A 144,179-nucleotide genomic window follows, 5' to 3' on the forward strand; every position below is an offset into this window, starting at 1 on the left:
TAAAAACTTTTTGGAATGCATTGACTTAGCTGACCACTAGTTACTGCCTACCCAAGAATCCTCAGATAGCATGCATCTGAGGGCTATCTTTCTCTCTTGGCTAGAAGTTGCTGCTTTGATATTTGTACAAATATATGTCAAAAGTGCCTTGATTTGTGATTTCCTTTGTTCTGTTACTGTAAAAACTTCCTGAAATGACTTCCATGTTGGAAAATGGAATTTGGAGTAACCTAAATCTATGTTCCCTTACTGTCTTAATTATTGTTCTGTTGCTGTGAAGAGACACCATGACCAAGGCAGATTATAAAAGGAAGAATTTAACTGGAGGCCTGATTACAGTTTCAAGGGTTAGTCCATGAATATCACGGTGGGGAGCATGGCAGCAGGTAAGCTGGCATGGTGCTTCAGGAGCAGCCAAGAATTTTTACCTGTTCCACGGGCAGCAGCAGAGAAGGAGACTGGGCCTGGCGTGGGCTTTGGAAACTTCAAAGCCCACCTCCAGTGACACACCTCCTCCAACAAGGCCACATCTCCTAATCCTTCTTAAATAGTTCCACAAACTGAAGACTAAACATTCAGCTTATCGCGGCTATTCTCATTCACACCACCACACGAGCGATGGTCTCTCATTTGGTTCTAGAGTAAACTATCTCTTATTCCTTTTGAGGTGAGATTTTTTTTTTTAATTTTTTTTAATGTTGACAAAGGAAATGAGCTATTTCTACAACCGAACAAGTTTAATCTGAGAGAACCTTTAGAAAGGAGGTCTTCAGTTCAGAAATCAGAGAGATGGCTGCCCGCTTACAGAGTAGAGATGGCTATAGGGGAAAGGATGAGGAACAGACAAACAAAAAAAACAAAAACAAACAAACAAAAAAAAACTGCCTCTTTTAGCCTGAGATACGCCCTTGCTAGGAATGAGCAGAGAGCGGTGAGTGGTGAGTAAATGAATGTCAGATGCATAGATATCTCTTGTGGTAGCCATTACTAAGGCCCTGAAGGGTGAGGAGTGGTAAAGTCCAGGAAAACAAGCTACTTTTGTTTGGCATGCTAAGTACTGTGGTTTCCAGGAACTGTTGCCAGTTAACCAAAATGGAGGAACTTAAAAAAAAATGGTGCTATTACTGCTAATCTTCCTTGTTGTGGATTGTTTGTTTACACTGTGTGGTGATGTGTCACTATGATTGGTTTAATATGGAGCTCAATGGCCAATAGTTAGGCAGGAGAGAATAGGCAGGACTTCCGGGAGAGTGAGGACTCTGGGAAGAAGAGAGGTGGAGATGCCAGTGAAACACTGAAGAAGTCGGACATACGGTACAGAGGAGAGGTAACCAAGCCACATGGCAGAACATAGATTAATAAAAACATGTTAAGTTATAAGAGCTGGTTGGGGAAAAGCCTAAGCTAAGGTCAAGCTTTCATAATTAATAATAAGTCTCCGTGTTGTCTGTGAGCTCGTGGCCCAAAGGAAAGTCCAACTACACTTTCTTTTCCTCAATAATATAGAAATGCACACCTCCCCGTACACATGCCCCAGAGAAATAAGGGCAAATAACATGAAAATGTATTCCACGGGGGAGAGAAATACAAGCATGAAAATAGGTCAGATCTTACTCATATAGAGATATAAGCAACTTAGAATTGCTACTTTCACTGCCCACATTAACAACCTTTATGTTTGACAATACCACCTGCTGGCAAAGCTCTGGAGATTTGTTCCTTTTCATTATAAACGTTAGAACTTCTGGAACTATTTGTCATTATCTCCCCAAGTTATAAATCCATTTATTCTCTGACCTGGAATTCCTGTTTGTGATGATACACACACACACACACACACACACACACACACACACACACACACACACACACACAAACCCTCACAGCTCTCACCTTAAAGGGAATAAGAGATAGTTTATTCTGGAGCCAAATTTGAGTGCTCATTATCTGGGAACGCAGATTTGGGTTACCCAAATTCCATGTTTCAATATGGGAGCAGTTTTATAGTTTTACAGAACTAAGAAAGGCATAAATCAAGGCAAGATTAAAGTGCTTTGGTGGGTACACAGGAGAGGAGGTCGCAGCAAGATGCAGGATGCTCACTCGGATGCTACTGATACTCTTAGCTCTTGGGTTGGTGGAAGCCGGTGCTCTGTTAAGTTCACAGACTCCAAGGGCTGGAGAAATGGCTTAGCAGTTAAGAGCACCGGCCTCTTTACAAGAGGACCCAGGTTCAATTCCCAGCACACACACACAGTGGCTCACAACCACCTGCAACTCCAGTTCCAGTGGATTCAGTGCCCTCCTACGGCCTCAGTGGGCACCAGGCATGCATGTGGTACACAGACATACATGTGGGCAAAATACCCATACACTTGGAAACAATTTTAAAATAGTTTCCAGAAGGTTTTTAACTGTTAGTCACAGATGTTAGCTCTAACACAGAGGTGAACAGAGGTTGGCTATTGAGGCGACTAAAGCTGGAGCTCTAGATAAGGTCCTTGGCCTCTGCAGCATCTCAGCCCTGTCGCATCACTGCAGTTTTAATAAGTCAGCCGGTCTTTGCAGACACAGCGGCTTACCGGGCGTTCTCGTTGACAGTAGACGGACTGGACATAAGTGCATTCCTTGTTTAGTGGGCTACAGCTTGGAGCTGTCTGGGAAGAGTCTTCAGGAATTATCAGGGTCAGGTTGGCCTGTGGTAATGGATACTAATTGAGGGGGGAGAACACATCCTGAGTGTGGAGGGCACAGTTCATAGGCGGGGCACTCAACTGTGCGAGCATACAGGAAGCGATCTGAAGCAAAAGCAGCCCACACAATGCATTCATTCGTTTCTCTCTGCTGCTGTCTGTGGATGTGGTATGACCAGCTGCCTCAAGCTACTGCCTCTATGACTTAACTTCCCTCCAAGGAAGGACTGTAACCTGGATGTGTTGAAAGACCCCCACTCCATTATGAGGACATGGGGCATTGGGCCAATGAAATGCCTCCCCCACCCCCGGTCCCAATAACTTAGCCTAAAAAACGCCATTCTAAAAGGCAAGAACCAGAAAAACAGGAGTTCACAGCTGTGGCCGGCCATCCGGCCTTGAGAGAGATAACTATGGCTGGCCACCCGGCCTTGAGAGAAAAACCATTGAGTCAAATCAGGATATTTATGGCTGGCCCCCCGACCTTAAGGAATAAGCAGCTGGGCTGGAAAAACGCCCACTGTACCCTAGGCAAGGCCAAGTCAGCCACACACATCAAATTTCCGAGAATTAAAAATACGTCCCCAAGTTCACCCTGGCCTTCTTTAAAACAACCAATAGGAACCCTGTAACTATACTTCTCGCTTCTGTAACCGCGCCTCTGCCCCTGGGATCCCATAAAAAGTCCCCCTTGCCCTAGGAAGGCGCGCAAGTCCTCCAAGAGACTTCACCCCAGGTACCTGTGTATCTGAATAAACCCTCTTGCTGTTTGCATCTGATCTGTGGTTTCGGTGTGTTCCTTGGGTTTGGGGTCTCTCCTGAAGGAAGATCTCCCCTGGGGGTCTTTCAGTGTGAGCTAAGGTAAACACTTCTCCTAAGTGGCTTTCAGTCAGGGTATTTGTTATAGCAACAGAAATGAACAAAAGCAGTATCCCACACCCCACAAACCCATCCCCCACACGCATATGCACACACACACACACACACACACACACACACACACACACATACACATACACACACACCACAACCCCATATACACAAAGGTGTGTACTCACACATACACATGAACACACACACACACAAACCTCCATATGCACACATGTTTACATTTACACATAAATATGAATACACATGCACACAGCCACATGTACACACACATGCATACGCATACTTCTACATGCACATACTTCCACATGCACACACAACACACACATGTGCAACCACACATATACACACATGCACATGCACAAACATGCACATGTGTGTGTAAAGCTGTAAAGTGAAGGATATACAAACATTTTTATATTAAAGAACACCGAAACAGCATGCAATAAACCAATAAGATGTGTGTTTGGTGATCAGGATGGTTGGTGTCATGAATGGAAACAGATTTTTCATGCATGTTTTGAACCATACAAATATAATATCTGTTATAATTCATGCATAGTACATCCATTTGGAAAATCAGAGCTTGCCTCTTGGAATAACACTCCATAAATAATCTCCCACCCACCACCTCTCTCTGTATCCTCCCTCCTTCTCTTCGTTTCTTCATTCCTTCCTGTAATGTTGGAGATGTTACAGACACCTGCTCTGCATTCTCTGGGTGCTTGCCTGCTTCTGAGTTCTGGATCATTTGTTCACAGTTGTTTTGGGGTCTCTTCTCAGTACCATTTGTGGAATTTCCATCACCCCTCTGTTCTCTGGAATCCATCACCCTCTGTTTACAGAAATAAGGAAAAGTTTCCATTTAACTTCAGGAGGACAAAAATGGGTGGCCGCTCTGTGGTGGTTTGAATGAGAATGGCCTCAATTGGCTCATATATTTGAATGTTTGGTTGCTGTTTGGAGAAGTGTCTAGGAAGGCTTAGGAGGTGTGGCCTTGTTGGAGGAAGTATGTCACTAGGCGTGGGCTTTGAGGTTTCAAAAGCCCATGCCAGGCCCAGTCTCTCTCTCTCTCTCTCTCTACCTTCATCTTGTGGATCAGATGTAAGTTCTCAGCTACTTCTCTAGTGCCATGCTGGCCAGCCTGCCTGTCACCCCGCTCCCCACTGTGGGAGCCCACAGTGACTCGAGCTTGTGGCTTGATTTTATCTTCACTTAAGGTCAGAGAGTTCAAGCTTATCTTTGCCCCTCAAGACTGAATAACAGGATGTTTGGCCAAAGGCCTGGTTACCAGATGCTTTGCTCCTCGTGGCTGAATAACAGGAGGTGTTTACACTGGTCTGTTCCTTGAACCATGGTAAGGAAGTCTTTTTGCCCCATTGCTTGGTGTATAAAAAGGCTTTGAGAAATAAATTCCGGGCCTCTGCAGTATTCACTGAGAGCCCTCCCGATTCTATCTTCTGTCTCTTGTCTTTTTCTTTATTAATCCTTACTCCCCTATTCAGGTACCTGTTAGACAGGTCAGCTGGTCCTGACACCCCACCATGATGATCATGGACTCACCTGAAACCGTAAGCAAGCTTTCTACAATGCTTTCTTTTATAAGTAGCCTTGGTAACGATGTCTCTTCATAGCAATAGAGCAGTAACTAACACCATCTTCTGCCCATCATAGAAGGGCACGGTCAATACCTCTGTAACAACAGACAGGTCAATAAGAGAAACATATCACAATTCACTAATGTACACACGTATACAGGACTCACACAAAACACGAGTACTTAGCTGGGCTTTCAAAAAATGAACAAACAAACAACAGCACCACAGTGTGAGAACTTGAAGACAGAGTCAGATGAACCCTAACTATCCTCTGCACAAGAGACAAGGAAAATGGACAGGGCTGTGGGGTTTTAGATGGATTATAAATGATAGCATGAACCCAGAGACTATTCAATGGCCCGGGTCAAAGCTCCTTTAGCAATAGGTGCGGCCTTTGGTCTTTTTCAGTGTCCTCCTCTTAGGTAAGGGCTCCATCTTTCCTTTCTTGATGAAGGTGATTTCAGACAGGAGATTTGAAGGCAGCTGTGTTCCTCTGTGGATCTAGGCTTCAGAAAAAAACAGAAAACTGTGCAGAAAGCCTTCCCTGCCCTCTGCAGAGAAAGAGGATGGGAGGCGGAGTGTGAGACAAACCTTGGTTTTGAGACTTTGTCTAGCTCGGCTGTCAAATTACCATGTTTTCTGAGCTTCAACAGTCTGGGAGGGGGTGGAGAGAGAGACAGAGACAGAGATGGGAGGGGTTCCTGTGCCCATGGAGGTGTGGTATCACCCAGGTTTCCGATGTTTATGCCTGTGCCCACATTCCTCTGCAGGGTTTTAGGCTCCTCTGAATCTGCAACACTCAAAGACACCGTTTCCTGGAACACCCTGGGCAGTACAGCGAGCCCACATTGAAGAAGCAAGGGCGCTGTAGAAATGTCACGATAGCAAGCCTGGTTCAGCTTCCTCTCCACAACCACTTCCTCCATTGTGTGCCGGTTTCCAGGGCACACAGCGGGGGTGTAGGATGTGGGGTGTGAGGTGTGGGGTGTGGGGTGTGTCCACTTTCAAGCCTGAGGTCTCTTTTCCTTAGATAGAAGAATTATTTTGTTCCTGTCAGCATCACGTCCTGTGCTGATCTTTGGATGTATGTATCTGTATTTGCTCTGTTTCCGCCTCTTCAGTCTTTTGTTCTGCCTCATGGGAGAATTCTTTGGTATTCTTTCAACTTTGCTATTAAAATATTTACTTCCACAATCATATTACTAGTTTTTAACAGCTGTCTAAAGGGCTCTCTGTATGCCATCTGGGAGAAAGGAGTTAGCCGCTGATCTCCAACTTCCTGAAATGGAAGAGACCAAAAATAAGAAAGACACAACCAATTCAATCCTTAAAATTTGTAGATACAAACAAGATTGTACCTCCAGGCAAGAACTGTCACATCTGTCATGCTCAAAGTGGGGTACACCTGGGCCGAAGGTTCGCAAGTCTGGAGTGTGAGCCTTTGTGGAAGTGTGACCTACTTGAAACATCAGTACCATCGATAACAATTGTCAGAGCATAAAAAGGGAAATTTTGTGTATGTGTGTGTGTGTGTGAATAGAATAATTTCTCTGTATAACTACTGCCTTTTCAATGAAACACAGAAGCATTAGAGTTTGTTTGCTTTTTTAATTTATTTGAGATAGAGTCTCATTATGTAGCCCTGGTTAGTCTGGAATGCCCTTTGTAGGCCAGGTTGGACTTGAACACAGAGATGTGCCTGCCTCTGCCTCCCCAGCGCTAGGATTAAAGATGTGCCCGCTACATCCTGTGTATGTGTTAAATCTGAAGGAAGTACGTCTTTTTTTTAAATGTGTGTAGGTGTTTTACCTGTGTATGTCTGTGTACCACGTGTGTACCTGGTGCCCACAGAGCCAGAAGAGAGCACCAGATACCCTGAAATTGGAGTTACAGATAGTTTTGAGCCACCATGTGAATGTTGGGAATTGAATGCAGGTCCTTAGGAACAGTAGCCAGTGTTCTTTATTGATGAGACATCTCTTCAGCCTCAGTAAAGGATGTTATAAAATGGCAAGAAAGAACCCATGATCCAAGGTATCTGTGTCAGACTACCCTGTTTCCATGTCAAGATCACCTAGATCTTTTAAGTGATTAATAAAATGAATAGATTTTAATAATAGTTAAGGTGTCTGAGTTTTATGTAAATTGACAATCTGACCCTACCTGTTAATTTAGTATCTCACTTTATAGATTCAATATTTTCCTTTATATCTTTGAAGCGTGCAAATATATTTTCAAAGGAATTCCCCTCTCCTATTTTTTTATTTCTCTCCAGGTTTGTTCTGTCTGTTGGGATCTCTTTCATATTCAAAGCATTTCCAAGTATCTATTAGCTATTCATTTGTATTGTATATTTAGGTACCCATGTGGGTGAATTTGGCTTTTGAAAGTGGGATTTCATTGTAAGATGAGCACACAGGTCCTTAAATATTTTTACAGGAGAGTCAATGTGGTGGTTTGAATGAAAATGGCTCCCATAGATTCATAGGGAATGAGGGAATGGCATTATTAGAGGTGTGGCCTTGTTGGAGTGGGTGTAGCCTTGTTGGAGGAAGTGTGTCCCGGGGGTGGGGGGAGGGTATTGGCTTTGAGGTTTCAGATGCTTGAGCCAGGCCTAGTCTCTCTCTCTTTTATAGATCCAGATGTACAACTCTAGCTCCTTCTCCAGCACCATGTCTATCTGCATGCCACCATGCTTCTTCCCACTATAATGATAATGGACTAAACCCCTGTATCGTAAGCCAGCCCCAAGTAAATGTCTCCCTTTATAAGACTGCCTTGGTCATGGTGTCTATTCACAGCAATAAAACCCTCACTAAGAAAGTCAGACTTTTAATTTCTGTATGTTTCTCTCCAGAATGGTCTGGGCTGACCAAGAAGAAGCCTACACTGTCAGGAAAGGGGGCTCTTGTCATTTAGTGTGGCTGCTATCAGAGGTGGCCATTCATATGTTGCTGGAATCTGTTATTTTTTTTCAGTCTCAGAAGTCATAGGTTAGACACAAGTGTGGACCACAGTGGTGTTACTGGGAGCGCAGTCCTCTCCAGAACTGAGGAGGATAATCTGCTTCTTGCCCTTCCCAGAGGCTCACTCCACATCTTAGCTGATCTTTTTATCATTAAAAATGAAAAAATAAAAGTGCCAAGATTTATGATGTCAGAGGGGTTGATTTGCAGTTGGCCTGATCCATTGTCTCTAGACTCCAGTGATACAGGACACCATGGCAACAGGAATATGTGACAGAAGAGGCCATTCACCTCATGGCAGTGTTAGAGCAGCAAAACAAAGCCTGTTAAGGGGAAACTCCTCCTGGTCAAAAGATGAGAAGCTCTGAACTGGGTGGAGACCTGACATTCCCCTTGGGCAGGTCAGTCACCTGGCCAAGGCACCACCCCCAGGAAGGTAGGCAGGCACACTGTAAGCCATGTTTAAGAGACAGGCAGAGTAATTGTTCTCTAATGAGATACTGTGCTTTTCTTTCTCAGACGTCTGACTTGGAGTGCAATCCCTACAAGCCACCTTTTTCTTTTTTCTGTCTTCTTTCGGATGCTGGCAAGAATCTAGATGTGATTTTCCAATACTTTGGGCTTCCTTGCTTGTTTTCTAAATCTTTCTTCCCCACCACAGGGCTTCCTGGTGCCGAGTTGAAGGCCCCATGCTGGTAACTCAAGCAGCCTGGCTTTCCCCTTCTCTGTTCCATTATCCTCCTCCGGGCCTCAGTTGTATTGATAGCTTGTCTGCCCTGGGATTTTTCTTTTAAACTCTGATTAAAGTTGTCCTCAAGCTTCCCTTTGATTCAACTTTAAATCATCTCATTAATGAGACTAAGAACCCCAGGAAGGGACCCAGATTTCCCTGGTATCATTTGGGGAAACTGAGGAAGATGTCTGCTTCAGAGGTGTCCCTCTGGTAAACTACCCCTTCTGTGCATGCTCCATCCCTTATTGCCACCCTACCCCAATGATACCACCAGATTAAAAATTCCGTTGGTTAGTCCATTGCCCTCAGGATGATTAGACCTACCATCTGGGAAATCAGGCATTCAACACTCGAGTCTTTGGGGGACACTTCTTATCCAAACCAAAATGCCCCAATTCCTTAGCTGTGACCCCCCTTCTGAAACGGCCAGTGGAGACTTTCTTCTGTCATCACTCAGATCCCAGCATTACTGTTCCAATATTACTTTGGACCTGTGTTATTACATTGAACTCACCCAGGCAATTCAGAGTTTATTTATAACCTTAATTTTCTCTTACCATGTCACATAACATATTCACAGGTTCTGTAGATCAAGATAGGAGCACCCTTTTGGCCATTCTTCTGCCTCTAGGACGCATTTCTTGGATACTATGGTTTTTTGTTAGGTAAGAGGGAGGGAGAAGGGAAGCAGTGCCCGTTGGATGGTATGTGGGATGTTACTTATTTCTCCTTTAGCAGACACTGCTGTCATCTCTGCCTGCTGTCCCTGAGTGCAAAGTTCAAAATAAGGTCTCTAAAGAGTCCTTTTCCATTCGTCCATCCAGGGCAGGGGAGATGTAGTGCCCAGCTTGGGGGATGGAGAAGTTATCTGGAGCCCCAAATGATTTTTTACTTTTGTTTGTTCCAAATGCTTGAACATTCCTCTAGCGATATCACCTTTGACCAACTTCCTACTCCGAACTACATTGTTTAGCACCAGAACACTATAAGATCTTTTTAGCTGTTTCCTGGTACTGGTGTAATCGAATGTGCCCCGCTGTTTTGAGTTTGTTGGAGCATGTTTTATAGCCTGGAAGTGGTCTGTACTTATAAATATTCTGTGTGAGCCTGAGAAAATGTGTGGTCTCGGATGAAGCGGTCTGTAAACGTCTATTAGATCCTGTTGGCTGAGGGGGTTCAGTTCTACCGTGTCCTTCCGGCTTTCAGTCGGCTGCATTTGTGTTACTGAACAGGCACGTCCAGTGTCCACTTACAGGGAGCTAAGCTACCTCTTCTGGCAGTTCTGTGTGTTTTGGAACTCAATGTTTAGATATACATCAAGGCATGTTAAATCTTGCAGAATTAACCTTTCATCATTAGGTAATATGCTTTTTTTGTGTGTTGGACAAATTTTCTTTCTTAAAATTTGGATATTTTTTCTTACCCTGAAGTATTCTTTACCTGGATTTTTTAAGTTTTACTTATTATTATTATTATTTTAGATTGGCTTTCTCTATGTACCCCTGGCTGTCCTGGAACTGGCTTTGTAGACCAGGTTGGCTTTGAACTCACAGAGATCTATCTACCTCTACCTCCTGATCGAGCACTGGGATTAAAGGCATGAGCCACTACCACCCACCACCTCTTTTTATTCTCATCCAAAGATACAGCAGTTTGTTTTTTTTTTTCTTTTAGCTTTCAACCAACCAAACACTCCTCTACCCACTTCTCAACAGACAGGCTTATTTGGGGCTTTGAAAAGAGATACAGACCATTGTGTGCCAAGAGAAAAACCTTGCCTTCTTTGGGCTTGCTGGTTCCACACCTCACCTACCAATGTGTCGGCCATTACTTCTAACTAGACCTGACCGGTGCACATAGTCACAGTAAACTTTGTTTACAAACTCCTTTAAAACACCAGCTTGTTTTAGTTCTGTGGACTAATCTGAATAACAGACATGTATTTTAACTTTGAAGGCAGGTAGTAAACTTGGCTAAAGGTCTTGTGAGCGTCCATGAGCAAACAGAACTTTTTTTATTTATTATGAGGCAATTCCATAAGCGATAAATACCTTGCCTTTATTTGTCTGGCAATGTCTTTATTTATTTATGTTTATTCTTGCAGGATAATTTCATTAGATACAGACATTTTGTTTTTTTAATAATTTGACAAATTATAGTTGCTTTAAACACTAAATATTCTACCACCCCACTCTCATGCTTACACGGCTCTATAGTATGTGTAGTTTTTTGTGTGTTCCTGCCCCTGCCCCTCACCCTCAACTCCTTTTAACATTGTTTTCTTTGCTTCTCATACAGTTTGAGAGCATGGTGTATGTTCCCCTTGGGTGACTTTTAAATTTCTTTTTGTCTGTATTGCTTGGTATTTTCTGAGCTTCCAGGACCTGTGGTTGCTGTCACTGTCTATCAATCATTTCAGAAGACTCTTCAGCCACGATGCCCAGGCTCCACATTTATATCTTTTGTGATTGTTCTTGGAGATTTTAAAGGATCATTCCGCATTTCAGTTTCTGAAGTTTTGTGTCAGTGTATCTTCAGGCTCAATGCTTCTTCCCCAACTGTGTCCACTCAGTGGTTAACCCATCAAAGACCATCTGGGCTTGGTTTGGTGCTGGAGAACTAACCCTAGGATTGTGCAGAGTAGGCAAACCACTTTACCACTGATATACACCCTAGCCACCAGCAAGATATTTTTCATGCCTATTACAATGTTTTAATCTTTTAATTATAAAATGACATTTATTATGTGTGCATGTGTGCATGCAGAGGTCAGAGGACAACTTGCAGGAGTCAGTTAGTTCTGTCCCTTCTACCCCAAGGGTCCCAGGTATTGAACCTGGGTCCTCCGGTTCAGCTGTAGGTTCCCTTACCTGCTGAACCATCTTGTCAACCCTCCTTTTGATACCTCCTTAGGGATTCCACCCACTTACACTGCCCAGATGTTCTTGCATGTTGCCTGTCTTTTCCATTAGAGCCCTTTAATGGGATTAGAGCACACTACTTTCAATCATGTAACATTTCTGCCTTGGCAACTCCAAAATCTCCATCATTCTGAGCCTGTAGCTCATGCTTGCTTTGCCTCTTCAGACTGTCATTTGCTTGTGTTTTAAAAGCCTGTCTTGTACATTTTTGCAGCCACTGAAAGCTGACCAGGACAAATGGAGTATAACGGACTAGATTAAGGGCCTTTGTCAGAGGCTTCCTATTGGTCCGGGAGGGTTTAGGTGTTGCTGCTGTTCTGGGTGTCAGTGTCCTCAATTCCCTCCCCGGTTCTTGCTGTCGTCCTTGTCACCTTTGTGTTTCCCTAATGATGCTTTCTTACAAGAACCTATCGTCCCAGCATCTCTCTACCATTGGCTTCTGTTGGTATGGAACTCAGTTCACGTACAGATAGGGTGCTGGGGAGGGGAGGGTTCTGCAGTCCCACACTTCTATTTCTGTTTTTTAAAGGAGTTGTGGGTCATCGTGTGGTGACTTTTCAAAAGCCTTTATTCTTTAAAAAAAAAATCATTACATTTGTTTTTCACGTGCTTGTATGAGTTTATGTGCATCACATACATCCAGGAGCCCATTGGGGCCATAAGAGTGCCTCAGTTTCTCTGAAACTGGAGTTACACATGGCTGTGAGCCATGTGGATGCTGGGACCCGAACTCTAGTCCTTTACGAGAACAGCAAGCTCACTTAACCATCTCTCCAGCCCCTGCTTTAGCTCCCCCGAATCTCCTTTCTCCTTTTCTAGGAGATAAGAAATTAAAGAATGCTGAATTGTCTGCCTGTCAGCTCTTCAAGGCCAGGAAAGGCTCTGCCAGAGCAGTTAATTCTTTATTTTTCGGTTGACCATATTTTTTGAGAATTTCGTACACGTGTACAATAAAATGTGATCCCCTCCACCGCACCCCACCCCCTCTAACAAGCCCCATCCCAACTTCATGTCTTCTTCCTCTCCTTGTAAATAATCCACTAAACCCAGTGACTGCTGCCCACTGGTGGGAGAAGCCTGCCTTTGTTATGAAGAGCTCCCCGGTTTGTCTCAAAATGACTTCACTCCCCTGCCCTAACCATGAGGGGGTTTCCCTGTGATCTTCAAGAGTAATGATGTGAGTTCAATCCCTAGAGAACCAACTCCTGCAAAGTGTCCTCGGATGCCCACACTCGGACTGCAATATGCATACCTAGACATATTACATGCACACACAAAATAAGTAAATAAAAATGCAACACAAAAAACCCCACACGGCTTCCTGTTGCTTTCATTTTGGGGCCATCCTCTCCAGGGGTCTAAGAGCAGCTCTCCGGTGACGTGCCATCTGCAGGTGGCTCAGAGTCAGAGTTCAGGACTCTTTCACCTTCCCTGTTCTCTACCAGGTAGCTCCGGGCCATGGCTGCTGGGGCCATGCTGGAATCTTGACTGCTTCAGCTCAGACTCTCCAGTTTCCCTTCCTTATAACAACTTCCATTTTTTTAGACCTACTAGCATCCCGCCTGTAACTTGTCCGAACCAAGCTGAGCTGAGCTGCAGTGTTGAGAATCAGGTTGTTCCAGCTCCTTCTGTCCTCTGCAGCAGAGAGACACACCACAGCAATGCTGCCAGCAACCTGAGGAGAGCCTTTCCCTCTTAGCGACCTCCGCTTAAGCAAAGTCAGATCCTTCACACCCGCAGAAAGGAATTTCAAGATGAGCCAGTGTGGTGGTTTGAAAGAAAATGACCCCCAAAGGGAGCAGCACTATTAGAAGGTGTGGCTTTGTTGGAGTGGGTGTGGTCTTGTTGGGGGAAGTGTGTCACTGTGAGGGCGGGCTTTGAGGGTTTGTATATGCCCATCGAGGCAGTCCACTTCTTGTTGCCTTCTGATCAAGTTGTAGCCAGCACCATGTCTGCCTGAACCTACTGCCATGTCTTATCATCATGATAATGGACTGAACCTCTGAACTGAAGTGATTGTCTGGTGTCTCTTCACAGAGATAGAAACCCTCACTAAGACTTATCACAGTTCAGGCAGACATGGTGCTGTAGCTGTAGCTGAGAGTCCTACATCTTGCAAGCAACAGGAAGTGGTCTAAGTGTCACACTGAGGGAAATATGAAAAAAAGAAGACCTCAAAGCCCATCCCCCACAGAGACACACTTCCTCCAACAAGGCCACACCTCTTAATAGTGCCACTTCCTTTGGGGGTCCTTTTCTTTCAAACCCCCACAGCATCTTTATAAACACCATTTATGTGGGCCTATAGTTTTCAAAGTAGTTTTCCTCAAAAGATAGAACTTACAGCAAGGTTTTAAAATTAAGCAAAGGGCCAGTGGGATGGCTCATTGGCTTGAAGTGATTGCCCTACAAGTCTCATGAACTGAGCTTGAGACAAGATCCTACAGTGGAAGAAGAGAATTAACTCCTGAGGACTGTGCTCTGACCTCCACACATGTCGTGGCATATGCATACTTGTATCCATGCATATACACCTCACACATCACACACATATGTGTGTGTAAATAAAAAAATAAAATAAAAATTTTAAAGATTAAGCAAAGCTAAAAATTTAACTGAAGTTTAAAAGTTAAAGTATAGGACTCACCTTTTCCTATCTTAAAGAATTTCTTATTACCGATGAAAAATACTAAAGATTATTTGTTTATATGTGTGTGTGTGTGTTTCTGTATGTGTATATGCCACAGTTGTGCAGGGCTGAGGAGGCCAGGAAAGGGCCTCAGATATCCTGTGTTAGGGTTACAAACAGTTATGAATTCTCTGGCATAGGTGCTAGGAAGCAGACTTGGGTCCTCTAGAAGAGCAGCAGGCCAGAAAATGGTGGCACACACACCTTTAATTCTATCACTTAGGAGGCAGAGATCCATCTGGATCTCTGTGAGTTCAAAGCCACACTGGAAACAGCCAGTCATGGTGACACACACCTTTAATCCCAGGAAGTGAAGGCAGAAAGCAGAAAGGTATTTAGGTGTGAGGACCAGGAACTAGGCTGGTTAAGCTTTTAGGCTTCTGAGCAACAGCTCAGCTGAGATTCATTCCAATGAGGACTCAGAGGCTTCCAGTCTAAGGAAACAGGATCAGCTGAGGAATTGGCGAGGTGAGGTGGCTGTGGCTTGTTCTGCTTCTCTGATCTTTCAGAATTCACCCCAATACCTGGCTCCTGGGTTTTTTTGTTTTTTGTTTTTTGTTTTTTAAATAAATAAGACCCTTAAAATTAAAGTTCACAAATATCGGGCTTTAAGTAAACATAGGTCATTTGTTGTTTTTAGCATTGTTGTTTGTTGTCTTTCAGGCAATAAGAACAGCCAACTAGATCCCAGGGTGAAAAGTCACTGTCCCTTCTCAGGTTCTCTCAATTTTCTCTATCTTTCTGTCTTGCCTCACTTCCATGCTTCCATAGTCTCTACTGGACTTCTTTTAAGCCTTTTAACTTCAGAACTGTGAAATGATGAACTAAAGCATATTTAAGTTTTGAAGAATCTATTAAAGCAAGATCCGATTCATTAATTGGATAGTGGATACTGAAGATGTGAACCAAAGGTTTCTGAAAGAGGCAGAGTGACATTTAAGAACCTGCAAGCTGACCTCGGCGAACTGGATCGTGACACTTTCAGAGCTATGGAATATTGAAAATCAAGAGCCAAAGTGATCTTGATCTGTTTTCCTACCCACCTCTGCAGCTGATTTAATATCCTCAGGACTGCTTGCCACCAACAACTACAGAGCTGAGAATGCAGTACTGGTAACACCCAGAGCTTCCAGAGCATGCTGCACCTTGCTGCAGTCCACCAACAACGTGAGTTTTGGAAACATACTGATTCATGTCTTTCTTTTCTGTGATGATAAAAGTTCATGGAACTTTGACACGATGGAACATGTCATTCAAAGTAACTTGACTCCCTGTTACCAGACATGACCTGTGACATTTGGCTCAGAGTAAACTACTTATTTCCTTAAAGCAGAGTTTTGTTTTACGTCAATATTAGGTAAACGTGGAACTGAGGCAAAGGAAATATTTGTTATAGTGGGGCAGTAACCTTGCCTGGATTATTCCAGTTGAAGGTCTCTAGTTAGAAGTTAGTTGGCAGCTTTTGACTGGCTAAGGTTAAGCTGTTTTTCATTGAGCTAATCATTTGCAAATAGAGAATTTGAGTTAGGTTTTGTCTTGCCTACACAGCGACCCAGGACATTAGAACCACTCCATCTAATGTTCTCATATTTAATTATCTTAACAATGTCCTCTGGTCTTGTGTGCCCATTACTAATCTTGTCTTCACTCTATCTCCTAAGTTTTGATTGATACCTTTCATTTTATATGTTTTATTCCTTTGACCTTTTGGATTTATGGTGGCTGAACTTCAAAAGTAATAGATTAAACAGTGTCACTTAGGCATGCTCAGTACTTGGAACTAAATGAAAATGGAAGTCCTCCCTCACCTGGCCTCTCTCTGACTTTAAGGGTTCTCTTTTCTCTTGCTAGGCAAGTTATGAAAATCAGAATTTTTCTTCTCTACAGCAGATCATAAAAACAAGACTTCCTCACACACCAAGCCATATAACCTGGAGATATTACTCTAACCTGGGCATTGTAACTCATGCCTGCAATCTTAGCAGTGGGGGGACTGAGGAGGGTCATTAATTGAAGTTTGAGGTACATAGAGAGACTATCTCAAAAACTTAAAAGTAAGGATGACTCTAATCCAGTAGTTCTCAACCTTCCTAATGCTGTGACCCTTTACTAGTTCCCCATGTTGTGGTGACCTCCAACTGTGCTGATACTTTGTGTATGCTCTAACAAAAGTCAGTCACTAGTTAGTCATAGAGACCAGGCAGTGGTGGCACACGGCATTCAGGAGGCAGAGGCAGACAGATTTCTGTGTGTTCATGGCCACCCTGGGCTACACAGGATTGATCCAGTCTAAAAGAGAAACAGAGCCAGGCAGCGATGGCACACCTTTAATCCAAGCCTAGGGAGATGGAGACAGGAAGTGATGTGGCTGGGCAGAGAAAGGAATATAAGGCAGGAAGAGACAGGAACTCAAGTGCCTTTTAGGCTGAGGATTTCCTAGAGGTAAGAACTGGTGGCTGGCTGCTCTCCTTCTCTGATCTTTCAGCTTTCACCCTGATATCTGACTCTGGGATTTTATTAATAAGGCCAGTTAGGATTTGTGTTACACCCGTCCATAAAGTTATTTCATTGGTACTTCATAGCTGTTATTTTGCTACTATCATGAATCATAATGTAAATATCTGACACACAGGATATTTAGTATGTGAGTCTGCCAGTGGAAAGCTGCTGTCTTGTTCGGATCTGCAGAATTCCTGCCGCCTTTAAGTGTGGAATTTAACGCTGTTCTCAAGGTTGCATGAGCACTGCTCTTTGCTCGCAGCCTCTTCCTCCACTCTAAAAGCGTCTCTCCTAGCCCAGGATGCACAAATCAGATATACACACATACACAGTAGTATAACTTTGATCTTGTTTCTGTTCCATTTGTTGTAATTTATGCCTACTTTGCTTTCATCTTTATTGTCTCTTTATTTTACCCATTTTAGTTCAATTGCCATGCATTTTGTTCTATTATTCCTCTTAGCAAAGTCTACTTTGGCTTAATAAAGGAGACTGAGAACAAATTACGAATGTATTTTGAGCATTCTTTGATTTATGAAGGAAATATGTTGATGGAGGAGGCTGTGAGGTTTTTGGTTTAGATTTATTGTTTTTAATTGTTTGTAATACTGGGTTAATTCTGCTTGCAATACTAGATTACACACACACACACACACACACACATACACAAGACTATAAGACTATCTGGAGTTCTTTTGTTTTCAAGATGAGAGGAATGGTAGTTTTAAAACTGGTGATGTGAAACCTGTGTGATCACAGAGAGAGCTTTTTAGAGACAGTATTGGGATGAACAGGGTCCTGAAAATTTTGCTTTTGTCTTACGCTCCCTTAGAGTAGATGAAGGGTGGTATTTACAAAGCTCCTTATGGTTTCTTCTGCAGAAGTGGCCACCATTCAGTATTTCCTAGTTCCCCTTATAGATGCAAATGACCCTTCAAATCATCTACACAAAGAGAAAAGGGCTCCCCAAATCTAATCCTTGAAGAAAATCTCCTTGAGAGTTAAGTCTGAGTTCCTCGAACAAAGAAAGAATAGGCCAGAGCTTATTTATCTTCTGCTTGGGGATTCCTAGGAGATCATACAGATGTGAAAGCGAGCTCAGGGCTAGACATTCTTTCCCCTGTTTCTGTTTCTTCTTCCTTTGTGAAGTGCAGTAGACAGACTTGCCCACAGGCAAGAGAGCTCAGCAGTTTCTAAACTTGGACTAGAGGGCAAAGCCTGGTAGTATTGGAAAGACCTTTGTTCTTGATTAGGATAAGAATAGAATCGAGAGGAAACTTTGTCAGAATGCTGAATGTAGGAAAATGAAGCGTGATTTTTCCTCATGGGAGGATTAAAAACACAATGAAGGCTTTCCTTTAGGAGATTATGATAAATCAAACTTGAGAAGCATTCTTTTCCAATAACCTCCCTCCTTTGAGAGGAGAGTGTTTTGTTTTTCATAATGCCTGAGTTAAACAAAGATAATTTTGGCTCCCCCAGTGGCCTCCCCTGACATTTGCTCTTGTGAGACCCCCACCCCAATCAAAGGTGGCTAGCCTGCTAAAGACCAGTGTTCCACAAATCTCTCTTACCTTGTAAAAATGTTCATGCAAAGGATTTCAAAAATCTTTATCTCCTCTACCTGGTAAAATTTTCGTTTATGCACAAGCCCTGCTGCATCACTGGAACTTGATGACCCCGAGCAGAGTAGTCCATCCCTTTCCTCCTTCCTTCACTTTCTTTATGCTGCTTTCCAAATTAGCTAATCAGAAGTAGACTGCAAGGTTGGCCCTCAACCAAAGAGGAATGGCCAGTTGTCCCCGGTAGGCAGAAGTTTCTATCCTGCCTGCCTGTCACAAATACCCAGCAGCTGCTTCTTATATAATTGACTCTGAGGCTTAATATTACTTAAAAATGACCAGCCAGTAGCTCAGGCTTATTACTAACTGGCTCTTACACTTAAATTAACTGATAATTCTTATCTATGTTTAGCTACATGGCTTGGTACCTTTTCTTGACACGACAGTCTCATCTTGCATCACACTGGTGACTTCCTGACTCTGCCCTCCTTCTTCCTAGCATTCTCAGTTTGGCTTTCCCACCTAACTTCATGCCCAGCTACTGACCAATCAGTATTTTATTAAACCAGTTGGAGTGACAAATCTTTACAGAGCACAAGAGGATTATTCCACTGCAGTCCCCATTCATTAGGGATGAAAGACAAGACAGAGGCCATTTGTGCTGCTTGTTAGCCCAGTTTGGGTTGTGGCACACTCTTTTTCCAAACAGAAATTTCCTTGCTGAGCTACTTCCTCATTGTTCATGTGTTTCTTTGTGCAACGCTGAGATTATCCTTTGCCAACACTCAGCCTTTCTTAAAGTCAGATGAGGAGCCTGCTACTCAGTGACCATGGAAACAGTGGTTTTCCACAAGTCAGAATGGAGAAATAGAAAACAATAACCCTGAGAAACTGCCACGAGCAAATGAAGGCATCTGTGTATTGGACTGTCTGTCTTTGCATTCAGACAAAATGCTTCGGTATAAGTAGTATTCTAATTCCTTTTATTCTTTTCTTAGGAAGAGTTAGTTGACATTTGAAGAACTATAATCAGGGACTTTTTAAAGCATACCATGTCAGAAACAGACAAACATGTTCATGTCTTTCCATGCTAGAATTTATTGAGTAATTAATAAATTCAAAGGTTCAATGACAGGAATTTGTGATATAATCCCACCTATGGATGACATTGTCAAGCTATACTGCCAGTTTGAGATGTAGTCTGACTCCCAGCTCCCTAAACTACAGCTGTGATGGAGTCTATATGATGACTCCAGAGAAAAATTTCTCATGGAGGAGCAGTGAACCCCTTTAATTTAGGCTTTCTTCGGTCAAATGAATTACAATTTTCACAAGATGGAGAATCCAGTGGGTAGGGTTCTTGCCTTTAAGACACTTTTTCTATTTTCTCATTGTAGTATAGGAGATTTTTATTTGATGGTATGGTCTCTTTAACAATTACGGCTGCTTTCTCAACACTAACCTGAATGCTCTTCTGTCTTTTTCTGCCCCTCCCCAACAAAAATTAGTCTATTAACTTTAAATTCAACTTCATTCAAGTTCTTCCCAGTACAGAGGCAAAATGAATCCAAATTCTCAACCAAAATATCACATGGATGGCCCCTATCCCAGTCCCTTATGGAGCCTTTGTTTGCCTCCGACACCTCATGAGCCAGGCCCCTCTACAGCCCACATTTCTCTCAGCATTCTTGTCTTCCAAGATCCCACCAGAAGAGCCTATCAGGCTCTGCTTACAGGGTTTGAGGGATTTTCCAGCCTGGAGTTCCAAACCCTTCCATATCCCTACCATGAACCAGCCCCAAGAGCTTAAGAACCACATGGTCAGGGTCATCACAACAACTGTCCTATTCTCCACCACCGACTTTCTGCCTTAGTTACTTTTACTGTTGTTATCATAAAATATTCTAACAAGGGCTAGAAAAAAATACTCAGTGTTTAAGAGCACCACAAGGGCTATAAAGAATACTCAGTATTGAGGAGCACTTGTGACTCTTGCAGAAGACCTAGGTTTGGTTCCCAGCACCACATGGTGGCTCACAACCATCTGTGACAACAGTTCCAGAGGGTAAATGCTCCCTTCTGGCTTCCAAGGGCAGTGCATATACATGATTCACATACAGACATGCAGGCAGAATGCCCATGTAAGTGAAATAAAAATTCATCTCTTAAAATACGATTACAAAGGCAACTTACAGGAGAAAGGGTTTGTTTTGCCTCACAGTTCAAGGTTAACCCCTACATGTGGGACACTGAGGCAGGAGGATTGCCACAAGCCCAGCTGGGGTTTCACTACATAACAAGAGTGAGATTCTATCTCAAAAGGGAAAAAAGTAAAATTATTCATCTTTTCTTTTCTTTTTTTTTTTTTTTTTTTTTTTTTTTTTTGGTTTTTCGAGATAGGGTTTCTCAAGCTGGCATCGAACTCACAGAGATCCACCTGGCTCTGCCTCCCAAGTGCTGGGATTAAAGGCGTGCACCACCACCGCCCAGCAGCTTATTCATCTTCTTAGGTCAGAGGAAAACCTTGTGGAATCAGTTCTCTCCATCTATCTTTAAGTGGGTTCTGGGTATCAAATTCAGATTACCATGTTTGTATGGCAAGCTCCTTTACCCATGGAACCATCTTGTTGCCCTAAAAATGTTAAAAGCAACCATTTGTCAGAAAATACTGGAAACAAATAAAAAAAATTGGAGAATATACTTGCCCTGTTTAAGAGACAGCAGAGGTTATGGTTACAAATCACTGGATGTATCTACCCATCATCTCACTCAGTATCATGACAGCTCACACATGGTTACACAATTTGAGCATGTTCTCATATTATTGATCATGCATCTTCTAGAATGCAACTGATAATAGCTCCTTGGAATGGCTTACACCTTGGTTCAGCCTTTCCAAATTCAATTTCTCCTTCTCTTCTTCTCCTTCTTCCTCTTCTTTTTAAGCAGAAAATGAAATAAAGGGTCTGGAGCTGGGGGCGGGGGGTGGGAATTATGTGGTGGAACAAAACTAGTGGCATGTGTGAAAATGCTTGATTAATTTTCTCAAATTAGAATCAGCTTTGTCAATGAGTATACAAACACATATATCACATATGTATGATGTTCCTCCTATTAATCGATTCTTTTGTGAGACAAAACACAGGAAGCTGAGTTTTATATCGTATTAAGTGCGACATCGCTCCCTTCCCACACTCTCACATAATGTTTGCATTCCTGAAGGGTCCCAGATAAAAACTATTTCAACAGCAGTCTCTTATTTACAGATTTTGAAAAAGCTTTTCTTTCTACTTTCTTTCTGCAAGCATTTGACAGTATAGTTAGCAATCAAAACGAATTAAAATAGTTCAGATCAGGAAGCTCATGACTTGAAACAAGATGCTCAAAGGCACTTGGAGAACAATGAAATCACCATCACAGAATTAAAACACATGCTACAGGATTTTCGTACTTCCGTGTTTCTGACAGTAATAAATTCTGACTAAAGTGGTATAAGCTCCAGAAAGCAGAAAGAAGAGAAATCCATTCATTTTCATACAACTGCTAACAGCATATTATTTCTTTTCAGGTGGTCTCCCTTCCCTCTTTATGATAATCATTATACAGCATATGCATGGTGAAGTCTTAACTTTTCAGGGGTCCCCAAACCATAGTTGTTAGGTTTTTTTTGATTTGTATTTTTCAATCCCTAAGCAGGTTCTTTCATCAAAGCAATGCTCACTTACAATATGGCCCAGCTAACAGACAGTGAGAAAAATACTGATTAAGGAGCCGAGTCTCAGCTCAAACCCAAAGCCTGTCTGGAATTTAAGGGAAAGTTTGGAGAATATTCATTTCCATTTTCTTCTCAATAGCAAAGAATGCTTTTGGCAGACAGGCTTGTGATATACTGCCAGTCACCATGGGCAATGCCTGGCAATAAACTTAAAAAAAAAATCTCAGAGCTTTTGACTAGCATAAAAGGAAAAGGCTAGTTTCTGATTTATAAATATTTGGTTTATTATTCACATGGCAGACACCAAAAAAAAAATGCTGCAAGAAAATGCTGCTTCTGTTAAATATTATTTATTTGGAAGACTGGTGTGAACAGCCATCTTTGGTCTAGAGATCCAGGACGTTTCCAACAGACTTCCCACAGGCAGTTTTCACTATCACTGAATCTCCAACCATCTCGAGCCCTGAACTAGGCATTCCCATTTTCATATTTGTTCTTAATTTTGGTGAAGAGAGGATTCACACATTCCACCATTTACTCCCTCCCCCACCCCAGAAAAGCTTCCCCCCCCCCCTAGAGAAAATCAGCAGTGGAAAAAAAAAAAAGCTATGGCCCTCTCAAGTATCAGTGTTCAGCGGGCTTTATGCAGACACTATGAATAATACACAAGGAATCAAGTTGATACAGCTGACCCAAGGTATTTATCTACCTCTGGCACCTGAATCTCCCTCGTAGAAGGAGGGATCCTGACAAGATGAAGGATGAGGAGCACACTGTACAGCCATTTCAAAGCAAACCCCCAGTGCGCACAAAGCACTGCTTTGGATAAAAGATGGCAGCTGCAGAGCTGGAACGGTAGCTGGTTGCCATAGTTACCAAAGCTCTGCTTCAGCCATCATCTGCCACCTGGTGTTCTCAGCCTGAAAACGCAGCTCTGGAGTGGCCTAGATCAGCCGGAAGACCATGGCCGTGGTTCTTCAGCAGGAGAACTGCTGGGCCTTGCAGCCATTTCTATTGTTAGACCTGTCACTAGAAAGCTGGGGGTCCTAGAGCATTGTGAATCACGTTCAGGGTGCAGCTGGAGGAAGAAATGACAGCTGTGTGCACTTGCTCTTTCCCTGTGTGTGTGTCTTCCCTCCCTCCCCCTTCCTCTTTTTCTCTCTTCTTTCCCCCCACCCCACCCCACCAGCCCTTTCCGATCTAATTAACTCATGGAAAATTACCATATGGATATTTACTTTCCAAGGTCAGCCTCGGTGATAGAGCCTGTTCCTGGTGTGTGGGAGGCTCTGAGTTCAATTAGCACTAAAAAATTATATATATACATAATTTTATAATATATAATTTTTATATATTATATGTTTATATATAATATATTATATATTTATTTATAATTATATATATATATATAAAATGAAAAAACAAGAAAAGCAAACCATCTTCTTTTCAGAATAAATTTGCTATTCCGAATCTTATAGCTCACAGGCAATAGCATCAGCAACAACTCAAGGTGCTGGTGACAATTATAGAGCGTAGATGTGTATCTGTTTGTAGCAATCCATAATTTTCACAACCTTCTCTTCTCTTCCTGTTTTCCATCCTCCCCATACTCCCTCCAGTGCAAGGCATGGAATCAAAGGCCCCTAACATGGTCCCATACATCCTACCATTGAACTACATCTCCAGTTTTTCTAACCTTCTGAAAATGCTATAAGGCAAGCAGCAACCACGTGACATTTTTTTAAACATAAGAAGACATTAAAATGTTTATTTTTTATTTTATGTGTATGAGTGTTTTGTCTGCATGCATGTCTATGTACCAGGTGCATGTCTGGTGCCTGTGGAGGCCAGAAGGTGGCATCAGATCCTTTAGAACTGGAATTACAGATGGTTATAAGCTGGAATGTGTGTGCTGGGAACTGAACTTTGGTCCTCTGAAAGCATAATAACTGCTCTTAAGCCTTGGGCCATCTCTCCAGCCCCAATATGACTATTTTAATGCTTGCATCTAACTTTTATTGATGTTCAGATAATATCTAGATTTATGGCTATCTTTAAATGTATATATGCAACTCTATCTGACACAATCTTTAAAATCATTGATCTATAACCTTTGAGCTGTAGCACAATGGAAGGCAGAAAACAGCCACTCATCTTGAGACTCCTTGGGAATTTTGCAGCCCTTGGTTGCCATTGCTTGGTGGTATCTACAGACGAAATGTGCTGGAGGGTAGCAACACTACAGTCTCAGTCCTGATGGTAAGTGTGGGACTTTGTGTTGATTTTGATGCTTATGGGAAGGATATCGGTGAGCATAAGAATTACTGGTGATTCAACACTGATATAAGGAGCTCTGAGTTGAAGAAGCAGAAAAAAGAGCTGTTACTCCCTGTAATTATTGCTGTTATTTCTTAATGTTCAACAACGTGCCAATAAAGAGTACAGAGTTGTCTTTGAGATAGTCGGAAGTCTGTCTCCTTTTCCTTTTCTCCTTCTAACTATCAGTATTACTTTATTTTATGTAGATGAGTGTTTCACCTGCATGGAAGTGCAACACATGCGTGCAGTGGCTGCAGAGGCCAGAAGAGGGCATCAGATGCCCAGAACTGGAGTTAATGTTAATGGGCCGCTATGTGGGAAACCAGACCTGGAGCTTTCACAAGGGCAGGAAGAGCTATTAACCACGGAGCTTTCTCTCCAGCCCCCTAGTTATTTATATTCTTAATTAATTAATGGTTAATTAATTAATTTGAGATGGGAGTCTTAGTATGTTGTTCGAGCTTGTCTCAAACTGTTGGGTCAAGTGATTCTCCTGCGTTAGCCTTGTGAGTAGGTGGTACATTGGACTTTACACTTTAAAAAATTTATTGTTTATCAAAACCACCCCATTGTTTCAAGTAATTGACTTGTAGTAAATACATGAATTTTGTTGTTGTTGTTGTTTTGTTTTGTTTTTCTAGACAGGGTTCCTCTGTGTAGCTTTGCGCCTTTCCTGGAACTCACTTGGTAGGTAGTCCAGGCTGGCCTCGAACTCACAGAGATCTGCCTGGCTCTGCCTCCCAAGTGCTGGGATTAAAGGCATGTGCCACCACCGCTCGGCAAACACATGAATTTTAATGTATATAATGCATGTTGTTAGATGAAGGGGAATTGTCATTAGGTAAAGGAAACAATGGAAAATAGCTCTTACTTTTCCTATATTTGAGATTTCAAATTTAATTTTTCCTTTTCAAAATTTAGCAATCTGTTGCTGAAAAGTCAAAATCAGTAGACTTGATAGTGTCAGAGCCCCAGCCAAATACAGACAGTCACCAGCTGATGATGACCCTTCTATGTGGGATTTCTCAGCCTCTGATGATATAAAAGCCACATGTATAGTCAAATTTCTAAATGGTCTTAATAAATAAAAGAACATGGAGCCAGATATAGGGGTGAAACCATGAGAGATCAGGGAAATAGGGAAAGCCACATCTAACCTCACCTCACCAACTCCGCAGCTTCCAAAGGCGAGCTACTTCCTGTCTACCCACACTGTTGCTGTTCTGTCATCTGATTTGCTCTCTCTGTCCAGCTACATCACTTCCTCTTCCTGCCCAATTCTGTCACTTCCTGTCTGTCTGTACAGACCTCCAGACCTCCATGGTTAACTAGTGTTGGAATTTAAGGCATGTGCCATCATGCTTGGTTCTGTTCCCAGTGTGGCCTTGAACTCACAGAGATTCAGACAGATCCCTGCCTCCCAAGTGACAGGATTAAAGGCATGTGCTACCATTGCCTGACTTCTATATAGGTGGCTGGCTTTTTCCTCTGATACTCAGGTAAATTTTATTGGGAGACACAGTATATTGGGGGACAAAATACATCACCACACACATGCACCCCGAGTCTCTCTAGTTTGCACCTGCCCCTTTCCCCTGGGTAATAGCCCCTTTCCTATTGCTGTGACCATCATGACCCAAATCTTGTGGAAGAAAGAGTTTATTTTGACTTACGATTCCAGAGGGCTAAGAATCCATCATGGCAGCGGTGACAGGCATGGTGATGGGAGCAGGAAGCTGAGAGCTCATAGCTCAGATACAATCACGAAGCAGACAAGTCAGTTCAGGGGACTTTAGGAAACTTGGCCTTCCTTATAGTCCATCTGGAAATACCGTTAGCACCAATATTGACTGGATCAGAGAAAAATGAATCACGTAGCTCACTGTTGCACATCTGATGAGCTTTGAAGCAAATGCAATCCAGGTCTGTCAAAAGACTTCAAGCGTGTCTTCATCGATCTCATGGTCACGGTGACCAAGTGCCTTAAAGCCTGAAAGACTCATGTCTGCTCACAGCTTTAGAAGCTCCAGTCTATTGTTGTATGGCTCTGTGTGCTTGCAGGAGATTGGGGTATGGACAGACATCCTGTCCTTATGTCATGGACAGGAAGGAGAGATAGAGTGGAGAGGGAGAGGAGAGATAGGGGGAGAGAAAAAGAGGAAGAGAGAGAGAGAAAGAGAGAGAGAGAGAGAGAGAGATTACTGGGGTCCAAGAATAACCTTCAAAGGCACACTTACAGTGACCCACAGCTAGGCTTCACCCTCTGAAGTTTCCACAGCTCACCTGATAGTGCCACCATCTAAGGACTAAGCATTCAACTAGTGAGCTTGTGAGGACATCTCATACTCAAACCATTGCAAATCTTTCTCTTTCTGTCTGCTGGACTTGGTCCAAACAGGGACCGTGTAAATTCTGGCATTCCTAATCCACTCGCTCTCTAAATTCGCCCAGTCTTGTTATAATAGACTATTTCTAGCCTGAAAATAAAAATGGACCCCAAGAGAAAATTTGCATTTGCATCTTTTAAACAGAATACCTCTGTCTCTGATGATTGCGTACATAAAATCATTAAAATTACACTTGCATGATTTCACAAAGGTTCAGTTCTTTCGATGGTTGCTCATGGGCCATGCTTGTATCTGCTAGTCCTCTTCTGACCGCAAAGCCATTGTCTCCATTACAGACCTTTTACCTACCGACATCCTTGTTTCCACCCCTACCAGGGCAGAACCAAGACAGAGTGATGGAAACTTTCAGTTCAGGGGATGGTGGCTGCCAGAGGCAGGAGCAGATGGGTGAGAGGGACGGGGGATGCTGGCCAAAGGGCCCACAGTTACAGCTGTATAGGGAGATCGAGTAAGAACTTAAGGTGATGGCTGTGTTAATTGATTTCATTCAATTATTCTGCACTGCATACATATTCATTTCACGGTGTACTCCCTAATTATGAATGATTATACTCTATCAAAAGAAAGACTTCCATTTAGAGCATGAGCGTTGGTAGCTAATTTCTTCCTCTTTTGTATCCTATTATTTTGAGCAAGGTGAAATGATGACCCTTCCTAGATTACTGGATTTTTTTGTTTTGTTTTGTTATTTTTCTTTCTTTGAATAGGCAATCAATGTCAAGGAGAATTCCAGTTTGTATAGCCTAGCTGCCAATGCCATGGCATCTAGGGATCTCATTTGGGAGGTGGGGAAGGGGAGGGAGTATCCATTACTTAGGAATTGCAGGCCGACAGTAGGGGATCAAAGATAATACTTACTAAATTTCATTTGAGGGAAACTTGAAATCTTTTGGTATACATTCAATTTGGCCCTCAGTTTTTGTTCTACTTAATACTATGTTACAAACGTGCCCCATGTTTTAATTTTTAAAGTTATGATTTATTCTCTAAGGTGGTTTCTGTATTGTTTTCAGATAGGGTCTCACTGTGCTGTTTAGGGTAACTTTGAACTCATTATGTAGTCCAGGCTGACCTTGAATTTGTAATCCTCCTGTCTCTGCCTCCTTCAGATAAAAATTTTAATGAAATGTTAATGACTATGTGTTTCACTGTGTTTTTTCATAGTTTACTTAATTTATTTTTCCTGAGCATTTAACAGCTTCCGAAGGTGCTGACACATACTTTCCCTTCCATAGACAGTCAAATTTTTTGATGTCTGCTTTATTAAGATATAGCTCATAGACCACACAAATAATAATACTTTAACAATGTGAAGTCCAATGGCTCTTAGCTATGAAGAGTTAAGCAACCATCCTCAAAATAGATTTTAGGACATTCTAACCATCCTCAAAAGATATCTCATCCTCACTGGCAGTCAAACCTTATTTCCCCAAGGCTCGCAGGTTTTGCCAGCCAGTAATCTGCTGTCTTTCTACCAATCAGCTTCTTCTAGACATTCATGTCAGTGGAATCATAAAGCACGAGGTCTTTGTGACTGGCTTCTTTGCTGAACATTGTCAAGGTTTGTCCATGTTGTGGTGTGCATGCCAGCGTCGTTCCTTTTTATGTTTGAATAACAGCCCACGTGTGACGGGGCCACATTTGTCTACTCATTTGTCACCCCTCAGTGGACCCTTGGGTTGTGTAACAGTTCCCTTGTTTGTGTTCTTCAATTACAAACAACATCGAAAAGCTCAACGGGGCTGCTTTCTCGTCCCCCAGTGGTAAACCCGCCCACACATCACAAGGAAGGACAACTGAGAATCAGCCAAGGAAACGAAGGCAGTGAGAGTACTTGAACGAACATTAGAATCAAACATCAGTGAAGTTATAGAAGAAAGTAGTGTTGGTGGGAATGACAACAAACTGCTGTTCAAGAGACATAGCCAGAGGCATCTGGGGACGGTGAACGGGTGGTTATCAATGAGGAAGGGTGCTTGTGAAGAAAAGAATGGCAATGTCTGGGGTGTGTGTGTGTGTGTGTGTGTGTGTGTGTGTGTGTGCACAGAGGCACGTGCAAGCAGAAAGCTTCCCATTAAAACACTTAGAGACCTTCCATCCTACCGCAGGCACAGAGGACAAAATGCCGCTGTCTGCTTCAGAGAGTGTGATATTTCTCAAGAATACGAGCTCTGAATTCTGAGTGACTTCACAATAGAAGCAAAACTGTTGACGCCACTCTTGATAACTTTTTAAAAATATATAAACAAAATCATTTCAATATTTCTAAAAATTTTAAGTATAGTGCACTAAGTAAATATTCATTGTGTTTGTGTTCTTTCTGTATGTATTTATAGTCAAAAGTAACATATTTTTCAGTGTTTTCACAAAATGTTAGCCTCACAGTTGCTGCGACTTTTTCTTGCTGTTACTATGGTTACTGTGCATGGCTTTAGCTGGCTTTTCCTTTTACGGTCCTGTCCTGTCATGTAAAGAGAGGAGTTCTTACAGTTGATGTGATGTTGATGATTGGTGTACTTTTATCTACATTCATCTTATTTAAACTACTTTGACTGTAGCTTAATTTGGTGGTACACATCTGTAATTCTAGCCGGTGGTGAGGCTGAGGCAGGAGGACAGCAAGTTCAAAGCCAGCTTAGTAAGAGCCCATCTTAAAATAACAGCCTAAAAGAAGGGCTTGGGCTGTGGGTGTGTGGTGGACAGCTTGCTTAGCACATGAGGCCTGGGTTCAATTCCTAGTACTGAAAATTTTAGCATTAATGATGCCTTTCAACATTAAAATTTAATGTCTTGTGTCTAGCCCACAGAACTATACAGAGAGATTATACATATATGTATGTATGAATGAATGAATATATATATACATATATATGTGTGTACACTTATATATACATGTGTACACATATATACATATGTGTATATACTTGTATATTATATATGAATTTTATCTAAGCATCTTATTTTGTTTGTTTATATTTACTCTAGGTCATACATTTATTTACACAACAGAAGTAAACTCTCAGTACTTTTTAAAACTCTTAAATCATTACAAGGGGCCCGGCGGTGGTGGCACACGCCTTTAATCCCAGCACTGGGGAGGCAGAGGTAATCAGATCTCTTTTGAGTTCGAGGCCAGCCTGGTCTACAGAGTGAGTTTCCCCAGAGAAACCCTATCTTGAAGAACAAAACAAAACAAAAAAATTGTTACGAAGATGGCGGTCGTGTGCACAGCTCCTGTGGTGGGCTAGAAGCAGAATCGGATCGTCTCTCTCCTGAACAGGGTAGATCCGAGTATCCCGCACCAGGCCACAGCTGACAGTCCACCTTGGCCATTCCAGCCATGCCGGGATTGGTGCCCGGATGAAAGCCGCTGCCACCTAGCCGGTGCCGCCTCCCAGAAGGAGGAGCCTCGGCTGCTGCCACCGCAGCTGAAACCCAAGCCAGACCCAGAGCGCTACCCTGCAGTAAGAAACTCAGAGGAGAGCATCAGGGAGAATCTGTATCTCTGGTAAATGTGCCCTGGCACATTTGTAATTTCCATTATCAGAACCTTTTAAAAATTATTTGAAGATGGATTCAAGATGGTGGCCGCCAGCACCAGAGAGACCATAAAGCAGCTCATTAGGGTGAGTCCTCGGTTCCCCGGGGTGCTTGGGCTAGTGGATCCAACCCACAGCATGGAGCTGCCATTGCTCAGCTGATGTTGCTCGCCCTGCTGGGAGAGGGGAGTGATGGCCCAGGCTCCGACAGTGGGCTGTAGGCAGAACTCACCGAGGGGCAGAGGGGGTATGCGGGAACCTGGAACTCTAGTGGATCCTGCTCCTGGATGGCCTGACCAGCCAAAAGATCGCTCTGGCTCTGGTCAACAACAGAACATCCAAGACAAGTCTCAAATAGTCCAGTATTTACGGTGCTTCAGAAACCAGAGACCCTGAACCAGATCAATGACTCATTGCAAAAAAGTGTTTGCTTGTAAAGCTATTCGGACAATATATATATATTGTGTGATGCACTGCTGTTTGTAATGCCGCTTCGATGAATAAAGAGTGTGATGGAGAGGAGGAAGGTGGCTGAATGGAGCAGCGTGTGGGGCGGAGAGAGGCAGAACTGGAGACAGGGCTGCTGCGAAAAGTGTAGGAGTGTAGCTGTGGTGGTCAGTGGAGTGTGTTGTTGCCAAGTAGGATGGGCAGGGTGGTGAGCGGTAGCCTGGAGCTCGCACGGGCGCATCTCACCCCTCAATTGCCCTGGCTCTGAGCAGCAGCAGGATGTCTGAGATGGAGAATCGTTCGTTTTGAGGTCCACTCAGCAAACCTGCATGGTCTGTGCTGCTGCCGGAAGCCGTGTGGCTGTACGTGGTTAGGGCCATGCTGGTGTCTGTGGTGTTTGCCGTTGCTGCAGGCTGTGTGGATGTCCAGGGTCCATGCTACCGCTGAGGGCCGTGTGGTTGTCTGGGTTCCTCGCTACCACCAGAGGCCATGTGGATGCCCGTGGTCTCTGCTGGCACCAAGGGCCATGTTAGTGTCTGTGGTCCTCGCTGCTGCAGAGGGCCATGTTAGATGTGGATGTCCATGACCTTGCTGCTGCCAGAGGCCATGTTGATGTCTGTGGTCCCTGATGCCACCAGAGATCATGTTGATGTTCCTGATCCACGCTGGGGCTGTGATGATGTCCATGGCCTATGCTGCTGTAGGAGGCTATATTGAGGACCATGGTCCATGCAGCCACTAGAAACCATGTGGAAGTCCATGATCCATGCTGTCGCTGGGTGGATATAGGCAAAGAAGCCTCTGTTGCAGTGGTATTGATTACTCTAGACTCATAATTAAGAATGAGAGACATTGAAAGTTTCTCCACCAACCTCCCTCCCAACTCCTGCCCCCAAGAAGTAGTCTAGACAGGAAGCCACTGAAGAGAGTCCTTAAAATTGTGATAAAGATGCACGAGGCCCAGCGGCGGACCACAGAGGTAGACAGGCCCGGCGGCGGCAGCCGGCAGAGACATACAGGCCCAGCGGTAGCCCACAGAGGTAGATAGGCCCGGCGGTGGAGACAAGCAGATGCAGGTAGGCCCGCAGAGGTAGACTGGCCCAGCGGCGGTGGCTGACAGGGACATTCAGGCCCAGCAGCGGCCGGCAGAGACATTCAGGCCCAGCAGCGGCCCACAGAGGTAGACAGGCCCGGTGGTGGCGGAGACAAGCAGATGCAGGTAGGCCTGTGGCAGCAGCCCGCGGAGGTAGACGGGCCCGGCGGCGGCGGCAGCGGTGGCGGCAGGCCGACAGGGACATACAGGCCCAGCAGCGGACCGCAGAGGTAGACAGGCCCAGGGATGGAGACAAGCAGATGCAGCTTGGAACAGGGACGCCTCTAATCCTAACACCTGGGGAAGAAGCTATCTCCATGGGACGGAACCAGAATGAAGCTGAACACTCCGTCTGAGGACAACCCAGGGCCCAGCTGCTGATCCTGTGAAACCCAACAACTTGGAGGTGTTGGTGAGACTACCCCGCTCAGCTGAAACCCATCTGGGAGAGGATTCAGATGCCTACAGTTTGAAGTCTGAATAAACAAGATCAGCTGAGGAGTTGACAAATGAACAAAACGTGACCTGGGAACACAGAAGAAGGCGCTACCCAGCCACCAAACCAGATCACCAGAATCATAAGTATATACTTCACCGACTGAAATCAGCTGCCCCTGAAGAAATAGCCCAATAGCACCAATTTAAACAAGAACCCCTACTAAACCAAGACTAAAAATTAGAACAAGAGAGGCACTCTCAGACACAGACACCACCTGCACCGCACAGAGGAAGAGATGAGTAGACGCCAGTGCAAAAATACAGGCAACAACATAAAGACCTATATGGCAACATCAGAACCTAGTGATTCTACACCTGCAAGACCTGAACATACCAAGACAGAAGAAACAGAAGAAATCAATCCTAAAAATGACTTTAAGAAGATGATAGAGGCCCTTAAAGAAGAAATAAAACATTCCCTCAAAGAGGAAATAAAAACTTCCCTTAAAGAGGAAATGAAAAACTCCATTAAAGAGGAAATAAAAAACTCCCTTAAAGAAATAGAAGAAAAAACGAATAAAAAATGGGAAGAAATCAAATCAAGCCAAGAAAAAGCAATTAAACAGATGAAAGAAACATTCCAAGATCTGAAAAATGAATTTGAGACAATAAAGAAAACATATGCTGAGGGAATGCTGGAAATAGAAATCCTGACTAAACGAACAGGAACTACAGAAACAAGCATAACCAACCGATTGCAAGAGATGGAACAGAGAATCTCTGACACTGAAGACACGATAGAGAAAATAGATTCTTAGATTCGTCAGTCAAAGAAAACACTAAAGACAAAAAAGTCGTAACACTAAACGTCCAGGAAATTTGGGACACCATGAAAAGACCAAACCTAAGAATAATAGGGATAGAAGAAGGAGAATACCAACTCAAAGGCACAGAAAATATATTCAACAAAATCATAGAAGAAAACTTTCCTAACCTAAAGAAAGAAATACCTATGAAGATACAAGAAGCTTACAGAACACCGAATAGGCTGGATCCAAAAAAAAAGTCCCCTCGCCACATAATAATCAAAACACTAAACACACAGAACAAAGAAAAAATATTAAGAGCCGCAAAGGAAAAAGACCAAGTAACATATAAAGGCAAACCCATCAGAATAACACCAGACTACTCAATAGAGACTATGAAAGCTAGAAGATCATGGACAAACCTCATGCAGACACTAAGAGACCACGGATGCCAACCCAGACTATTATACCCAGCAAAACTCTCAATCACCATAGGTGGAGTAAACAAAATATTCCAGGATAAAACCAGATTTAATCAATACCTGTCCACAAACCCAGCCCTACAGAAAGCACTAGAAGGGAAAATCCAACCCAAAGAAGCTAAACACATCCATGAAAAATCAAGCAATAGATAATCCTACACCAACATACACCACAGAAGGACAACACAACCACAAAAAATAACAGGAATTAACAATCACTGGTCATTAATATCCATCAATATCAATGGTCTCAACTCACCTATAAAAAGACACAGGCTAACAGAATGGATAAGAAAACAGGACCCATCCATCTGCTGCATACAAGAAACACACCTTAACTTCAAAGACAGACACTACCTCCGAGTAAAGGGCTGGGAAAAGACTTTCCAAGCAAATGGACCTAAGAAACAAGCTGGTGTAGCTATCCTAATATCTAATAAAATAGACTTCAAACTAAAATCAATCAAAAGAGATCAGGATGGACATTACATATTTATCACAGGAAAAATCCATCAAGATGAAGTCTCAATTCTAAACATTTATGCTCCAAATACAAAAGCACCCACATTCATAAAAGAAACACTACTAAAGTTTAAAATGCACATCAAACCCCACACATTAGTAGTGGGAGATTTTAACACACCACTCTCACCAAAAGATAGATCTACCAGACTGAAACTTAACAAAGAAATAAAGGACCTAACAGATGTTATGACTCAAATGGACCTAATAGATATCTACAGAATATTCCATCCTAACACAAAAGAATATACCTTCTTCTCAGCACCCCATGGAACCTTCTCAAAAATTGACCACATGCTTGAACACAAAACAAATCTCAACAGATAAAAAAAAAAATTGGAATAACCTCCTGTATCTTATCAGACCACCATGCCTTAAAGTTAGACCTCAACAACAACAAAAATTATAGAAAACCCACAAACTCATGGAAACTGAATAATGCCCACCTGAAACATCAATGGGTCAAGGAAGAAATAAAGAAAGAAATTAAAGATTTCCTAGAATTCAATGAAAATGAAAGTACAACATACCCAAACCTATGGGACACTATGAAAGCAGTGCTAAGAGGAAAATTCATAGCTCTAAATGCACACATAAAGAAGATGGAGCAATCCCATACCAATGAATTAACAGCACAACTAAAAGCTCTAGAACAAAAAGAAACAAACTCACCCAGGAGAAATAGACGCCAGGAAATAATCAAATTGAGGGCTGAAATCAACGAAATAGAAAACAAGAGAACAATACAAAAAAATCAATGAAACAAAGAGTTGGTTCTTCGAATAAATCAACAAGATAGACAAACCCCTAGCCAAATTAACCAAAAGGCAAAGAGAGCCAAATTAACCAAAAGGCAAAAAGAGAGCACCCAAATTCACAAAATCAGAAATGAAAAGGGAGACATAACAACAGACAACGAGGAAATCCAGAAAATCATCAGATCATACTTCAAAAACCTGTACTCCACAAAAATGGAAAACCAGGAAGAAATGGACAATTTTCTGGATAAATAACACATACCGAAATTAAATCAAGACCAGATAAATCATTTAAATAGACCAATAACCCCTAAAGAAATAGAAACAGTCATCAAAAGTCTCCCAACCAAAAAAAGCCCAGGACCAGATGGTTTCAGTGCAGAATTCTACCAGACTTTCAAAGAAGAACTAATACTAATACTCTTCAAAGTGTTCCACACAATAGAAACAGAAGGAACACTACCAAACTCTTTTTATGATGCTACAATTACCCTGATACCCAAACCACACAAAGATGCAACAAAGAAAGAGAACTACAGACCAATCTCCCTCATGAACATTGATGCAAAAATACTCAATAAAATATTGGCAAACCGAATCCAAGAATACATCAAAACAATCATCCATCACGACCAAGTAGGATTCATTCCAGGGATGCAAGGATGGTTCAACATACGAAAATCAGTCAATGTAATACACCATATAAACAAACTGAAAGAAAAAAACCACATGATCATCTCCTTAGATGCTGAAAAAGCCTTTGACAAAATCCAACAACCCTACATGATAAAGGTCTTAGAAAGATCAGGAATACAAGGAACATTTCTAAACATAATAAAAGCAATTTATAGCAAGCCAACAGCAAACATCAAATTAAATGGAGAGAAACTCAAAGCGATACCACTAAATTCAGGAACAAGACAAGGCTGTCCACTCTCCCCATATTTATTCAATATAGTACTTGAAGTTCTAGCTAGAGCAATAAGACAACAAAAGGAGATCAAAGGGATACAAATTGACAAGGAAGAAATCAAACTTTCACTATTTGCAGATGATATGACAGTATACATAAGTGACCCCAAAAACTCTACCAGGGAACTCCTACAGCTGATAAACTCCTTCAGTAAAGTGGCAGGATACAAGATCAACTCAAAAAAATCAGTAGCCCTCCTATACACAAATGATAAAAGGGCTGGGAAAGAAGTCAGAGAAACATCACCCTTTACAATAGCCACAAATAATATAAAATACCTTGGGATAACACTAACTAAACAAGTGAAGGACCTTTTGATAAGAACTTTAAATCTCTAAAGAAAGAAATTGAAGAAGATATCAGAAAATGGAAGGATCTCCCATGCTCATGGATAGGTAGGATTAACATAGTAAAAATGGCAATCTTACCAAAAGCAATCTACAGATTCAATGCAATCCCCATCAAAATCCCAACACAATTCTTCACAGACTTGGAAAGAAAAATACTCAACTTTATATGGAAAAACAAAAGACCCAGGATAGCTAAAGGAATCCTTTACGATAAAGCAACCCTTGGAGGCATCACCATCCCTGACCTCAAACTCTACGATAGAGCTATAGTAATAAAAACAGCTTGGTACTGGTATAAAAACCGACATACGGTGGACCAATGGAATCAAATTGAAGACCCTGACATTAATCCATGCTCATATGAACACCTGGTTTTTGACAAAGGAGCCAAAACTATACAATGGAAAAAAGAAAGTATCTTCAACAAATGGTGCTGGCATAACTGGATGTCAATATGTAAAAGATTACAAATAGATCCATATCTGTCACCATGCACAAAACTCAAGTCCAAGTGGATCAAAGACCTGAACATAAATCCAGTTACACTAAACTTAATAGAAAAGAAAATAGGAAGCACTCTTGAACGCATTGGCACCGGAGACCATTTCCTAAATAAAACACCAACAGCACAGACCCTGAGCACAACAATTAATAAATGGGACCTCTCGAAACTGAGAAACTTTTGCAGGGCAAAAGACACAGTCAATAAGACAAAAAGACAGCCAACAGAATGGGAAAAGATCTTCACCAACCCCACATCTGACAGAGGATTGATCTACACAATATATAAAGAACTCAAGAAACTAGACATCAAAGTACTGAACAGTCCAATTAAAAAATGGGCTAAAGAGCTAAACAGAGAATTCACAAAACAAGAACTACAAATGGCTGAAAGACATTTAAAGAAATGCTCAACATCCTTAATCATCAGAGAAATGCAAATCAAAACGACTCTGAGATACCACCTTACACCTGTTAGAATGGCTACGATCAAAAACACCAATGACAACCAATGTTGGAGAGGATGTGGAGCAAAGGGAACACTCCTCCACTGTAGGTGGGAATGTAAACTTGTACAACCACTGTGGAAATCAGTATGGCGGTTTCTCAGAAAATTAGGAATCGAACTACCTCAAGACCCAGCCATCCCACTCTTGGGCATATACCCAAGGAATGCTGATTCATACCATAAAGATACATGCTCAGCTATGTTCATAGCAGCACTATTTGTAATAGCCAGAACCTGGAAACAACCTAGATGCCCATCAACGGAAGAATGGATGAAAAAAATGTGGTACATTTACACAATGGAGTACTACTCAGCAGAGAAAAACAATGAAAGCATGAAATTTGCAGGCAAATGGATGGAACTAGAAAAAATCATCCTGAGTGAGGTAACCCAAACCCAGAAAGACAGTCATGGTTTGTACTCACTCATAGGTGGATTCTAGATATAAAATAAAGAACAATCAAACCACAACCCATAGAATCATAGAGGCTATATATATATAGCATGGATGTCCCTAGGACGACTGTGGCTTATAATAAATTTCAGTTTTACTCAATTATTGAAAAAAAAATAGCCAAATGAATGGAAACACATGAACTATGAACCAAAGGCTGAGGGGCTCCCAGCTGGATCAGGCCCTCTGAATAGGTGAGACAGTTGATTGGCTTGATCAATTTGGGAGGCAACTAGGCAGTGGGACCAAGTCCTATGCTCATTGCATGAGTTGGCTGTTTGAAACCTGGAGCTTATGCAGGGACACTCGGCTCAGGCTGGGAGGAAGGGACTGGACCTGCCTGGACTGAGTCTACCAGGTTGATCACAGTCCTCAGGGGAGGACTTGTCCTGGAGGGTGTGGGAATGGGGGGTAGAATAAGGGAACCCATGGCTGATATGTAGAACTGAATGGTATTGTAAAATTATATATTACAAAATATATAATTCAAATGTGAAGATGCGCTTCACAGTTGATGGCTTCCAGCAGAGGTGGAGTGGGGTGGGTTGTTTAAGGGGCTGTCCACTTGGAGTTTGACCATGCTCCAGTGAGTATATGGGCAACACAAATTGTATTTGGTATATTTAAAAAAAAGTTTTTTGGAGGGAGGGTACAAGGGTGGGAGGTGGACCTGGGAGGAAGGGGAATTGAGTATGATTAGGTACATTGTATGACATTCCCAAATAGTTTCACAAAGATAAGATAAATAATAGAATATTTTCTCTAATTTTGTCAAATATGAATGGACTGAGTAACTGTAACTCTTACATAATATCTGTTTTTGTTGTATATAATCTTACTATGTTAAAGTTAAAACCTTCCTTTTTAATTTGACAAAAGGGGAAAATGCTGTGGAATAATCCTTTTGTACACTGTGAAGATTTGTTGTTGTGATTAGTTTAATAAAGAAGCTGACTGGTCAGTAGCCAAACAGGATAAAGTTAGACAGGAAAGCCAAATTGAGAATGCTGGGAAGGAGAAGGGCAAAGTCAGGAGTTGCCAGCCAGACACAGAGGGGGCAGGAAATGAATGTGCCATGCTAATAAAGATACTGCTACGTAGCAGAGCATAAATAAGGAATATGGGTTAACATAAAATGTAAGAGCTAGTTAGTAATAAGCCTGAGCTATTGGATGAGCATTTGTAATTAATATTAAGCCTCTGAGTGATTATCTGAGCATGGCTGTGGGACAGGGAAGCTCCACCTACAGATCATATCTTGCAATGTTGCTTAGGCTGGCCTTACATTTCTGGATTCTAACAGATCTTCCTGATTCAGCCTTCCAAGCAGCTGGGACTGTAGGCACATGTCAAGCATCTGGATTTTTACTATATATATATTCCTTGGGATATGAAGCCTGGGTTAGTTCACCTTACCCCTCCCCCAACCATTTATTCTCATTTGTTTTGTTAATGACTGCCTTTGGGGAATGGGAGTAGGAAGGAATTTAAATGCACTTTAAATTTGCATTTCTTTGATTGCCAGTGGGGCTGAACATTTTTTCCAGTGTTTCTTGCTCATTTGTATTTTGTCTCTTGAGAACTGCCTGTTCATTTCATCAGCCCATTCACTGAGTTCTTTTTCTAGCTATTATTTTTGTCAGATGCATGGCTGACAAAGATTTTTCTACTGCTCTGTGGCTGTCTCTCCACTTGATTGATACCTGGCTCCGCTGCTGTGCTGAAGCTTTCTAATTTCATGAGGTCCCATCTGTCAATTGTTGATGCTATTTCCTGAGCCACTGGACCTTACTCCCAAAGCCTTCGCCAGGGTCTCTATCTTGAAGTGTTTTTCATTATTCCCCCTGGCAGTTTCAATGTCTCAGCTCAACATTAAGGTCTTTGATCCATCTTGAGTTGGTTTTTGTACAGAGGCAGAGAAAGAGATCTAGTTTCATTCTTGAACACGTGGATACTCAATTTTCCCAGCACCATTTGTTGAAAAGGCTGTCTTTTCTCTAATGTATACTTTTGACATCTTTGTGAAAAATCATTTGGCTCTAGTTCATATCTGAGTCCTCTGTTCTACTTGATTGATCTACGTATCTGCTTTTGTGTCAGTACATGCTGATTCATTACTATGGCTTTGTAGTATAATTTGAAGTCAGGTATGGTGGTACTTGCACCATATTCAGTGTGTGTGTGTGTGTGTGTGTGTGTGTGTGTGTGTGTGTGTGTGTGTGAGTACCTGCGCACATGGGCACACGTATGTGTTTGTATGTGTATGTAGGCCAGGCTTTGACATCAGGTATCTTCCTCAGTTGCTCTCTATTTTCTCAAAGTCTCTAAACATGGAGTTCAGAGGTCAAGTCAGCAGACTGGCCAGTGAGCTCCAGAGGTGTTGCTTCACAGCAATAGAAACCCTAACTAAGACAATGGGTTGCATAAATTAGTATTTGAGTTTAGAGCAGATGGACAAATGAATCCCAACAAAAACTAGTTAATACAAGAAGGAAAAAATTATAAAGTATTTCCTTAGTACATTAAGAGCAAATTATTCTGGTAAATAGCAGGTTGCTATCAAAAGATGGGGCGGGGGTGCAGAGAGAGTACATTAAGATAAAGATCTATTCCCCTCACCTCTGAATACGTATTTCTTGAAATAACTTTGCAAATTAAGGAGATCAAATCTATGTCGAATTTTTTAAAAAATTGCATTAGGAACCCAGGTCCTCAAGGACAAAAAGAAGGAATTGGATTGGCAAAGAAATTAAAGAAACACTGGAAGAATGTTCAGCCTCACTGGCAATCAAAGAAATGCAAATCCAAAGTGCATTTAAATTCCTTTCTATCACCATTCCCCATAGGCAGCCATTAACAAAACAAATGAGAATAAATGGGGGGGGGGCGGTATGTGAACTAGCTCAGACATTATGGAAATCAGCATGGACAGGCTTCATATCCCAGGGAATATATATAGTAAAAATCCAGGTGCTTGGCATGTGCCTGTAGTCCCAGCTACTTGGAAGGCTGAATCAGGGGGATCTTTTGTTTGAACCCACTATCAAAGTCAGTCAAGGGCTCATATTTCCCGAACTTCCTCTGTCTTCTATGCACTGATCAACCAGTCACCTCAGTGTGAAAAGTGAGCTCCCGTCAATGGGATGAGATGAAGTCACCACCTACATCAGGGATAAAAAAGGTCATTTAGGTGAGTGTGCTGCTCAATAACCAGGCTTAAGTTGTGGCACACCCTTTTTGCAAAAAGAAATTGTCTTGCTGAATTACTTCTACTTTGCATGTTCTTTTGTGTGACACTGATATTCTTTTCCAACAGATGGGCTGTTTACATTAAGCACTGTAGCAATGAGCCTCAGTGGACTGATTTTTCAGTTACATACAATTAGCAGAAATCACGGTATCGGAATGAGTACATTTTAACATCTATTAAGAGCTTGTGTTAGTAAAGTGTTGCAGCTTCCGCCTGAGTGGCATTTGGGGCTGGATAATTCCTGTTGTTAAGAATTGCCTGATAACTGGAAAAGTATTTAGCAATGCTTTTGCCTCTATCTCTTAGGTGCTTGGTCCATTTCTATGTCCCCCAAGTCCAGTTGTGATAAGCAGAGACACCTCACACGTTGCTAAATGTCTTCTGCAGGAGGATGGGACACAACTGCTCCTAGTTGAGAATAAGGGCAATAAAGGAATTAAATCACTCACTCAGTGTGGCTTCTCCAGTATCAGAGGTAAAAACTGATAACACATGATGATGTGTTCCTTATATCCAACTTAAGACTTTAGAACAAGCCAGGCGGTGGTGGCACATGCCTTTAATCCCAGCACTCGGGAGGCAGAGGCAGGCGGATCTCTGTGAGTTCGAGGCCAGCCTGGTCTCCAAAGTGAGTTCCAGGAAAGGCGCAAAGCTACACAGAGAAACCCTGTCTCGAAAAACCAAAAAAAAAAAAAAAAAAAAAAAAAGACTTTAGAACAAACTGCACATTGTCCCATCTCATGTTAAGAACTGCCTTGATCCATGATGTTATCTGAACTGAACATGATTAAAAGTAGACTATGAACTAAGGAAGATAAAGCTCCTGATAGAAAGATAAAGGTATTACAAATGAAAATAAAATGTTTTGCAAATAGCTACTAAATATTTACTCTTTTGTTTATTTTTATTATGTGTATGTGTGTGTCTATGTCTGTGTAAATTTCTGCCACATGTGTACATATGCCTGAGGAAGCCAGAAGAAGGCATTGGATCTACAGGAATGGAAATTACAGGTGGTTGTGACCTATCTGATGTGGGTGCTGGGAAATGAACTCAAGTCATCTGGAAGAGTAGTAAGTGCTCCTAGCCTCTGAGCTATTTCTCTAGTAATCTGTAAACATCTATTAGTCAAAGAATTAAACAAAATAGGAGTTTAGAAAATGTCTAGAAACAAAACTAAAATCATATTTGGAAAATCTTACTCATGACAGTACTTAGAAAAAATTCACTATGTTCATCATCTATATTACTAAAAGAAAAAGAGAAACAAACTAAAAACATTGGTCAAAAGGACATTTAACCTAGGAAGTGAGGATACTATTGATAAGCAAAAGAAAACAGAAGAAAGATACTACAATAAGAAAAATAAATATTAATGAATGCAAACACAGAACAAGTTATATTTTTTCTTTTCTTTTGCAAATTTATTCTAAGTGAAATCCAGAAAGAAAACAAAAGGGAGCAAGGAATTTGATTAACCACAAATTAATTGATAGCAAACAGTAAGAATAAGAATAAAAAGAAAACATGTCTGTTGTATAGGAAAATTGACAGTCATTAGAGAGTAAGAATGGAAGTGCTGAGAACCAGATTTTTGTTGTGTTCACTGAGGTAGCCCAAGGAGCTAGCCAAGCACACAAAATACATGTGTTGGATAAATGAGCAAATACACTTTTCCTATACCATATAACAATAGTATATTGTGAGAAAAATATGAATTTGCAAAATTGGTCTTTGATGGAAAAGAAAATATACAGATGTAGTGATAACGCCTGCGCTACCACCACCCGTTCACCATGTCCAAGCGAGGGGCTGTGGATTGAAAAACAGAGACAAAAGACAGCGGGTCATTCGCCTCAGCAGAATGCCGAATGCCGAATGCCATTTATTGAAAGAGGGAGGAAACCTTAAATATAGGCTTATAGCACAATGGGAGAACCCCAGAGGGCAGAAGTTTGCTATTGATGTTTACAATCTTGCATCTAAGCAATTAACGCTCAATATGCAGGATACACAAACAAGGAACTTCCCTTAAGCATTCAGAAGGGTGGATACCAGCAGAGAATTATCATAGGGAAGACATCTGGTCAAGGTCGGCAAGCAGGCAATGGCTTTACTCAATATGGAAGGAGACCAGAGCCCTATAGCTCCCCCCTTTTAACTAAAAAATGAGCTTCTGACTTAGGTTGCGTGGGACGTCAGCAGGTCACCTTACCCATCATGGAGACACCTGCCCAGGCCCACACAAGTGCTCTGTCTTAGGATGGTGAGTGCCCCCCAAGAATTACCCGTCTCTGAATACTCATTATCATACAGGCTCAACCATGTGAGCTGTAGAGTAAACTGTTGCCAAAGATCTCAGCCAGCATTGGAGACATATACGCCTTTAAGACCTGGAGGACTGTACTTACAGGCAGTGATGAGGCAGTCACATGTTTGGGTTTACAACCAATGAGAAGGCAGAACAGAAAAACTATCTAAAGACAAACACACAGGAAGTAGGTCTTTTTCGGAGAGGTAGGACCACTGCAGGAAGAGTAAGGTTTTAGCTCTGAGCTCTGACCTCTTGGCTTTCTCTTTTACATTGATTCTGTGTTTCTTATTTAATAAGACGGTTGGTTACATCTACAATCTCAAAGTGGCGCTGGGCTTGCAATCTGTGCGATACAGAAAAAACCAACAGAGGTCCTAACCCACCCATAGCCAGGAGGCTAAAGGCAATTGAGCCTTTCCCTTCCTTCAAACCTTATGCAAATTGGAGTCCTTGTAAGATGGTATCCCAAAAGCAAATGGAACTTGAGTTTTAAATTTTACAACTTACAAAGCCAATTCAAATATATATAACTGCTGAATTAAATTTATCATGCCCAATAGAATGGAAGATTAATTAACTGTGGTAGCTACTTTTGCTACCAGAGTCTCCATTGTGCTAGCTGTAAGAAATAGCAATCCCAGAAACAGTAGAAACAGTAGCAGCAGTGGCCACCACCGCTATAACAGCAACAACGGCAACAGTGATATCAGATTCTCTTCTGGAGCATGTGAGTATCATCTGTGTCTAACTGCCACAGTCCACTGGCATGGACACAGCTCCAGGAACACAAACCACCACGGCCCATTTTTCTTGATCCCTGCACAACTTAAGCTGGCAGCTCTGCGAAAGAAAAACTGAGAACCATAAAGAAAAACAACAAACAAGGAGCAGAACTAATGGTCTCATAATGGCTACATTCAGGCTCACAAATTTTAAGGTATCTTCAAAGGGGGCTAGATGAATTTCAGGAGGCCAATAAATGTTGCACAGAGCCATTCCTGAAAAGTAGGGTACTACACCAGCTTGAAGAGAGTTGCAAAATGGGAAAAGGCTTAGCTGGCATGCTACTGTTAATAAATGGAGGTCAGTGACCTTCACGGTTATTCTTAATCTCCAAGGTGTCTGGATGACACATTCTTAAACATACTTGAAAGAGCAGTTACCATACATTACCTTCTGGAGAATCTAACCGCATGGCTACAGTTCCTAGGCTTACGTTAATGTTTGCCAAGGCTAGCCATATTGAGCTCTCAATCCCCATTGGCATCAGAAGGGGAGAGTTCTTCATGAAGGCCCAATAGGTCTCTGCCATGTTGGGATTCAGCAGCAGCCACAGGGTGCATGCAGAGCTCAGGAACCCAAAGAGGAGCCTCATTGTCCTGCAGAAAGACACAGATCCCCGGGGCCCACACCAACACCGGATCAGGTCCCCTCCAAGTGCCAGTAGCAAGATCCTTCCATTGCACCAGAGGATGATTTGCAACAGGTGCCCTCCAATGCTTGTCTGCAGCAGATACTCCAGTAGAATTCACTGATAAAAAATTTAAAATATATGAAACAAGGGAAAGAATAGAATGTGGAGAGATGAGCCCCTAGTTCCCCCCTTTTTATTTTAGCAATATATGTTTTTAAGGTATGATGACAGTGTTCTACTATAGCCTGTCCTTGAGGATTATAGGGAATACCAGTCTTATTAACGATAGAAAAATCTTGGCAGAATTTTGAAAATCCTGTAGACGGGACCGTTATCAGCTTTTATGCATTTTGGCACTCCCATGTAAGCAAAAGCATGAAGACAATGATTCTTTACATCTTTTACCTTTTTCCCTGAATGGGCAGAAGCAAAAATTAGAGAGGAATATGTATCAATAGACACATGGACATATTGTAATTTTCCAAAGGAAGGCACATGTGTGACATCCATTTGCCATACATGATTAGGTAAAAGTCCTCAGGATTAACACCCAAATGAGGAACAGGTAAAAATTCAGCACAAATAGAACATGATTAACTATCTGGATGGCTTGTTCCTGGGTTATGCCCGTATGATGACAAAGAGATCCAGCATTAAGATGATAACGTTGATGCAACTGAGTAGCCTTTTCAAAGGCAGAACAAACTAATGTGACAGTCACATGGCATCAGCCCTCTGATTACCTTCGCTTAGAAGTCCAGACAATTGAGTATGAGCTCTAATATGGCCCACATAAAGGTTATGTGAGCCGGACCATATAAGTCCTTGTACTTGCAATAAATATTCATGAATGGAGAAATGGATGGGATGTAGGCTACTGTCTCCAAAGGCATAACTGCATGTGCCACATATTGGCTATCAGTATAAATGTTTAGAAGCTCATCAGAAAACATCTGTAAAGCAAGCAACAGTGCCTGTACCTCCGCCATCTGGGCAGAAGTGCCCTGGACTTTCTTCACTATGTTACCAGAAACTGCCACAGCAAAACCACATGAAGTGCCATCAGTAAATACCACATGGGCCTGAGGAATAAGAGTCATCTGTGCTATTTGGGGAAATATAACAGGATGCAGTTTTAAAAATTTACACACATCATTGGAGGGGTAATGAGTATCAAACTGACCCTGCATGGAGCATGTCAATATGGCCCAATCATTATCATTAGCTTGCAACCATGCTATTTGAGACTGGGTGTATAGGGTCACCACAATATCTGGCTCCTTACTAAAAGTTTGAACAATGATCTTGATTTCCTTAAACATAATCTGAACAACAGCCTGAGGATAAGGAGTAATGGTTTTCGCTGGAGAAGCTGGGGAACATACCCATAGTATAGGACCTGTTTGCCAAAATACTCCAGTAGGTGAATGGGAAAAACAAAATATCAAATACAATAAGGGAGAAGAAAGATCTATATATTGCACGTGAGCCTGCTCCAGGGCCTCTTGCACACATTGTAGGGCTGTACGCTCTTCAGCTGTTAATTCACAGGGAGATAAAGGGTCAGGGTCGCCCTTTAAGACATCATACAAAGGACAGATTTGACCTGTTAGAATCTTTAAAGTGGGCCAAAGCTATTGAATATCTCCCAGAAAGGTTTGAAAATCATTAAGTGTGCATAGCTGATCCATATGCAGAGTAATTTTTTGTGGACGTATGCCTGTGTGTAACAATTCATGACCTAAATAATGATAGGGAAAGGATACCTGTACCTTTTCTGGGGCTATTTGTAAATTAGCCAAGCTAAGAACCTCTTGTAATTTAGAAAAGGCATCAAAAACAAGGTTGTTTTTTTCTTTTTATCTTTAGCAGCCAATAATATATCATCCATATAAGTCAGTCACAATTAAATGCCAATATTTAGGAATTACCACAGGGGCAGGCAAACCAGGCTGTGTTGCTCCCATGAGAAGCATGGTTTTATTTACAGCTCTAAGATCCTGTAATAGCCTCCATATTCCTGACTTTTAGTAGACACCAGTTGGGAATCTCAGGATTCTTGTGAAATTATAGATATATCCAGCACCAGAATCCAATAATCTTTCAATCTCAATCCCATATAATTTTATTTTTAATTTAGGCTGTTTATCATTGATAACTGTTTGTCAAAACACCTTTTCTCCTGTACTTCCAAATCCTCCAGTTCTACATATAGGCGCCATTTTGCATTTAAAATATGAAAGCAATAATAATTGAGCAATTCTATCACCAGCTTCTATTTCCATGGTCCTTTTTACATATACCAATCATAAAATCATTAAATACAATCTCTATAGGATTTGAAGAGGTAACTTTTGCCAATACTCTGGAGTATTTTTATAAAATCTTCAAGTAACACATTAGCACAAATAGCCAATTATTAACAATGTGGACCAAACATTTACCTGTATTTTATTTACTGGAAAAATAATTTTGTAACCACTTTATCAGTAAGAGATTATTTTTTATGGGTTTATCTTAGCAACAACATTATTTAATAAACTAACAACCCAATGAATTTCAGGTGTTATATTTCTATAGAATTCTAGAAAGCAACTTAAAGTGCAGAGCCAAATTTTCAGTAATGATCAACAGACAAGAGCATATCTACTATATAGTTCAAAATTATGAATTCTGTTCCTTTAGTTTATCTACCATGAAAATCCAAATATTTATTAAGACAATCAAAAGAACAGAAAATCCTTTATACAATGAATGATTAATATACCTGGAAATTCAAACAGCATTGACTTAGCATTCCATGTCCTGACCGAAACCATTTTTCAGCAGAAATTGGGCCCATTTAAACTTTTAGCGCTAGTCCCTCTCCCGGCCTCTGCCTGCTTGGCCGCCCATGAGTCTGTTCCCCTCATCAGCCTCATGGCTATGCCTCCCGCCTGTGTGTATCTGCCCACCTGCTGCTCCGGGCTGTCTCACACACGCCTTCGCTATTGTGTGTGCCCCACACATGTGCACTCACGTTTCAACTTTCTCTTACTCCCATGAAGGGACTACCTAATAATGAGTTATTCCCACCATTAAGGGAAAAACAGAAAAACATTTCCCACGAAGACATCCTAAATATCGAATTATTCCCACTCTGAGGGAAAAATGAACATTTAAACCAAAATTAAGCAAACAGACAATGAAATTTTAAGCTCTGGGCTTGCTTGCTTGTTCATCCAGCAGCAATGGGGGCCACCTGTTGATTTTTTTGTAATTCAGATGCTGCCACTCTGTGCTGGCAGGCAGAAAGAGCTCAGAGTTTTAGCTTATCCTGAAAAATTCTATAATTGGAAAGAGACCTTTCTTCCTCCATTACCACTGGGAAGAGGCCTTTCTCTTTCCTTCATCCTTCCTCCACAGGGCCCCAATCTTTAGGCCTAGTTTCAAAATTTTTCCCCTTTTTACCAGGAAAATCCTTTTTTCTTGATTAAAATTTTCCTCCCTCTTCTAATGGGAAATTTCTGTTCCTTCCCTCTTTTCTATTGGGAAGATTTCCTTTTTTATTTAAAATCTTTAGCTGTCTTGCCCTATCTTGACTTCGGTGCTCTCATGCTTCAGCAGTCCAATTAATTGACTGTGAGCTAGCTGCACCTGTTTCAATTCACCCTTATCTTTTCTTTTTTCTTTAAATTGCTGGCCAGCCTTACCTTTCGGGTGTCCATCAGCTTGTCCCTTCTTTCTCAGATCTCGGTAGGACCTCCATTTGTTGCGGTAATGCCCGCATTACTGATACCCGTTCACCATGTCCGAGCTAGGGGCTGTGGATTGAAAAACAGAGACAAAAGACAGTGGGTCATTTGCCTCAGCAGAATGCCGAATGCCATTTATTGAAAGATGGAGGAAACCTTAAATACAGGCTTACAGCACAATGGGAGAACCCCAGAGGGCAGAAGTTCACTATTGATGTTTATAATCTTGCATCTAAGCAATTAATGCCCAATATGCAGGATACACAAACAAGGAACTTCCCTTAAGCATTCAGAAGGGTGGATACCAGCAGGGAATTATCATAGGGAGGACATCTGGTCAAGGTCGGCAAGCAGGCAATGGCTTTACTCAATATGGGAGGAGACCAGGGCCCTACATACAGACTCTTTACACACAGAGATAAAATTCTGAGGCAAACATACCTAACATGTTTTTACATTTATTATTATTTGTTTGTTTATTTATTTATTTATTTATTTTTTAATATGTGTGTTTGTATTTGCACATTTGTATCCATGTATGCGGGCATTGCAGAGGTCAGAGGTCATTGTCAATGCCATTCTTGTCCTCAATTCTCCACCTTATGTTTGAGGCAGGGTCTCTCGCTGAATCTGGAACTTGATAATTCAGCTAGACTAGTGGTTGGCCAGCAGCCCCCAGGATCCTCTTGGTTTTGCTTCCCCATCAGCAGGATTTGTACTGCAAGTTCATGGTGCTGTGGTAATGGAAACTGAATTCAAGTCCTCATGCTCATGTGGCAAGTGCTCTACTAAGTGAGCCATTTCCTCAGCCTTAGAAATGCTCATCTCTTGATCTGAGTGTCATGCGTGGTGTGATGTTTTGAAGGAAAATGGCCCCCAAAGGGAATGGCACTATAAGGAGGTATGGCCTTGTTAGAGCAGGTGTGGTCTTGTTAAGGATAAAAGGTCTTATAAGGATGGAAGAAAGGGGCCATGGAATTTGCCTCCTCAACTAACGAAAGCCACTCAGCCAGGCATGTGTCAGAGGTGTCCCTGAATGGAGGCCTAGAGAGGCCATTGCCCGAAGCTGTGAAGTTGAAGTCTGAATTGCCTTGGAGACCTCAAGATGTTGCAGATGCCTTAGCCGTGGGATACCTGCCAAGGAAAGCTGCTAACAGGAAGTGGAACCAGCTCAAGAGAAAGAAGTGTGTTGCAGTCAACAAAGCTGAAAGGAGTTGGAGATCTGAAGAGCGTTTTGGCATTAGACATGGAGATGCAGAGTTTGGAGTTTGCCCACCTGGTTTTCAGTCTTGTCTTGGTCCAGTATTTCCTCATTATTCTCCCTTCCTTATGTTTTGGAATGGTAATATATATCCTGTGCTGTGGTGATATATTGTGTACCTTAATAAAGCTTGCCTGAAGATCAGAGGACAGAGCCAGCCACTAGATTAGACATAGAGGCCAGACAATGGTGGCACACATCCTTAATCCTGTCATTCAGAAGGCAGAGATCTGTCTGGATCTCTGTGAGTTCAAGGCCACACTGGAAACAGAGCCAGGCAGTGGTGACACACACCTTTAATCTCAGTACTTGGAAGAACTCATGCCTTTAATCCCAGCAAGAGATGGCTAGGGGGAGAAAGGTATACAAGGTGTGAGGAGACAGGAACTAAGGTAGTTCAGCTGAGACCCTTCCAGGGTCTCAGAGGCTTTCAGTCTGAAGATTCATGGAAACAGGATTGGCTGAGGAGTTGGTGAGGTGAGGTTACCTGTGGCTTGCTCTGTTTCTCTGATCTTTCAGCTTTCACCTCAATAACTGGCTCTGGATTTGTTTTATTAAAAGACCATTTAAGATTCTAACAATGTCTGGTGTCCAACTTGTGGGGCATGAATTCATGAAAAAGCCACTTGCCTGTGGCCTTGCAGGCCCCCACTCCAGCCCATGAGCTGGAGTCCCTATGCCACTGGTTAAGTTTTTGTTGCAGTCTCTCTGCAGCAAACTCCCCAGGCTCAAGCTCCAAACACCCCAGAATTAGCTGCTTTCACACATTCCTGGATGCAGAACGCTGGCTTTGTGGCTTCTTTCCTCTCCTGGTGGGTTCTGACTTTCCTTGGGCCCCCTCCTCAGGCTGCTGCCACACCATCATCTGAATAGTCCTTGTCAGCAGATTTGGTGAGTCAATTAAGACTTCTTAAAGGGAGGAATTAGTTAAAAGAACGTTTTTCTCCACATTAAAAAATGGCAAATATTTTTACAATGGAGAGTGTTTGGTCTCTGTTTGATAATCTGATTGATGTTCTGAAAATGGAACAATTAAATGAGAGGATAATTAAGGTTGATGGGATAGGTGTAATGTCAATCATAAATATTGTTTGTTTGATCATTTCTGTTTTATCATTTAAATAGTTGGTTAATGTGAGTGCCAAGATAAAAGTTTTAGAAAAACTTGTTAAAACAGATCATAGAGAAATTCAGACCCAGAGAGAGAAATTTAAGGTGAACCTATCTTAGCATTGTATTATATGGTTATAGAGAAAAAGCCAACCTTAATCTATCCAGGAACCTTACAGGAACTGCCAAATGCTGAAGGCTGTGTAAGAGCTGACTGGACTCCTGTGCAAATGTTTGCAGAGAAGCTATAGTGTCATATGGTATGCATTCCCTCTTTAAGAAGCAGATGTTAAACTTGTAGTTAACTTCTAATAGAATTATCCTTCAAGACTGGAGAGATTTGGTTATAGTTGTCCTAGAAGCTAGTCCACAATTACAGTGGAGGACTGGTAGAAAGACGAGGCTAAGATCATTGAACACGAAGTAGGGCTAGAGGTATGGGAATTTCCCAACATCAACTTCTTGAAGAGGGAGATTATACTAATGTAGAAAGGCCATCTCTAATGATGAACACATCCTAGCTTTATTCCAAATGGCAGCCTTGAATGCTTGGGACAGAATTGAAGAAGTAGGAAAGAAAAGCAATTTTCAAAAGTTATACAAGGTCCAAATAAGCCTTCACTGATTTCTTACAAAGGCTGTCTTCAGCAGTAAGTAGAATGATACCAAATTCAGAAGCTAGACAGATAATAATTGAATCTCTGGCTTTTGAAAATGCTAATGCACAATGAAAAGGTATAATTAGGCCATTAAAGGCAAGATCAGCACCTTTGGAGGAATGAATCCGAGATACAATGAATATTGAGTCTCATGACCATGATGATACTTGTATAGGATAGGTGATTTCTAGAGGTTTCAAGAAAAACAGTAATGTCAGATGTTTCAAATGTGGTGAATAAGGTCACCTAAAAAGGGACCTTAAACAGGGTATTCCTAGAAACAATGTTTTTTTTTTTTTAAGATTTATCTATTTATTATGTATACAATGTTCTGCCTGCATATATGGCTGCAGGCAAGAAGGCACCAGATCTCATTACAAATGGTTGTGAGCCACCATGTGGTTGCTGGGAATTGAACTCAGGACCTTTGGAAGAGCAAGCAGTGCTTTTAACCTCTGAGCCATCTCTCCAGCCCGAAACAATGTTTTTTCAAGGATAATCCCAACAGAACCCCCCTCCCTTCTGGATTATGCACAAGGTGTCATAAAGGCAAACATTGGACTAATGAATGTAGATCAACAAGGGATAGACAAGGCAATCCTTTGCCTTTGCTGTGGGGAAACACCCTAAGGGACCTCTCTCAGGCCCCCATGTCAAATTCTGTTTAGTCATTTCCTGTCATTGTGGAAGAAACTCCTTTTTAGAGCAATTAAAGAACCTACTGCCTATTGTAAAAACAAACAAACAAACAAAAAACAACAACAACAACAAAAGAAAACCATACTGCTCTGGATGATAGAACAACTTTAGACAATAAAACAAAAATTTAAGTATAAACCGTAAATCAAAATTGATAAAGATTAGAAAAGGGAAACCTCCCCAAAGTTAGGGTTGGGGAATAGTTTTGTTTTTGTCTTTCAGGAAAATGAAGGCTAAGGAACCTGAAGAACACTGGACAAATGAAACATCTGAAGAAAAAGGACAAATCATCCAGAAAACTTGTCCCACAAAAAAGATTTTCTGCAGTGAATTATGACCATGCCTAATAGTGACTTTGAAGTCTCCAAAAAAATAATGGGGCCCCACAATGACAATTCCATCAGGATAATTCCACTAAGCTGACAAACATTACCCAAAGATTGGCTTTGGACTACAAACTGCTCAGAACAATTTTGAGGCTAACTGAGATGATCCAGCCTCACAGATTACTTGAGCAAGGACTTGAGACAAGTCTTGCACTTTCCCATTGTGCAGAAACTGGGCAAATGATACAGCTAACTTTCCCAGGACTTAACAATTAACCCCAAAATTTTCTTTTCAGGATTCCCTAAAGATGCTTTCACCCCCAGACATCAGGAAGAAAATTTAAGAACACAGCATCCACATTCCCAGAGGTGGGGTAGGTGGTTTTTGGTCATTCAATGTGTTATGGAAAATTGTCATTGTTTGGGATGGTTGGTTACAAGTTGTTATTGTTAATGGTCAGGAAAAAGGCTTAAAAAAGGAGATTAGATTTAGGGATCTTGTTTGAAAAAAAAGAAAAAGGAAAAAAAGAGAATATACATAAGATAAAAGGTAGATTATTGAATCCACTTTTAGAAAGCAACTACTTGTTTTAAATATTTTACATTGGATTGGATTTTTGTATATTGTATACAAATTTGAGATTATTTTTGTTAGAACATACTATGCATACATTTCTCATCTTGTTCAAGGTATTGTACCTATGCAACTCATTTAACAACATAATAAAATTTCTAGTCCTTGAAAGTTATTATGACAAATTAATTAGGAGATAAAGAAATGCAAGTTAGTAGTTGGTCATTATAATAAAACATATAGTCATATTAGGTATGTTTTCAAGGTCAAACAGAGATATAATTTGGATAGACAGGTCATTTTCAAACACTTCAGAGATCTACAGAATATGGCATTTAAGATATTTTAATAACATAGATTCTATTTTTTTTATTACAATGAGACATGTTTGCTCCTGGCAGCACCAATCTACTTCAGAGAAGATGAGGGGCATTGGAGAAACTCCATATGGAGTTTACTTTCATTGTGGCAAGTTAGCCACTGGGCAAGAAAATGCCCTTACCTCAACTGCTGACAGTATACTGTCCAAAATGGACAAGCAGGACACAAAAGAAAGGACTGTTGCACCTTGCCAAGACAAGATAGGAAAGCCCTTTAGGAAATCCTGCTTTACAGCTCCACAGATGAGTCTGTCAGATATGCTAGGCCTGTAGGCTGAAGATGGATACCTCAATGTTGCAGAGAGATTTTGGGTGACTGTCCAGGCAGCCAACTGTTTCTATCATTTCTCATGTTTTTTGGAAGTTGCTTGTTTGTACTTCCTGCTTAACTCAGTAATATTTCCTTCTTAAGTCTCTGAGGGAGTTGAAGATTAGATAGATTTAGTTATAGTTTTCCTTGTTAACAAATTCAGGATAGAAACTCACTAAAGAGGTGTAAAGTGTATAAGTTTGAAAGACATCAAAAGATAGTTTTCAGTCTAAAGCTCTCCCAACTGAGCTATTTCGGGAGTGGTGGCTCACGCCTTTAATCCCAGCACTCGGGAGGCAGAGCCAGGAAGATCTCTGTGAGTTTGAGGCCAGCCTGGTCTCCAAAGCAAGTTCCAGGAAAGGCACAAAGCTACACAGAGAAACCCTGTCTCGAAAAACCAAAAAAAAAAAAAAAAAAAAAAAAAAAAAAAAAAAAAAGAAAAGAAAAGAAAAGAAAAGAAAGGAAAAAAAGATAGTTTTCAGTTTTCGGTTGGTAATACAAGTTAGGATAGAAAGTGAATTAGGTACAACACTTTGGACTCACAAAGATAGGATAGATGATGGAGTATTTTCTCTGAATTTGTCAAACGTTTATGAACTGGATATTGTTAATGTAACTCTTGAATGTATATATTGTATATACTTATTGTATATTGTTTTTCTTATATTAGTTATAACCTTCTTTTATTATTTTAGACAAAAAAGGGTAAATGTGGTAATATATTGTATACCCTAATAAAGCTTGCCTGAGGATCAGAGGACTAAGCCAGCCACTAGTTTAGACATAGAGGCCAGACAGTGGTGGCACACACCCTTAATCCTGTCATTTAGAATGCACATCTGTCTGGATTTCTGTGAGTTCAAGGCCACACTGGAAACAGAGGCAGGCAGTGGTGGCACATACCTTTAATTCCACTACTGAGAAGTATGCATGCCTTTAATCCCAGCAAGTGATGGCAGGGCAGAGAAGGTATGAAAGGTGTGAGGAAACAGGAACTAATGCAGTTCAGCTGAGACCCTTTTGGGTAAGGACTCAGAGGCTTTCAGTCTGAGGAAACAGGTTTGACTGAGTTTATGAGGTGAGGTTGGCTGTGACTTGCTCTGCTTCTCTGATCTTTCAGCTTTCACTCTGATATCTGGTACCAGCTTTTTTATTAAAAGACCATCTAAGATTCAAGTAATATTGTGCCATTATATGTTGGAAGTATGTGATCTGCTTTTTGATTTTGATTTTACAGGGGATTACAGTTAAGAGATCACATGAATCTCAGAAGAGACTTTGAACTTTAGACTTTTAAGTAAGTTTGAGACTGTTATATGAGACTATGGGGATTTTTGAAGTTGGACTGAATGCATTTTTGCATTTTTAATCTGGCTACAAGTCTTTGGGAGCCAAGGAGTGGAATGTGGTGGTTTGAAAGAAAATGGCCCCCAAAGGAGTAGCACTATTAGAAGGTATGGCCTTGTTGGAGCAAGTGTAGTCTTGTTGGAGGAAGTGTGTCACTGTGCAGGTGGGCTTTGAGGTCTCATATATGCATGCTACTATGTCCCATTATAATGACATGAACTAAACCTTTGAATACGTAAGCCACCCAATTAAATGTTTTCCTTTATAAGAGTTCCATAAGTGTCTTTTCATAGCAGTAGAAACCCTAGCTAAGAGATGGGGTATGTAGAAATGTGAAAAATATGCCTGAGCTGCATGCTGCAAATTCATGGACTCTGTGTACTTTGCTCTGTGTGTGGATATATCCCAGTACACTGCACCCTAATGTGGAGAACTTGTATATGGTTTAACACAGAGGCAGAACTGTTGAGTGTTCTAGCATTACCCAGTTTTACTAAGTCCTTCTTTCCCATGAGTTTGTTTGATTGTTGCCTGTGAGGGTGTTTCATGCAGACTTCTAGACATTTTCAGGGCCTCTGCTTGTACAGCAGGTAAGTAACTAAGGTGCCCCTGAAAGTACTGCTATATCCCTGCCCCAGCTGAACAAGAGAACAAGAGGATGGCTTCACTTTGAGATGTTAAGAAAAGTCATCCAGTATTTGAAAAAGAGTGAAAGGAAAAAGTGAAAGGTGCTATGGGAGCAGCATGCAGCATGCAGCAGGCTTCCTCACAAGCTACCTGGTTCCCCAGGGAAACTCCTGTGTCTTTGTTAGCTATATGTGCATGTTCATGCATGCATTCGTGTGTGTGTGTGTGTGTGTGTGTGTGTGTGTGTGTGTGCAGTTTGTTTGACTCTATTTTTTTGAGGTGGAGTCTCATTTTGCAGCCAAAGCTAGCCTCAAACTCACTGCAATCCTTCTGCCTCAAGCTCCCAGATGCTGGGATTACAGGTCTGAGCAATCATATCTAGCTAATATGTTAACTACTTGTGGTAAGTGATCCCTGAGTCTACCCTCAGATTCCATGACTTATTACAGTAAGGCACAGAACTCAGGAAAATAGTCATACTCATGGCTACGGCTAATGACAATGCAAGGTTATAATTAGCCGAAGTACAAGAAACACCGGCCAGAGTCTGTGGAAAATCAGGCACCATTTTCTATTGTTTTCTTCCAGTAGAATTGCATATATATATAGTTTAATTGCCCCAAGCAATTATGTATGACAATTTTCTGCCGTACTGCCAACCAGGGAAATCCACCTGATCTTTGAGGTCCAGAGTTCTTGGTCTGATCAGCCACTTAGGCATCAAGACTTGGTATGGCTAAGCCTGATCAGTCTCCAGACTCTGTGGGACAAAGTAAGACCATGTAGTTGAAAGTTCCCACATTATCATTTACTACCATAAACCATCCAATGCCACCCATGGCTCAGATATAACAACATACTTCTCAAGAATGGTATTCCAGTATCCTCTTCCTTGAGTGGTTAAAGGACAGATTTGGGATGTGTGGACTGTGAACATCCCAGACCTCCAGAGTCCGTCACCCAAGAGAATGCTTTGCAGTTTCGTGAGGGCAGTGGCCTCTAGCTGAAGAGCTAGTGGTGATGAACATGACAGTCATTCAGCAACAGTGCTGAAGGATCTCCATGCAGGGGTAAATGATTACATACGGCAGGAAAAGTCAACTCGAGTTTCACAGTTTTATAGGCCTTGAGAACATGGACCTACCTCCGCCACTTCTCCTTTCTTCCCACTCCTTCCTTTTTCCCTTAAGCATTGAACCTAGGGTTTCTCACGTGCTAGTCAAGCACTCAGTGATATCCCAGACCTCCTTTTACTTTCAATTTTAAGACAAAAATCGCACTAAGTTGCAGGCTGGCTTTGAACTTGTGTTCCTCCTGCCTCGGGCTACCCAACAGCTGAGACTATATGCCTGTGTGTGCCATTAGGCCTGGCTTCATGGTAGTTCTCTCATCACCTTAACCGACTCTGTCACTGATGATCTATTGAAATCATTGATATGTTTTCACTTTGTATTCATATGAGAATGATACTTCTACATTTTTAAAAAGTTTGCTTTGATTGTTTGGCTGTATTGTTTGGTGTGGGGACTCTGACATGATGGAAGCAGTCTGACCCCATCTTAATTAATCATAGATATCATGACCATTTTCAAATAATATCATGTTCTGAGTCACTGGAGTTCGAGATTTCAACATTAACTTTGGGTGGGGCAGGAAGAGACATATTTTATACCATAATAGAAGTAGGAGAAGAATTGACATACAGAGGTTCATGTCAGGTGATTATTCTTTCCAGACTTCCCTATTTTCTATCTCCAACTCTTTTTCCTCCATCTTTTCTATAATTAAGACAGAAGTTACCCTCTTTTGATTCAGGAATAAGTTCCTTGACAAATGGTGAGGACTCCTTTTAAAGTATCTACCTCTTAGAAATGGTTTGACAGATGTTAAGTCTAGCCCTGCCCCCACATGACATGCCCCCATGAAGAAACCAAAAGGGCTCTGACAACAGGGATGGACTCAGATCTCTTATTCTGTACCCTTCTTCTCTTCTCAAAGCTAAAAGCACAGCAAGAACTCGACCTCAGGCCCTTTCAATTTACTTTGATGAAGATGCTTCTTCCAACGTTAGGAACAAAACAGAGATCATGTAGTAGAGCAAATCGTCATACTTTATTAATCTTGTAAATAAAATATTTTTCAGAGAACAGCATTGTTAACATTAATAATGGGAAAAATAATTCATGTAATCACATTTTAACTCATAATTTCTCAAAAATGTCTCTTTGGGCCATTCAATTTTATCTATCAATACTGGAAATATATGATTTTTGAAGAATTCTCTCACCCTTTGAAAGCGACCTAATACAAACAAATATACTTTATTTTTCTAGTTAAATTAAAACTAGATACAATTGTAATCATTTAATTTACTTCTTAAAAGTTTATATATAATAAAATTATCCATGTTCTTTTAGAACTTGTAACTTCATCAAAATATATTCTTAAGCCTTTCTAAAAGCAGTTTTTAAAGACCTTATCTTCTAGTATTTCTCAAATCCTCCTTTAAAAATTCATTCATTTAAAATCACCATCTTTAGACCATTTTGAGTTTAAAAAGCTTGCTTTGTATATGTTGGTTTTTCTAGCCACTTTACATGATAGTTTTCTTGATGAATGTGGGCAAGAATGATTATAACAGAGCACAAGTACTGCTTACCAATCATGTGGAAGCTCAGGCCCTTAAAAATGTAATAGAGATCATGGGTTCAGAATTCAAGTCTGGTATCAGATGCACAGCAAGTCTGTGGGCAGTCTGGATTACATGAAACCCAGTCTCAACTCCCCACCACCCTGAATAACAAAAATTTTAAGAAAGAATCAATACTTTTCATCTTTCAAGCACAGTAAAAGCCGAATGGGCACACTGGATGGAAACAAATAATAGAAGAATCATTATGGTTTTGCTAATTGGCCCAACCCCACCCTCACTGGGGTCTCCAGCATGCCAGGCAAGCACTCCAGCATGACCCTACAACCCTCGGACAACCTACTGTATATTTTTTCTTTAAGACTTTTCTAGACTTCTAGTTATCTCTGTACTCAAGGTGCGTTAATAATGGCATGTAAATTTCTGTCTTGGCTGTGTCTGTCTTGCAACCAATGGCCCAAACCTTTAGGAGGTCAAGGTCATGGTCAACATCTGGAAGCATGCCAGCTATAAACTTCTTTCCTGTCCTGCCAAAGGCTAAATAATGCAGACTTCCTATAATAGTTTCATATTCATGAGTTAGAATTTGCTTTTATATGCCACTTTTGAAGTAAAGTTTAATGTTTTCCATCAACAACCTATAAGACATCCATCTAAAAATACTAGCAAAGCACTTTCAAAGAACTTTTTAGATAGATTAAATCTTTTTTTTTTCTTCATCAGACCTAAGTTGAGTTCATACTATACAAAAATTAAGCATGGTGTGTTTTATTCAACTTCTTCTGAGGATAGTAAGATCTCATATACTTGGAGAGGATTACCCAGCTCAAGCTCCTGAATGAGAGGAAAAAAACTCTTTTGAAGAACTGTCGATGTTCAGTATTCATCATAAAATGGGTATTCAGGATGGTTACTCCACCTGCCAAGACAATCCCCCAAGAGGAAGACAGTTTGCTGTAATGGTGGCACAAATGTGTTAACCAACATCTTTTGATACGGTCATTCTCTTGCCCCTTTTGTTTCTACTCATTTACCCTTTGTTTCTCCTGTATTTCCTTCTCGTCTCCCCTTAAGTCAGCACCTTTCCATGATGTGAGCATGCACATAGTAGGCAAGGAAAGTTTGGCTGCAGCTACAACCAACTACAAATAACAAAGGTCAGAATGTCTATAATAGTCAGGAGTGCATGTATTTCTGTCATGGAACATAGCCAAGATTTAGCTCTCTGCAACTACCACAAAAATATAAAACAAACAGGGCTCTCCAATGTCAGAGGTCAACAAAAGAGCATTAGAGAAAAGTCATGGCCCAAGATCTCTCAAAGACACAGTTTTTTTTTTAAAAAAATTAATAATCTTTGTATCACTTTGTTGATTTTCTAATTGTTTTCTGTAAGAATAAATCATATTCCCCCTAGTATTGTTAAAACTTGTATTAAATATTTCAAATGTAAATCAAACAATGTTGTTAGTAAAAGAAAATCAATAGAATGGTAGATTCAGCCCATATTATTATTCCTTCTTAACTTAATGATATTTTTAAGTAGAAATAACATACCTCCAAAAGCTATTGATTAACTTAAAGCTTAGTTTCCAGTAAGTTGTTATGTGTATTTGTGTTTCTCATGTATTTTGAGGCTGTGTGGTATCTTTACATGCCAAGCAATTGTCTCCCTTGAAAATTCACATCAAGGAGCTGTTTTATTATAGTAATCCAGAAAATCAATACCAGTCTATCCAGAATGCTTTCTAACTCATGAAGAGTAGTGAGATCAATTGTGTTCCAGCTCTATGATGCATTATCTTAATGGGTGATGTCTAACTCCTTACTTAAAGAGAAGAGCAAATGAAGAAAGTGACTGCCAACATGGCTTGAGAAACCAGAAAGAATAATGGGAAATGATGAACAAAAAAATGTGTGCATACAAATACACATTGGACTATCTGTGTGTAAGCCACATCAGTTCTAGTTAAAAAGACCTGCAATGTTTAGGTAATAGAGGGCTACTTTGGTGTCTTGGCTGAGCTTGACAACATCTTTACATGGTGTGAAAAGGTCTTATAGAAAAGGTAGCTGATAGGCAGAGCTGAGATCTCTAAATCATTTTTAAAAGATTTTTTTTTATTACTTTTTTATGTGTATGGGTGTTTTGGCTTCATGTATGTAGATGCTGGGAATTGAACCCAGGTCTTTTGGAAGAGCAGCCAGTATTCTTTGCCACGGAGCCATCTCTCCAGTCCTATTTATTTATATGTTTATTTTTGAAGACAAGGTCTTCAGTATGTAGCCCTGGCTGGCCTGGAACTCACTGGGTAGACCTAGCTACAGAGATACCTTCTGAGGGCTGGGATTTAAGGTATGTACCACCACACCCAGTTTATTTATTTAGCTTTATTTATGTGTATGTGTGGGTGTTAATTTATGTGCACCATGTGCGTGTCGGTACATTTGCAGGCCGGAAGAGGGCTTTGGATCCCTTGGAACTGGAGTTATTGGTGATTGTGTGCGGCCTGATATGGGTACTGGGAACTGAACCCAGGTCCTCAAAAGAGCAGCAAGTGCTCGTAATTACTAAGTCATCTTTCCAACTCCAAAACCCTAAATCTTACAAGCAAGAAAGTATTTGACTAAAACTCTAGGTTTTGTTTCACAACCTGATATTCCTTCTGTACTATACAAGCAGGTCTCTCCCAGAATTTTTTTAAAAAATAAATCTGCTCCAATTTGGATATTGCTTTGATTTTTAGTTAGAAGTAAATAACGTTACTTCAGAATTTGTATTGTTGTAGCAGGTGAAGTGTGAAGGGTTAATTCTCCTTGTCTCCATGTCATGCCTTTACCTAGGTACATCTACTATTCAGAACACGCGGCTGATACCTCATTCTGGTGTTTCTATGGGCATAGGTGAGGTTGCACAGGAGCCTCATTGGTTAACATGGGACAAGCACTACTTGATTCGTGATCCTAGGACACTTACATGAGCAACTCCACAAAGCGGATATTTTTATTCAAGGCGGCAATGTCCTTCATTTCTTCTTCAGTGAGAGAAAAGTCAAAGATCTGAAATAATAGACACAGAAGGCAGGTCATTTGTGAAGGTGGGTCAAGCTTGGAACTAGGGAGTGGAGACATCAAGGGAGAACCTCAGGTTGGGCTTTCTGTAAGAGAGCCAGCATCTCCTCAAGTGTCTGGGAGAGCTGGGCTCCTGTATGTGTGCATTTGTGGTGCAGGAGAGAGGAGGTTGGGGGACAGGTTGACTTTCTGCTCTGACCTTTGTCTTGGAAGCCGTTCTACTTGGGGACCACTCAGACTTACTGTGCAGTATGCATTTAAAGCATCTAATATTCTACATGTGAAGAATTCTTATTCTTTTCACATAAAATATTGGATGTTTCTTATTCTAGACTATTGCCGTCTCACACACTGAAAAAAATTTTCCTAGTCTTTAAATTTGCATATTCTTCTAATACTATTTCTACTACTGCTCCTGCTCCTGCTCCTGCTCCTACTATGATGTTTTGAGACAGGGTCTTGTTTTGCAATTCAAGCTGGTCTGGGACTTGCTAGGTCTCTCGGGCCAGCCTCGACCTCAGGATCTTCTTGCTTCAGCCTCCTGGGTGTTGGGATCACAGGTGTGCTCCATTATTTCAGCTTCTTTCATCATCTTAAATATTTATTTTCAATTTTGTTACCATTTCTTTTCTGTTTCTCACATTTATTTATTCAGTCTGTGTATATATGTACGTCGGTACACATGTGTCATGGCTCACAAGTGAAGGTCAGAAGATAACTTGCAGGAACTGGTTCTCTCTTTCTATCATGTGGCCTCTGGGGATTGGACTTAGGTTGTCAGTTCTTATTTATTTATTTATATATTTATTTATTTATTGTTTGTTTGTTTGTTTGTTTGTTTGTTTGTTTAGATAGGGTTACTCCATGAAGCCCTGGCTGTCCTGGAACTTGCTTTGTAGAGCAGACTGGCCTTGAACTTAGAGATTCACTTGCCTTATTTTTTTTTTTTTCAGTTTTTTTACACAGGGTTTCTCTGTGTAACCACCCTGGCTATCCTGTAACTCACTCTGTAGACTAGGCTGGCCTCAAACTCAGAGATCTACCTGCCTCTGTCTCCAAGTGCTGAGATTAAAGATGTGCACCACTACTGCTTGGCATTTTTTTCTATGTTGTATACTTTGTTTATATTCTCATTTTATAATTATTCTGTATTAGCATTTAATATTTTATTTTCAGTTCCATTTTAATATTTAATCTGTTTATAATTTTTAATTTTTAATCATGTAAGTAGTATGTAAATCTATGCTCTTTGCATATGCATAGATACTATGGAATAATAGTCATGTATGGGATGAAAAGGAGAAGGTTCCTCTTCATTCACCATCCTACTTTATGTCTCTTTCCAGGTACTAAACATGTTAGAATAAAATGCAGCATATAAATGTAGCAAACTATCTTCCTTATATATTAGTGGTCCTTGTGATATGTTCTGTGAAAATATATAGGTAACCTTATTTTTATTCATTTACTTTTCCTACAATATATTAAATACACTTACTTAATTGCTCCTCCACAGATCATTTACAATTACTCTTTTCAGAGAATTCTTTTCTTTGGTTATTTATTACCCAGATATTGAAGTTCATAAAATAATAGAAGGAATTAAAAAATTGAGTTGCAGGGGGCTGGAGAGATGGTTCAGTGGTTTAGAGCACTTGTTGCTCTTGCAGAGGACCCAGGTTCTATTCCCAGTACCCACATGGTGGCTTACAACCATCTATACCTCCAATTCTAGGGGATATGACAGCCTCTTCTGGCCTCTGCAGGTGCCAGGCATGTACATAGTGCACATACATGTATACACACAGACAAAACACTGATACATATAAAGCAGAATAACAAAATCTAAAAAAAAAATTAAATTTTTTAAATTTAAACTATTAGTCCAAAAAGAGTCCTTCCACAGATTTACTCTTTGCTCACAGCAGGCCAGTCTGTACTCCGTGGCTTTACCGTGGTTCCTAGTGACAAAGTGAAGCAGGCTTTGTAAGGATACAGATTTCATGAAGTCAATAATGAGAGGAGGTTTGAAGATTTATTTTAATTATAGGCACAATATTTCCTAAATAAGCTCAAATTCTACAATGGCAGGTATATATATTGAAGAAAAGAACAGCCAAGATTAAAATTCCCCTCCAGATGAAAACTGTTCTCTTTAGGATCATTCTATAAAAGTGTATGAAATACAGAATTCTGTGTTGTATGTCACATAAATTTGTCAAATGTCTTTTAAAAAGCCAGCACTGGTTCTGTTTCTTCTAGGATTCAGTGCACTAGGCAACCAGAACCTACATTTTGCTGTGACTCAAATAAGTTCATGTATTTTTATAAATTCTGCTTTTTAACTTCAAGATAAACTTTCAAATTCTCCCTTTCTATGTTGTTTCTAATCATTTTCCTTGTTCAAAGTGGCCTTTTTTTTATTTCATGGCACAAATTATCTTATGTGAATGGAGATTTCATACTATGAAATTAAATCCTTAACTGCCAGGTAATCAATCATGTCTGTAATCTGAGGATTTCTAAGGTGGAGGTAGAGTTCAAAGGATCAAGAGTTCAAACCCATCCTCAGCTACACAGATGGTTTGAGGCCAGCATGGACTACATGTGACCCTATCACGAAACCCAAACCTACAAACCAAACTCTAGCTATTGTTCTCAAGACCTACATGTCATTGAGTTTCCCATCAGAATAAATGTTTCAAGAAAGAGAGAGTGTCAACTTTATGAAATGTGTTTGAAATCTTTGACCTCACAAGGACTGAGAATGAAGTACTGGAGTTACTCATGCAGAAGTCCTCGGTGAGGACATAGTCTGCCAGGGTGAAATCTCAGTTTTAATGGGTCTAAGAAAATAGGGGAAGTGAGCTGAGAGCCGATTTCCCTTTCAAGAGGTTAGCTGTAAACAGAAAGAGAGCAGTGGAAATGGCCAGAGAAACTGAGTCTACATTGGCTGTAAGTTTATAAGTTTGGAAGTCCATCTATTGTGGGAGTTACACAGACAGAGAAGTGTTTGATGCTCAGGACACAGAAGGGGAGTATGAGTAGAGACTGATGACATGGAAGAGCTACTGGATGTAGGTCATCACGCTTTCCAAGAACATTCTCTAGGAGCGACAGCAGACACCACCATCCTTCCACATTTCCAAAGGTAATTCTCTTACCTGAAAGTTTTCTTGGATCCTTTTGTGATTAAAGCTTTTAGGGATGACAACCATCCCTCGCTGGATGTTGAAACGCAGTGCAATTTGAGCTGCTGTCTTGTTATACTTCTTCCCCAATGAGATTAAAAGTTCATCCTTTAACAAGGATGGAGAAGACACATTCACCCTTGGAAAAAAAGAAAATATATGTCATCTTCAAATGAGAGGCTAGAGTTCATCAGTCACCCTACTATTGTCCCCATTCATTTGGTCCCTGCTGGGACATTCAAGTTACCTATAGTTAATTTCTCTGGTGTAAGGAATTATGGAATGAAGAGTTGCCTTTAGCATGAGAAGATCAAGAAAGGTAGGTGGGTGGGCTGATACAGAGGACAAATATATACACATATATAATACACACACACACACACACCAAGCTTGCTCTCTTTGTGTGTGTGAATGTGGGGTGAAGAATCTAACAGAGAGCTTTGTCTGAAGCAGACATATAGGGAAAGGCAAAAAGACTAAGTAGAAGAAAGTAGCTCAACTCTTGCTATCAGGGTAGACATTTTCCTAAAGCTCCTTGGAGTTCATCAAAGGTATTGCCACTGTGGACTGAACTGGACTGAATTCAACAACTCCAAAGCTTTCAGAACACAGTCACAGAAACCCTGTCTAACAATACTTCAACATTTACTGAGTTTCTTACATATCAGGTGGCAACAGGAAATGTCATACATTCAGTGAAATCACCAGGTAATGGCTCCGTGAGGAAGGTATGGTGAGCTTTCATCTGTTTCTGGAGATCTTGACTTGAAAAAGCCATTTCTAGAAGATCCCACAGCCAGAGTCCCTCTGTTTAGCCAATTCCCTCTTGTTTTGTGCCCTGTCCACATGGAAGGAGATACTTCTTGAAGAGAATACAGCATTGCTTACCAGCTTGGGTTCCGACAGGTCCCCAAAGGACTATATGCAACAATAACAATGTCGTGCTGCTGGCAAAACTTCCAGAGTTTCTCTTGGGTAAAATATGGGTGGCACTCCACCTGTGTTGTTCCATGGGAGAGCAGGGAACAAAATTAAGGCCCATAATCAAATGCAGTTCTACATAGCTTTTCAAAAATTATTTAGGGGCTGGTGACATGGCTCAGTGGGCAAAGGCCCTTGTCCCCAAGTCTTGTGACCTGAGTTCAGTCCCTTAGATCCACATGGTGGAAGGAGAGAACCAACTCCTGCACATTGTCCTCTGACCTCCACATACATTGTGTGGCACATATACACACACTAGTAAGAAATGCAATGGAAAAAACTTAAACCCACAAATAAGATTGCTATCCAGAAAGGCTGAACCAATGTGTACTTACTGATACTCTCTATCCCTTGCTTAGAGGAACATTATAAAAAATACATGAAACAAAATTTTGATAGTTTTTTTAAAAGATTTGTGTTAGTCCCGCCTATACTTCTTGTCTGGCTATTGGCCAATCAGTGTTTTATTTATATAGAGTGATATCCACAGCACTTCCCCTTTTCTTCTTTTTCAAAAAAGAAGGTTTTAACACAGTAAAATTACATATAACAAAACAATTGTCAAGCAAGAATTGCAGTTATTAAATATTAAAGAAGATACCCTATCTATCTTATACTTGTGAGTCTAAGGCTTTATAGCTAACCCATCTTTTATCATAACTGAGGAAATTATAACTATCTAGTCTTTAACCACATCAAAGACCTCAGAAGGATATAATACTACCTGAGAAATGGGAGAAGGATGTAAGCAACTTTCGAGAGTCTTGCAGGGTAGACAGAGACAGCTGTCAGCCTAGTTCAGTTGGTAGAGCATGAGACTCTTAATCTCAGGGTCATGGGTTCGTGCCCCACATTGGGCACCATTTGTAGCTGGAGAATTTCTCTCCAGCTCCTGCCAAGTCCCACCAGTCCCAGAGCCCACTTGTAAAATAAACACACAGACTATTACATTATTTAAACTGCTTGGCCATTAGCTCAGGCCTATCATTGTCTAGCTCTTACTCTTACATTTAGCCCATTTCTATTAATCTATACTTTGCCACGTGGCTCATGGCTTATTGGTACCTTACATCTTCCTTGTCCTGGCAGAGGCTCCAGCAGTCTCTCCCTTCCCTTCCTGTTTCCTCAATTCTCCTCTCTGTTAGTACCACCTATACTTCCTGTCTGGCTACTGGCCAATCAGTGTTTTATTTATATAGAGCGATGTCCACAGCAGATTTGTTTTATGTGTATGAGTATTTTGCCTGAATGTATGTGAGTACACCTCAGGTTTGCAGTACCCATAGAGGCCAGAAGACAGTGTTGGACTCTCTGGAATTGAATTTACAAATGGTTGTGAGCCACCATGTGGGTGCTGGGAACCAAACCTTGGTCCTCTGCAAGAGCAATAAGTACTCATAACCACTGAGTCATTACTCCAGTACCAAGTCTGACATACATGTGTTTACATGTAAGAGAGCATCACATTTAAATCAAGCTTTCTCTAACAGTGAGTTGAACATTTCCCCCATGTCTTGGGAATAGTTTTCTGTGAATTCCCATCTATTTATTTTGCTAATTTTCTGTAGAATCTTTGAACTTTTTCCCCCATCAAGTACTTTAGTTCATCTTTATTTGTCTTTTAATTCATAAACATATGGATTCTTTTATTTCACTTAAAATGCATCATTGTCTATTTCTGTTTGCATTTTGTTTCTAGCGGTTTTCCCCTTGGTTTTAGGGACTTTGCCCAGGGCCTTGTGCATGCTAGATGAACATGTTACCTCTCAGCTACACTGATCCAACTTTTCCTTATGATTTTTCATAGCTTCTTTTTCTATCCATTGTTCCAGAAAACTAAATTCTTCCATTGTCTTTACAAATGATTTCTGTCTTCTAACCTTGGAGCGTGCTGTGAGGCAAAGCCCACTTGTTTCTAGATAGCCAGCCATTTTTCTCCGACTATTGGAAGAGTCTTGCCTCTGCCATTAGCTTGTGCAGCTTAATTTTAGAGTAAGTTTTTTTTATTATATTATATATATATTATATTATATTATATTATATTATATTATATTATATTATATTATATTATATTATATTATATTATATTATATTATATTATATTATATTATATTATATTATATATTATTAGCCAGCCTCTAAGTATTTGTTTTCTTCTATTAGTTTGCGTCTTGGTTCACATGCCATCCTACCTATGTTACTTCGTTTTTGAGAGAGGGTATTGTTATTTGTTGGTCTCGAACTCCTGGCCTGAACAGATCTTCCTACCTCAGCTTCCCGAGCTGTGCATTATTTTAAATGTTCTATATTATGCCTTGATTTGGAAAATCTCATTTCCTTTCCATTACTTTTCTTCAAAAAACCTCTTTGTTTACATCTGCCTGGATTTGAGTTTTCAAAATGGCTTAAACTTTTTTTGTTTTGTTTCTTTGAGACAGGCTTTTGCTCTGTCGCCCAGGCTGGTCTCAAACTCCCCTACATCAACCTCCCCAGGTGTGCTCACCACGCCTGACTGGCTTTTTTTGAGACAAGGTCTTACTCTGTCACGTCAAGACTGGCCTTGAACCGCTGTGCAGCTTGGACTGGCGCCTAACCCGTTGCGTAACCCAGGCTGGCCTTATAGTCACGATCCTCCTGCCTTAGCCCCCAAATGTAGGGCCTTTTTCTCAAAAGATATCAATTGAAAGAAGTGAAATGATTGACCTAGAGTCTTAGACTGTGATTTCTGTGGAGCACCCGGAAGACTTCCTACTGCAAAGTCCAGGAACCTTGTTATCACTTAAAAATTTCCCTGGGCACCTCTCCTCACTCAGTGAAAGTCCCTCTGTTGTACCTGGTTGGTGACTGGCTTGTACTTGAGTCCTGGCTTGTTCAAGATGAGCTCCAGCTGCCTGCGGTTAAAATTGGATACCCCGAGGGATTTCGCCAAGCCAGCATCTTTGCAAGCTTCCAGTGCCTGCAGGGCAAGTGCCAACAGTCAACAAAGAGGCTCTCATGAAGCAAGGATGGATGTGTACAGTGCACACCTACCACCCCCAAAGAGACACGTGATATAAAAACCCAAACAAAAGAAAAATGCATTTTGACAAATTCTAATACATGCACATGCTAGCAAAATAATTCACCCTATGCATTTTTAAACACCTTCAGTAGAGGGCTGAAAAATGTCTAACATCCAGCTCTCCAGGACAGGGAAAACAACAGCAACCCAGTTTGTGGCATTTGTCAATTCCTATGGTGTCACTTCGTCACCAGGCTGTACTCAAGCTAGCTGAGTGACATTCCTGACCACAGGACTCGAAAGAGTCAGATTTTGCAAGCTGGCATGAGCTAGTTTGAGCACACCATTAAGAAGATCATCTCTCCCCCATCAACACGTCAGGCCCTCCTCCTGCAATCTTGACGTCATATTTTATGGATCAGCTTCAGCATTCCCTAATCTGGTCCACTGACAGGGGTGTTGTGTTAGAGCATCACCATACAATTTCTGTAACTACATAACAATTCTAAGTTTATTTTTTGATGGGGCTGGAGAGATGGCTCCTAGGAGACCCATAGTCATTGCCCAGCATCCATGTCACACAGATCACAGCTGCTTGTCACTCCAGCCCTCTTCTGGCTTCTGCAGGCATGGCATATACTCATGCAGGAACAAAGAAAAATCACTGAAAAAGTATTCTTTGAAAATAAATGTATATATCTTCCTCATCATATCTCCTCCTGTTCTTTTTTTCTAAGTTCTTTGAGGCATTACAGATATTTGTATTTTCATATAAATTTTAACAGTATACTTTTTTATTTCAGTGAGTGTTTTTTACTAGGATTGTATCGAATCTTTAGATGAGTTTGGGGAGAATTAACATCATAACATATTGAATATTAAGAGACGTGGTATATTTCTCCACTCATTTAGATCTTTGATTTCTTTTAGTTATACACTATAGTTTTTAATGTTGAAGGCTTATGCATGTTTTATCAAATTTCTATCTAAATATTTAATATTGCCTTTTCAAAGGTTCAATTTCTAATTGTGTGAGGCTAGCATATGGATTGCATATAGTTGGTTTTATTTCCTTTTTTGTCTTATGAATTATTTATATGTGTTTCTCTGTTCCTAAATATTTGATGTTTTCTCAGACATCTTTGTTCTTGCTTTCAGATTTCATTTCAGCTTAATAAGACCACACAGTTTGCACATTTAGAATACTTAAAAACACTGAACTGTTTTGCAGATGAGAAAACACCATTATGTCACAGTTTCCACCGGGACTAGAGAAGTAGTGTTCTGTTTTGTGGGGTTTTTATGTTTGTTTGCTTGCTTTTGTTGTTTGTTTTAAGAACTTATTTGTACCAGGCTTTTTTGGAAGGGGGCACTAGCAAGCTCCCAAATCATGACACAGAGACTACTTGTTAGCTATAAATGCTCGGCCTTGCTTAGGCTTGTTTCTGGTTAGCTCTTTTAACTTAAATTAACCTGATTCTCTTTATCTGCCCTTTGCTTCAGGGCATTTTACTTTTCTTTCTGTCTGTATACCATACTCTCACTGCTTCTTGTGTCTGCCAGCTGGAGGCTGCCTGGCTGGCCCCAGGTGCCTCCTTTGTTCTCTCCCCTCTTCTTCTTCTCTCATTCTTTTTTAGCCTAGATTTCTCCTCCTATTTATTCTCTCTCTCTCTGCCAGCCTGCCTATCCTTTTTCCTGCCTAGCTATTGGCCATTCAGCTTTTTATTAGACCAATCAGGTGCCTTAGGCAGGCAAGGTGAAACAAATACTATGCATCTTTTTATAATTAAACAAATGCAGCATAAACACATGTAACACATCTTTACACAGTAAAAGTAATAATTCTGAAGCATAAGCAATGTAACATATCTTTGCCGAGTTAAAATAATATTTCACATTACTTATTCATTTCTATTTACGAGTATCGGTGTTTTGCCTGCACACATGTCTGAGCATTGCATGTGTGCAGTGTCCACAGAGGCCAAAAGAATGCATCAGACCTTCTAGAACTGGAGTTATAGACAGTTGTGAGGTGCCATATGGGTGCTGTGAACCAAACCTGGGTCCTCAGCAAGAGGAACAAGTGCTCTCCATCACTGAGCCATTTCTCCAGGCCCTCTGCTGTATTTTGGTGTAGTGCTCTGTAGGTGCAAATTATGTCAAGAGGGTCACTGTGCATGAATCTCAGAAATCCTACAGATTTTATGTATGGTTATTATCTTAATCAGTAAGAGGCTTTGAAATCTTTAATCATAAACATGGACTGCTCACTTTCTCTTTTCTGTTGTTTTAGTGTAGGCTTCATACCTAAACTTATTTTTAGAAGTTGAAATAGCCACCCAAATTTCTTTAGATTAAAGCTGATTTCATACATTTTTTCCTATAGTTTTTTTTTTCTATTGACATGCTTTTTATTTAAAATTGTGTTACACACACACACACACACACACACACACACACACACACACACTTTGTAATGGGACTTGAATTTTTGCATTTTGGCAAACTCTACCTTTACAATGAAGTGCTTACACTACCCATATTCTATGATTATTGACATCCCTAAGATTTCCAGATGGGTATTCATTTTCTTTTTCATATGTTTATTTCCTTTCTTTTTTGTTTTTGTTTTTTGAGACAGGGTTTCTCTGTGTAGCTTTGCGCCTTTCCTGGATCTTGCTCTGTAGACCAGGCTGGCCTCAAACTCACAGAGATCCACCTGGCTCTGCCTTCCGAGTGCCAGGATTAAAGACATGCGCCACCACCGCCCAGCCTTATTTCCTTTCTTTTCCTGTATTCTTTTCAATTGATTACTTTTTATTATTCTAGTTTATTCCCTTTATTGATGTATTTACTATATTCTGGGAGATTTAATCTTTTTTTTTCCCACCAAAGTATTTCTTCTTGATATTCTGAAATCTCATTATAAACATTGTGGGAATGTGAAAGAAATGCATTGCATTTTCTATTCAATGGTTAAATAAGACAAAGGAAACACCATGTTTAAAGACAACTGTAAAAATACCATTTAGCAAAAAATCTCTTCCCAGGTCAGCATTTTCCTGAAATCAAAATATATGTTCAAGGTTACATTCTGTGTAAGGTTCCATTCTGCTTATCAATTGCTCACTAACTTTTAAGTCATCCAATTGCATAAAAATGTGAGGCTGGGCCGGGTGGTGGTGGTGCATGTCTTTAATCCCGGCGCTCAGGAGGCAGAGCCAGGTGGATCTCTGTGAGTTCGAGGCCAGCCTGGGCTACAGAGTGAGTTCCAGGAAAGAAGCAAAGCTACACAGAGAACCCTGTCTCAGGAAAAAAAATGTGAGGCTGGGTCTGACCTTGTCCATTGGAAGAGGTTCAGGACCCTTTGAGTTGAGGCTAAAGCTGGTATGATTGCTTACTTGGTTTAGCACCAACATACCCCTCTGCAGAAGGAACAATTTTTGCATTGCTGAAATATCTCAGATTATGTGGTCATTTTCTTGAGACCCCAGACCCATCCCCAGCACCATACCATGCAGGCATGGGCTTCCTTCTTCTTCTTTTGTACACTATGACCTGCTCAGTGTCTTTCTCTCTTCAAATATTGCCATTTTATCCACTTCCTCTTAGCTGGGAATTTTAACTTTAGTCTTTCTATTGCTTCACATTCCCTTTCATATTGAAGTGTTTGTTTGTTTGTTTGTTGTTGTTTTTCCCCCTCTTTTTTATACTAGGGGATTTCCTCATTCTGAGTCTTAAATTCTCTACTCTTTCTAACTTTTGGCTGTTTTTAATATGTATTCTCATGTATCTTATTGTGTTTTTAAATGTTTCCTTGTTAGTATTTTGGCTTGTTTGCTTAAGTGCTATGCATGTAGCTGATACTTCTTTTTAATGTCTCTTAATACAAAGCTTCTTAGTTCTCTGTTCTGTTTATGTTGGGATATATCACGGAGGTAAATTTTCTTCTAAAGCAAACATCTTACTACTTAGAGTCATGAACTCCTTTTCTTTTCTAGGCCACCCCCATAGAAGGGGTTGCCAGGCCCTCAGGCTCATCACAACAACAAAGCCAGGATGTGGGGTCCCACAGAGACTCCATAGTGTGGCCTTATTTAATCTTGACTCAAGGTCAGAGAGTCCAAGCTTGTTTTGCCACAAGGCTGCAAAATAGGATGTTTGGGCCAAATGTGTGGTTACCAGGTGCTTTATACCTCAAGGCCTAATTACAGGATGTTCTGCTGTAAGGCGGGCTACTAGATGTTTTGAGAATTAAGGAAGTGTTTACACTTGTCTGTACTTTGTACCTTGAACTGTGCTGTCCTTGAGAGGGGGAGGTTTTTTGCCTCTCCCCTTGCTGGTGTATAAAAAGCCCATGAGGAATAAACTCAGGTCAACTGTGGTATTGACCAAGAACCCTCCCCATGCTATTCTGTGTCTCTGTCTTTTTCTTTTCCATCTCTATTTTTCATACCTATTATTTCTTAATTCTTATTCCTCCCTTCCAGGACTGTGCAATAGTCAGGTGGGACCCAGCACCAGTATATGGCCTTTTGATACCTGGATAAGCTCCAGGTATCAAAAACCCTTCCTCTGGTGCATGAGCTGCCTTTTTGGAGCCTACTACCCATGGTGGGACACCTTGCACAGCCTTGAGGCAGGGGGAGGGGACCAGCCTCTACTGAATGAATCAGGCTCTGCTGACTCCCCATGGGAGGCCAAACCTTCTTGTAGGAAGAAATGGGGGATGGGTTGGGGGGGGGCGAGGCTGGAGGGACAAGAGGAAAGAAGAGGGAGATCTGTGACCGATATGTAAAATGAATTTTAAAAAATTTCTTAATTAAAAAAAAACAAAAAACCCTCCGGACAGCTACATGGTCCAGACCCTCAGCTGTTACCCCCAGGAGGAAACAGAGATCCTACTCATCCTCACTTTCTTGGCAGGTGGTGGGGGGTGGGGGTCAGATACTGGTGGAGGTAGGGGTGAGTTACAGTGGAGGCAGAGGTGAGGTATGGTACAGGTCAGGTGCCGTGCCGGTGGAGGTAGGACGGAGTGCTGATGGAGGTAAATTGTTCCTTCCTGGTAAGGATTCTGCACTAACCCACCCCCAGACCAGCACAGTGCATCCCTTCCCTGAATGCACTCACAATCATTTTCTTGTGTTCCTCTGCTTCCCGACTCCTGTACTCCAGGGAAAGAGCCAGTTTGGAACCGAAATATTTAGCTTTACATGAGCTATTTTGAGTTCATTTCTTCTAGATATCACACTAATTTTTAAAACTCAGTTTTAAACTAGTGAGTTATTCCATTTATGTTTTAAAGTGCTATTTTAGTTGAACACATTCTCTGTATTTCTCTTTCCATTTCTGGAAATTTTCTTATCTTCAATAAGAAAAATGAAGAATTTTTCTCCATCAAGGGTGGCTGACATCGCTCAGTGGATGAAGGCACCTACTGCCAAGATTGACCTGAGGACAATCTCCAGGACCCACATGGTCCCACAGGGTGTGCATTGAACTTCATGGCATATGTGTGCAAGCACACACACACACACACACACACACACACACACACACACACACTACATACACACCACACACACACACCATACACACATACATACATACACACCATACACCCCCCCACCATACACACACATGCACGCACATACACACAACACACACACACACACACCATACACACATACATACATACACACCATACACCCCCCCACCATACACACACATGCACGCACATACACACAACACACACATATATACTACATACACACCACAAACACACACCATACACACACACACACACACACACACACACACACACACACACACACACACACAGCAGCTACAGGTGGAAGTTTACATCTGTGTGTGTGGCTAGAAGTTCTGTTACTTACTATAGAGTGTACAAGCTATAGCTGTTAGGGCTTGTGCAGTAGTACTAGGAGTCATAAGTAAAAATGTAGGCCTTTTACAATAGCTACCCACCTTTGACAACAGATGCCTACATGAACTCACCTCCCAAGTGGCACACAGATCTGATTTGTGGTATAACCATTGGCCATTTTCATCCCGAGGATACATTCCCTTTCCAGGCTGTAAAATACAAAACATTTGTTTATCTCTAAGAATTAAAAATGGGTAATTTAAGAAGTTGTCAGCATACCAACATATCGTGGCCCTGCAAATAAAGCTTACCAATTTATATATTTTTCTAATAAATGTTATATTTATATATAATATTGTGATATATAAAATATACATATATTTTCATTAAATTATATACCATATTACACATTATGATATCTTGTTAATAATATATGATATGTAATCATACAATCACAGAAGATGATATTTTATAATTATAAAAATCCCTTTGAGTGTCACAGCAGGCAGGGAGATGATACAGGTGAGGTAAGAATGAAACTCGGTTCAGCCTGACTTTGTTAGCCAGGGCTAAGCCAAACTTCTTGGAGTCTGACACCAGCTGGTTTATTTTAGCTATATTTAATCACAGAACAATTTTTCAGTCCCAAGTTGTAATGAACTTAAGAAATGTTTACATTGAAACTCTTTACAAAGTACATCTGACTTCTCCCTTAAGATGGATTCTGTTGACTCAGTAGCAATGCTCAATATTTAGTGGGGAAGGATGTGGAGTAAACAAAATATGAATTCTGGGGATAGAGAGTGAAGGCCAGCTCTGTGGATAGCAAAGGATCACCAGGTTGTAAACTACATCCTTTTCCAGCATTCCAGTAGGAAGACAGGTAAACATCTCCTTCCCTTGAAGCGATGGATGAGTCTGCATGTTGAACTTCTCCTGGATTCTCCAATGCTTATCTGTGTGTGCAAGGACCTCTTGCCCTTTACACGTAATTGGTATGACATAGTTAATACTCTCTCTTTTATAGGTGACAGTCTCTCTTTTGCGGTATTCTCCAGGTAGTCTCGTCTGTCCAATGTGTCCACTTGGCACATTACTGCCCTTGTCTTACCTGACATTTGTTTTGAGATGGAAGAATTTCCCAGTCTTTGACAAGAGCCATGTGTGCTATTGAGGAGAGAATGGTGGCTGAGACTGGGGACTTTCAGTGTCACTGTCTATCCTATCTGAAGTTCAAGGCAACCAAGTTCTTACTCAGAAACCCAAATCATGATGTAAGATCATGATGTAAGAATGAGGAGAAATTCTTCAGCTCAGTAAAGTATATTTCTCTGTACAAGACCACACCATCAACACAACAGCATGGAAGGAGGAAGGCTTCATAAGGCCCTGCCAGCAGATGAAGAGCTACAGGCAGGCAGAGGCTGCTGAAAGAGGGAGATGTTTTTTGTTTGTTTGTTTGTTTGCTTGTTTAGTGATAAGATCCCAATCCTAAGTGGTCATCCCAAAACTCATGCAAATAAGGGCAGTAATAATTGGATTAAGTAGGTTTCACACACACACACACACACACACACACACACACACACACACACATGAATGTATGTAGATATGAATGAATATATATGTATATATATTGTCTGCACACACACACATATGAATGATGAGGTCACGGATTTGGGAACAGGTAGATTGGGGACATGGGAGGACTTAGGGGTTGAAATAATACAAATACAGTGTACTCATATAGGAAATCCTCTAAATAAAAAAATTTTAAAACACTAAAAAAGAAAGAAAAAAGGAAAAGCTGGCTAGGACAGCTATTAGGTCCTAGGCACAGCATGAGACTCCAGTCCCTACCAGTCCGCCAGTGGCTCTGTTCTTTTTTTTAATCTTATGACCTTTTGTTGCTGTTGTTTTGAGACAGGGTTTCTCTATGTAGTCCTGGCTGTCCTGGAACTCCCTCTGTAGATCAGGCTGGCCTTGAACTCAAAGATCTGCCTGTCTCTGCCTCCTGAGTGCTGGAATTAAAGGTGTGCACCACCACTGCCTGGCTTAATTAAATTTTTTTTTTTTTTTTTTTTTTGGTTTTTCGAGACAGGGTTTCTCTGTGTGCCTTTCCTGGAACTCGCTTTGGAGACCAGGCTGGCCTCGAACTCACAGAGATCCGCCTGCCTCTGCCTCCCGAGTGCTGGGATTAAAGGTGTGCGCCACCACCGCCCGGCTTAATTACATTTTAATCAAAAATTTTGTGTGGGTATGTGTGTACCTATGCCATCGCATTTCTGTGAAGGTCAGAGGACAATGTGGGAATTGACTCTGCCCTTCTACCATGTGAGGCTAAGGCATCAAACTTGGGTCAGCAGGCCCGGATGCAGGGGCATGCACTTTCTCACCTTAGACTTCTCAGCCTCCATTACCCTGAGGCAGCAAACTTTTGTTCACCTTTAACCACTCAATCTCAGATATTGTCATAACCACACAAAACATTTGGGGAAGGGGATGAAGCAACTGTGATATACCATTTTATTATTCAGTTTATTCCTAAATGCTCCCTTCTAGCATGTCGCCTTTATGAGGCGTCCTTTGGTAAAAGCACCTTCCCCATGATTGTGCCTGGAGACTCGGGAGAATTACCAGACAACAGTGGCTTTGTCGGCCATTTTAACAACCTTCTGTGGAGTCCTCTAAGAAAGACAAATGTATTCATTTGCTGTTAGGCTTTCAAGATGGCAAACCAAAACAAAGTTTTGCTAAAGCTGAATCCATCTGCTTTTGGATACAATGCAAGATGGCAGAAAGTCATAGCCGAGCCTTGTAGTGTTAGCGAAGTCGGCACCACCCAAGGCAGGAAGGTTAAGAAACAGAAACAGTGGGAAGTTAAATTGGTTCAGGATGTCACTAAATGGCAGTGGCTGACTCAGTTCTTCCCCCCTCTCCATTAGGAGTTCTCAGAAATAACTGCAGAATGTAGAGAGGCTGCAACAGCCTGAGATCAGGAGGAACATTCTCGAATAGCCTGGACCCTGATCCTGTGTAGTCCTTCTTAAAACAGGGCGTCCTACAAGGTTTTAGCTCAGCTTGCCATCTTGTCCCGGAGAATAAAAATCTGTTTTGAAGTTTCCCAGCTCCAGCTGTGCCTAGAACAGGCATATGCAAATCAGCCTACCATGAATGCTAGGCTGCTGCTGCCCCCTAAGGCCTATCTGTGAGCAATGAAATTGCTTCATTTAGTAAGAATGTCCTTTCCCTCCAGACGTGCACAAGTCACAGAAACTGTCGCTCACGGCACACTGGGTGTCTGTCACAGTACTGTGCCAGGCCAGTGTCTGGTGGGTCTTGAACTTGCTTTGCAGTTGGGTTGAGGAATATGATAGTTCTCTGAACGTAAGAACTTTGGCCACAATTACCCTGCTCAGCAATGGCGTACCAGGGAGCACATTATCCATCCTGCCTCCCCTTTTATGTTATTTTGAGCCAGAGGCCAAGATGGAGGCCACTTAGCTGAGGGATGAACTGATGGGAAGAACAAGGAGGTTGCTGCACTCCATCGTAGAAACACACGTGCAGGACTAGATACAGGAACACTGGCCCGGTGAGGTTTCTAGTTTTCATTGCTTGTGGAGCTGACCAAACGTGAATTTACTGAGAGCCTATTGAACTTAAGCTACGTTGTCTTGTCAAATCCTCATCTGACTAAAAGCCTATGATTACCACTGCTGCTGCAAGGTCACCAAGCCCATACCTCCATTCAGAAGGGAAACTTTCTCAAAGTCCCTCTCTGGCCTTGGCCTCAGAGGAGGGTCTTGGGGAAGCAGAACCCGGGCAGAGTGGTTGATTGTTTAAACGACTCCAGCCACTGTGATGCAATGTTTGTTCTTTGGGGCTGTGCCATGTGATTTCCTCAGTGGACAACTAACCGGTTCTGCTTCTTTGTTTTGAAAAGATTTCTTTTTGCTGGACATAGTGGCACACACCTTTTAATCCCAACACTTGGGGTGGATGGCAAGGCAGAGGCGGGCAGATCTCTGAATTCAAGGCCAGCCTGGTCTACAGAGCAGAGTTCCAGGACAGCCAGGGTTACACAGAGAAAGCTTCTCAAAAAGACAAAAAATTAAAAAAGAAGAAGAAAAGGGTTATTTTCTTTTTATTTGTGTGTATACATGCACTCATGAGTGGATGTGCCTGAGAAAGCCAGAAGAGGGTGCCAGGTGCCAGGTGCCAGGTGCCCTGCAGATGGAGTCACAGGCGGTTGTAAGCCACTGGACATAGGTGCTAGGAACCAAACTCAGGTCATGTACAAGAACAACAATCACTCTGAATCACTGACCTATAGCTCTAACTCCCAGTTCTGTTTCTTAATCTATTTCACAAGTAGAATTTAAATCATTTGCTGCTCTGCAACGGTGTATATCATGTGAGAACCAAAGTTACATTTTAAATTTTAATTACGATGCCTAAGAGATCCATGAAACAAAATGTCTCTGATCTGCAGCCCCTTGCCCAAGGACAGATAGTTCCTGAAATGCTGGAGGCTGTTGTTTATGGGAGATAACAAGCCACATGTTTTCACTCCCCTGAACAAGTTTGTTTGACCCAATTGCACTGGATGTGCTTGATCACATTGTGTGTGTGTGTGTGGGGGGGGGGGCAGGGGGAGATTCACAGGCTGCAGGTACGTCAGGGTGTATGTTTGCTCCTGATTGAGTTCTGGGTTTTCCTTCTTAAGCTGCTGCAAACTGTGGTTCTGAGCCATTTCCCAGGAACCTGTGTATGGATCTGGCCAGAGCCCATCCACCTGGCCAGTATTTTATTAAAGCTTGCCTCAAATTTGGCTTTAAACTGTGGTAGGGGTCTTATTCTCAATTGGTAGGATTAACAATCTGGGTGTTAAACAGTGTGTTTATACATGGAGAAAGTTCCAGAAAGGGCTATACTTGAACTAGAAGAATAAATGACATCTTAATACTCTGCCTTGTTTTGGGCTTCACAAATCTGACCCCTCTTTTGTTTGTCTCCTGTTGGAGGGGCTGGGAGGTTGTAAGACGAATCTTAAAAGGTGTTATTAATTAAAAACAAAAAACAAAAAACCTGGAGCCAGATGTTGGGGTGGAAACTGAGAGATCAGAGAAGCAGAAAGAAGCAAGCCACATTCTTACCGCTAGGAAATCCTCAGCCCAAGAGAGAGACCTACTTCCTGTCTACTCACACCTATATCCTTTCTGTGCCCTGCCATCCCACTTCCTCTCTCCGCTCAGCTACATCACTTCCTCTTTCTGCCCAGTTCTATCACTTCCTGTCTTTCTGTACAGACCTCCAGACCTCTATGGTTAACTAGTGCTGGAAATTAAAGGCGTGTGCTACCATGCCTGGCTCTGTTCCCAGTGTGGCCTTGAGCTCATAGAGATCCAGATGAATCTTTGCCTTCTGAATGCTAGGATTAAAGGCGTGTGCTACCACTGCCTGACCTCTATGTTTAATATAGTGCCTGACTTTTTCCTCTGATCTACAGGTAAGCTTTATTGGGATGCACAAATAAAATATCACCACAGGGAGACAAGAATTTTTTTTGTTGTTGTATATAATATTTTGCTCTGTGGAAGCTATTTTTATGGCCATGGGTTTATACGATGGATATGTCTAGATACTGGTTAAGTAAAATGTGGATCACAATGTTAGTTTGATGGAAAACTACTACAGTTGTTAAAACATGTATAATAGAAGCTTCACTTAGTTAAGTGGTATGGACCGCATGGTAACCATTGCTGCTTGAGAAAGTTCCAGCATTTCCACATTGCAGACCACAATTCTTCAGCACCTTACTACTTTAATTTTAATGATTCTCACTATGTGTTATGGGAGTTCTCTTATGCCTTTTCCTTTGGGAGATTTTGTGTGGGCTTTGAAGGATGAAAATGTATAAAACGGCAGCCTCTTTAAACAAAATAGGAACCATATAGCATGATGTCTTGGCACACAGGAGTCCCCATTGTGCCCTCCTGATTACACCAAGAACAAGAAAGTTACAGATTTACAAAGGACACACCTTGCCCCCAAGGATGAAATGCCCATAATCCAGATCCAGGGCCTGAGGCCATGGAGGACAAGAGTTCAGTTAATAAGTATAGAGAAATCAGAATGGTACAGGATAATGGGAAAAGAGTAAGACATCAGGACCTTCCCTTTTGGGAGCATGTGAGGGGAACAGGCCCAGGTAGTAAAACTAAGACACAAAGGGACACAATTAGGGAACAGCTCAGTGCAAATGCTGCATCGTGCCCCTTGAGGAATGAAAATTGCTCTTAAATTGTAGTGGAGTGTCTGGTCCCCAGAAGAAGTCCTTTTCCAAGGTCAGACATTTGGATAAGGGGCTCCTTTCCCTCGGGGGACTGGAGGAAAGTTCTTGCTTGCTAAAGGGAGTCCTCCTTATCTCTGACAGGAGGAACTTCCGGCCCTTTCTTTGCTCTAAGAGGGTGCCTGGTGGAGTTACTGAACCTTTGAGAACAATAGACATTTACATACTTGCTCACTTTTGTCTCAGCAAAAAAATACTGTAATGAAGTTAATGGCCACTTTGTCTCTGAGTCTGCTTTCAATCTTACCTGTGGCTAAACTATTGAGTATAAAAGGTAGAGCCTTTTTTCAATAAACGCAGCCATTCCATTCACCCCCAGATAGTGTCAGTCATGTGACATCTCCCCTAACTGCCCCCCCCTCACCGTGTGTCCCCCCACTCCCCCTGGCTGACTCCATACCTCCCTTTTAGGACCTGAACCCAGCTGGAGCGGATCTCTGGCAGCTAAGAAACTTGGGCCCGAACCTGTTAGCATTGTTTGTTGGGGTTTTGTCAGCAAGACCAGTATCTATGGTAGCGAAGATTCTGTAGTATTGTGTGCTACTAAAGAATGAGCAATAAGGAATAGAGCTCTAACTCTAGGTACCCGAGCTTACCTTAAAGGCCATGGGTATTTCAATGATGAAAAGGTCCACATAATCCAGCTGGAGGCCCTTTAGCGTCCTTTCCAGGGCTGGGCGGACCAACTCTGGGATGTGATCTGTAGCCCACAGCTGGAAAGAAAACCAAGGAGGCTAGTGAAATAGTATCTACTTCCTTCCACATTCTCACAGTAGATCCCTCACACACATGCCATCTGCTCCTTTCCTGTCACAGAAGCATGCTTATGCCTGAGCACAGGAAGAGTTGGGACAACACTAGGACGGTCCTCTTCATCAGTCTCACTGGGTGTCACACCCCAGGGCAATCCTGCCAATTCTTGCTAAGGCTTTACTCCAAGTCCAAAGTGTCAGATGGTGGATGGGGTAAGGCCAGGTTATCATGCCAATGCAGAAAACACAGAGAGGTAATCAGATAAATTAGTACATCTTCTGGTGGCATAAATCATGCTCCAAGGCTTTTTGGTGGGAGAGTGGGGGAGAAGATTGACTTTTTAAACCCTGTTTGTCCCCCAAGGAAATAAACTTGGAAAGTTAGAGTCCCCAGTTTTATTCTTGTCTTGAAAGCACAGAAAAACAAACAAAAAAACAAAAAAACAAAAAACAAGACATAATGGCGCACACCTGTAATATTAGCTATTTGGTAGGCTGTGGCAAAAGGGAGTGCTGTGGGATGTTCTGTATGGCAAATGTGTTGCTCTGACTGGTTAGTAAATAAAACACTGATTGGCCCGTGGCTAGGCAGGAAGTATAGGCGGGACTAACAGAGAGGAGAAAAGAAAGAACAGGAAGGCAGAAGGAGACACTGCCAGCCACTGCCAGGACAAGCAGCATGTAAAGATGCTGGTAAGCCACGAGCCACGTGGCAAGGTATAGATTTATGGAAATGGATTAATTTAAGATATAAGAACAGTTAGCAAGAAGCCTGCCATGGCCATACAGTTTGTAAGCAATATAAGTCTCTGTGTTTACTTGGTTGGGTCTGAGTGGCTGTGGGACTGGCAGGTGACAAAGATTTGTCCTGACTGTGGGCAAGGCAGGAAAACTCTAGCTACAAATGGCGCTCAATGAGTTGGCAAGAGTTTCCACCTAAAACCTGAGAAAAGATTCTAAAACAGAGCTACAAATGGTGCCCAACAAGTTGGCAAGAGTTTCCACTTAAAACCTGAGAAAAGAGTTTAAAATGGAGCTAAAAACAGCTTCCTAATTGTCTCTCTCAAATGAGCAGCGGCCTGCCGGTTTGAGCTACTGGCTGGTTCCTAGCCTGCATACTCGATCTTCAGTATGGTGGGAATGAGGCCTCTGCAAGTGGCACATTAAGTTGCTTGGTGGATTTAGCCTTTGCTAGTCAAAACAAAAAAAAAAAAAAAAAAAAAGAGGTTTCTGGGCTACACACTGCTTGGATAAAAGCATAGACCCACGATAGCTCCCAGAGCTATAAGTAAACGTACCACCGCCATGTTGGGAAGCTGAGGTGGGCAGAGCCAGCAGCTATAGCTGCAGTTTAAAGCAATAGATTCACAATAAGACAGATTCAGATGTAATAGTTTACAATGTGTGTAAAATATATGTAGGCTTGAAAGAGACAAAAAAGGTGATATATACAGTTATATAAACAAATATATAGTTTTAAAAAATAAAGTCTTTAAAGAGACAATAAAATTAATATAAAAAATAAGCCATGTAAAGATGAATATTACACAGAGAATCTGGATTGTGTTGTCTTTGGGATTTTTAACTGCAGAAAAACATTTGATCATAAAAGATGTTGAGTTAAACCAATATGCATATATTAAAGATACCTTGACTTCAAAATTTGGATGTAAGGATGTGTTGCTTTGGAAAGGAGACTCTGCTTTTGTTCCCACAGAAAGCCAGAGGCTATGGATTTTTTCCAGATTAAGATACATCAGGTTTGACCAGCCAAGACCCCCTGAAAGGTCTCTGATGACACCATGGCCCAGATGATCCAACATCCAGAATGGTTTGAAGGCAACTGGCTCAGACAATACAGCCTCATGGACTATTCCATATTCCTAAAATTTTCTTTGTGTCCCCATAAGATACAGTGCCCCCCTCCTGCAGGAAGTAGTAAGAGAAGCTATGCCCAAATTCCCAAATTATATGTAATTTTACTTTGTTAAGGTTAAAACCATCCCTTAAAAAAAAAAAAGAAAGGAAGGAAGAAAGGAAGGAAGAAAAAAAGAAAGAAAAGGGGAAGTGTTGTGGATTGTTCTGTATGGCAAATGTGTTGCTCTGATTGGTTAGTAAATAAAACATTGATTAGCCTGTGGTTAGGCAGGAAGTATAGGTGGGACTAACAGAGAGGAGAAAAGAAAGAACAGGAAGGCAGAAGGAAACACTGCCAGCCACTGCCAGGACAAGCAGCATGTAAAGATGCCGGTAAGCCACGAGCCACGTGGCAAGGTATAGATTTATGGAAATGGATTAATTTAAGCTATAAGAACAGTTAGCAAGAAGCCTGCCATGGCCATACAGTTTGTAAACAATATAAGTCTCTGTGTTTACTTGGTTGGGTCTGAGTGGCTGTGGGACTGGCGGGTGACAAAGATTTGTCCTGACTGTGGGCCAGGCAGGAAAACTCTAGCTACAAGGGTGCAGAGTGAGTTCTAGGTCAGATTAGGCAACTTGTCAAGACTGTCTCAAACTAAAGCTTAAAGAAGGGTTGGTTGATAGGGGTGATGTCAGGGGACGGGGCTGGTGAGATAGTTGTGTCAGCATAGGGCTGGGCATAGAAGTATGAGGACCCGAGCTCAATTCCCTGGCCCCATTTGAAAAAACCAGTCTTGGTAGTGTTAATTCTGGTCCTGCCCCTTGGCACCACCCTATGCCCTGACATAGAAGTCTATTCTTAAGGGAAAACTCCACCCCTTCCCCTCTCTCTTCCACTTCCTACCATGAGGTGTGCACTTTCAAACCCCTGCCCCCCCTTTTCTGTCTTTCTGCCGTTTCATCTTTCTATTATAATAAACCATTTCCACATGGATGCAGTGTCTGGGTGGTGTATCTCCACCCGCTGCCATGCCCACATGGACTGGGCTGTCGGCCAGCCCACCACTGCATCTGGGGGTCCTGCTACATACAATTCCTGACAGGTAGCACATGCACAAATGCCCTGCACAATCACAGGGCTGGAGAGGCAGAGATAAGTAGATCCTTGTGGCTTGCTGGCAGCCAGACCGACCTAATCAGTGGTCCCCAGGTCTTAGTAAGACAAAAAAACAAGATGGGTGGCTGCTGACGCATGACAGCTGAAGTTGGCTTCTGGCCTACATACACACACACATACCACATACACACATACACATGTACACGTACTATTTAAAAAGTTGGGAATGTAGCTTAGTGAGTCAATGCCTGCCTTACCTACACAAGGTCCTGGGTTCAAATCCTAGTGATGGTGGGAGGGAGCATGGAATAGAAAAAATGTAAAGGAGAGAGAGAATAGTAGAAAAATGCTCCTGTTATCACTATGGGCTCCACTGGCATTATCAATGCCATTCCATCCAAGTGAAAATTCTGCTTTCCATTTTAATTCACTTTTTCTTTTTTGTCTTTGATGTTAAGGATTGAACCCAGGGCCTTGTGCCTGCTAGGTAAACACTGTACCACTGAGCTACAGCATAATTCCTTTTTAACTTTGAAGATGAAGGCTTGTTAAGTTATTTAGGCTGTCTTTGAACTCTATCTGTAGCCCAGGCAGGCATCTTCCTGCCTCAGCCTCCTGAGTAGCTGGAATTACAGACCCTGTTTAATGTTCTTTTGTTCAACAAAGACATAAAATATTAGTTTCATATTAGGTAGTTGAAGTGCTTTGTAAATGTTAATTCATAAGTTTATGAAATGCTTGGCTTTATTATTCCCATCTTAAAGAGGGGAACCAAGGTTTGTAAATGCTAAATACCTCACTGCTGGAATGTGGTGGTATTGTGTTCCCCAAAATATTGTGCACCCTAATAAACTTGTCTGGGGTCAGAGACAGAACAGCCACAATATTAAACATGGAGGATAGGCAGTGATAGCACACACCTTTAATCCTAGCATTCCAGAGGCAGAAATCCATCTGTTCAAGGATATAGCCAAGCATGGTGACTCATGCCTTTAATCCCAGGGAGTGATGGCAGAAGGCAGAAAGATACATAAGGTGTGAAGACCAGAAACTAGAAGCATTTGGCTGGTTAAGCTTTCAGGCTTTCGAGAGCAGCAGTTCAACTGAGATTCATTCTGGATGAGAACCCAGAGGCATCCAGTCTGAAGAAACAGGATCACTTGAGGAATTGGTGAGATGAGGAAGCTGTGGCCTGTTCTGTCTCTCTGATCTCCCCAATTCACCAAAATACCTGGCTCCAGGCAGTTACACATGGCCTTTCGGTTTACTTGTGATCATATTTCACTATGTGTGAGCCACATTATGTTAAATTGATGTGCATGCATACACAGGCATTTTTTTTCCAGCAAATTAAAGGGTTTCAAAGGATAACTTGACCACTTCCTCCTCCTTTTCCTCCTCTTCTTCTTTCTTTTATTGTGCTCCAATGTTTGAGATCACATCTAGGTCCTTGTGCACACGAGGCAGGCTGTCCTACTGAGCTGTACCCCACCCTATACCATGCTGACTGTATCTACATAGTCAGAGATGACTCACCTTTCCGCAGTAGAAAATCTCCTCCCTCTTCACCTTCCCTTCTGCTATCTTTTCTCTGATGGCCTCGCCGACTTCATGTTCATTTTTGTAGAGGTAGGCCCCATCAAAGTGCCGGTACCCCTCGTCAATGGCCATTTTCACCGCCAGATAGGTCTCTCTAGGGACCTTATGTGACAATGAGGATAAATGTGGGGAGAAGAGAAATGGGTTTTAAGTTCATGGTAAAAAGGACATCCCAAAATACATTGTTTTGTAGCCCACACAACAGTTCTCAGTTCCCTGCTGTCATGATTGGAAGACCATGGAGACAGAAGAAACCATAGAGGGCTGCCTCCTTCAGCACTCCACCCACCCACCCCAGATTGCCCTCGGCACTGGAGCTTCAGAAAGTTGATGTGATCTCAGTATTACCAAAGCAGTGTGCAGAGTCTGAATGTCTGCACAGACGAGGACATAGGTTCACATCTCAGCTCTGGGACTCGACAGCCTAATCTGGGGCAATGTGTTCCATCTCCCTATGATGTTTCCCTATTGGTCTGAGGGCTTAACTGGCATTGGTTTTGTAATGTAAGGATTACATTAGAAAATGCATGTAGTACAAAACATGTTCAGAGTTCCTGGCACATAGTTAAATGTTTGGAATACTTTTAGCTGTTGCTTTTTAAACTTTATTTATATCTCTATACCCTCTGATGTGCACATCCCTCTCTCAAACTTTTCCATTAGATGAACGAGTACTGTTTGAACCTGCATCATATACTAGACATTATCATGAGTCTCTAGAGTTGAAGAAGCAATAGTCTTTTCTAATGGACATCTCAGGCCAGTGGGAAAGACTGCAGGGTGTTAGTAGTTACGATTCGGATAAGTGCTACAGAGTCAACAACAAGGGGCTGTGTGTGAACACGTGTAAATTGGGGTGTCCTGAGAGGGAGGAGGTACTGATTGATCTCCTTTGATTTGAGCCTTAAACGTTTTGTAGAGGGGGCTGGGAAATGGCTCACTGATAAACAGCATGCCAAGCTAGTAAGAGGGCCTGAGACTGGATACCCAGCACCCACATAAAAGCCGAGCGTGATGGGGTGCATCTGTATCTCCAGTGCTGGTTGAGGGGTAGAGACAGGCATGTGTATCCTTGGAGCTCACTGGTCTGCCAGTGTAGAAGCTGGTGAGCTCTAGGTTCAGTGGGAGACTCTGTCTCAAAAAATAAGGTGGAGAGCAGCTGAAAAGACACCCAGTGCCAACCTTTGGCCTCACACACAGTTATACACACATGCACATCCCTCACACATGTACATACAAACCAAGTTCAGCAGCAGACAAATGAGCAAGTCCAAAGACAGGGTGATGCAGGTAGAGAAAGAGAGGACAGTATGTTCAAAGTTGTTGAGATGGGAGAGTTACTATGAAACTCAGATCATATTCCTTTTTTTGGGTCTGTCTGTGTGCAAATGTGACATATATGTGTGTGTATGAATATGTGTGTGTGTGTGTGTGTGTGTGTGTGTGTGAGTAAACTCACCTGTGGATGTGTGTGTGAAGGGTGAAGGCCAGGGACCAATTTCAAGTATACTCTATGGTGCAATTGTGGAAGACAGAGGACAACCTGTGGGAGTCAGGCCTCTCCTTCCACCAGGTTGGTCCCAGGGTTTGAACTCACATTATCAGAGCAAGTCCCTTTACCCACTGAGCCAAATACTCTTCTGTTTCTATTCGTTTATTTTGCTTTGTTTGGAGACAAGGCCTCTCAGTGAATCTGGAGTTCTAGCCAATGAGGCACTGGGAATCTGCCTGTTACGCCCCAACAGCACTAGGGTTAGGGGCACATGCCACCGTGCCTGGTTTTTTTGTTTGGGTGCCAGGGGTCTGAAATCAGGTCCTCATGTTTGTGAAGCAGGTACTTTACCCTCTTGGCCATCTCCTTAGCCCTAGTCTGTGAGTTGCATGTAGGGAGAGTGATAATGGCTGGGTGGCTGGACTGACAAGTCAGCTAACCTGTAAAGGCTTGGAGTGCAGGGTAAGGAACGTGAAACTTGTAATTGATAGGGAATGGAAGTGTGACATGACCACACGTGGGCTTCAGAAAGCCCCCAATGCTGCTTCTCTGACACCATCACTTTGTGTCTGCTTCCCAGTCACCATGAAGTGACCAGTTTGGCTCCATCATGCTCTCCACCTCCTGAGTCTACATTATGAGGAGATCAAAGCAACCCAGGTAAACAATGATGGCCCCAAACCTCCACGAGGGAAGGATTCTTCTGTGCAGACCCTTTTCTGCAGATTTGGATTCTTCTCCTTTCTGTGTTTTCAGATATCGGGCACAGTTAGAGGACCAGACTCGGCCTTCATTGCTTCTACAGTTGTTAAGGAGCCTATGTTTTCTCTTAGAGTTTAAAGGCCCACATAGCAAGACAATTCTCTTCATACTGGAAGCCTCTATAGACTCATGCTTATAGGTGAGCCTAGCCTGCAGCCTGCAGGCCACATCTGGATATGAGTGGCTATGAATGCATCTCTATGCAAACTCACAAACTTACTTAAAATGTTTTGACTTTATTTTCGATCTTTTATAGCATGAACTCTGCAGATGATGGCACTGTGTCGCAATTCAAAAAGCTTGGATATGACTGCTTGGCAGGTATCCATTAAATGTTTGTTAGATTGAACTAAAAATTCTTGGACAAAAATGAAAAGCAATTTATAAATCATAAATTCACAAGTCCCGTGTCCCTCACTTTACTCTCATTGTTGGCCTTTAGGATAAAGAAAAATTGATTTCTGCAATTGGAAAACATTAATTCATGAACTGATAGAGTTTAACCTTTGATTTAAAATCCATTCAGGTAAACAGTAGTCATTGATAGTAGTCATTAGATCTTGCTTTTATTATTTTGCACACACACACACACCAACACACACGTACGTACCGGTGCAGGATCTGAGTAGGTACCAAGCCCAATGATAGGAATGCTGTTCCCATCACTTAGAGGTATTCGATGGTTTGTAGCACTGTGGTTCATTGTGGAGAAGGGAGCTGGAGCTTCAAGTTTCTAGTAGTGATTCTGAATAGGACAGAGACACGCTATTTGAAAGTATATCCTAGGACCTATTGCAAAAAGAGCTGAGCACTAGGAGGAGGAGCTTGACAGGGAAAGAAGATCAGCAAATAGATTTCTCAATATCCCCACTCCTCCCACAAGGTTCCTCTGGAGAGTTGTAGCAGTGTTGTTTCTTTGAACTTCATCAGAGGCTTGACAATAGTCAACCTGTTAATGGGTTATGCTTAGTGTTCTGAAAAGAAAATGTATCTGTCTGGCTTCTGTCAGGAGGATTCGCTGGCAAATAACAGCTCTATCTTCAACTTGCTTAAACTATAAAGAAACTAGCTAATATTGGGTGTGAGGTGGCAAGGCCAATTTTCTAGTCTCTAGTGGTAAGGGTACTACGGAGTCCCATTGTGAAATTGCAACCATTGTGCCTTTATTGAACCTAATTACCTCCCCAAACACCTTCTCCACATATAGTAGTTGGTTTATCTGAGAGATATGCTTCCAAGGTGTACAATAAATGCCTGAAACTGCACATAGTAAGTACTGTTTCCTATACACACATATGTCACACTTTTGTCTTTTCACTTAAAGGAATCATTTTATAGTTTCTCTTTGGCATTTGAGTAACCAGAATCACTGATCTTATAATTTGGAGTCATGATAAATTAAGATTTACTTGAACTTAAGAATTTCAATATTACAACAGTCATTCAGATGCCTGAAGTGGCTACTAAGTAACAAATGGATCTGTGTAAATGGCCTTTCCCTTTCTATGACAAAATATCCAAGATAAATCAACTACTAAGGAAGAAAGGTTTATTTGGTTCATGGGTTTAGAAGTCTTGATCCCAGGTCACAGACTCGTTACTTTGCACTTGTGGCAGTGCAGTGTATGAGGGTGGGAGCATGTAGCAGACTCGCCAAGGTGGACAAAACAGCAAAGAGAGAGACCAAACTTCACATCTGAAAAGTTTCAAGATGGAGTCAATACTCCCTTCCTGTCTTAGTTAGGGTTTCTATTGTTGTGAAGAGATACCATGACATGGCAACTCTTATAAAGGAAAACATTTAATTGGGGTGGCTTGCTTACAGATCAGAGGTTCAGTACATTATCATCATGATGGGACATGGCAGCATGCAGGCAGACATGGTGCTGGAGAGGTAGCTGCTACATGTTGATATGCATGCAACAGGAAATAAACTGAGTATCACACTGAGCAAAGCTTGAACATATATGAGACCTCAGCCACCTCCACAATGACACACTCCCTCCAAGAAGGTCATACCTACTCCAATAAGGCCACACCTCCTAATAGTGCCATTCCCTTTGGGGGCCATTTTCTTTCAAACCACCATATTACATACCCTGGTGCCCAAAGACTTATAGCCATATCATAATGCAAAAATGCATTTAGTCCAACTTCAAAAGTCCCCATAGTCTATCACAGTCTCAAACTTTTAAAGTCCAAAGTCCAAAGTATCTTTTTAGATTTATGCAGTCTCTTAACTATAATCACCTGTAAAATCAAAATAAAAAAGCAGATCACATACTTCCAAAATATAATGGTACAGGATATACCAAAACATAGGTATGGGAGCACAGTGAGGGAATACTGGACCAAAGCAAGACCAAAAACCAGCTTGGCAAACTCCAAACTTTGTATCTCCATGCCTGATGCCAAAAAGCTCTTCAGATCTCCAAACTCCTTTCTGCTTTGTTGACTGCAACACACTTCTTTCTCTTGAGCCGGTTCCACTCTGAGTTAGCAGCTGTCCTTGACAAATATCCCATAGCTCTGGCATCTGTAACATCTTGGGCTCTCCAAAGCAATCCAGGCTTCAACTTCACAGCTTCAGGCAATGGCCTCTCTAGGCCTCCATGCAGGGACACCCCTGATACATGCCTGGCCTCAGCAGCTTTCCTTAGGTGTGGAGACAAATCCATAATCCATTTCTTTTTTTCCCTGACTCTAAAACCAGAACTACATGGTTGAAGCTGCCAAGTTCTGGTCTTGCTGGGGCTAGAACATGGTTTAATTACATATTGTTTAATTACATATTCATCAGCTTTTGGTTTTCCATAGTTTTCTTCCATGCCTAATCTTGACTGTTCTGGAACTTGCTCTATAGACCAAGCTGGCCTCAAACTGAGAGATCTGCCAGTGCTGGGATTAAAGGCATGTACCACCACACCTGGCTCTAAGCTTTTGCTTGATTCTTTTTCACAAGTTGGAAATTTAGCCAGGTGGACATTGCCCTGAGGTCACCACTCCCTTTATTCCGTTTCTTAATCTGTTTATCTCCTTGAACACAGGATTTAGCTCTATTCTCTTCCACTTTCTGGTGCCCCTTTTCTCAACCTGTATGTTTTGTATTTTTATTTACTTAGTTTGCTCCTTTTCATTATAAATCTTCATCAGAGTTAACACTAATAACCACATGACAGAGTCTATATTAGGCTGTTTTGGGATTTCCTCTGCCAAAGAAGTTAATCTGGAACTCTTCACTTTAGCCTCAGGCAGACTTTTCAGACAAGAGCAAAAAGCAGCCACATTTTCCACCAAAATATCACAAGGTATTTTGTGGTAGGTCACATATCAATTTTCTTCTCCTCTGAAACCTCTTGAGCTAGCCCCCCACAGTTCAAATCACATTCAGTACCACTGTCTTCCATGCTCCCAAAATATGGCCCATTAAGCAGTGCTTAAAGCATTCTACTGCTTTCTTAACCCAAAGTACCAAAGTCCAAATTCCTCCAAACAAAAACATGGTCAGGCCTAGCACAACAATTACTAGTCCCTGGGTACCAACTTCCGTTTCTATTGCTGTGAAGAGACACCATGACTATAGCAACTTTTATAAAGAAAACAATTCACTTGGGTGGCTCTTTTATAGTTCAGAGGTTCAATCCTATCATCACGGAAGGACATGGCAGCATGCAGGCAGACATGGTGCTGGAGAGGTAGCTGCTACATGTTGATATGCATGCAACAGGAAATAAACTGAGTATCACACTGAGCAACGCTTGAGCGTGACCTCAAAGCCTACCTCCGCAATGACGGACTTCCTCCAAGAAGGCCACACCTACTCAAATAAAGCCACACCTCCCAACAGTGCGCTCCCTTTCTGAGCCATTTTCTTTCAAACCACCACACATATCCCCAAGAGAGAAATAGGCCAATCATAAAGAGGCCAAAGCAGCTCTCATACACAGCAAGGCACAAACTTAGTCTTGTAGCTCTGTGTCTGTCAATTGGTGTGATACCAAGAGATCAGACAACTGCACCTCTATGGCCTTGCTGGTTCCAGACCACACAGCAACTCTCTCAAGCTGGCTGGTTACAGCTTTCCTTGACAGACTACTACCACATCAGATACACGTTCTTACTTGGGCTCTCCCCCATTGCGTGTTCATGGGTGAGTAGCCACACATACACTTAATGAGAGTGCTTCTCCAGCATAGCACAGGGAAACCTATTAGTTGGCAGTTAGCTTTTAGCCCTACCTACGTGGAAGAATCACTTGGTGTACTTAAAAAACATATTCTGATGTTCAGGCATCATTCACTGATTTAATTACCTAAAATAAGCACTACTTACATTCGACAGGACAATTGCTTATGAATCATACTTTCTCAGCAGCTCCAAGTTCACAACAAATAATTACAACAAAAAGGTTTATTTTTCAGTTTGCTTATGTATCTTACATGTCCTCTCTAATTTAATTTTCACAGCAATTTCATATGGTGGAATGTACTGGGTTATTGGCATCTACTCCAAACTATGGAACATGACCTCTTTGCAAACAAAGTCTTCGAATACACAATTAGCTAATCAGTTCATACTGGGTTAGGGTGGGCTTTAATCCAATGACTGGTGTCCTTAGAACATGAGAAAACAGAGCCTGAGGGAGGAATATCACATGCCAGGCACTGGAGTAGAGCTTCATTATAACATTAACTATTCATCTGCAGTATCTGACAAGGTTTGACCGATCAACACTCAAGACAAGTTGTGCTTTTTTCTTTCTTGCAGAAGACAAACTCCCCAGGTTTCAGGGAGTGGAAAGGCTGCCTCGGTGGCTGCTTTGGAAGACCTACTTGTGCCTGTTTGATGACCTGGTTGACAGTCCTTTGTCTTCAGCACTTGTTGCCTGGTAGAGTCTGGGGTTCGAATGGGAGGGTCTGTTTGTGGCGGGGCACGTTGTTACAGAGAGGAGAATTGGAGGGAGGGGGCTGTATCGCAAAGGGTAATGGATACCTCACTTAGACCCAGGATCTGGGGTTTCTAGAGTCTCTGAAACTCAGAATTTCCAGAATTCCCTCATTATTGTGTCTTTTCTCCCCTGAGGATTGAAGAAGAGTAATGAAGTTTCCGGCACAAAAACCTTTGGAGTTCTTTGATAGCAGCCTCACAAGAAAAAGTCTGGATCCATCCTGGAAATGAAGAGGACTGAAAAACAAACTTACTAGAAGATATTGATTATACCTACAGTTTCTTTGTTTGTGTCGTGGGCCTGGCAAGTACAGCTGGGGACGTCTGTCTTCAGAAGTCACTTGACGTGTGCCACGAGTCAGTGTGGCACAATGTATCCCAGCTTCCTGGCTTCAGAGTGGGGTGAAGTATCCAGTTATCGATTGTTTTAAGAATTTGGTTAGTAAAAGGATTTGCGGGACCCAGTTTGAACTCATGGGACCATACTATTACAGGTAATGAATAAAGTAGCAACGGGAGGTGGCAAAGCACTGGTCGGCTCTAGCGATCTCAAGGGCAGGCTCTTTCATGATGTGATGGATTCACTTTTCCTTCAGGCTGTTAAACCCACCACAAGCTGGCCTGTCTAAATGTCTTGGTGCCAGGAAGCCCAAAGCTTGCACCAGGTAGGTGACATGGGCTTATTTTATTATGTGACCTGCCTCGGTTCCTCCAAGTTCCACTCAAAGTCTGGGCAAATTATAAATATAGTTACTACTCTTAAATAGTCCTGACAGATTAATTAGTTTCTACCATGTGCTACCATGAAACAACTCACAGACCAATGTTAACATAACATTGTTTACCTTTAGTTAGTAGAAGATCAATGCCACAGTCCAGGCCATTCCAGAGATTAAACATTAGGTCAACTCAGCCCCATGCTGTAAATAGAGACTAGTCAAAAGTACATACAGGTTACAGGTCATTTCTTAACACAGGTAAATAATCAAGAGGCCTTTTGTCCACAGCTTTAAGGTGTGATGAACAGTGATATGGAAAGCAGAAATAATCAATGTATCCAGGCTCTTCTTTTTGCTTCATAAAGTATATTATAATTTCCCTCTGATTGAAACGCGTATTTAAATCTGAAGTTCTTGGGAGTTGAATGGGAATCCTTTTATTTAAACATGGGAATCCTTGCATTTGGGAGGCTAAGGTTAGAAGGCTTGCCACAAGTTCATGGTCAGCTTGGGTGAATTCTAAAGTATGGAGCCAGGCAGGGTTACACAGCAAAGACTTGTCTTAAAAAACAAAGCAAAGTAAACAAACCCTGCAGCCAATGAGCAATCAAATAAACAGGGGGAGAGCTGAATTTTTCTTTTAAATGGAAAAGCACACGATTCTTGATATGTATTTATATTAATAGGCTTTATTCACACATAATCGATGAGAGAAGGTTAACTTGAATTTTGATTTGTGAAGCTCCCCTCTGTCTCTCCCTTTTTTTCTAGGTTGGCAAAGTTTTCTAGGTTAGGCAAAACATTTGCATAACAGTTACCAATTAATGAAAACTCAAAGACTGTCAGAGTCCTGATTTTTTGTTTTGTTTTAGTTTTTTTTTTAAATAGATCTTTGTGGGGGCCAATGAGCTCTGTCAAAAATTCAATGCAAGTTTAGACACAAAAAGAGTACTAACTTGAGATGCTTCCCCAGGTTGAGTCATTGGAAAGTACTTAGCAGACTCAGAGAATATGGTCACTTACACAGCTAGTGTCACATGGACCAGTGTTACTGTCAAAGACGGGACACTCAAGCTTCCTGGTACCTGTTTTCTCATACAGCATCCCACATCTCTGCATCACACAAGATCCGTGCCAGGAATTGCAGAGGATTCCAGAAATGGAAACTAAGCCCCCAGTAGAAGTTTTTATACTTCTACATCCTGATTAAGTCCTTCCTGCCTCTACATCTTAAGCTCTGGGGTTACAGGCATGTGCCACCCTATGCAGCTTGGATAGCTTCGTTTTCTACTGGCCAAGATACGAGAACCTGTCTAAACTGCTCAGTAAAAGATGGGGCTCGCCAGTAATCCCCAGATGCTCTGTGTCATGCATCCTCTGAGAAACAGAGGCAGGAGGATTACCTCAAGTTCAAGGCTAACCTGGGCTACATAGAGAGTTTTAGGCCTGCCTCAAAAGTTCCCTGTGTTTTGTTCTGCCAGACAAAACACAGGGCACATCATAAAGGTCCTTGCACCCACACACACATCCAAGGAAACCAGGAATATTGATCTCCTAAGGACCCCCTTAATCTAAAAAGAAGATACAGTAATAAAGAGAGGGCAAGGAAACTAAGCTGAAGGAGTGCACTGTCTTTTTTCCAGTTTTGTCTCTTTTCTATTTCTGTATCGCAACTATCATGTCCCATCCGTTCTAACTTTCTCTTTACTAAAATTCCATCCTCGAGGACCTCACTCCAAATTTTCCAACTTCTGCTATACCCTTTTTATGCTCGCAGTCCTTCTGCAACATTCCTGTTCTCTTAAGTTAGGCCGGTGTTTATTCTCAGTGCATCTCTGTTCTTCAAGCGCTGATTTGTATATGAGGTCAGTTAGTGTTGGGCCTTACTCTTCCTTCAGGATACCCACTTCGGGTGAGGATGTGCATCAAGACTGGAAAGGCTCTGATTCTTCCTGAGTCCATCTGATAAACTGTCATCTGAATTTAAATAAACAGTGGAGTCTTGTGGGCGCCATGGGCCTTGGCCCCCGACTGGGAGTGGCTGCGGCCTTGCTTGCTGACCTTGCTCAGATGTCCTCCCTATTCAGATTCCCTGCCGGTATCCACCCTTCTGAATGCTTAAGGGAAGTTCCTTGTTGTGTATCCTGCATTTTGGGCGTTAACTACTTAGATGCAAGAATATACAACATTGGGTCTGGAATGTAGACCATTGACAGCGAACTTCTGCCCTCCGGGGGTTCCTCCATTTGTGCTGTAAGCCTGTACGTATTTAAGGTTTCTTCCCTCTTTCAATAAACGGCATTCGACATACAATCATATGAATGACCTGCTGTCTCTTGTCTCTATTTTTTAATCCGCAGCCCTTCGCTCGGACATGGTGAACGGATATTGGTAATGCGGGCATTACCGCTACAAATGGAGGTCCCACCGAGATCCGAGAAAGAAGGACCAGCTGACGGACACTCTTGGAAGGCCGGCCGGCATTTTACAGGTGAGAGTGGATTGAAATGGGTGCAATTAGCTCACAGTCAGTTAATTGGACTGTTGAAGAAGGAAGGCACCAAAGTTAAGTAAGGGCAAGACAGCTAAAGATTTTAAATGAAAAAGGAAATCTTCTTGTAGTGGGTAGCCATTCCAGCTTGGATCTGGAAGCTCCAACCCCCATTGAGACTCTGGCAACTGTCACGCCTACGAGGCGGGGCGAGGGGAGGTGCTGGAAACCTGAGAGCTGGATGGGCAAGCGCTCGCTCTGGGCATGCTCTCTGCGCCTGGACCCTGGATGGTGGAGATTGATTGTGCAGAGCTCCAGAGAACACCGCTGGATTGCTATACGCCTTCCCCAGACCCCCGCGACCTATCCATTCCTTCATTTGTAAGTCATCCACTAAATAAACCTTCCTTTTAACTACGTGGAGTGGCCTTTATAATTTTCCCCAATATCTTCCCAATAGAGAAGAGGGAAGGAAATGAAATTTCCCATTAGAAAAGGGGGAAAAATTTTAATCAAGAAAAAAGGATTTTCCCGGTAAAAAGGGGAAAAATTTTTGAAGCTAGGCCTAAAGATTGGGGCCCTGCAGAGAAAGGATGAAGGAAAGAGAGAAGCCTCTTCCCAGTGGTAATGGAGAATGTAAAGATTTTTTCCAACTGTAGAGTTTTCAGGATAGCTGAAACTCTGAGCTCTTTCTTCCTGCCAGTGCAGAGCGACAGCATCTGAATTACAAAGAATCGACAGGTAGGCCTCATTGCTGCTGGCTAAACAGCAAGCGAGCCCAGGGGTTAGAAGTTTTGCTGTCTGTTTGCTTAATTTTGGTTCAAATGTTTTTTATTTTTCCCTCAGAGTGAAAATAATTCAATATTTAGGATCCCTTCGTGGGAAATGTTTTTCTGTTTTTCCCTTATGGTGGAAATAACTCGTTATTAGGTAGTCCCTTCATGGGAGTAGAAAGTTTAAACATAAATTTATGTGTGCGGGGTGCACCCAACGACTGTGACAGACAAAGGCGTGCACGAGATAGCCCGAAGCAGCGGGCGGACAGGTACACGCCGGTGGGAGGCAGAGCCGTGATGGAGTGCGGCCTAGACAGGCGCTGGCAATAGAGCCTGAACACTAGACAGAGCCAGCGAGCTGAGGCCGGGAAGGGACAGGTGCTAAAAGTTTAAACGGGGCCTAACTTCTGGTGAAAAATGGTTTCGGTCAGGACATTGAATGCTAAATCAATGCTGTTTGAATAAAGGATGTTCTGTTCTTTTGATTGTCTTGATAAATGTTTGGATGAATATTGGATCCTCTTGGTAGATAAACTAAAGGAACAAAATTCATAATTTTAAACTATATATTAGGTATGGTCTTGTCTGCTGATCATTACTAAAAATTTGGCTCTACAATTTAAGTTGCTTTCTAGAAATTCTTGGTTTAATTCTATAAAAATATAACACCTGAAATGGATTGGGTTGTTAGCTTATTAAATAATGTTGCTAAGATAAACCCATAAATGATAATCTCTTCCTGATAAAGAGGTTACAAAATTATTTTTCCAGTAAATAAAATACAGGTAAATTGTTTGGTCCACATTGTTAATAATTGGTTATTTACATTAATGTGTTACTTAAAATCTATAAAAAAAAATCTTCTTTTTAAGGTTTTATAAAAATACTAAAGAGTATTACCTAAAGTTTTACCTTTTCAAATCCTATAGAGATTGTATTTAATGCTTTTATAATTGACATATGTAATAAGGACCATGAAAACAAAAGCTGGTGATAGAATTGCTCAATTATTATTGCTTTCATATTTTAAATTCAAAATGGTGCCGATATATAGAACTAGAGGCTTTAGAAGTACATGGAAAAAGGTGTTTTGACAAACAGTTATCAATGATAAACAGCCTAAATTAAAAATAAAATTATATGGGATTAAGTTAAAAAGATTATTGGATTCTGGTGCTGGATATATCTATAATTTCACAAGAATCCTGAGATCCCAATTGGCCCCTTAAAAATTCTACCTCTCACCTACAAGGTATCGGCACAGCTCAGACGCCATTACAGAGCAGGCTACTTTTAAATTGGAAGGACAAAGAAGGTCATGCAGGAACTTTTCAACCATTTGTGCTACCTGACATTCCAGTAAACTTGTGGGGACGGGATGTGTTAAATGGTATGAAAACAGTGCTTACTACACAACATGTACAACAGATGCTAAAGAGTCAGGGCTACTGCCCAGACAAAGGCTTAGGAAAAATGTTGCAAGGAGGCCCACAACCTGTGACAAACAAAAACTGTGTCACTAGAGGTCCTGGGGATACTAAAAGATTAGGGTCTTTTCGATAGAGGTCACTGCACAGCAGCCTTCAATAATACAACCGATAAAAATCACTTGGAAGAGTGATGACCCTGTATGGGTAAAACAGTGGCCCCTTACTAAAAAAAAAATTGGAAGCTGCATATGCGTTGGTTAAGGAGCAGTTAGATGCTGGACATATCATTCCTTCCACTTCACCTTGGAACTCACCTATATTTGTTATTAAAAAAAAATCAAAAAAAAAAATGGAGGCTGTTACAGGATCTTAGAGCTGTAAATAAAACCATGCTTCTCATGGGAACAACACAGCCTGGCTTGCCTGCCCCTGTGGCAATTCCTAAACATTGGCATTTAATTGTGGTTGACTTGAGGGATTGTTTCTTCACCATTCCTTTACATCCCGAGGACAGTCCTCGCTTTGCTTTCAGTGTTCCTTCAGAAAATCTTAAGGAACCTTATCAGAGATATCAATGGGTGGTATTGCCTCACGGTATGGCTAATAGCCCTACTATATGTCAAATTTATGTGTCTTTGGCCCTAGCTCCAGTTCGAAAAGCTTTTCCAGGTGTTTATATAATTCACTATATGGATGATATATTAATGGCTGCTAAAGATAAAAAACTTGTTTTTGATGCTTTTTCTAATTTACAAGAGGTTCTTAGCCTGGCTAATTTACAGATAGCCCCAGAAAAGGTACAGGTATCTTTTCCCTATCATTATTTAGGTCATGAATTGTTACGAACGGGCATATGCCCACAAAAGATTACTCTGCGTACGGATCAGCTGTGCACACTTAATGATTTCCAAACTTTTCTGGGAGATATTCAATGGCTTCGGCCCACTTTAAAAATTCCAACAGGTCAGCTTCGCCCCTTGTATGATGTCTTAAAGGGCGACCCTGACCCTTCATCTCCCCGTAAATTAACAGCTGAAGGACATGTAGCCCTACAATGTGTACAAGAGACCCTGAAACAGGCTCACGTACAGTATATAGATCTTAATTCTCCCTTATTGTATTTGTGTAAAGAATCATTGTCTTCATGCTTTTGCTTACATGGGAGTGCCAAAATGCATAAAGACTGATAATGGTCCCGCCTACAGTAGTACGGGATTTTCAAAATTCTGCCAAGATTTTTCTATTGTTAATAAGACTGGTATTCCTTATAATCCTCAAGGGCAGGCTATAGTAAAACGCTGCCATCGTACCTTAAAAACTTACATTGCTAAGTAAAAAGGGGGGAGCTAGGGGCTCATCTTTCCTCTCCACATTCTATTCTTTCCCTTGTTTTATATATTTTAAATTTTTTATCGGTGGATTCTGCTGGAGTATCTGCTGCAGATAAGCACTGTAGGGCTCCTGTTACAAATCATCCTCTGGTGCGATGGAAAGATCTTTCTACTGGCACTTGGAGGGGACCCGATCTGGTGTTGGTGTGGGCCCGGGGATCTGTTTGTGTCTTTCCACAGGACAATGAAGTTCCTCTCTGGGTTCCTGAACGCTGTGTGCGCCCTGTGGCTGCTGCCGAATCCCAGCATGGCAGAGACCTACTGGGCCTTCGTAAAAAACTCTCCCCTTCTGATGCCGATGGGGATTGAGAGCCCAATACGGCCAGCCTTGGCAAACATTATTCTAAGCCTAGGAACTGTAGCCATGTGGTTGGATTCCTCAGAAGGTAATGTATGGTAACTTTTTTCAAAAAACATTGAGAATGTACCACACCTTGGAGATTAAGGATAACTCTAAAGGTCAATGAACTTCAGTTGTAAACAGTAGCATACCAGCTAAGCCTTTTTCGCATTTTGCAACCCCCCTCAAGCTGGTGCAGTACCTACTTTTCAGGAATGGCTCTGTGCAACATTTATTTGCCTCCTGAAATTCATCTAGCCTTTTTTGAAGATACCTCAAAATTTGTGAGCCTGAATGTGGCCATTATTGAGGCCATTAGTTCTACTCCTTGTTTGCTGTTTTTGTTTTCTGTTTTCTTTGTTTCTCAGTTGTTCTCTTGCAGACCTGCCAGCCTAAGTAGTGCTGGGATCAAGAAAAATGGGCCTTGGTGGTTCGTGTTCCTGGAGCCGTGTCCATGCCAGTGGACCGTGGCAGCTAGACACAGATGATGCTCACACGCTCCAGAAGAGACTCTGACATCGCTGTTGCCGTTGTTGCTGTTATAGCAGTGGTGGTCACTGCTGCTATTGTTTCTGGGATTGCTATTTCATAATTGGTTACTACAGCTAGCACAATGGAGACCCTGGCAGCAAAAGTAGCTACCACAGTTAGTTAATCTTTCTTCTTATTGGGCATGATAAATTTAATTCCACTTTTATACATTATAATTGGCTTTGTAAGTTGTAAAAAATTATTAAAACTCAAGTTCCATTTGCTTATGGGATACCACCTTACAAGGACTCCTATTTACAGTAAGGCTCGTTTAAGAAGGGAATGGTTCAATTGCCTTTAGCCTCCTGGCTATGGGTGGATTCGGACTTCTGTTGGTCTTTTCTGTGTCATACAGATTGCAAGCCCAGTGCCACTTTGAGATCTTTGGCAGCAGTCACTCTACAGTTCACATGGTTGAGTCTATATGATGAGTATTCAGAGACGGGTAATGCTTGGGCGGCTGCCATCAACCTAAGACAGAGCACTTGTGTGGCCTGGGCAAGTGTCTCTATGACGGGTAAGGTGGTCTGCTGGTCCCACACAACCTAAGTCAGAAGCTCATTTAATAAAAAGGGGGGACCTGTGGGCACCATGGGCCCTGGCCCCCGACTGGGAGTGGCTGCGGCCTTGCTTGCTTGACCTTGATCAGATGTCCTCCCTATTCAGATTCCCTGCTTGTATCCACCCTTCTGAATGCTTAAGGGAAGTTCCTTGTTGTGTATCCTGCATTTTGGGCGTTAACTACTTAGATGCAAGAATGTAGAACATTGAGTCTGGAATGTAGACCATTGACAGCGAACTTCTGCCCTCCGGGGGTTCCTCCATTTGTGCTGTAAGCCTGTACGTATTTAAGGTTTCTTCCCTCATTCAATAAACGGCATTCGACATCCAATCGTACGAATGACCCGCTGTCTCTTGTCTCTATTTTTTAATCCGCAGCCCTTCGCTCGGACATGGTGAACGGATATTGGTAATGCAGGCATTACCGCTACAAGCTGCCAAGCTAGCTCACAGTAGAGCCCTGTCATTTCTTAGAACTCAGGTGTTGCCACTTTGCCCTGTCCCTGGGCTGAAAGGACTGACAGAATGAGGAAGAGAAAGAGGAGGAGGAGGAAGAGTCCTTACTGATTATATTAGTTAGGGTTTTAATGCTATGTAGAGACACCATGACCATGGCAACTCTTATAAAGGAGAACTTTTCATTGGGGCTGGCTTAACAGATGCAGAGGTTCAGTCCATTATCATCATGGTGGGAAGCATGGCAGCATGCAGGCAGACATGGTGCTGGAGAAGGAGCTGAGAGTTCCACATCTGGATTAGCAGGCAGAGAACTGGCTTGAACTTCTGAAACTCCAAAGCCCACCCCCTAGGGACCCACTTCCTCCAACCAAGCCACACCTACTCCAACAAGACCACCTCCTAATTATTAGGCAATCTCTTAACAGTGCCACACCCCATGGACCAAGTTTTCAAATGCATGAGTGTATGGGGGCCATTCCTATTCTAACCACCACACTGATTATTGTCTGTTGAAAGGGATCCTGAAGGTGTCCAGGTAGGGAAGCAGACCACTAAGAGGTGAGAATGAAAACTCAGTTCAGATTGACTTTGTCAACCTTTAACAGACTTAGGAAGTCTGAGGGCAGGCAGTTTATTCCCAACAAGTTTAAACACAGTATAATTTAGAAAAAGTTTCCTAGTGTAATACAATCCCCAGTGCACAAGAAAGTGTAATTACATCAAGACATTACTCAGGGTACATGTCATTTCTTCCAAGAAGATTGTTCTAAGATAGGCTACCTGTACTCACTTAGGGGCCTAGAGAACGCTGTAGCTTAGTCTCCAATATATAGATAGTGCAGAGACCATTTGGGCTATTAGCTAAAGGGGAATATCAGGATCCAGCCCTTTGATAGCCCTATCCTAGGGTCTGTGGAAGAAATCTACAACCAGCTGATAATCTAATCTTCGATGACATTAAATGAGTCTGCATACACAATACTCTTTAGTCCATGCACTTTATTCTTCTGAGTCAGTTCTCTCTCTACACAGCTTCTTTTCTGCTATCATAAATTGCTCCTTTCATGATTCTCTCTACATCTTTTTGCTGTTCCCTCTAAGTGCTACCTTAATTCCTTCATCTTAATTCTGCCCCATCTTGTTCTTTCTCATCTCATTCTTACTCCCCTAGTTCTTCCCTATCTAGCTTTTCCTCATCTTCCATCTTGTCCTTCTAGTTCTAGTCCTCCAATCTAGTCCTCCTCCAATCTAGTTCTCACTTTATTCCTCTGAGATTAAATTCTATCTACACAGATTCAATTCTGTTCTCATGCTTTAGCTCCTCTCTGTCCTTCACCTCCTGTCCTTCCATAGTCCTAGTTCTAACTAAGTCCTTTCCATCTTGACCTCATCTTCGTCTCCATCCAATCCATTCCTCCAGCCATCTTCATTCCCTTCCACCTCTGGAGAACTGGCTTGTATCCTAACAGCAGTAACTCTTACCATACTAAAGCCAGACCTTCAAGTCCCCACCAGAGCCATGATAGCCAGCTTCATTTGCAACCCATAAGGAAAGTGAATAAAGGAGGTGGGATCAGATACAGACTGGAATAAATCAGAAAGGGATTTTATGTGCTCAAAATATATTCTTATAAATGGTTAGGTGAAATGTTACAAGTCTATCATAAATGTGCTCAAACTACAATCTTACAGGTGGTTAGGTAAGAGTCTATCAGTCACTAAAATGTAACTGCATCTCTATTTCTATGTCTCCATATACTGACAAGGCAGGGTAACTCTGCTCTGAGCTAGGAAACCTGCCTCAGTGCTACACTGCAGCTGGTATGCAAAAAGCCCTTTTGTTCTGAGTCAATTGCTCTGGAATGCCATTTGGGCTTTGAAAGAAAGGAGGGTCTGAGCTTCATTTGCACAAGAAACAAAGCTGTGCACCTAATTTCTGCCTGTCTCATAGGCCTAAGAGACAGGCAGTGTCTCCATAAGGGTATTTACCTTAATTCAGATCAGTGGTTGATCTGAAAAGCTTATTCTGTCTGCCATTTTGGCCTAGGATGCTTAAGACATATTTCAGAAAAATGCATTGTTAGTATAAGAGCACATATGAAATTCATAGCAGGAAACAGCTGATATATTAAATGCCAAATAATACCAAATACCCCTTGAGATTTGGGTTCCTCTAGAAGAATTCCTTGATTCTTCTAGATATAGTTTTATCATATACAGCTGAATTTCTACTTCATATTCTGTGTCTCATAGCAATTAGCTCCTTCTGTGGTCCTGGTTGTGGGAGCTTGGGGGAGCCTCTCGCTGTAAAAGGTCATTTAGATTGCTAGTCACTTCTGATTCTGGTTGTAGGACCAGAGGCAACAACATGTCTCTGAGATGTTTTGGATTAGGATGGATTTTAATATGATAATAAATTCCTAAGGTTATAAAAACATATGCAGGCTAACAAAAACTGACTTAGAGATACATGTCTAACCACTTATGTCTTTGCTAACTGTGTTCAAGACCAGGCTTCTAGAAAATTTTAAACAAGATACAACATATATTTAATAAATAAGGTATATTTTATGAATAAGTTCTATAAATTCCTAAGGTCTATTCAGGCTAGTAAAAACTTACTTGAAGATATATGTGTCTTTGTCTTTGTGACTATATTTATAGTTTAAAGTTTTATTTTGATGCTAAGAGATCTTCAATTCAAAGTTTTAAGGCTCAAACTTAACAGGAATCAAACTGTGAAATCCAAATCTTATAAAAGCTACTAACTTGTAAAGTATTAACAATAAGACATGCAAATTCAGTCACCTTACAAATGATCAAATTCTTTAATGTGCTCAGAACCAAATTAGTAGTTATGTAAGTGAAAATCTAATTATTTACAAAGACAAGTTTTGCCCTTCTATAAATACTGTCAAAGTTAAGCCAAAAAGCAAGTCACTATAAACAAAATTGGTTTAAAAATCAGGTGTACTTAATAGATTGTTCTCAAACTCCTCAGAGATTTGCTAAATAAGCCATTTAAAATGTTTACTAAAAAAGCTTCCCCTGCCATTTGGATTATACTTCCTATTCTAATTTAACTGTGACTTTATCAGTTCAACAGCAGCATTAGCAAAACAGGAAATCTTACCTTGTCTTTTACTACTGGAACTTCATTTTTTGAATTTGTATTTTATACAACACAACATAAGTCTTAAAGATAACAATGTAGACAGGTTTGAGGTTGGTTAAAAAGGAATATAGGAGTAAATTAAAATCAAAAAAGCTTTAAAAACTATTTCTTCTGGAAATATGGTGGTGCCAACTGCTGTGAGCCACAGAAATGTGAAATAGGAATTCAGCTGATTAGGGCACAGCTAATATATTCAAAAGCCAATATCACCAAGACTCCTTGAGCCTTGGCTTTATCATTTGGAAGGGCCCTGCCCTTCCAGGCATTAGCTTTGTCAAAGTCAACTGAATTCCTATTTCACATTTCTGTGGCTCTCAGCAGCCGATAACTGCAAACATAATTGCACGTTCCTTAAATCTCTGGAGGCCCAAAAGAATTAAACCAAAAACACAATCAGTTAAAACCAGATCATTTGGAAGTTTTCACCTAAAATTATTTTTGGTACAGCTTGAAAGCTGTTACATCAAACCGTCTGCAGAATGTAGTAAAAACTAAAGCCTAACAAGTTCTTCCTCCATGAACTATTATGGTTTGATACTCACAATTTTGTTTCATGTGCAGTATTGGCTGAATAGGTACTTTCATGCTTGCATGGGAAAATCCAATTGTTTTCTCCTTCAGGATTTTCTGTGATTATTTCTCAGGTACTTCTTAATATCCTGTTACTTAGTAAGAAAATCTTTTAAAACTCAAAATTGTCCTAAATTTTAACAATAACAAATCTTAAGTTAAAAGCCTTAAATTAAAAATTTTAAAGGTTAATACTACTATTAATTTAATAGATTTGGGGGTTTTGTTTATTTTATGCTTTCCCCTGGTCTGACTTAAAAAAAAAAAAAGTCAGGCTCTGGCAAGGGAGAGAGTTAGAAGAGGCTTGTGAGAACCTATCCTCTATTGAAGACATTATTTTACAGCATTCTAAGCTTCTAGCACATAATTAGAACCAAATGGACATGAACTTGACATATGAAGGTGCTGCTGCCTGTGTCTGGGCCTTCTCAGCTGTCAGGTATGTAGAGATCTGTGCTCAGAGTGTACTACAAGCTTACATCATGCTTCTCCCTAACCAATCAGCTGCAGAGCACAGCCCCAGATTTAGAATGGGGCCCTGGAAACTTCAGAGAAATTCCATTGCATCATATCTGAAATTTCACTTTGTCAAATAGCTTTTTACACATTTCCTTTAAAATTGTATTAACAATACTGCTTATGTTAGCAAATGATTTGAGAAATTTTTGTTTGTTTTTACATCCCAACCAAAGTTTCCCTTCCTTCCTCTTCTCACAGTTCCTCCTCCCAACTTCCCCCCATCCCCTCCCCCTCCTCTGTGTCTCTTCAGACATGGGAGGGCCTCACATGGATATCAGCCATCTGTGGAATATCAAGTTGCAGTGAGACTAGGCACCTTTTCCTGTATTAAGGTTGGATGAGGGAATCTGGTAGAAGGAATAGGTCCCAAAAGCAGGCCACAGAGTCAGAGATAGCCCCTGCTCTCACTGTATTTGAGAAATTTTAATATTAACCATGCTACTAAAATCCCATATTATTGACAGGGTCAAGCTATTGTGGAATGACACCATCAAATACTCAATTAACAAAGTAAAAATTAAAATAAATAAAAAAGGTATTTACATCCATCTAAATTCTCACATACTATTTAGCTATACTAACTTTAAACTTAAAAAAATAAAATAAAATATAAGTTTTTTTGCTAGGCAGTGGTGTCACACACCTTTAATCCTGGCACTCAGGAGGCAGAAACAGGGGGATCTCTGTGAGTCTGAGGCCAGCCCTGTCTACAAAGCAAATTCCAGGACAGCCAGGGCTACATGGAAAAACCCTGCCTTGAAAAACAAAACAAACCAACAAATAAAAATTCACTTTAAAGATAGTGCTTTTTCTGCTGTCCCAAAGCATTTTTCCCTAAAGGAGACACAACCTAAAGAATATGTTAAATTAAACAATCTAGAAACTAATCAAGGAAAAAGACCCAATATTAACACTGGGGTAAGGTTATGCTTCTGTCTTTCCAGAAAATGAACCAAGTCCCAGATGGCTTTCGATCTGATGCTTCTGAGACAGACATCCAGAGACCACTGGACAAATAAAACATCTACAATATCCAACTAGGACACCTAGAGACCACCAGAAAAATGAAACATTTGAAGGTAGATGATGAATCTATTAAGGGGAGGTGTCCTAAGAGGGGGAGTAAGCTGATAACTTAGGGAGACATCAGAATTTTAACTCATCAAGCACAATGTTTTCACCACTGGTCTGTTTCCTCCTTATCAGAGAGTTGGGAGGAAGGTCACTCTACCCCCAGACAAGGGGCCTTGGAGGATACTTACTACAAACACGCTTGGGTCTAAAATGGTGTGAGTGGAACCCTGCTTTTAGAGACAGCTTCTCAGTGAGCGCAAACAACATATGACAATTTACAATACAATTGACATTACAGTGGAGTGATCTTTTATATTAATGACAAATTAAGGGAATTGCAACAAAGATTTTCACCAGTTGTTGTGAGGTTAATTTTATGTCATTCACTTAAGGACCATACAAGGAGGAAATACTTAAACCTTTTCTTTCTTTTTGTTTTTGTTTTTTTCCAGACAGGGTTTCTCTGTGTAGCTTTGGAGCCTGTCCAAGAACTCGCTCTGTAGACCAGGCTGGCCTTGAACTCACAGAGATCTACCTGCCTCTGCCTCCTGAGTGCTGGGATTAAAGGCATGCAACACCGCTGCCCAGCCACCCTTTCTTTTTAATTAACATATTGAGTGTACAAAATCATGGGTTTCATTATGACATTGAATATACATGTATAATGTCTTTTGATTATATATATATCCCTCCTATTACATTCTTGTCTCCCCTCTCTCCTTCCACTGGTTCCTTCCTCTTCCCAAATTTTCATCCCTCCTTTTACTATTATGTCTATTTATTATTATTAAAGGGATATTTTAGGGTAGTGATCAGAGTAAGTTACTTATAAAAAACTTATACTGAAATGACTAAAGTAATACCATCCTGTTGTGACTCTGTTTTGTGTTTCCTTAGATAGTTCTTAGCCTTCTGCTCCCCAAACCCCAATGGTTACATTTGCCTTGACAACACATTTCAGATTTCCATGGCCTTGACCATGGATCAGATGTACTAACCAAAGTAATTGGCAGGTTATATATAAAAGAATTACTATGTTCTACCAGGAATTTCAAGGTTACTCTGGCACTCATCTAACTTTGATTTATCATTGTGGATTTTGGCATTAAAAATTTGGGCAACAAGAGACTTTTCAGAGGCACAAGCTGCTCTTGATCTTACCATCAATCAGGAGGACTTAGAACTTTTAATGGGCTTTATCAGAATGGTTGCCAATAACTATTCTTTTGTGGATCATTGTAATACTAGTTTGGGAGGTTGTTCAAGACAACCCTGGCTGTCTTGCAGCTTGCTCTGTAGACTAGGTTGGCCTCGAACTCAGAGATCCACCCGCTTCTGTTTTCCAAGTGCTGGGATTAAAGTTGTGCGCTGTTATGTGTGGTTGCAATACAAATTTTTAAAAGCAGAGCATTGAACATTGAACAATTTGGATTATTTTTCTTCCCTTTACTTCTAAGGAATATCTCAAATGAACAATCTTATTTGCATAAAAATAGTTCTAAGAATGGCCCTTCAGTTATGGAAGACCACCCAGGAAAACATGAGAAAATTTTAAAAGACTAGGTGTCATTTTTATCAACAAGCAATAAAAATACAAGCAGATAACAAGCAAAAACAATGACCGATGTCACAGAAAAACATGATTGGAGCCATCTTACATACGAACAACAGGTGAAGGGACTTACACCAAAGAGTCTCACCAGATGTCTACAGTGAGCTTGCATTCATGTCACGGTCTTTAAATCTTCTAATGAGAGGTGTGTATATTATGATTTATTATTAAAAATCCAAACAAAATCCAGCACCAACTTCAACCAAATAACTAAAGGCTCCAAAAGAAAATAATAACTCTAAAGTTTCTAAAAGAAATTTTAGCTCAAAATCTGCAGTGCTATGTTAGGCAGAATGGCACTTAGCAGATTTTCTACAAAAGATCATGGACATCTACTTTTTTTTTTTTTTTTGCAGATTGATGATCTCCATTTCTGACAATGAGTCTTGACTGTAGTTGTGTAAAATATCTACATTTGTCAATAGTTATGTCATTGACTGTCATCACGCACGTACTAAACAAGACCTGCCTGCATATTCCTGTAATCCCTTCTACTTGGGTGGTTGAGACAGGGGGACTGAAAGTTCAAAGCTAGCCTGAGTTATAAGTTTAGTTCAAGGACAGCCTTGTCTCAGAATTAAAAAGTGAAGGAAAAAAGAAAAGCCTGGGAATATTGCTTAGTAAGAGTACTTGCCTAACATGAACAAGGCCTTGGGTTCAATTCTGATCCTAAAAATAAAAAGATAAAACACTAGACCCTGCAAATTTGTGGTTATGAAGCTAGAAGCAGCAAGGAGAACCACACAGCCTGAGAAACTCACAAGTGTCTGAGTGGGTGGAGCAGGCAGTCTGATGGAAGAATGTTGGCTTATGTGAGGAGAGTTCCAAAGTTGACACTTTACTTGAGACTGAACCCTGTCCAAATATGAGTGTAATTCAGGGACTTAGTGTCAAAATTTTATATATAAATCAAGAAGAATGTAGATGGGTGTAGATGTAACCAACTGTCTTATTAAATAAGAAACATAGAACCAATGTAAAAGAGAAAGCCTAGAGGTCAGAGCTCAGAGCTAAAATCTTACCTTTCCTCCTGCAGTGCTCCTACCTCTCCGAAAGAGAGCTACTTACTGTGTGTTTGTCTTTAAATAGTCTTTCTGTTCTGCCTTCTATTGGTTGTAAACCCAAACATGTGACTGCCTTGTCACTGCCTGTAAGTACAGCCCTCCAGGTCTTAAAGGCGTATGTCTCCAATGCTCTGAACACACAAGAGACTTACCTAGCTCTGCCTACCAAGTGCTGGGATTAAAGGCGTGGCCACCACCGCCACACTCTTGCTATGGCTCTAATAGCTCTGACCCCCGAGCAACTTTATTTATTAACATACAATTAAAATCACATTTCAGTACAAATAAAATACCACCATAGATGGGCTTAGATTATTATTGGAAAAGAAATAGCTACTAGTGAACACCTGGTAGAAGGCATGGTGTGTGTGTGTGTGTGTGTGTGTGTGTGTGTGTGTGTGTGTGTAAGAGAGAGAGAGAGAGAGAGAGAGAGAGAGAGAGAGAGAGAGAGAGAGAGAATGTGCATTTGTGTGCACAGTGTCTTAGTTTTTATTTCTGTTCAAGCATTGTTACCAGAAAATTTAGGAGCCCCACCTGGAATACCCCATATGACCTGGAAAATCAGTGTCCCTTTTTAGGTTCTTAGTCTCTTTAGTAAAAAATATTAAGAATGGACTCAGAAGAAATCTTGAAGACAATTTTGCTAAAGTTTAAAAACAAAACAAACAATAACAACAACAAAACCACAAGGCAGGTAAGCTGTAAACCTTGGCAGCTGCCAAGAGGAGGAAAATGGAAAGAAAGAGGAGAGAAACCATGCCTCTTGACTTAGTCATGAAGCCAGTATCTGAGAGAGGCAGAAAAGAAAACAAAGAACAGTTATGCCTTTCCGAAAGCTGGCCAGAGCCTTTGGTGGCTCTGTAGCAACTGCACTGAAGGATGGGAATTCTGGGAAGGAGAAGCACGTTAGTTCATGTGTTAGCTACTCTTAGTTGCCAACTTGACACATCTGGGAAGAGAGATCCTCAGTTGAAGAATTGCCTCCATCTGATTGGCTGTGGGCATGTCTGTGGGACATTGTCTTGACTGACGGTTGATGTAGGAGGACCCAGCCCATTGTGGGCAATGCCACCCCTGGGCAGGTAGCCATGGGTTGTCTAAGAAGCCAGACTGAGCACAAGCAGAGGATCTGAGCCAGAAAACAGTACTCCTTCATGGCTTCTTCAGTCCCTTGATGATACATTGTAAGCCTGTAAGCCAAGTAACCCCTTTCTTCCTCAAGTTGCCTTTGGTCATGGTGTTTATCACAGAAGCAGATGCCAAACAAGACCCTCTCATTAAAAAGTTAAGTGTTCCTCCCATAGTTTTGGCCTGGCTTAGGTGAATCAATCTCTTCGAGGGGGGTAGTCCCTTGAGCAGGTGATTGACTTGCCTTATGGGATTAGCTCTTAAGGAGACCACAGCATGTCTCCACCTAGAGGTAGACTCCAAATTTTCAGCTGGGAGGTGTAAGCTTTCTTAAATGAGACTCTAAAGCTACTGAAATAGCATGGGAGAGAAGCTATGTTTTTCTCTTGTTCTTTCAGAGTCATGGAGAGATTTCATCTGATGTTGACAGTTTGTGCTCAGCTAAAGAACACTGTGGTGTGAGAGCGCAGCTAGTCGGCACCTCTTCTTTGCTATTCCTATGCTCCATGGAGTAGTACAGGGCTAGGAGACAGACGGTCAGCTTTATTTACTTAGCTGACCCGTAGAAGAGGCTCATGAGCTCAGAGACGCTGAGATGGGGTTGTGCCTTTCTCTAAGTCACTCTACATTGTGTAAAACTGGATGTTTCAGGCCATGCCTTCCCTGGAGAGACTCCATCTTCAAAGCAGCTTTTGACTCCATTTCAAGGCAAAAACTGAGGCAGAATAATTCTGCACCTTGCTGGGCTTGTAAACATCACCTGTCCAGTGCTAATCACAAGGCCCAGGGTGATAAGTAACTTGTTCTTTAAAGCTAGAAGGGTGCCACCCCATAAACTTATCAACGAGAATTGGGACTCTATGAGCACATGGGCCTATTAAAATCAGATCAGTAAAACCAAAACCAGATGAGGAAAAGTACAATAGCCTGACCTGGACCCTACACAGAGAAGGACACCTAATGTGGTGATGGCAACTGTTCCCACCAAGCTGCCATCTAACCACCTGGTATGGGTAACAAGGTCACAGGCAACAGGCAGAGAACCCCCGACTGTCCTAGGGCTGTGAGTTTATCACAGTCACTACTGATGACATGACCTACTCAAACTGCTACCTGTCTGTCTATCTAGACATTCATCTAGCCCCAGTTTAGCCTGTTGTTGCCTCTATGGCCTTCATAGTCCCGCACTTCACCTGGGTCTCTCAATCTGACCTTTTGGCTTGACTCTGTGGAGGTGATTCCAATAGGGTTAATTGCTTAACTGCTGAAAAGATTTTCTCTTTTCCTTATCAGCTTTCTGACTCTGCCTACAGTAAGACCTCTAGAGCTCTCTGCTGCATCAACCTCTTTAACCCTTCGAAGGCCATTCTGTACTCCACGTATATACATATATAACAGGAATCTTAAAAGGTCTTATAATTAAAAAAAAAAAAAAAAAAACAGAGCCAGATACTGGGGTGAAAGCTTAAAAGATAAAAGAAACAGAACAGCCAGCCACTAGTTCTTACCTCTACAAAATCCTCAGTCTAAGGAGAGCAAGTTCCTGTTTCCTCACGCCTTATATTCCTTTCTCTGTCCTGCCATATTACTTCCTGGGATTAAAGGTGTGTGTCACCACTGCCTGGTTTTGTTTCTCTCATGTAGCCCAGTGTGGTCTTAAACTCACAGAGATCCAGACAGATCTCTGCCTTCTTTTTTTTTTTTTTTTTTTTTTTTTTTTTGAGAGCTGAGGATCGAACCCAGGGCCTTGAGCTTGCTAGGCAAGCGCTATACCACTGAGCTAAATCCCCAACCCCAGATCTCTGCCTTCTGAGTGATAGAGTTAAAGGTGTGTGCCACCACTGCCTGACCTCTATGTCTAAGTTAGTGGCTGGCTCTGTCCTCTGATCCCCAGGTAAGCTTTATTGGGGTACACAATATATCACCACGTACATGTATAGTTATATTTCCTGTGTGAGGCATAATGTGTGATCTCAATTTAAAGAAATTCAAAGCAATAGGTATCATTGTTGTTATGAAGGATTAGCTAATAGATATATAGGAAGCATTAAGTAACACAAAGTAGAATTCAGCTAAGGGAGCACTACTTCCAAAATACCCCAAAGATAAATAGTGTATTAACCAGGCTTGTTAAATATATTAGTGTATTAGTATAAGTATATTGGTATATATTAATCAGATAAGCAAAATTTCTCTATCAACACATTGATTTGAAGGAAAAAGAAAGTATAATAATTGCTGCAAGTTGTTTTGGGGCCCCAAAATAGCCTGACCACTCAGCGGCCATGACAGGCTTAGGGGCCTAGACACAGTTTCTGAGACAGGCTGGCAGGCAACACCCAGATCCAGGAAAAGCCTTAAGCTGATACCACCCAGGGATCCACCCAGGGGTGAGGAAGTACCTGACATCCCAAACATTCCAACCATTAGATAAGGTGGCCTATTTTTTGTTTTATAGATACCCCTAGACAATTGTCAGCCAATCAAGGTCCTGGACCCTGGAAATCCCCTTACCCCAACCTCTGCTATAATAAAAACTCTGCCCCACCTGAGCTCAGGGCTCTCTGCTCTCACTGCTGTGCCAGACAGAGGGACCAAGCTCGGAGCTTGAAATAAAGGCTCTTTGCTTTTACATGCGGGATTCGGTCTCCGTGGTGGTCTTTTGGGGGTCCCAGTGATCTGGACATAACACAAGCCATAGTAAAATGTAATGGAATTCAGCTACTATCACAAAAGCTACTACTTGGAAACCTCAAGGACTTTTCCAAAGGTCAAACCATGGCTTAAGAAGTCTTGGTGAGCCAGGCAGCAGTGGTACATGCCTTTAACCAAGCACTTGGAAGGCAGAGCCAGGCGGATCTCTGTGAGTTCAAGGCCAGCCTGGTCTAAAGAGTGAGATCCAGGACAGGCACCAAAACTACACAGAAAAACTCTGTCTCAAAAAATTTTTTAAAAAAGAGAGAGAAGTCTTGGTGACATTTTAGCTTTTGTTTATATATTAGCCAATTCATGCAATGATTTCCTTGTATGCTATGTGTCATTCCAAGAACTCCTAACAGTGTACTTTATCTGAAATACCTATCAAGCATCCAAGGCCAAATGATCTCCTGAATTAAGGTATTTTAGCTCAGACCTTCCTTTCTTATACAGTCTTAGTGGTATTTATACTAACGCTAAAGACTCCTAACACTTACCTAACCACCTCTAGGAATGTAGTTTGAGCACATAAATTCCCTTTTTCTAATATATTAACTGATTTAGCTCTTAGTTGACCTCCTCCTTTACCACTCCCTTTTTGGGTTGTAAAAGAAAGCCTGATGGTCACTGCCTGAGGAAAACTCTTGTCTGCCTTTATGACCCTGTAAGAATTCAAGCCTGATGACCTGGCTTTAGCTAGAGCACTGCTATTGCATGGTGTATAACTGTAAACCTCAGAGAATGAGGAGGATTTTGACTGGAGAACTAGAAGAATGAGATGGGAGATGAAGAAGAGCCAGACAGGGAAGACGAGATGAGAAAGACCAAGATGGGGCAGAACTAAGATGAGAGAACTAAGATAGAACTTAGAGGGGACAGCAGATAAATATAGAGAGAAATCAGGCAAGGAAGGAGCTAGGCATGAGAGCAGAACTGAAGCTGTGTAGACAGGATTTTATCCCAGAGAAGTAAAGTAGATGGACTAAAGAGCTCTGTGTACTTAGATTCTTTTCCCGAAAATAATTTGTGCCATTTGTAGCTTTTCTTTTGGGCCCCTGGGAAGAAGATTATTAAGGCGAGACCATAATAATTTTTGAGACCTGGCATCCACCAGGGGGCCTGAACCCAACAACCCTGTGATTAAGAAACAATTGTCCCTCCTTATCACCTGAAAGGGTAGTTATAAACACAAAAAGGGAGGCAGGCTCACATAGCACAGCTTTGTTGAGGTTCATTAAAGAAATGCTATTTCCTCTTGGTAAAGCCTGGTTCTTTTTATGCATTTATTTATTTTCATTTTTTTCTTTCTTTAATCCTTTTGCAGTCAATATTCTTACATAATTTGTGGCCAAAAGATTGAAATTTAGTTGGGGAGGGGGGAGGGGGATCTGTGGTTGGTATATAAAATGAATAAAAAAATTCTTAATAAAAAAAATTACTAAGAGAAAAAAAAGATTGAAATCTGAATTGTTTCTCTGACCCTGGGTGAAAACATGACTTTTTGAACAGCCTGAAGATTTTAAGATTGCTGTTTGGTAGGAGGCTTTCTGATAAGAAATAAAGATTAACCCCAGTGGACCAGCCAATCATCTGGGCATAAAATTGCCTCCCTGCAAAGGTACCTGTCTCAGAGATTTTGAAAAACATTATTAAGCCTGGCTCAACATAGAGGTCATGACAACAGTCCTTTTGACTGTGTCCTTCCTCACCCATGAGTGTTTTCCTTCCCAGTCATCTCGCCGGTCACTGTCCACTCCTACCTTGTGTGTTATCTCCACAGTGGCTACCCTGTGTGTTATCTCCACAGTGGCTACCCTGTGTGTTTATCTCCACAGTGGCCCCTTTAGCCATTTCCTACTCTCATCCTTTCGGGTACCTCATTTTATTCTGTAATATCTCGGTCTGTTTTTTCCCCCTAGTTCTGTGTCTCATTTGAGTTCATTACTCAAATGGAAATATGCACATACCGTCTTTTTGGAGTACTTTAAAAAATATGATTAACCTTAATAATCAAGTTGATTATTGAGATTTTGGTTTCCTATTAAATGTAGTTATGACATTTTAATCCAAAAGCTATTAAGATTAATTGGATTTCTAATTTTTTTAGAAAATTTCCTTAAATATCAAGTTAGATGAAAGTACCATTGGAAGTACCATGGTTGCTTGGTGTCTCAGGGTTTCTATTGCTGTGAAGAGACACCATGACCAGGGCAACTCTTATAAAGAAAATATTTTAATTGGGGTGGCTGGCTTACAGTTTCAGAGGTTCAGTCTGTTGTGATCATGAAGGGGAGCATGGCAGTGTGATGCTGGAGCTGAGAGTGCTATGTCTTGCAGGCAACAGGAAGTCAACTGACTGTCACACTGAGGGAAGCTTGAGAAAAAGAGACCTCAAAGCCCGCCCCTACAGTGACACACTTCCTCCAACAAGGGCACACCTCCTAATAGTGCCACTCCCTTTGGGGGGTATTTTCTTTCAAACCAGCACACTTAGGTATTATTGTCATATATTTAAAAGAGAATATTAAGATTAATACTAAGTTTCACCAAATGTTTTAACTGAATTTTGGAAATCACACTTATGCTACATATATTGTTTTGCCATGGCTGAGTGACAAATACTGGCAAATTAGTGTTGAAGCCGATGACTGGCCACACCCTGCTGATTCTAGGAGGTGGGTGACTTACTTGCTTCTGCTGCTGTATGAAGGTGGAATGATGTTCAGAGACCTCCTGGCACAGAGGATTAGAGATTTCTTTCTTTCTTTAATTCTTTTTAGTCTACTATGTTGTATGATTTGTGGTTAAAAGATTGAGATATGATATTGTATCTCTGGTGTTGGGTAGAGGCATGACTTTCTGAACTCCCAGGAAGATAAACCCCAGTGGACCAGTCAATCATCTGGGCATAAAATACTTGTCAATCAACCTGGGAGAAAAAAAAAATAGCCTCAGGAAAGAGGTATGTCCTGAGACTTTGGAAAATAGCCTGACACCTGCCTAAGCATGCAGATCAGCGCAACGGTCCCTTTGGCTGTGCCCACTCTCACCTCATGACTGATTTCTACTCCCGTGAACCCTCAATTACTTGTCTGACTCCACGCAGTCCTCCACAATAGCCTCTTTGGTCATTGTCCACTCACACCTTTGCCTCATTTTGTTTTGCTAGCCTTCTTCACCACACAGTCTGAATTCCTTCAGTGTCTGAATTCAATCCATGGAGAATACAGGTCTTGGCGACCAGAGTGAGGCCAGGGCCAGAGCTTATCTACATGCGCAAGAAGACTAAACTCTCAACCTTACCGGAGTTGGAGAGATGGCTCAGCTGGTCAAGTAGTCGCCCTACAAGCATGAGGACTCGGGTTTGTACCCCAGAACCCATGTAAGAAAAATCAGGCACCCGGTGGTAATGCCAGCTTTGAGGAGGCAGAGACAGGAGAATCCCTGCAGCTCATTGGCCAGCAGGGAGCGCGAGAACCAAGGAGATCCTATCCTCAGGCAAGGTGGAGAGTGATTGAGGAAGTCTATCAACCTCTGGCAAACACATGTGTGCACCTGTGCAAACGCAAACACACACACACACTCGAAAAAAATACTTCTTTTAATAATATTCCTGGTGTTCTTTATATCAGTAGCTCTGTCAAAAGATTGGAGATGGAAAATCTCCAGATTAAAACAAACTAAACCCCAATCATCTAAGGGCTAGTTTGGGGGCTGGTGAGATGGCTTAGCAGGTAAAGGCATGTGCTGTCAAGCCTGAAGACCTAAGTTTGATCCTCAGGGCCCACAGAGTGAAAAAGAAAACTGACTTCCACCTGTCAGCCTCTAACGTCCACATGTATGATGTGGTATGTACACATGTGAATACACACACAAGAACACACACACACACACACACACACACACACACACACACCAAAAATATAACTAAAAATAAACTTATAAAAACTAGTTTTGTTAGCTTTTAAAGTCTGCATAAAAATAAAAACCAAAACAAATAAACGAACAAAAACAGAATTACTGCACAATCTGGGCGTTTTGAAAAAATTGTCACAGTCAGTAGGAGCCAATGTGGCTTCATTAAATATAAACCGTGCTCTCTGGAACACAAGCAAGTTGTTACATATTAGCACAGACAGAATGAGTGACTGTGTTTCACTGCAGAGAAGAATTTTAATTTTGGGGAGAAAAGTAAAACATTTATTTTCCTGAAAAACATAACATACACAATTTTTTAAAGCTCTTTTTGCATTCAGGCTTACCATATCATCTTCTTTCTGCTGACTGATTATTATTTGGGTGGATATTTTTCACTATGAACAATTGTGCCCTATCACTTATGAGCATCTTCTACTACTACTACTACTACTACTACTACTATTATTATTATTATTATTTTGAGATAAGGCCTCTAGTCCAGTTAGCTGGCTTCAAGCTCCCTGTATAGCTAAGGATGACCTTGAACTTCTGACCATCCTGACTCTACCTACAGAGTGCTGGGATGACAGGTGTGCCCACCACACCCATCACCTGAGTGCCAGGGATGCCCAGTGTATGCAGACCCAGGACTTTGCATATACCAGGCAAGGTATGCTTTTATGAACTGAGCTACCTTCTCAACCCTAAGTCTTCTCCTCTAGTGGTGCCTTAGGCGCAGATCTATGCCTCTCTGAAGACAAATCCTAGTAGTCATGAGATGCTCAAAAATATGCTCTCAATATGCCACATCAGGCCACGAGTTTACCATGATGTAGTGAGAGAAACCATGCCTCGAGGTGAGAATACTTAGGTAAGTCCCCAGACTCCCTGACACTGCTTATTTGTCTGCTGGTCCTTCTGTTGCACACTGAACCTCTTTTCTATAAGCAATGACTCTACACCAAACCCTAAGAAGCAATAGTAAAAAATTGTTTGTAATGTTATAGTGACTTATCACGTTATGTTCTATAATAGAATTTATTATCTTATTTCACTTGCTTGGGACTCCTGCTGTTTTCTGGAGGGAATTGTTGCGTTCTCTTTAGAAAATTTCTCTTGCACTTATTCTATTCATGTGGTCATTATAGAGGCTGCTAATCATATTATCTCCCCCACTTCTCACAGTGTCAGTTGATCCAGAGGATAGGCATGTTATGTAGGATGTCGGAGTCTTCCTGAAAATTTAAAAAAAAAAAAAAACCTCAAGCTGATTTGTACATAAGGACCCAAATATTGCTGTCTACAGTGGCTCTTGCCAAAAATAAAATGATGATCTGACAGAGTGTTAATGAAAATCAGAGATTGAGAATACCCTAGCTGTGGCTGACACATTTCAAGGTGCTACCCTCCCCACCATTATAGAAACTGCATGGTTATTTTTTTAAGAGGATGTAGGAGAAAAGGGATGCAAAATACAGAAATGTTGCCAGGGATGCTTTGTCTCAAAGCAAACAGGATGTGCATACTCTCACGACTCCCTTTTAATATAGTACTAGAAGCCCTCACTAGAGCTAAAATTAGATGAGAAAAATAAACATTAAAGCTCTGAATTAGAAAGGAGAAGTGAAATTGTCCCTTTGTAGACAAAGTGATCTTGTGAAAGACTCTAAAGACTACAGAGAACTAATAATGCTGGGTACAAAGTAACATGCAGATAGTAGTTGTGTTTTCTGTATACTAACAAAAAACATTTCTCAATTAAGAAAATAATTGGTTATAATGGAAAATATTAAAATAAATTAAACCAAGAAGGTACACCGAAACTTATGAAACATATACTGGAGAAGAAGGGGATGCTGAGATGAAGCCATATATACACAGCCAAGAAGAATGAACAGCTGAATTAAAAAACTGTTAACAATTTCCAGAATTTAAAATCCTGAATCATGACAGGACACTAGTGGAATTCAGGTGTTTCTGGTACATGGACTGCTCTCACCCAATGTGAGGTTGAACTGTTGACCTTGTGTACATCCTACATCACAAATGAGTCTGTCAGATACACTAAGCCTATAGGCTGAAGATGATGCCCCAACACTGCGGAGAAACCTCAGGTGACTGCCCAGGCAGCTGGTTGTTTCTGTCAACTCACAAATTTTTTGGAAGTTGCTTGCATGCACTTCCTGTTTTTATTTTTGTTAGCTAATATTATTCCCTTCTTGGGTCTCTGAGGGAGTTGAAGATTAGTTAGTTATGGTTGAAGATTAGTTAGTTATAGTTGAAAATTAATTAGGATAGAAAGTACATTAGATACATCTTGGATTTACCAAAATAGGATAGATGATGGAATTATTTTCTCTGATTTGTCAAATACCTGTTTAGGTATTTATTATTTGTATATATTGTATATAGTTATTGTACTTTTGTATATAGTTTTTCTTTTGTTAGTTATAACCTTTTGCTTTCTTTTTCTTTTTATTAAAATAGAAAAGGGGAAATGTGGTGGTATTCTAATTGTACTGAAATGTGATTTTGATTGTATGTTAATAAATAAAGTTGCCCGGGGGTCAGAGCTATTAGAGCCATAGACAGAGTGTGGCGGTGGTGGCACACGCCTTTAATCCCATAGATCTCTGTGTGTTCAGGGATACAGCCAGCATTGGAGACATATGCCTTTAAGACCTAGGGGGCTGTACATTCAGACAGTGACGAGGCAGTCACGTGTTTGGGTTTACAACCAATGAGAAGGCAGAACAATAATACTATAAAAAAGACATACAGACAGGAAGTAGCTCTCTTTCGGGAAGCTGGGACACCGCAGGCAGAAGGGTGAGATTTTAGCTCTGAGCTCTGACCTCTCGGCTTTCTCTTTTACATTGTTTCTGTGTTTCTTATTTAATAAGACGGTTGGTTACATCAACAATATACGAAAATAATTGTAAAAAGCACAGAAAATGGAAACATATTTTGCATTCATGTATTTGGAGAATTGCTATTATTCAAAGCCCTATTATCCACAGTGATGCATAGATTTAGTGCAAAGATTATCAAAACTAAAACAGCTCTTTTTATAGAAATAGGAAAAAGAAATCCTTAAAGTTAAATGGAATCTCAAAAGACCCCAAAGAGCTGAAGAAGTCTTGAGCAACAAACACAAAGATAGAGGAATCATGTTACCTGATTTCAAAACAGACCACAAAGCCATAGGGACAAATCAGCACGGTGCTGACATAAGAACAGACATATAAACCAATGAAGCAGAAGATTACGACCAGAAAGAAAAGATTTGTGCATTTACCACTGACTGACTGACCTTCTAGTGCCAAGACTATCCAGTGGAGAGAGTATGGTCTCTTCAAGACATGATACTGGGAAAACTGGATGTTGGCAGGTAAGAGAATGAAATTCAACCATTATACAACATACAAATATCAATTCAAAAAGGAATAAGGGCAGACATAAGACTTGAAGTTGTTAAACCACTACAAATATATAGGGGGAATTTTCTTGATATTGGTCTGGGCAATGATTTAAAATATTTTCTCCAAAACAAGCAACAACAACAATCATAGACACATGAGATTGCATTAGGTTATAAAACTTTCCTACCACAGGGAAATAAGCAACAGCATGAACAGATAACTCATAACAAGAGTGATGATGCATGTAAACAATATACCCTATAAGAGGTTAATATTAAATATGGAGAAGACCCATATCACAACAATAAGAAAATACATAATCAAATTTATGTTTATATGTGTGGATTAGTGGTACTGTCATCCTTGGCCAGAGAAGCTTCTCTCTCCAGTGATCAGCAGTTAATGTGGAGATTCATAATTAATCAAAGTGCTGAGAATAAGTGAGCACTGAGTGCTTAGCCTCAATGGGATATCTAGAGCAACTGCTGTCCATGAAAACTCAGGGAACAGAGCTGGAGGATAGGGAGGATTGATGTGAAATGCAGTCTTTGGAACATGACACGTCTTTGCACCCATGAAATGATTGCATCTATGGTTAGCTGCACAAGATCAACCACATTTCAACAGGCAACAGTAATCAGACTCAGTGGGTTTCAACAACAGGAGAAGACATGAAGAGGGGTAGGGGAACATGTTGAGGGTGCCTACTGGGAGTGAGAGGAAAGGAGCTGGGGGTGTATATGATGAAGACACATTTTTCACATGTATGAAACCGTCAGAATCAATAAAAGACACTCTATTTTTAAAAATAAGAAATAAAAAAATGGGCAATGGGCCAGGCATGATGCTGCACACCTTCAATCCCAGCACCATGGAGGCAAAGGCATGCAGATCTTTGTGAGCTGGACACCAGCCTGGTCTACACAGTGAGTTCCAGGACAGCCAGGGATATTACACAGAGAACCCTGCCTTGAACCACCCCACCAAAGGCACTCACAATGCCTGACATCATTAATCATCAAGGAGATGGAAATCTAGACCCAAATTAGATATCAACTCGGACCAATTAGAATGACTATCAGACCAAAGATGAGTGTTTCGTTCAGTGTTAAAATATTTGCCTAGAAAGATGGAGGTTCTCAAGCCCAGCACTTGGGAGACAGAGCCAGGAAGATCTCTGTGAGTTCGAGACCAGCCTGGTCTACAGAGCGAGATCCAGGACAGGCACCAAAACAACATGGAGAAACCCTGTCTCGAAAAACCAAAAAAAAAGGAAAGGAAAAAAAAAAAAAGAAATCTGAAAAAAGAATGAGGTCCTCATATTGATCCTGGCATTACAAAAACCAACATACATGCAAACAACAAAAGACAACATGTGCTGGAGATGGTGTAAGTGTCTTTGTACTTTGTTGCTGGGAAGGAAAGTTAATACAGCAGTTGTGGAAAATCTAGGAACATTGCTAAAAATAAGGAAACTTCTCTTTGCAACAGACTGAAACCGTTATAAAAACCACAACCAATCACAATGCAGAGTTGTGGAGCCTGGTCCTCATGACACATCTACCAAACCACTCCCACATCTAAGGCTCAGAAAGCATTGTGGAAGAGAGAGTAGAAAGACTGCAAAAGGCAGAGGGTCAGGGAATCTGCTGTGAGATTGTGTCTCTTAGTAATGTCAGAAGCTCCACCCCTAAAGTCTCACCAACATGACTGTCTAAGCATGAGCTGAACAAAGACAACAGCAACAGACACACTAAAATGAACGGGGGAAAGACGATGAGGTCACAACCCTATAGGCATCTGAGGAATGCTCAGAGGAGGAGAAATAGTCTTCTCCAGGGAAGAACACACCAATAGGTTATCTGGTACCAAACGATCAGCCCTGAAAACACACACTAGTCACATTATACAGACTGAGCAGGTTATACTTAGGAATATATATGCATATAACAATAATTAATGAATAAAGAGGCCAGAAATTGAAAGACAGCATAGAAGGGTATGTGGGAGGGCTTGGAGGGAGGAAAGGGAAGGGGAAAATGGTATAATAATATATCTCAAAAATAAAATAAATAATAAAAAAGTATTACAGTAGAACTAGCTGTTTCTGAGTCTCACTTCAGGGCATCTACACAAAGGAAGTGAATCCTGCATCTCAAAGAAACCATTGCACCGGGCAATGGTGGCACATGCCTTTAATCCCAGCACTTGGGAGGCAGAGGCAGGTAGATCTCTATAAGTTCAAGGCCAGACCTGGGCTACTACAGAGTGAGTTTCAGGACAGGCTCAAAAGCTACACAGAGAGACTCTGTCTCAAAAAAAAAAAAAAAAAGGAAAGAAAAAAGGAAATCACTGCACTTCCATATTCACTGCAACATTTTCCACAGCAGCTAAAATACAGAATCAATCTAAATGCCTGCCCACTAAAGGTTAGAGATTGCATAGCATAGACATAGAATATTCTTTAACCCTTAAAAGGGAGGCAGTCTTGTCATTGTGATGACACAGATAAACCTGGAAGACATACTAAGTAAAATGATCCAGGCACAAACGGGAAATCCTGAATGATCTCAGTTGTAGACTATCAAGAGTTGAACAGACAATAGAATGCTGCTGTCAGGGATGAAGGATGGAGAAGATGCAGTGATGTCAGTCAGAGATATCATGTCTCACTTATGCAGGATGAATAACTTCTGGGGACCAAACATGAAGAGTCATGATTATTAGTAATGACAGAAAAGCAGGCCTTGAGTGCTCTGACCACACAAAAGGAAAATATAATTATTCAAGGTGCTGAATATGTTAATTAAATTGACTGTGGTAGTCAATGCACACATACCAAAAGACTGTGGATACATCTTAAATATATACAGTTGTGGTTGCCAATCAAATCACATCTCTGTAAAGCTGAGTGTCATATCTCAATTAAAAATAAAACTGAAAAGAAACCAGGGACTTCTAAAGTACAGGACAGGAAGACAGGCAGTTTGGATGAGCTAAGATGTATTTCTGCTTTGGATGTGACATTACCCACTAAAACAATTCTTCTGGGTGTAGTAAGAGCGGAAAGGAATTCCATGTGACGGAAACAATGTTTATGCAACAGACACAGCAACCCAGACTGACAATTTCAGCAAACCGTTCTGAAGATTCTCTAAGATTTGGAAGCAAAATAGCACACGATGGGACTCAGGGCCTCTGTCTCCAAAGCTCATCCAGGGTTATTTAATTCTTTAGTGCTTCTCACTATTTGGTGAAAATTACTCACTGAGTTTACATACCAACTTGTAGGTTTTGTCTGGCAGAAAAATGTCATCTCCCAATTGTAATTGTATTGCCAGCGGGGCATCAGCTACTTTTAAAATCTGTCATTTTTTTGTGTCCAAGATTTTTAGAAAACCTTTAATATCTGTATAGATTTTGTAAGCCTCTCTAAAATACCCTCAAAACGGCTACATTAATGCTTCTCTCTCTATTCCCCTTTATTTATCCATTTACTTGTTATTGAACCCAGTGCTCTAATGTTATAGTAAAGATAGAGGTTAGGGTCGAAAGGAATATTAGGGTTAAGAGAGGAGGTGAGCAACATCGAGTATGAAAACTAAAAGAGCTTGCAACTGGGTGTGGGATGGCCATACTAGCTGCCTAGGTAAGAGGAAGGACAGAGCTTGGAGCCAGTGTTGGTGGGACTGCTGACTCCCTTGAACCCCAACCCTGAAGAACAGAGGCAAAGCACTGTCCTCTTGACATCTTCTTTTAGTACATCGAACTGTAAGAGACTGCATTGCAAATTATGGCACTTCTAGAACGCCTCCACCTACCTCAGTGAACATGCTACCCCAGACTGCCCTATAGACATGAATAACAGAGGTCACAGAGAACAATAGCAGCTATATCTTGATGGGGTGATGGTAGTTAGCTCCATGATAAAACTACCCTGGGCACAGTTTGATTAGCATCCAACAAGTCACCTCTAAGGTCCACAGGAGCAACATCAGCTGGTGCTAATGGCTAGCAGATGGCCAAGGCCAGCAGCTAGCAAAGCGATTCAGAGACGAGCAGGGATCTCAAAGCCTGACCTCTCCCCTGACTTTCATGTACTCTTTCTGCTGGAAACATAGGCCAACATGCTTACGTCTTTCTACAAGGTCAGAATTTACTGAAAACTAACAAATTCACAAAGCTTAGTTGGTTTAATGGTAGCAATTTGTCTTAAAATACACCTACCTTGGTGACTTGGCCGAGGCAAAGCAAGTTCTTTCATTCCAATCTTATTTACTAATATCAACACTCACGGCACAGAGTGCATGGTACGTCTTATCTATATATAGGTTAGAGAATGAATCCACGTGAAAGTAGCTATAGCAGAGTTCAAGAGGCTTCAGAAGGGGCTTGAGAAAAGGCCTGAGTAGATAAGATAACTAACCAGACCAGTGCTTCGGGGGAACTGCTAGTGTCAATCTTGAGAACAAGGCTGCAGACTTCAAGGTGAAAGGCCAGGCTGGGCCCAGAGCAGGAAACAGTTCAGGTCTAGGTCCAGATGGGAGAACAGGTGGATGACAGACAGCTGAGTAGGCTGTGTTAAAAGTGGGTAACCAAGCTAGGCTGGGGAGCCCTCAGTCCTTGACACACATGCCAGGTATGAGATGATAAGTTGGGGTGAGGTCATACCATCCCAGTGTCTATCTCTTTGTGGGGCCCAGACAAAGGAGGTGTTTCTTCCACCTGGGGTGTCTGATAAGCTCTTGGGGTCTGGTTTCTCCGATATGATTTTTAGTACACCCATGTGTGCGTGTATTGTCTCCCCAATAAACTTATAGGGTAGTTCCCTTCATCTCCCTGGGAATAAGTCATTGATCAGCCTGTGCTGCATGGGTGGGGCCTGATAGATGGCGCGGTTGCTGAGTCCACCCAGAGCCTGTTGTCCTCCTTCTCCCTCGGAATGGACTCAAGAGCTGCTGGTAAAATGGAGTCTCCCAGGGCCAGGCGCAGTCTGAAACACCACTGTTTTAGACAACACAGTTACTTAGAGTGGATCACACACAGTTACTTAGAGCAGGTCCCAGCGCAAGCTCAGCATAACTAAAAAAGCCGTGTGTGAACGGATCTTATCATGTCCCTGGCTGGGCCAGGGGACGTGCCGGGACCTGGTGGGCCCTACACTGGCTCGGCTTGTGATCTCAGAAAACTAACCAATCTCTATAAAAATCACCCCAGCACTGTCTAGTTTCAACCATAAATCCTAGAAAAGCCCCTAGACAAACAGTGTAGCTCTTGGAGCCTTCAGGGCGTTGCCGGACCAGCCTCTGCTTTCTTTCCGCAATCCTTCCACCATTCTTTAAACGTTCCCTCTACAGCACAAACTCCTTTTAAACCTCACTCTTATTGCTATCCATAGTTCATCCTTCGAGTTTGTGAGGCAAGGAAGGAACCAGAGCAGGGTGTTACTGACTCCGTGAAAGTTCCATGTGCCCATGGCGTCCAGTACCCTAAATTCTGAGCTGTGTACACCTGCAATGAGAACCGGCACTCTAAAGTACATCCGCTCTCTCCTGTTTCACTACCGCGGAGCTGTAGCCTCAGCCATTAGCTCCTCCCCCTTATCGTAGGTTAGACAAGCCCTGGGCATTTGTGATATTGTATGAATCATGTTTTCATTGCATTGGAAACATTGGCTTTGACAGGCCGTTTGTGAGGTGAGACCCTGTTCTTCAATAAGGTGCCAGGGTAAATGAGGTGTTAGAGGAAAGGTAAATGTGTGTCAAGGGATGAGGTCCAGGAGACTCTGTAACAGAAGTCCTTGAACCACGGAAGCACTCCCTTCGCCATGTGACTTCAAACTTGTTGAGGGATGACTAGAGAAAGGAAGACGGTGGTGGAAGTAGTTTCCCGGTCTCTCTAGGTGTTCTTATGCGGGGGAGTTGGGAGGGGAGACTAGGAGACAGAGGAACGAGATGAGCCATAGTAAGTACAATTGGGAATGAAAGATCCTCCATGGAACCCAGAGCTGGAGTAGGGTAAGTCACCCCGAGAAACAGGATCTGGGGGACATCACTCAGATTTAGTGCTTGTGAAGGAGTAACAGGTGGAAGTGATGGAGAGATCCTTAGGTCCAGCCAACCTCAAGAACACAGAAATCTGACGGGTCCAACCTCGGCTTGGGCTTAGGTCCTGAGACCAGGAAGGGGTGTCGGCACAAGGAAAAATTCTGACCACCAAGTGGATTGCACTCAAGTGGCTGCAAGCAGCTCAAACCACCTTTATTTATATTTTCACAGGTTTTTTTCTTATGAGGCGTACATGAACAACTTTATTATTGACTCCTATTTTTGACTTTTAAGAAATACATTGTAATCACTAAAAAGCCCCCATTGGTCTCCTTTATGCTTCTCCAAATACACTTCCCCACCCCCCACATAGCCTTATTCTAGACACAGAGTTCAGCCTTTTGCAGGCTTGACTAAATATGGAGCCAGACACATCCTGCTCTGCAGCTCTTATGTCAGCTGGCGGCTACTTGGGGTTACAGAGTTAAAAATTAATAGACATGGATACAATAGTTTAAGGACAACAATATTCAAACCCAGACAATTCTTTCATGTCTGCAAGATATGCTTTTAAACAGTTCCCTTTTCTACAAGAGGGTCCCATGTCTCAATCTCTCTGTGAAAGGCAGACTTAGATAAGACACTCTTTTCCCATCTCACTATATATACCATTACCATAGTTCTTCTACCAATATAAGCTCCTGTGTATGGTAAAGATGGATCTTTCCATACCACATTTTACATTGTATTTTTTCCCCATTGGTTCATACTATATCCTACCATTGATCCTACATGCTTGGTGTCCAGGGAACTTACTCTCAACAGCTGGCACTATGTGTATTCCCGAGACTTCTCCCCTATTCTGTGTATGCACACCTTACTCTCCTTTCCAGAACTGTGGGATATGATTAATGTTCCAAGTGTTGTTTTCTCTTATGTACCTACTGCCCCTATTGAGTCAGAAAAGTTCTGAGGACTAGGAGTTGCAGTTAGTAATTCCAGATAAGAGATTTGAGAAGCACTAGCCCCCTGTTGAATCTTAGGGAAAATATTCGAGAAAGAACAGAATTTTCAGGGAAAATTACAGCTACTGCATGTGTGACAAAGTAAGACTAAAAACCACCAAAGAAACAACAATGTAATAAGAAAGAAAAGAGCAAATTCCTGCGCTGTCCCATGTACTACTGGTCCTTGCCAAGTGAGACTCTGTTTCCATGAATGCCTTGCCCCAAAGAAACCCATGGGACAGGTAGTCATATGCTGATCTGAGACTAGGCTGAAGGGCTTCCAACATCTCCCACTTTTTTATTTTTTAAAATAATGAAGTGGACAGAGGTCACAGGTCACAGCACAAACTTTTGATGATGACTGGAAAAAGAATAACAAGGATCAAAAATAATCCTACTGTAATGTCCAGATTAATAATAAAAGACCTAAAATCCTTAGCAAAAACATAAGACTGGGAGGCAGTAATCCCTTCTGGAGAAGACATTTGTAAGTGACCATGTGAGATAACAGAAATCTGATTATATAAAGCATGAATATTAATATCTAAATCAGAGCTACTTCAAATTCCCTTAATATGTGCCCAACTCTGCTTCCAAGTAAAATCATTGTCATTATATGGCAAAGGAGTAACACAGATCCATTTATATGCTGCATGACAAGAGGCCATGAGTCTGATATTTATATTTTGAATTTGAGTGTCCATGTATAATATAGCCTCTTCTAAAACATTAACCCATCCACTAACCTTTTATCTGTACTTTCTTGTGTAACAAGTGCCAGAGAAACATTTTTGGGTAAATTATTAACATAATCACCTGTATGTACGTGCTGTACCAGAGCAGTGGTAAATGCTGTCACAGAATCTACAATAGATATCAAGGCAGTAATGCCCAAATCAAAGCTGCAACAAATTGCTTTGGACAAGAAAGAGCTTGGGAAACAGTCTCCAAGGCATAAGTACAGGATCATCAAAACAAGGCAAAGGGAAGTTTACAGGCAGCAACACAAAAGAAAGCTGTCTTAACAATCAGGAGATTACCTGGAGTAAAAGTATGATCAATATGTTAGTTATAACACAACTAATACAGGAAATACCGTAAGTAGAGTTTGATCCTACAATATGTAAAGACCCCAAATCTCCACCTGTCAGAACAGCAAAAGGAGCAGGAACACAGGCCTGATGGCTACTTATGATTGTGGAGGCCTTTTAATACAATTGATGGCTGCAAATAACTTGTATAAGTGTTCTTCAAAGACAGGATGAGGTATAGGTTTGGCCAAAAGCACAGGAACAACCAACCCAACCAGGTGAAAACCATGAATAACAGGTTGTCCTGATACTAAAATTGTTTCACTGAGGAAATCTTTGTTTATTGGCAGTCAGATACTGTATATAATCATGAGCAGGACTAGAACAGACCAGTCATAAATTTTATCTTGCATGTTCTTAGGGGAATAAACAACACCTTTTTCAGAAAAATAAACAAAAACAAAAACAAAAACACAAGGAAACCAACTTGGGTACCCCATAAGAGGACCAACAGACTCCCAGGAATGGTCATGTTTGCCCTGGGGCAAGCAATTAGGAACCCTTTGGGTTGATCTCTCTTTAGTAGCAACCATTTGAGTGGGGAGGGTTTCATCAGCTCCTTAGACAAAAGAGAAATACCAAAGATTCCTTTATCATCCTATTTCCTCCAGGGGAGTCAGCCACCAATGTCCTATATGAGAGGGAAACTGCTGAGGGATGTCCCAGCTACAGGAAACACATCCAGGCTCAGGAGTGATTTCAGCTGAGAAGCAGATAGGCAAGGATCTTCATGTCCTATATGGTTTAGGAGACCAGAAATCTTATGATGAACAAAAGCATCTCTATCTTCCCAGATCAGTTAAGAATCATTAACCACCATTCTCACTTCCTTAAAACCCCAAGCTACAGGGTGAAACAGAGGTGACTCTGGGACATGAGTCCAGAGCTGTGCCTGAGCAGCACATATTGATAACGGAGAGAGCAGTACCTGTATGGAGAGCAGAGAAATCAGGTAAAAATAGAGAGGGAGGAACGGCTTCCTTCATCATCCTAATCAACCACTGGATCCTCAGCCATATATCCCGGGCTTGGAATTTAACATCCTTTTTGTTGAATTAGTGACAAGAGATGATATAATCGTCTATGACCACTTCCTGCTGATATTGGGGCATCGCTGGGGACCCAAAGCTGGAATGTTGACCAAGTTTGGGAAGAGCAAGCTGTTTTATTCACTGTCCAGGTTCTGCTAGACTAACTGGGGCTAGGGACTTTAGCCTTTAAATGATTGGAAATCCACTGGAGCAGATGCATATTAGGGGCAAGAAACAAAGTTAAGGACCTTTAGGGGGGATTTTTTTTCTTAGGTATACATTTGAAACTTCCAGGTCTACAGTCCTGAGAGCTGGGGGCAGGCATGTCCCAAAATCAGGGAAAGGGGAAGAGGTCCCATCCCCCCAGGAATAGGGAGGTCCGGAAACAGGTTTGTTGATTGACATTACTTATCTTGAGTCCGTTTTGACCTGAGAGGTGGATCCAAGTTGATCTCCTGAACCATTTTTTTTAATTATCTATTTTAGAGGCAAAAATTTCAGTTATGTTAGCAAGTTAGCATTGTAGTCTATACTGAAATTCACACTGTAGAAAAGGCAGTGGACTCATGCCTTTGAGTCATAGTAAAAGTTGTGAGCCTAGAAATAATTTTGGTTAAAAGCATTAACATTTTTTTCTAGAAGACTGGGTGCATATAAATTAGACAAATGTTTTAGTACAATGACAAGCATTTTTAACTCTGTATTTAGAAAACAACCAAAGGGAAATTTAAAATCTTGAGCCTGCGACAATGATAATAGTCAGTGTTTACCAGAGCTAGGTTAATAGCTTATCAGAACACTATTGATTAATGTTAGGACTCTGAACCTTTGAAGTTTTAATATAACTATGGTGATATTTTATTTGTGCTGAAATGTGATTTCATTTGTACGTTAATAAATAAAGTTGCCTGGGGATCAGAGATAAAAGAGAGCCATTAAGCAGAAGTCCGGTGGTGGCAGCACACGCCCTTAATCCGATCACATGGCAGGCAAAGTCTCTGTGTGGTCAAGGACACAGCCAAGTGGTGACATGAACCTTTAATCCCAGTACCAACCATAGAGACCTGGAGGTCTGTATACACAGGCAGTGAGGAAGTTATGTGGATGGGTGTAGAGCCCATGAGAAGGCAGAACAGAAAGGCAATAAAAAGTCACTCAGGAAGAAGGTCTCTCTCTCTGTGATCAGATAAGGTAGTCGTGGCAATTGCTCTGATCTCTTGGCTTGGCTCTGTGTTTTTTATTTACTAAAACTGTTTAGAATTTTGTCTACATATAACACTAGCATAGTGGGGAAAAGAAATCTGAAACACCTTTTATATACCACATGTTTTATATATCTTAAGCCATCTTTTTATACCCTCATAAATTATATCCACATACTTCAAAACACCTTTTCAGACCCCCATCACCCAAGCCTTCATGTCCTCAAACCTCTATAACTTATATTTACATACCTTGCGTTATATAATTTTTAGACCTTAGAACAGCTTTTTAGATCCTTGCAGTTCATGTTTTGTATCTTTAGAACTTATACTTTACACTTTTTCTATCCATTTTTTTATGACAAGACATAGGCAGTTGATTACTGAAGTAGTTATTGTAAAGCAAGTTATTTGAAATAAAGGAGTAGTTTTAAAAAAAGTTACTTTGAAAACTCTTTGGTGAATTTTTATTCATTCATTCATTCATTCATTCATTTACTCATTCACTCATTCATCCATCTATTTATTTATTTAAGCAAACTGTTTTCAGACCTAGTAGTAGCTTTTGGGAAGTGAGGCCTGTGACCTGCTCTTTACATTGAAAGAGAACTGCGGAGGCAGCTGAAGCCTTGTGAGAGGAGCTGGGAGCTTGTTGCTCTTAAAGCTACAGTCAGTCAAAATCCTCAGTGATCTGAAAAAGACAAAGTATGACTGGAAATATAATCTAAATGGTCTATGTGTCAACTAAAATGACAGTGGCCCATTACCTAGACAGGCTACTCCAGGCTCTGGTGGTCTCCATAGTTTCATTGTGGGCAGTGGTTGTATGCAGGTCATTGACTGTCATACAGAGCAGCATAGGCCTTTGGTTGCCAGAACCAGGTCTAATATTTTTCTGTAAAGGAGCAACTTAGGGGAACAACTTCACTTTGACCAGGCCAAGAAGGGTGATCAACCCCAAAGTGTCCATGGTTTGAGCAAAGCTCTGGCAACAAGTGAGGCATGAGGCAGTTTTAGCTAATATGGAAGCTTAAATATTTTAAATGTCATGTTTTACAGATCTCTGAAGCATATGTTTGAATAGAAGCTTTCTATTTCTAATTACTTGTTTTAGGCTTAACTTTGAAAACTTATACAGAGGGCTAAGTAAGGCTTATTTTTTATAATTAATTACATTAGTATTTATCATGACTATAAGCATAATTTTGAGCATATTAAAGAGTTTGATCATTTATAAGGTAATTTACACATAATTACATACTTGACATAATTTCCCCTCTCTGCTTTTCTCCAACCCCTCTTAATTTCATCCCTAATTCCATCCTCTTAATTTCCTCTCAAAATCATGGCCTGCTCTTCTTTATTATTGTTACACATACATACATGCACAAATACATAAATAAAACCTGCTGAGTCTGTTTAGTGTTGTATGTATGTATATGATTTCAGAGATGACCACTTGGTATTAGAGAGCCATCCCTGGGAAAGACTAATTCTCCCTCTTTGCATTCCTTAGCTGCCTGAAGTTCTTTGTCTATAGGTGAGACCCATATAGCTATCTCTCTTCCACATTAGCATGGATCTATTGATGTTGTACTTGTTTGGGTCTTGTTCAGACAGGTATCCTATTGAGGCATCATGGGTATAACTTCCCTGTCATCTCTAGAAGACAGAATCTCACATACTTTATTTTAAATTATGTATGTGTGTGTCTGTGTGAATACATGCTGGGTATTCAGGGGCCTTGGAAGCCAGAAGAGCATGTTGGGGCCTCTGGAGATGGATTTACAAATGTTTGTGAGATATGGGTCCTGAGAACCGAACTTGGTCCTCTACAAGAGCAATCCTCCGATGGCTGAGCCATCTTCCGAAGCTATTGCTCCTACAGTCTAGGAGTACATCTTAAAACTATAACAACAGCAACAACAAACTAGGAAAGTGCTTGAAATAGAGACACAAGGATGCCTGAAAGAGTCAGGCAAAGAAACAAGACCATGCAAAACCTCTGCAAATCTCAGAGTTCGTACAGGACAGACAGATGACAGTGAAGGGCAGGAGACTCAAATAGATGTGAGTGCACATGGAGGTGAGGAAGAGATGGACATTTTAATGAGTGGTGATGTGACAATTGTATAGGAACCTGGTGAAAAGAAAATACTAGATAAAGATAAATTCCCAAATGATCAGAGTGCTAAATATAAAAACAAATTAAAAAGGGGCCATATGCATATAGAAGAAAACCTTAATCATGCTAAAAAAAATTCTAAGGAAACAATAGGAAATGGAACTCTGTGTGTGCTTGTGCATGCATGTGTGTGCGTGCGTGTGTGTGCGTGTGCGTATACGTGTGTGTGTGTGTGTGTGTGTGTGTGTGTGTGTGTGACAAAAGGCTCATATTCCCAATTACTGAACAGCTTCTTAGAAATGGAAAAGAGCACTGGAACACATCCTTTTAAAAGTGTGATAGAAATTTCGATTCAAAGAAACTAGAGAGGGGCTGGGAATGTAGCTCGATTGGTAGAGCGCTTACCTCCATGAATGAAGCTCTGATTCAATGCCCAGCACAAGGAAGCCATCACTGACATCCATCTGCACAAGCACATAATTAAGAGTCCCTAGAAATCATCCATATTTGCAAGAACAAAAACCAAAGAGAACAACCAAAAAACCACCACCATACATCCAGACGGAGCCATCTGACGTAGGCTTTTTTTCTGAACCCATAGCTTCCACAGTCCATTCCAGAATTTTACTAAGCCAGATGCTACTTTTTGGTGTTGAGACCATAACTTGGGTGGGTATGAGCTTCTCACTGTATTTCCTTTGCCAATAAATATGGTATTCGGCCAAGAGCATGCTGTGTGGTAAATAATTACAATGCAAAAGACTCTATAACTCTGCGTGTGCTGGAAGAACTGTAAACAAGGAAGGTCAGATGTGCCAGTGTGGCCCAGTCATTGAGGACACGCACATTGTCCCCATGTGATAGAAGAGGGATCATGTAACAGTCCAAAACCAGTGAAATGATTGTAGTCCACCATGGATAATAGGTTGTGGCTGATGATATCTTACAGGATTCTGAGGAATGGTGTTAGACCAGTGAGCTTTAGTGAGGAGAGGCTCAATTTCTTCTGGTTTTTGCTTCTTGGTTTTGGTTCTTGGGGAGAGGCCAAAGAACACTTGCTGTGCTAATCTTGTTTTGCACTAAGCGATGACTCCACAGTGGCTGTTATCTGAGTGGCGTCTGTAGATGTAACCAACCGTCTTATTAAATAAGAAACACAGAAACAATGTAAAAGAGAAAGCCGAGAGGTCAGAGCTCAGAGCTAAAATCTCACCCTTCCTCCTGCTGTCCCAGCTTCGCGAAAAGAGACCTACTTCCTGTCCGTTCGTATTTTTAAAGTATGTTGTTCTGCCTTCTCATTGGTTGTAAACCCAAACACATGACTGCCTCGTCACTGTCTGAATGTACAGCCCCCTAGGTCTTAAAGGCATATGTCTCCAATGCTGGCTGTATCCCTGAACACACAGAGATCTTATGGGATTAAAGGCGTGTGCCACCACCGCCACACTCTTGCTATGGCTCTAATAGCTCTGACCCTGAACACACAGATATCTATGGGATTAAAGGCGTGTGCCACCACCGCCACACTCTTGCTATGGCTCTAATAGCTCTGACCCCCAGACAACTTTATTTATTAACATACAATCAAATTAATATTTCAATACAAATCAAAATAATATTTCAATACAATTAGATTACCACCACATTTCCCCTTTTCTATTTTAATAAAAAGAAAAAAAGCAAAAGGTTATGACTAACAAAAGAAAAACTATATACAAAAGTACAATAACTATATACAATATATACAAGTAATAAATACCTAAACAGGTATTTGACGAATCAGAGAAAATAATTCCATTATCTATCCTATTTTGATAATTCCAAGATGTATCTAATGTACTTTCTATCCTAATTAATTTTCAACTATAACTAACTAATCTTCAACCATAACTAACTAATCTTCAACTCCCTCAGAGACCCAAGAAGGGAATAATATTAGCTAACAAAAATAAAAACAGGAAGTGCATGCAAGCAACTTCCAAAAAATTTTGTGAGTTGACAGAAACAGCCAGCTGCCTGGGCAGTCACCTGAGGTTTCTCCGCAGTGTTGGGGCATCATCTTCAGCCTATAGGCTTAGTGTATCTGACAGACTCATTTGTGAAGTAGGATGTACACAAGGTCAACAGTTCAACCTCACATTGGGTGAGAGCAGTCCACGTACCAGAAACACCTGAATTCCACTAGTGTCCTGTCATGATTCAGGATTTTAAATTCTGGAAATTGTTGACAGTTTTTTAATTCAGCTGTCCATTCTTCTTGGCTGTGTATATATGGCTTCATCTCAGCATCCCCTTCTTCTCCACATCCCTCTATTAAATGCCAGTCTACTTTTGAGAGGCATGAGCTTTCAGCTGCTGTTCCATTGTACAACAGAATCCATCGGCCCTCTGCCTGTTAAGCTGCCTTCGAAGAAAAGGGCACCGTACCTTTTCCGGATGCGAAGGCCACTTCAGGGATGGGGCCATATTGTCCTGGCCTCAGAAGATGCCTTTTGATAAAGCCATAACCACACTTGTTTTGGCAAGAATCAGTAGTCCCTTGTTTCGTGATCTGTCTGTCCATTTTGTCCTGTTGATTCGAGGATACTTTGTTGTCCAGTGGCTAACTTTTGCCAGAATGAAAGTTGACTCCATATGCAGTTTCTTCAATGCCCATATTTTCTCTAAAGTAGATTGGTACTGCCAGGAGCCGACATGTCTCAAAAAAGAAAAATTTTCTAAGTTATTAAAACATTTTAAATGCCATATTCTGTAGATCTCTGAAGGGTTTGAAGATGACCTGTCTAAAACATCTCTGCTCAATTTTTAAAACATATCTAATATGACTACAAGTTCTATGATAATGTCTAACTACTAGCTTTCATTTCTTTATATCCTAATAGTTGATAATAATAACATTCAAGGATCAGAAATTTGCATTACATTGTTAAATGGATGGAATAAATACAATTAGAAATATACATATAGCATTTTCTAACAATATCAGTTTCAAATTTGTGTACAATATAAAACAATTCAATCCAATGTAAAGTATTTAAAACTAGTAATTGTCTTTTTCTTTTCTTTCTTTCTCTTTTTTTTTTTTTTAAACAAGAACCTTAAATCTAATCTCCTTTGCTTAGCCTTTTTCCTAACCCTTGACAATAACTTGTAACCAACCCCCCTAAATACTAAAAATTATCCCAGACCCAAAACCCATTAAAAAGACCAAAAAACCACCCGCCCCACACCACCTCTTTGGGAATGTGGGCGTCGTATTCTTAAAATTGCTTCCTGCTGGGTATGGGCGAAGTTTTCTTTATCCTGAAAGAAAAATTTTAGGTTAATTGTCAAATTCTAAGAGAGGTAACTATATCCTTCATTATCTAGTCTGTGTATAATGCCAAAGTTCAGGGTTTATCTCAAGTCCTTATTCAAGTAGTCTTTGAGACTGGATCATCTCAGCTAGTCATCTCAAAATTGCTCTGAGCACCTTGTAGTTCAAAGCTGATCTGTGGATGATGTTTGTCAGCTTAATGATATTATTATTGTCCACGTGGAATTGTTGTTGTTGTGGGGCCCCATCTTCTTTCTGGAGACTTCAGTTGATGTTAGGCCTGGCCATGATTTCCTGCAGAAAACTGATAAGAGACTCGAACACAAAAACATATATATGCAGCTAGCCTTTTTTCTAGAATTAGTTAGTACTCTATGTGACCATTCATATCTTAACAAAGTTTAAAATGTATATATATATATTAATCTTGTAAATTTTGATATAAAATTTATACTTTGAGAACAATTTAAAGAATCAGAATAGAATCAAAGAGTTGAGATTAGTAATAGAATAGTCCCTTAATTAATTTTGCTTTTGTCCTGTACCATAGCAGAAATGGCTCTTATTCTGGCATGATACAGGGAGTTTGCATTTTCCTTTTAACAACATGCTTGATTTTAAAGAAGGAGAGAGCCATTCTCCAACTCCAAAGTCAGCTTTAAATTTTAATTGAACTGGGACTGTTAGAAGACCAATAGTGTTAAATCTTTAGAGAAAAGCAGAGACAAACATTTAGGAAGACATAAAATTTTTTTAGATAATATATACCCATACACCGTTTCACTCTGTTTCTTGGGATAGATGATTTGTCCCTTTTCTTCAGTGGTCTCATTTGTCCAGTGTTCTTCAGATTCCTTAACCTTCATTCTCCTAAAAGACAAAAACAAAAACCTTTCCCCAAGACTAATTTTGGGGATGTTTCCTTTTGACAAGTTATTATCTGATTAAATGAAAAGGCATGTGTTATTGATACAAGTTAGTTTAAATTGGATGTTCATGCTGGTTGATGAACTATCACCTCCTCTAATTAAGAGGTCTCTCTTGTTCAAATCGAACCTTTATCAATTTTGATGGTACCCACAGCTTATCTTCTCCTGTAGAAACAAAAGCAAAACCACGTCCCCAATGTAATACATACCCTGGTTTCCATTCTGAGGTCAGCACATCCTTAAAGTATATAGGCTGATTTAATTCTGTAGTTTTTTCTATTATCCAATGTCTCTCTGCAGCTGTTGTTCCTTTCTCATTGGCATTCAGAAAATTCAAAGTTAGAAGAGCATTATGCAGTCTATTTCTGGGGGTTTTTGTTACCCATTTCTGTTTATTTAGCATATCCTTTAGAGTTCTGTTTGATCTTTCTATAACTGCTTGACCTGTAGGATTATGTGGTATGCCTGTAATATGCTTTATATTGTAATAAGCAAAAAACTGTTTCATTTTAACAGAGACATATGATGGAGCATTGTCAGTTTTGATTTGTGCAGGTATACCCATGATGGCCATAACTTCTAGCAAATGAGTGATTACAGAATCAGCTTTTTCAGAACTCAAAGCAGTTGCCCATTGAAATCCTGAATAAGTATCGATAGTGTGGTGTACATATTTCAATTTTCCAAATTCTGCAAAGTGAAACACGTCCATCTGCCAGATTTCATTTCTCTGAGTACCCTTTGGGTTACATCCTGCTGGTAATGGCGTCTGATTGTAGAAGGAACAAGTAGGACATTTCTTTACTATTTCTTTGGCTTGTTGCCAGGTTATGGAAAAATCCTTTTTTAAACCTTTACTATTGACGTGATGTTTTTTATGAAATTCTGAGGCCTCCAGCACATTTCCTATCAATAATTTATCAATTTCATCATTGCCTTGTGCTAGAGGGCCGGGCAGACCAGTATGGGATCGAATGTGAGTTATATATAAAGGATGATTCCTTTTCCTGATTGTATCTTGTAATTGAATAAATAGTGAAGTTAATTCTGAAGCATCAGGGATAAATTCTGCAGTCTCAATATGTAACACCACTCTTTCAGCATACTGAGAGTCAGTTACTATGTTGAGAGGTTCTGAAAAATCCATTAATACCAACAGAATAGCATACAATTCTGATTTTTGAACTGAATTATACGGACTTTGAACCACTTTACTTAAATTTTCTGATTTGTAACCTGCCTTTCCTTCTTTGTTGGCATCTGTATAAAATGTACGAACTCCAGATATGGGTTTTTGCCGTACAATTCGAGGCAAGATCCAATCAGCTCTCTTTATAAGATCAATTCTATTGCTTTTGGGATATTTGCTGTTAATTTCTCCCAAAAAATTACTGCAAGCTCTTTGCCAAGGTTCACTTTCTGTCCATAATTTTTCAATGTCCTCCTTAGTTAATGGTACGACAATTTCTGCTGGGTCTATGCCTGCTAATTGACGAAGTCTCATTTTTCCTTTGTAAATCAAGTCAGAGATTTTTTCCACATAAGTTTTTAATTTTTTATTTGGTTTATTTGGTAAAAATATCCATTCCAATATAATATCTTCCCTCTGCATTAATATTCCAGTAGGAGAACGCCTAGAAGGTAAGATAACCAAAATGCAATCCAGCTTTGGATCAATACGATTCACGTGTCCTTCATGCACTTTCTTTTCTACCAAGGCTAATTCTTTCTCAGCTTCAGGTGATAATTCTCTTGGACTATTTAAGTCCTTGTCACCTTCTAAGGTTTTGAACAAATTAGTCAGTTCATCATTTTTTACCCCAACAATAGTTCGTAGATGAGAAATATCTCCAAATAATCTTTGAAAGTCATTAAGAGTCTGTAGTCTATCTCTCCGAATTTGCACCTTTTGGGGTCTAATTTTTTGTAGCTCTATTTTATATCCTAAATAATTAATAGAATCTCCTCTTTGTATCTTTTCAGGAGCAATTTGTAATCCCCAGCGAGGCAAAATTTTCTTTACTTCTTCAAACATTATTTCTAAAGTATCTGCATTTGAGTCAGCTAGTAAAATATCGTCCATATAATGATAAATTATAGATTTAGGAAATTTTTTACGTATCACTTCCAATGGCTGTTGTACAAAATATTGGCACAGAGTTGGGCTATTCAACATTCCCTGTGGGAGGACCCTCCATTGAAATCTTTTAACCGGTTGAGAATTATTATAAGTAGGCACTGTAAAAGCAAATCTTTCTCTGTCTTTTTCTTGTAAGGGTATTGAAAAGAAACAGTCTTTTAAATCAATAACTATGAGAGGCCATCCTTTTGGTAACAGAGTAGGCAAAGGCATCCCAGATTGTAGAGAGCCCATTGGCTGAATTACTTTGTTAATTGCTCTAAGGTCTGTTACCATTCTCCATTTACCAGATTTCTTTTTAATAACAAATACAGGAGAATTCCAAGGGCTGGTTGATTCTTCAATATGCTGAGCATTTAACTGTTCTTCTACCAGCTCTTCTAAAGCCTGGAGTTTCTCTGTTGTTAAAGGCCATTGCTGGACCCATACAGGCTTGTCTGTTAACCATTTTAAAGGTAGAGCTGTTGGTGTCTTTGGAAGATCATCAGTTATTGTGCCCTGTTCTTGTATAATATGGATGGCTGGTGACCACTCATTAGAACAATATCTTCTAATATTTCTCTCAGTAACATGTGCTATGGATTTGTTCCAGATTAAGATACATCAGGTTTGACCAGCCAAGACCCCCTGAAAGGTCTCCGATGACACCATGGTCCAGATGATCCCACATCCAGAATCGTTTCAAGGCAACTGGCTCAGACGATACAGCCTCACGGACTACTCCATGATCCTAAAATTTTCTTTGTGTCCCCATAAGATACAGCGCCCCCCTCCAGCAGGAAGTAGTAAGAGAAGCTACGCCCAAATTCCCAAATATACCAACCTGGCTTTGGAGATGTATAAAAGTTAAAACCTTCCTTTTTAAAAAAAGAAAAGGGGAAGTGCTGTGGGATGGTCTGTCTGTCAAATAAAACACTGATTGGCCAGTGGCCAGGCAGGAAGTAGGTGGGACAAGGAGAGAGGAGAATTCTGGGAAGCGGAAGGCTGAGGCAGAGAGACACTGCCAGATGCCGCCATGACCAGCAGCATGTGAAGTCGCCGGTAAGCCACCAGCCACGTGGCAAGGTATAGATTTATGGAAATGGATTAATTTAAGCTATAAGAACAGTTAGCAAGAAGCCTGCCACGGCCATACAGTTTATATGCAATATAAGTCTCTGTGTTTACTTGGTTGGGTCTGAGCGGCTGTGGGACTGGCGGGTGACAAAGATTTGTCCTGACTGTGGGCAAGGCAGGAAAACTCTAGCTACAAATGGCGCCCCACGTTGGGCGCCAGATGTAGATGTAACCAACCGTCTTATTAAATAAGAAACACAGAAACAATGTAAAAGAGAAAGCCGAGAGGTCAGAGCTCAGAGCTAAAATCTCACCCTTCCTCCTGCTGTCCCAGCTTCGCGAAAAGAGACCTACTTCCTGTCCGTTCGTATTTTTAAAGTATGTTGTTCTGCCTTCTCATTGGTTATAAACCCAAACACATGACTGCCTCGTCACTGTCTGAATGTACAGCCCCCTAGGTCTTAAAGGCATATGTCTCCAATGCTGGCTGTATCCCTGAACACACAGAGATCTTATGGGATTAAAGGCGTGTGCCACCACCGCCACACTCTTGCTATGGCTCTAATAGCTCTGACCCTGAACACACAGATATCTATGGGATTAAAGGCGTGTGCCACCACCGCCACACTCTTGCTATGGCTCTAATAGCTCTGACCCCCAGACAACTTTATTTATTAACATACAATCAAATTAATATTTCAATACAAATCAAAATAATATTTCAATACAATTAGATTACCACCACAGGCGTCCACATGGGCCCAGATGGAGTGTCGTACTCTATTTTAATAGCGCCATCCTCTAACCAGTTAGCTAGGCACTGCTCATGAGTCAGTGTCGAACTTGACTTCAGGCTATCTCTCTATTCGGGTAAGACTCACCATTAGCTATACTACTATTCAATGTACCCAATGGGAGGATGTCTTCAAGCCGCCTGTTGGTCTGGTGTTGGCCACTGTGCACATCCATCTGGCTATGCACCAGGCCTTCAGCTGTTTGCTCTTTGGAACTTCCTGTGAAGACGTATGCAAGGAAACTACAGAACTTTCTGGCTAATAACAGTGGTTTCATCACGTGAGCTCCCTAATACTGACAATTCAGAGAGAATGGAATGTGTTGCTGATTTTCTTTTTAAAACTGTTTTCTTGGAACTGGAGAGATGGCTCCGTGTTAAGACCACTTGCTACTCTGGCAGAGGTCGGTGGTTCAGTTTCCAGCAGCCACATCAAGTGGCCTGCAATTGCCTGTAACTCTAGTGTCATGGGAACTGGTGTCTCTTTTGGCCTTGGTGGCAACAGGTACATACTTGGTATACATACACACACACACACAGGCACGCACATAAACACATAAGATAAAAACAAGTCTTTAAAAACTGTTTGATTATTTACAGTTTTTTCCTGTGATCCATCTGCTCATGAAAATACTCAGATACAGACATACCACACACATACACACACAGCACACACACATATACACCACACCACACACACACACACTATACACCACGGACACACAGACAAACACACACCACACACACAGACAGACAGACACAGAGATACAAACACACAGACACAGACATACCACACACACACACACACACACACACACACACACACACACACACACACAGACTTAAACACTAAGGCTCATGACAGATTTATTTATGAGTCCCAATTTGGAGATGGTACAAAAATCTATTGGCAGGTAAATGAATAAACAAGGAAACAATATTGAGCTTAAAAAGAGGGAGCAAACTCCTAATGTGTGTGATAATGTGGAGGAATCTCAAAATCCTTGTGCTCAGTAAAAAATACATACACAAAGGTACATAAATTACAGTTTCATTCACACAAAACTGCAGGGGAACAAGATCCTTTCTATAGAGAGAAAGCTGTTCAGAGATTGCCTGGGGTCTGGAGTAGAAACTTGGAATTCATTGAGAAGAGACACAAAGAAATCTTTGGGAATATGACTCTTAGCTAAATGTTGGATAATAGTTATATGAGTGTACACATTAGACAAAAATGATCAAATTGTACTCCTAAAATGAGCATTTTATTGAATATAAGTTCTATATCTGAAAGCTGATTAACAATATGTGCACAAAACACTTTCCAGGAGGTAAATTCTAACCCTACCATTCTCTTTATTTTTATGCTATTTTAAGTTCATACATATATTTTTAAAAGGTTTATTTTTAATGTGTGTGTTTATTTTTGAGTGTTTTGCTGGCATATATGTATGTATACAGTAAGTGTACCTGGTGTCTGAGGAGGCCAGAAGAGGGTATCAGATACCCTGGAACTCAAGCCGAGGGTCTTCTTCAAGAGCAGCAAGGTCCTCTCCTCAACCCAATTTCATACATACGTTAGTAATCCAACAGCACACTCACTACTTTCACAGGTTCTGTTTTTGTTTTGAGCAAAGATCTTGGTATGTAATCCAGGTTGGCCTTAAACATCACTAGACTGGTCTCAAACTTGTGGTAATCTTCCTGCCTCACCTCGTAAGAGCTGCGATTCCAGGCATGCACCATCACACCCTGTTGGGTTTATCTACTTAGCTAGTTTTGTTTGTTTTCAGACAGGGTTTTGCTGCTTATCTGAGACTGGCCTGAGAACTCCCAGGAGTCCCTGAGTGCTTAGAATCAGCCTCTCCTGTATGCTGGCGCCTTGTATTTTAACAGCCAATGAGCTTTTCAACTTTTTTCTATAAACTCTACTGAATATTCTAATAGTGTAAGAGACAGAGACACATCATTGTATATGACTAGTTGTGTATTCATTTCTGTAATGGTCTCTCTGGGATAGGGAGCTCTCTGA

The 144,179-nt window shown here is 41.1% G+C and overlaps 1 protein-coding gene and 2 long non-coding RNA genes across 8 annotated transcripts; 2 read left to right on the top strand and 1 right to left on the bottom strand.

Annotated features, from left to right (window-relative positions):
* The first annotated feature begins 8,136 nt into the window (after positions 1 to 8,136).
* LOC121827928 (uncharacterized) lies at positions 8,137 to 13,106 on the top strand. Of its 2 annotated transcripts, none has more exons than XR_013049747.1 (2): positions 8,137 to 8,581; positions 12,619 to 13,106. It is a non-coding gene; the product is annotated as an uncharacterized LOC121827928 (long non-coding RNA). The 2 variants fall into 2 exon arrangements; XR_013049748.1 differs by lacking the exon at positions 12,619 to 13,106 and adding an exon at positions 8,665 to 8,759.
* A 44,854-nt stretch (positions 13,107 to 57,960) lies between these two features.
* On the bottom strand, positions 57,961 to 94,458 carry Akr1d1 (aldo-keto reductase family 1 member D1). Of its 5 annotated transcripts, none has more exons than XM_015989980.3 (10): positions 94,379 to 94,458; positions 89,197 to 89,331; positions 86,270 to 86,434; positions 81,601 to 81,717; positions 74,781 to 74,858; positions 68,595 to 68,717; positions 65,669 to 65,778; positions 64,754 to 64,919; positions 61,495 to 61,577; positions 57,961 to 59,436 (listed from the first exon to the last, which is right to left on the bottom strand). In XM_015989980.3, exons 2-10 carry the CDS (start codon positions 89,287 to 89,289, stop codon positions 59,394 to 59,396), a joined length of 978 nt encoding a protein of 325 aa, XP_015845466.1. In that variant the 5' UTR covers positions 89,290 to 89,331; positions 94,379 to 94,458; the 3' UTR covers positions 57,961 to 59,393. The 5 variants fall into 5 exon arrangements, with proteins under 5 accessions (XP_015845466.1, XP_076422630.1, XP_076422629.1 ...); XM_076566515.1 differs by lacking the exon at positions 94,379 to 94,458 and adding an exon at positions 93,807 to 93,908; XM_076566514.1 differs by lacking the exon at positions 94,379 to 94,458 and adding an exon at positions 93,811 to 93,879.
* On the top strand, positions 88,150 to 97,157 carry LOC121827927 (uncharacterized). The gene is made up of 6 exons (XR_013049749.1): positions 88,150 to 88,484; positions 88,581 to 88,725; positions 88,843 to 88,907; positions 93,354 to 93,474; positions 93,669 to 96,743; positions 96,875 to 97,157. It is a non-coding gene; the product is annotated as an uncharacterized LOC121827927 (long non-coding RNA).
* The last annotated feature ends 47,022 nt before the right edge of the window (positions 97,158 to 144,179 follow it).

This window comes from Peromyscus maniculatus, chromosome 3, assembly GCF_049852395.1.
Source record: "Peromyscus maniculatus bairdii isolate BWxNUB_F1_BW_parent chromosome 3, HU_Pman_BW_mat_3.1, whole genome shotgun sequence".
NCBI classification, from domain to species: domain Eukaryota; kingdom Metazoa; phylum Chordata; class Mammalia; order Rodentia; family Cricetidae; genus Peromyscus; species Peromyscus maniculatus.

What these genes read in the sequence shown, in the direction of transcription:
- Akr1d1 (XM_015989980.3), bottom strand. Translation starts at nt 89,289, where the DNA reads ATGAACCACAGTGCTACAAACCATCGAATACCTCTAAGTGATGGGAAC. An exon ending in AGATTTTCTACTGCGGAAAG is followed by an intron (nt 81,718 to 86,269) that starts GTGAGTCATCTC and finishes TTTTCTTTCCAG; the next exon opens with CTGTGGGCTACAGATCACAT. An exon ending in ACCTGTCGGAACCCAAGCTG is followed by an intron (nt 64,920 to 65,668) that starts GTAAGCAATGCT and finishes TTTTTTTCCAAG; the next exon opens with GGTGAATGTGTCTTCTCCAT.